This window comes from Homo sapiens, chromosome 5 (genome assembly GCF_000001405.40).
Source record: "Homo sapiens chromosome 5, GRCh38.p14 Primary Assembly".
Taxonomy (NCBI): Eukaryota; Metazoa; Chordata; class Mammalia; order Primates; family Hominidae; genus Homo; species Homo sapiens.
Genome location: NC_000005.10, coordinates 95,356,442 through 95,463,417, shown reverse-complemented (window position 1 = coordinate 95,463,417; position 106,976 = coordinate 95,356,442). Strand labels below are relative to the sequence as shown.

The 106,976-nt window shown below is 37.8% G+C and overlaps 1 protein-coding gene, 1 long non-coding RNA gene and 1 pseudogene across 10 annotated transcripts, besides 2 other annotated features; 1 reads left to right on the top strand and 2 right to left on the bottom strand.

The window, feature by feature from the left end:
- FAM81B (family with sequence similarity 81 member B) lies at nucleotides 12,977-72,052 on the bottom strand. Of its 7 annotated transcripts, NM_152548.3 has the most exons (10): nucleotides 71,905-72,052; nucleotides 70,521-70,624; nucleotides 67,243-67,307; nucleotides 49,228-49,471; nucleotides 43,016-43,134; nucleotides 34,686-34,815; nucleotides 26,512-26,618; nucleotides 16,721-16,856; nucleotides 14,954-15,149; nucleotides 12,977-13,269 (listed from the first exon to the last, which is right to left on the bottom strand). In NM_152548.3, exons 1-10 carry the CDS (start codon nucleotides 72,026-72,028, stop codon nucleotides 13,136-13,138), a joined length of 1,359 nt encoding a protein of 452 aa, NP_689761.2. In that variant the 5' UTR covers nucleotides 72,029-72,052; the 3' UTR covers nucleotides 12,977-13,135. The 7 variants fall into 7 exon arrangements, with proteins under 7 accessions (NP_689761.2, XP_011541511.1, XP_011541512.1 ...); XM_011543207.2 differs by lacking the exons at nucleotides 12,977-13,269; nucleotides 14,954-15,149 and adding an exon at nucleotides 19,847-19,935 and having other exon boundaries at nucleotides 16,767-16,856; XM_011543209.2 differs by lacking the exons at nucleotides 67,243-67,307; nucleotides 70,521-70,624; nucleotides 71,905-72,052 and adding an exon at nucleotides 57,110-57,131.
- Nucleotides 22,570-23,362, bottom strand: RTRAFP2 (RTRAF pseudogene 2; annotated as a pseudogene).
- Nucleotides 22,703-23,635: an enhancer, noted in NCBI's record as "OCT4-NANOG hESC enhancer chr5:94775487-94776419 (GRCh37/hg19 assembly coordinates)". NCBI's record gives its function as "activates a minimal SCP1, AML or CMV promoter by ChIP-STARR-seq in naive and primed H9 embryonic stem cells {active_cell/tissue: H9 hESC(naive and primed)}" and the evidence as "EXISTENCE:reporter gene assay evidence [ECO:0000049][PMID:30033119]".
- Nucleotides 70,035-70,892: an enhancer, noted in NCBI's record as "OCT4-NANOG hESC enhancer chr5:94728230-94729087 (GRCh37/hg19 assembly coordinates)". NCBI's record gives its function as "activates a minimal SCP1, AML or CMV promoter by ChIP-STARR-seq in naive H9 embryonic stem cells {active_cell/tissue: H9 hESC(naive)}" and the evidence as "EXISTENCE:reporter gene assay evidence [ECO:0000049][PMID:30033119]".
- Nucleotides 72,053-72,245: 193 nt separating the features above from the next.
- LOC105379089 (uncharacterized) lies at nucleotides 72,246-97,041 on the top strand. 3 transcript variants are annotated; one of them, XR_948586.1, is made up of 3 exons: nucleotides 72,246-72,348; nucleotides 93,860-93,940; nucleotides 96,797-97,041. It is a non-coding gene; the product is annotated as an uncharacterized LOC105379089 (long non-coding RNA). The 3 variants fall into 3 exon arrangements; XR_001742812.1 differs by lacking the exons at nucleotides 93,860-93,940; nucleotides 96,797-97,041 and adding exons at nucleotides 85,548-85,694; nucleotides 88,060-88,284; XR_948587.2 differs by lacking the exon at nucleotides 72,246-72,348 and adding an exon at nucleotides 90,736-90,912.
- The last annotated feature ends 9,935 nt before the right edge of the window (nucleotides 97,042-106,976 follow it).

The window sequence follows — 106,976 nt, the reverse complement described above, 5'->3', positions numbered from 1 at the left end:
TTCCCTTTATTTCTTCAGCAAGGTTCAACACGTGCCATTCTCTGCTCATTTCTTCCTTATCTTCATAACTGTCAAACTGATTCAGTGATTTTAACAACCTGGTCCACAGACTTAGCCACAGATGCACTTCAAAAGGCTGCCTGCATAGCCCTCATCTCCATGCCGTTTCCTCAGGAAAACACTTCAGCTTTTTCTTCCAGAACGGGTTGGCTCCATCTACCTAAATGCTTTGTATTCAGTTCTTGCCCTCCATCTGTTTTCTGGAGCGTCACTTGCTTCACAAGATTACCCTTTGCTTCGGGACCATAATCAAAGGGTAACCTTTTGACTTTTTTGCCAAATTCTGCCTTCCAGGGACCTCAAACCCAGGTTTTTCTAGACTGGAGGGTTGGAAAAACACCTGAGTTGATACTTTCTCAGGTCATTCTTTTTTGCATTTATGTGCACACATTCTCCCTTAACTTTCGTTGCCTTCTTCTCAAATTGCCACCCAGTTACCGTGAGCCTCAGATAATTTCTGCTCACATAATTTTTATGGAGCTTACTTTGTGCCAGAGCTAGGCTAAGTGTTCTTAACATTGTCATTTAATACTAATTAATAAAGGTGAATGGTGTTAAACAACATGCCTAAAGCAAAGGAAATTCACGAATCAGTGTTATCAGATTCCAGAAACTCTAAAACAGTGGCCAGAATGTCTTTTGGGAGTTTAAAGTTTTTTTTTTTTTTTTTTTTAAGACGGAGTTTCGCTCTTGTTGCTCAGGCTGGAGTGCAATGGTGCAATCTCAGCTCACTGCAATCTCCGCCTTCTGGGTTCAAGTGATTCTCCTGCTTCAGCCTCCTGAGTAGCTAGGATTACAGCCATTCACCACCACACCCAGCTAATTTTTTTGTATTTTTAGTAGAGACAGGGTTTCTCCATGTTGATCAGGCTGGTCTCGAACTCCCGACCTCAGGTGATCCGCCTGCCTTGGCCTCCCAAAGTTCTGGGATTACAGGCGTGAGCCACCGCGCCCAGCTTTAGACATAAGTTTAATTAGAGAAATTAGATTAAAAATTATTTCCTGAAGTACCAGTATTTAATATTCATATTAGTATTTCTTTTGTTATATTTTGTTTGAGAATTGTAGTGAATTTTCTGCTATTTTTATCCATTTTTTATTATTGATTAATTAGATGTTTATACACTAGTTTGGCATCTGATAATTTCCTATGGGAAAAACATGTTTCAGCTTCCAAGTAAACTTTTGGAACATAATCTGTTTGGGGTCACTTGTCATTTTTCATGAAGTGTCCCTTTTAATTTCTGGTCAGGAAAAAACAATCTAAAATCCTGTGCTCTCTTTTCACTTTATGAAAAGGAGCTATTAAACTTCCTTTAGTTTAGAATTCTCTACAGAATAGGATTAGATAGAAATACTCATACATTAAGGGAGTTCAAAGATGTGGTTATTTAAAACAGTATAAAACATTAGGTAAATATTTACTAGTTTGTAATGTATGAATATGAAGGTATACATACTTGGTTGCTGCATAAAAAGTTTGATACCTCCTTTGGGAAAGTTTTATAAGAATACAAAAATGAAGCCTATTTTGGAGTATGAGTGAATGTGGCTTGCAGATCCCTTTTTGTCTTGGCACATTAAAAAATGTAGAAACTTTGTTTTGACAAGGTTGACCCTTGTGTCTCTACAGGTCTTCCTTTCACTCACTTTAGTTGTTAATGGCTAGAAAATGTCTCAGGCTGCCATGTTGCTTGCTGTAAGGTATAGCACTCAGCTGCTGGTTATAAATTGACCCTCAGTTTCCAGGAGAGGTTTTTTTGTTTTGTTTCTATTTTTGTACATTAAAAAGGTACATTTATGTATTATATACAGGTACAATAATTTTTCCACTTGTGTTTTTAAAGACTTTTTATACAGATGAAATGAAAGTCCAAAAACTCCCTCATTTAGAGTATGTGCCTCATTTTTGGTTTAGAAAATGTAGTTAGTCACATAAGATCTATTGTAACTCCAGACCATTCATGGTGTCTAGCTGTCCCTATGCTACGATAGTGGGTTTTTCGTTCTTTTGGATTAGAAACTTTTTGAATAGCAATATTTTAAATCCTGGTATGCCTAAATAAACACCCTTACAACCATAATATTTTTATAAATGCTAAACTATCTTTAGACCTCAAAATGTTTTGAAGTAGGAAAATAAAGGTGAGTATCTCTTTAACAAGAGCTATTATGAAACATTTGAAATATTTGTTCTTATTAATTATAAACTTAGAATTGAAAACACCTGTTTGTTTTAGGGAAGGGAAACGGCGCCAACAGAATGATGATTGAAGTTGGAGTATGCACCAAAACAAGGGTTGGATTTCATATTATATCACTGGACTGTTGAAATAATTGTCATGTCATGAGGGTTCGAATCAGTATAAAAAAGTTTATTTGGGCTTCATTTTTCACCATATACTTTCCCTGTATGTAATGCTTATTATAAAAACATATTTAAATTACATTAATTTTGGGGGGGATAAGGTGGGTATGAAAAAAATGCTTATCTTGCAGCTTTTTCTTATAGTAAGCAGAATAATGGCCCACAAAGATATTCATGCCCTAATTCCCAGTTTGTGAAGATGTGGCAAAAGGAATGTAGTTGTTCATTTGTATAATAGCTAATGTATGAACTACTCTCACCCAACACGCTACTTACAACACAGTATCACCAACACCATTTTTAAGTACTTCACTCTAATTCTCTTTAAAATAAACCACATTAAATTATACTCACAAAACTTAAGTGGTATGTTTCAAGCTGAGTTTCAATATTAAATGGGTATGAGACTAAATAAGTCTTGGCCTTTAGTGTTTATTTGAATTTGTAAAATAGGCCTTGAGCTAGGTTTCTAATGGCAACATTCTGTTGTTCTAAGACCACCAATGTTTTCCAAGTCAGAAGTGAGCTGAAACAAAATACTGAAATAAACTGCTTGGTGCAGCACCTGTGTAGCAGCAACCCTGGTTTCCATTGAACAGTGGGACCCCCTGTGCTTGAAGCCCTTCTTAGGGTAGAACCCCTTTGCCAAGAATCCTATACGGTAGAAACAGATGCGTAAACAGGTCTTGGTTCTTGGTGCTAAGACTATGAGAAGGAAAGTTGTTCTACGCTCAGAGACTATTTTAGTGGAAGCCAACATCTATGAATGGCTGAAAGTAATTACATGTGCCTGCTACATGCCAAATAGGTTATACTTTTTTTTTTTTTTTAATTGAGACGGAGTCTCGCTCTGTCGCCCAGGCTGGAGTGCAGTGGCGCAATCGTGGCTCACTGCAAGCTCCGCCTCCCGGGTTCACGCCATTCTCCTACCGCAGCCTCTCCGAGTAGCTGGGACTACAGGCCCCGCCACCACGCCCGGCTAATTTTTTGTATTTTTATTAGAGACGGGGTTTCACCGTGATCTCGATCTCCTGACCTCGTGATCTGCCCGCCTCGGCCTCCCAAAGTGCTGGGATTACAAGCGTGAGCCACCGCTTATGGAAAGACTAGCCACATTAAATACAACATTTGCATTGTTTTATTATCTGACTCCCAGGTGACAAATAACTTGAGTTTCTAAGACCCTGCCTTTTTAATGCCATTTCCTTCCCTTTGATCATATAAAATACGGTCATTAATCTTCAGAGAAGAAATCCTACATACTTTAGTATCAAGCAATCAAGAGTGTTTCTGGAAAATATCTATATAATAGTGGTTTAAAAGTTCTTACCTTAATTTGTTCAATATAATAGATAAAGAAAGGGAGAATACTGTACAAATAGTCTTTATATACACCCTAGCTTCAGAAGTTTGGAAATTAGCCTGTGAAGAAGTTAAGCACTATGAAGAAGTTAAGTGGTATGGAATAAAAGACAACTACAGGTTTGGTCTTCGCAGAGTGAGTTATGTGTTTTCTTGCCTATACATATTCCTGGCAGTGCAAATTTCTCTTGTGTTGGGGACACAAGTGTCTCTGGGCACAGGAGAAAAGCCAGATGGAGCAGAAGGTTTTTCGTGTGGAAAGAAGGAGGAGTTTAGGCAGAGAGAAAAAGCATTGCTGAGAAGGCAAATTTATATTGTTATAAGCAGCTTCTATTAGGTGGAGATAAATATATTTCTGAATTGCCTGAGACCAGCCTTCCTGTGCCTCAGAACAAGTGTTATGCATATGGTTGGAAGATTTTTCTAAGAAATAGATTCAGAATAAAGAATCAACTCACTGTGCCCAGATTTACATAAACAGTGGTGAATAATTTGTAAATATTGGGAAATATATAGGCAGCATAAAGTTTTTGTGTCAAGTAGCTTCTAAGAAAGCCCAAATAAGATCTAGTATTGCAAAGGATCTTGATACTGCACCAGCCCACCCTTTGCTTCAGGAGAGGAGCTTTTTGTGCTTATGAGGTAGTAATCATTACCCACCAGGGCTTCAGCAACCGGGGATAGATTGAATGCCCACCATGTGCCAAGCTCTTTATCGCCTCATTTAATTTTCACTTTTTTTAAATAGTGGCTATTATCCTTATTTTACAGACCAAAAAACTTTTATAAAGAAGTCTCAGAGAGATTATCTTTTCTAAAATTAACAGTATTCTTAGGCAAGCAGAATCTGGCCCCAAAGATAGTTTCCAATACTGTTGTCAAATGTTGTTAATGATTGCTGTCAACTCAAAGAAATGTAAAAAGGTTGAGGTGTGTATCTTTGAGTCTGACTTAGTTATCCTACAAACCTGTATTCAGATGCTGCCATTTACCTTTTGGTACTATCTGAATTCTAGGAGGAAACTTGGGAAGAAGGGAACCTCCTCCCGAGGATTAACTTTGCAAATTTAAGCCTATGTAATGATAGAGAATAGAATACTCCACTCTTGTTACGTTTTGAAGTTGATATAAGCCGGCTGAAGTGAGCTTATTGTTTCATTTAATCATTTAATCCTTGATAACATCACAAATGCCGCCCCTTGGTTTTCTCTTTGGCTTTTTCTAACCTGTCTTCCCAGAGTTCAACTTTCTTTTGGCCATCCCATGTTAAGGTACAAAGGACCTTACTTTTTTTTTCTTTATCAACTAATCCCCGCAGAGAAGATAGTTGGTAAAATCTCATGGGTGTGTATATGTTCATTCATTCATTCTTTTCTTTCTTCCTCTACCTATCCATCCATCCATTCCTGCATTTTTTGAATATTTAATGTTGGTATTATGAATACTTCGAAGCTGTTAAGTGCTATGTGATAGAATTTTGGCCTAGAGACTACACGGATTCTTTAGTATAAGAGTCATTTTGGGTTGTAGGGGAGGGGGTTTGTCCAGTACCATGTAGGCCCCACTCCATTTGAAGTCTATCCCTGAATGTTTGCCTTATGAACACAGTGCATTACTTTTTTGTAGAAGGACCTACTAGATGAGTACTAATGGCTTTTACCTGGCTGTAATGGCTATTGGGTTTGCTTTGATGGCCAGGACTTTTGGAGGAAACATCCTTCACTGGACAGTAGCATCAGCATCTTGTGCACCTCCAGTCAATGCCCATAATGTTGCTTCAGCTGTTAGCCTCCTTCTCCAGAGACAATTGAAAGAAATGCTTTTAAAATAGAGGAATAGTTCCACATTATAGTTTGTTGCAGGAGAAATCTATATTTTGTACTTCCCTCTGCTTTTGTCCATTGCTAGAATTATTGCAAGCCAAGGTATTTCTTCTCATACATAGTAAAAGAATCTTTTTTAAGCTCAAGTATTTTTAGATACTAATCTGAATCAGAGTTGTATGCCAGTGCACCATGGAACTTGTCTTTCTTTTCCCATAAAGATAAAAAGCTCTGTTTACTTGTATTAATACCATTTATCAAGTACAGTGCCTGTTATGTATCAGACACTAGTATTAGATGGTTTACATATATTTAGAGAAACAGTGTAGCATAATGTTTAAGAACAAGTTCTCTGTTCTTGTGAGTTCAAATCCTTGCTCTATCTTTTACTGGCAATATGACCTTACATAAGTTATCTAACCTCTCTGTGCCTCGGTAATAGGCATCTGGTAGATTAAATGCATTAATCTATGGAAAGTACTTTGAGCTATCTCTAATATCTGATGATAGCTCAATAAATGTTTTTTCTAATGCCTCAGTAGCCTACAAGATAGGTATTGTTATCCCCATTTTAAGATAAGGAAATTGAGATTCTGAAATTAAGGAATATATCCAAAGTCACACTGCTAATGAATGGTGGCACTGGGTTTAAACTCTGGCTTGTTAGGCCACAAGACCCTTCAAGACTTCTCAGCATAGAAGTTTGGGTTATTTTTCTCTTTTCTCAGTGCATCTTTTGAGACTGTTGAGGAAGACCTGGTTTATGACGTAGTGCTGAGTTCATCAATGATTTCTGATTTGTAAACATCACATTTGTATTTGTAAATATCTTCTGAAAGGAAGTAGCAAAACTCTACAAAAGAACAGAGAGTTATGGAAATTTAGTCTATGGAGTCACATTTTTATAACTGTATATCAAGGGAACGATTTGACATAATATTAAACCCTTAACACAAGTGTGTGTAACTCTAATCTGAAGAGGGAAATGCCTAATTAGGTAGAGGCCAAAACAGCCTAATGTTTTTCCTGGCAACCATCCTTCCTCTCTCAAGGAGGGCTCCCCACCCTCTCTGCATTGGAGAAGATGCAGCATGTTTATTTTATGGCATGGAAGGAGACTCAAGAAAGCATTTGTAACTATTCTTCACTGTGTTGCATAATATACCTTGTCAAGTTTACACTGTAGGTTGGGGTCCTCTTTGATAAATGGAAAACTAATGGTGGGTCTTGAAGTAATACTAGTAGAACTTCAAGTTGATTACTGACACCGTCTGCCAGCAGGAACTCCCAAGGAACACTGAAACCTTCAAATGATTACACTCCCTCTCCTACTTTACTGCTGCACGTCTCCCCATACTCGCCCAGGACTCTTCTGCTGTTCTTTCAGTGTTAGGTGTCTTCAGTGTTAGGTTGTTCTTGGTCTCTACTTCTCACTGTAGTCTTCATGTCCCCAACCCCTATCCCACCTAACCAAGGCAATGCCTTCCTCCCCAGTAATTCCAGTAACCATTTCTCTGCTGGTGACTTCCAAAGCTAAATCCCCAGTTCAGATCTTTCTCTCATGCTCCAGGCCCAGCTCTCTCACTAACCACTGGACATCTCCATTTGGATGTCCCATAGATGCCTCAAAATCAATTAGTTTAAAACATCTCATTATCCCCTCTCTGCTGTATTATTTCCCTCCTTTCCCACCCAAATTTGCTTCCCACACTGCATCTAATGTATTCTCTACACTGCAGCCAGAGGGATCTTTCTATAAAATGCAAATCTGTCACTCTCCTATTTAAGATCTTTTAAAGGCTACTCTGGATCCTTAAGATAAAGCCCAAGTTTCTCAATATGAGTTACAAAGTCTTTTGTGATTAGACACCCCACTTTCCCTAACTTCTCCAGCCTTCTCTCTCACTACTCACCTCCCCTAACACACAGCATAGGCTCTGACCTACACTTATTGAGCTTCTTGCAATTTCTGGCATATATCCCCATTCTCTTTTGGCCTCCAGGCCTTTGCTCAGGCTGATCAATCTGCCTGAGCCCTCACCTCTACCAATCAAGCCTCTTTCCCTTGACTTATGTCTGCTTATACATTGGAGGTCTCAATTTAGATACTCCTTCTTCTGGAAGACCCCTCTGCCTGATTCCCTGTGTTTCTGGTAAACACAGGGAATGTGTTTCCTCTCTCTGGCTCTCCCATTACACTCTACTTTCCCATGTATTTGTGATTTTAATTGTTGGTCTTTTCCACTAAACTATAAATTCCCTGAAGGCAGGGTTTGTGTTTAGGTTGTTCAATATTGTATCCACAGTGGCTAGCCCATGGATGTATGGAAGCTGGAAAGATAGAAATAGTAATACTTCACAAAAACTTTGGAGATCCCTTTTGTAAGGCAACAATGTGCACTGTGTGTGTGTGTGTGTGTGTGTGTGTGTGTGTACTATAGATCAAATTTTTCCTTCTTGGTGTTTTGGGATGCTACTTGCTGCTACTATGGGTGAAGCCAATGGAAGGGAGTCTATGTTTGGAAAATTAGAAGACGGGAGGGCTGCTGGTGTCTAGAGTACTCTGGGAATGCTGTTTCTTTGACCAAAGTCTTGGGCCTTGCTGCTGTCCTGACTACCAGATGGCAAGCATATATGCCTCACAATGGGGCTGAGAAAGCAGTTACCTGTGTGGCAGAAGGGGAGGGATTTGTCCTTAATTTTTAGTGCAGAAGTAAAACACTTTGAACATGACCATCTAGTCCTCAGTATGAATAATTTCATATGATTTTTCCCCAAAGAGCAAGTTTAAAATTTTTTATTCTACATATGTAAGATGTACATTGTGGGTTTTAATATACACTGTGATACCTCAATCAAGCTAATTAACGTATCACCTCACATAGTTACCATTTTTGTGTGTGTGGTAAGAACACTGAAGATCTCTCAGCAAATTTCAAATAGACAGTACATTATTAAGTATGATCCACATGCTGTACATTAGATCTCCAGAATTTATTCATTTTAACTTTAAAGTTTGTATCCTTTGACTGAAATCTTCCATTTGCCTCGGCTCCCAGCCCCTGGCAACTACTGTTCTATTCTCTGTTTATTTCTATGAGTTCTGGCAACTACTGTTCTATTCTTCATTTATTTCTAAAGAGATTCCACATGTAAGTGAGTTTGTGCAGTATTTAGCTTTTTGTACCTAGCTTATTTCACTTAGCATAATGCCCTCTAAGTTCACTCATGTTGTCGCAAATGGCAAGATTTCTTTCTTCTGTAAACCTGAATTATATATATATGTATATACATAGATGACAGTTTATCCATTCTTCTGTCAGGTGGTTTCCGCATCTTGGCTATTGTGAATAATGCTGCAGTGAACATAGGGTGCAAATATCTCTTTGACATACTGTTTTCACTTTATTTTCCAGAAGTGGGATTGCAGGATCATGTGATAGTTTTATTTTTAGTTTTTTTGAACAGCCTCCATATTGTTTTCCCTAATGGCTGTACCAATTTATTGTCCCACATACAGTGCACGAGGGTTCCCTTTTCTCTACATCCTCACCAACACCTGTTATCATTTGAGTTTTTATATATCTGTTGGCTATTTGTATATCTTCTTGGAAAAACATCTATTCAGGTCCTTTGCCCATTTTTTTTATCAGGTTATTTGTGTTTTTGGCTATTGAGTTGTTGAGTTCCTTATATGTTTTTGGATACTAGTTCCCCATCAGATATATGGTTTGCAAATATTTTCTCCCATTTCATAGGTTCTTTCATTTTGCTGATTGTTTCCTTTGCTGTGCAGAAACTTTTTAATTTGATGTAATCTCACTTGTTTACTTTTGTTGCCTGTGCTTTTGGTGTTATATCCAAAAAGTCATTGTCAAAACTAATGTCAAGGGGCTTTTCTCCTATGTTTTCTAAGAGCAGGTGTTGATAATAGGAAGGAAACAACAGGAAATTTAAGGGCAGTAGGACCCTTAACTATTCAAGACTGTTTAAATGGTGTTTGTACTTAAAGTAAAAACTACCTGAGCATATTTTAACATATGCCTCAAGTCTGTAGCGTGGATCTGGATTGCAGATTCTCCAGTGCTCAATCATCCTATATTTGTGGGAAGAGAAGTCTGACATTTCCCAAAGGATTAAGTAATATTGTTTGATATGGAATAAAGTGCCATGTATATTGAGCTTCTTTAGGAGGATAGTTTTATTTATCTTTTTGGATTTCTGTCAAAATAAATGCAAGGGGAGGGAGGCCCAGTGCTCCACTGGTTCCTTGAACAGAGGTGAATTTACTGTGAAACAATGGCTCTTAAGCTTCAGGGGCTCCTGCTTGCGTGAGCTCTAGCCATGTATTTACAAGATCATTGTCATATTTACAGAAGTAAGACATTTTAAACATAATTGATGAATGCCATTGATTAAGACCACTGCCTCTTTTCACTCCCACTTCCCTTGATGTCGGGTGGTGCTGAAGTGGCTGTGGACAAAGAGAAGTTGAGTTGGGGATACATTTGGATTACAGGGATATATTCATGTTGTTCACAGTCACTTCTGTGTTGAGTTACTACTAGCTGTCCTGATTAGGAGTGGCTTCCAGGAATATTCTTATAGACTTCTGTGCTAACTCATCTGGCATCAGGACAGTACATCAATAACAAACTGAAACATCATAAGCTTTAGACTCTGAGAAACCTGGATCCACCTGCTCAATGAGCATAGTTCTTTGACTATCTAGAGTCTGTGCAAACCCGTGAACACCTCAATTTGGCATCCCAAGTAGAAGAGTGGTGATAGAGGATTCTTTGATCCTTTGATCTACTGCCCCACATGTTACTGTCCTGGCCAAGAGCAATGAAAGATCTATTGTTGGAAAACTTTTGGCCTGATTTTACACTATTATTTGAACTACAATCTAATTTAGAACATTTTAGAACATTAGAACATTTAGAACAAGGAGAAAATGTATATTTTTTTCAGTTGCTGTGTATCCTCTCTGCTTTTGTAGCTATGTCTGTATAGCAAAAAGAGAGTGAGATGACTTGACTCTTAGTCTGTATTAATTCCTAATTTAACCCTCCCTACAATCATTTGTTTAGTTCATTACAAAGAGTTACTCTTTCAGCCTATTATATTTGTTGTTGTTTTTATAAAATATTTTTAGTAGAAACAAAAATATTATATAAAAATATAAAAGCTTTCATAAATCCTTAATGTAGAAAACAGAAGTTTTTTAAAAAATAGAATCCACTAAGTTTGTTGTAAATTCTTACCTTTTTTGGCATACAGTATATGCATATTATGTTTAACTTAGTTAAAACATTTTATGACAAAAGTGGATCATATCCATATTGCTTTTAAACTTGTCTTTTTCACCTAACAGTATATCTTGGACATCTTTCTGTGTTCTTTTTAAAGGGCTGTCCAGCATTGGGTGGTGGGGGGAGTGGTCTTGTTAATACCATTTAGTCAATCAATTCCTTATATTTGGGTGTTTTCTGGTTTTGGTGTTTCTTTTCCTTTTTTTTTTTTTTTTAACTATAACAAATGATGCTATAATGAGCATTCTTGTTCATATATCTTTGCACACTTTGGGAGTTGTTTCCCCCGGTAATATAAATTTCTAGCCATGGATTGCAGGATCAAAAGATATTTACATTTAAAAACATTAACAGATGTTCTCAAATTGCCATCTAAATCATTGTACCAATTTATAGACTCGCCAATAATGTATGAGAGTGCACTCTTTCTCCACCCTTGCCAGCCCAGTATTATCAATCACTTTAATCTTTGCCAATCTTGAAAATAGTAGCTAAGGGTTTCTTAATTTTTATTTATTTAACAGTAAAGTTGGACATCTTCTCATACCTTCATATTATTATATTCTTCTGTGGCTTGCCTGTTCATATCCTTTGCCCATTTTGAAAAAAAATTGATTATTTTCTTACTTACTTGTAAAAGTTATTTGGGATTACTTGGGATATTAGCCCTCTGTCTTAGCATGATACTTGGTTACAAAGGACACTTACCATTGCATTATTTTAATATTTCTTACTTTTTCGTTGGATACCATATCATCACTGAACATACTGCATTTTAAACTCTTAAATTAAATTCTGCTATGAAAATCCCTTCAGTTATAGACTCAATGATGCTGCATGTGGGTTATTAATAGCAATAAAAGGAGATGTTTCATAGAGTTAAAACATTACAGAAGTGAGCATTAGTCAAAAATTTACTCAGAAGGTAAACTTGTTCTGTATTAGGGGAGGAAGTTGTCACTTTTCTTCCCTAAGCCAAGGAAGGAGCCTAAGTCGGAAGCAAAGTTTCCATTGCCAAGCTTACATAAGTTCTGTGATTAGAAATTAGTCCTTGTTATAGCCGAGTGCATATCCTGAATAGTTCATTTTTATGTTTCATGAATATACTGCTCAATATTAGGCTCTATATTTAATATTTATATCTAGAAAAGTTAGACAATTTTTTTTTTGAGACAGAGTTTTGCTCTTGTCACCCAGGCTGGAGTGAAATGGCGTGATCTCAGCTCACTGCAACCTCTGTCTCCAGGGTTCCAAGTGATTCTCCTGCCTCAGCCTCCCGAGTAGCTGGTATTACAGGCGCACGCCACCACACCCGGCTAATTTTTGTGTTATTAGTAGAGACGGGGTTTCACCATGTTGGCCAGGCTGGTCTCAAACTCCTGACCTCAAGTGATCCACCCACCTCAGCCTCCCAAAGTGCTAGGATTACAGGTGTGAGCCACTGCACTTGGCCAACAATTTTTAATTGTATAGGAAACTAGCATTTTTGAAGTACTTCTGAATTTAGCACCTAGGTCAAATTACGTTGGATATGTTTTCATGGAAACTGTTGTATTCTCTTATTTTGCATGGTTTGGCTCTTAATTGCTTATAATTCTGGTACATATTGAGTACAAGGAAAATATATTTTAAATATGCATAAGTTAGACTTGCTACAAACATTGAGATTAGAAGTTGCAAACTGACCACTAGGTCATATCTGCTCCACAGGCGTATCTCACATAGTTTGAGAACTATTTTGAACTAGTTGCTAAAGCTTAAAAATAGAGGAATTTCTCTTGAAAAGTGGAATTTTGGATAATAATGGATTTTATATATATATATATATGTTAGTCATGGACTGTCACTACATAGTAGCTATTATTTTTAGACAGAGTAAGTGCTCTCCAATTTGCCAGAGCTCCTGTCATTCTTTAATATATTACAGCTGGCCTACTTCACTCATGTACCTTATGTAGATTCCTCTTTCGTTATTTATAGGTATATATATACATAAAGGCAGCTATATAAAGAAATTTCTTAGTTTTTTCATTAATAAATTCAAGACATCCGAAGCTTCTTTGCTTTATTATTTTTCTGGTACATTCGTCTCCTTAAAAGGAGACATTAGAAGCAGTAAACATCCCAGAGATAGTAACTTTCTTCTTCAGAACTTTTTCCAACAAATCACTCCATTGGCTGATGAAAAAGAAGATGACTGAAAAGGTTTATACTTCCTGGAGTTCCACTATCTTGCGCTGTAATTTCTTTAGGTCTTTCTGTACTTTATATTTCTCTAAATCCATCTTTGTTTTCTGTATTTGTTGGAGGGAGCTGAGAGAGTCATGAATTGATTTAAATCCTGTAAGAGGGTAAAAGAATAGGTACACTTAAACAATGCATTAGAGCTTTTTTTTAAAAAAGTTGCTAATCGGCAGTCCTGCCATAATTGATTATCATTTAATTCCAAGCGCATTAAATTCTATGAAGACCAGCCTAAAATTGTACATAATATATTTCTTGTATGTCATGAAGATCCATTCACAATAGTGTTTCAACTTATATCTAGTTATCTGGTTTCATTGTGAAATTTATTTTTCTCCTCCTCAAATATATTGCATAATTCTATATTGCAAGAGAGAAATTTAAAATATTTTATTCTTTCTGAATGCTTTGATGAGAGACTTGTGTGATTTTTTTTCAGTCTTGTTACCAAATTGAAGGTAAAGATCACAGATGAGATTTTAAATCTTCTCTGAAAGTAGCCTATTTGAGGGACCTAACAGCGGCCCCCTGCTGCCCTCCTCCCTCCTAGCACTTTGTATCTCTCTTATGCATGTCTAGTCACTCCTGACCACAGACCTATCAAACCTCAAGGCCTTAGGGCACAACCCATTTGTTATTCACTGGGGCCTTTCACAGAGTCGTTTCTCAACACATTTTTATTAAAGGCATAAAGCAGCAAACCATTAATTTGAAGTTCCCCCTTTTTAGAACTCCTCCTCATTAGTAAAATGAAAGAACTTGCAGGTGGTAAATTCCTTTTCAGTTCACCCTGAAGTTTTACTAATGGAATAAGTAAAATTAAACCTCTGATAGTTAAACAGAAAGCAGAGCCTTTAAAAGAAGGGCCAGTTAAGTTTGGGACATGATTCCTGGCCAGATAATTCATTATTTTGATATGACGGTGGGAGGGGTATATTGTGAGGGTTGAATTTCCAGGCAGCAAATTCTACTTATATGCCAGGAACATCTGGCAGATTGAGACCCTCATGTCCTCCCAAGGCACCTCCAAGGTATCTCTATACAGGACCAAATTTGGTAGAATTTACACATGAATTTTTCTGAGATCTAGAAGACAAAAGAAAAAAAATTACTTGGGACTTTCTCTAGGAAAGAAACTCTTCTGAGTCCTGGTAATTCCCTCAGAATTATGACTCAAGGCAGATGGCTGCACCACAGCACCTATTCCATGTCCTTCCCTTTGAGAAATTAGATGAGCCTTTCAAATTAATCCTCTTTGATGTTAGCTCAGCTTGACACTGCTGCCATTAGCCTCTTCAAAATAAAAGCAGTCATTATACTGGACTCTGCTAATTCATCCCTCTTTCTCACTTCTAAAGGTCAGGTCTCCAGTCTGACATCTGTCCAAGCTCATTACTTGTAGTTCAATGAGAAGGGCATTTGATTTAGGCTCTTAATTTCATAACATACCCACAAGTCACGTCTTGGGTATGTCCAAGGATTTTCCAAGTCTGACAATTCCATGAATTAGTAAAAATTCCATGATCTTAGTAAAAAAAAAAAAAAAAAAAAATTCACACCAATGGCAGGCCTGTGACATTGCCAAGTGAAGAAAGTTAATTTATTTATATGCCTTCCAGTATAATACTCATATTCTATAGGATATTTAGAAAAGTGGAATAAATACATAACGATGTCACTAATGACAAGATTGATCCCTGGCCATTAGCTCAAAGTGGAAGACTGAGGGATTGAACAGGAAAGGACAGATATTCTTTACTTAATAAAAGGTATCTGCTCACCTGATTGATATTCATTCTGCATTGTCTCTAATTCACCCCAGATCTGCTTTTCCATTTGTTCCATCTTTTTGGACAATTTATTTTCCATATGCTTTACTTTACTTAGTTGTGTTTCCTGTTTCTGTGTGTTAATGAAATTCTCTACTTTGCTTGAAAGCTGCAGCAGTTTTTCTTCCATTTTATTTTCAGACTTTTCCTGTAAAAGAGATTATGGGATAAAACTTCAGAAATGTACATGGATTTATCTTTCAGCTTAGAGAAAATATTTTTAACATTCATTTTTCTATGTTAAGCATGAAAATTCAAACCAAGTTCCTTTGTATCTAAAACTGTGTTCATAAGTATAAGAGTTAATCCCTTTGGCCCTGTTCATTTGTAGTTTCTGGAATTCAACATGTAATGGAATAAAAGAAAAGGGCTGTAGCGTGGCCCAAATGCCTTGAGAATTTGGCATTTAAGTCTAATATTCAAAGACATTTTAGATACTGCTTTTCCTGAGTTTCTTGGACATACTCCCTCAATTTCATACCTCCACGTGGACAGACTTCGGCTAGAATAGTGACTCGCCATTCCAGTCGTTTAGTAACATCACCTGGACCATACCCCAGCCCCAGGAATTCTGATTTAATTGGTCTGTGATGGAGCTCAAGAACTGATAGGATTTAAGCACTCTCCAGGTGATTCTAATGTACAACCAAGGTAGGGACTGCAGAGTCAGCCTTAGGATAATCAGCTGCTTTTCTCCTCACTTCTCCACAGGGAATCTGGGAGCAGGAACTGGGCATGGCAGGTATGACCCTTTTGGTTCTCCTCTCTTTGGCCCCATCTGCCTCAGGAATAAGTGTTGGTGGATTCCAGTCTCTGTGTTCCTTATGGTGGGAGGTTTCTGCCTGCACAATGACCCCACGGTTACCTAGTGCTGCGTATAACTGGTAAAGGAATCTGCCTAATTCAGGAGTGAAGAGCTAGCAGTCCCACTCGGCAGCTGCAGTCTTACCACACATACTTCGATAGCCTTACCAGTGATAAAGCTTTATGTTTATCTCCAACTCTTGGCTCCTTTGTAACTCTATCAGCTGTTTACAAACTCAGGCTGGAGCTGGGGACATTATTTCCTGAGCTGCCTCTGCCTAAAGTCTCTCTACCTAAGTTCTCAAAACATCTTACTTTAGTCACCTGCAGGACTGGCAGCCATTGACCACAGTGATGGCGCTGTGCTGCCCTTCCCATTGGGTAAGGTGTGCTGGTTGCAGTGGGAGAGGGGACCCCTGAAATAAGTATATTTCTCATAAACCTTGGTAGCCTCACCCCAAAGCTTGGGGCTGTCTTTACATGGTCTGATCTGAAAAAAAGAGTTTTGAAAACTTTTAATCTACTAAGAGATCTTCAGAAAAGTCAAATGACTTGTCTGCACATCACTCAGGGAGTGTGCCTTTAACCACTGATTCCCAGGGGAGGCCCCAAGAGAGTCAGACTCTCTGGGTCTGGGGTGGCAATCTATTTTTTTTTTTTTAAAAAAAAAAACCTCTTCAGATTCTTTTGGTACAGGTAGAGCACACTCTGAGAAACACAGGTTTGCAGAGTTGGGGAGTAGCAAACAGGACCAGAAGACAGGCCTCTGGACTCCTATTGTGGTGTTTAAAAAAAAAAAAGTTACTGAAGCAGTGAAGATTACCATAAATGTTGAAGTACAAATTCCCAGACCTTTACTCACTGCTAACAAGGACTATGCAGGTGCTTGCTTCACAAAATAACAGAACTCCTCACCAGTTTCTCCTGTAGGACCTTCAGACATTCATTTATATGGCCCAGGTGGTCTTTTCTATATTTGAGAAATTGGTTTTCTGTCCATTTTTTATTATTCTCAACTTCTTCGTACAGATTACTTGAAAGTGAATGAAATCTATGGGAAAAAATGTTTTGTTTCATTTAAATAAGTTAATTTAAACATAAAAAATTAGTATTGAAAAAGTCTGCAGTTTTTTGAGGTGACGAGACTCAGTGTGTCTAGCAAGTATTTGTGGGGTGATGTGGGAGGTGCCAGAGGCAAGGTAAGTACACTCTGGGTTCCTGTCCTGAGCTTGAGTTCAGTCCAGCTACTGTTAACACCCCCTCTACATACCCTAAAATACAAACACACAGTGACAGGAGCACTGCTGGCTGGGAGCTAACCACAGCCACACTGAAATGTAGTGTTATCCATGCAGAATTCCTCTCATGGCCTGGGGCTCACTGGTTGTGTGTGGAGGAAATACTTTGATAAGTTCCCTTGTGGTGGGGATTATTACTCATGCTAGGCGTTGTCTGTCAAAGGCCAGATAGTAAATATTTTAGGCATTGTGGGCCATATAGTCTCTGTTGCAACCACTCAATGCTCCATTGCAGTGGGAAAGCAGCCACAGATATGTAAAGAAATGAGTACGGTTATAGTCTAATCAAACTTTATGTAATATTCACATGTTATGAAATAGAACTCTTTAATTATTAGAATGCATAGAAGCCATTCTTAGCTGTGGGTAAATGTGGCTAAGTGTGATAGTTTGCTGACTCCTGCTAAGTGCCGGTATGTGGCTGGGAGAGGAGCAGGGGCAGAGAGGACCTGCATTGTCTAGCAGAGGAGAGAAAGGTCAGAGGCAGGAGAATGGAGGAGAAAAGCCCCCAAAGAACCTGGGGAATGTGCCAAGGGGGACTTTAGGTTGCATTTGTCTCAGGCAAAATCTTCCATAAAGTCCCCATTGCTACCAATGAGTCTGTGTGAGTGGATTTTTTTTTTAGGGGGCATTTAAAGAGGCCTTGAATTACTCATGTGGGGCAAAAGCAGAAGTAATAGAGGTACAGGAAGGTACCTACGGGACCTATCAAGATGATGCACCATAGAAGTATTAAATAACAGAGAATGAAAGATTTTTAAGAATAGAAGTGGATAAAAGGGTTGGAATCATATATCATCAGTTGAGAAGTCACTGTAGAGTGGCCGAGGGTTTGAGGAGAGAGGGGAATCCAATCTGAATTAAATGAGGTATGGGACTGGGAAGAGGTAGGATGAGGGATGGGGACTTGTGAGTGGTTTCTGTGTGTGTTTTCTGCATGTGACTTGCTCATGATAAGATGTTGGCTTCAAATTCCCTTTTAGAATAGGTAAAACTGTTAGATTGGCAAGAACAATGTTTGTTATTGAAAATATTCAGACTGTCTTACAATGTATGGTACAGACAGTTAAAGTAATAATTGCTCTGATGTTTTCAGACAAAATTATATGCATATAATTTAGTTTGTGATGTTTATCATTGGAAATTAATTAAGTCATGCTGGACATACACTCCATATACATGCCTCTCTTGCTCTTTGGAAAAAGTGTTTGGGCTAATTATTAGAAAATACAAGTTCTGTGAAATCATTATTTTTAGGCTAATAGCTTTCAACTGGGGGCAGTTACCCCCCTCCCACCTGCTTGCCCCTGGGGGACGTTTGATAACATCTGGAGACAATTTTGGTTGTCACAACTGAGAGGTGTTACTGGCATCTAGTGGGTAGACACTAGAGATGCTGCTAAACATCTTACAATGCACAGGAGAGACTCACAACAAAGAATGATCCAGCTGAAATACCAATAGTGCCGACACTGAGAAAACCTGACTTAGATGATGAAACCAAGGAATGGGAAATGTAAGTTAATTTTCCAATAGTTATATTAGTTACAGTCTAATAGCTAAATTCTGATCTTTGTCCTCTGAATTCTCTCATTATTTTTGACACAGAGTGATATTTTTCACATAGATATGAGGCATATCTTGATTGACTGTTGAGTACCTCAACACTGAAGAAGATGGAGTTGGTTTCTATTCGTGTTCTTAGTCTAATCATGATTCCCAATCACCTGTGCTGTTGGTTAACAGCTGTTGGATCTCAGACAAATAAGCCCACCCACTGGATACGTAGACTCCCTCATTTTAGCCAATTATTTTCTCTATCTGGAATACTCTTCCTCAGAATATCCATTGGCTCCTGCCCTAATCTCATTCAGATTTACATTTATACACCACCTTAAAAAATAGAACTCTTTCTCCTTATTTGAAACTTCCTATTCTCTTACCCTACTTAATTTTTCTCCAAAATTCTCATCACCATCTGACGCACACTAATTTGTGTTCTATCTCCTCCACTAAAAGTTAAGCTCCATGAAAGCAAGAATTTTGCATTGTTCATGGCTGATAACAATGCCTGGAATATAGTAAGTGCTCAATAAATAGTTGGCTAAATGAACAAATGGGTCATTCTTTCTCATTAAGTATCTTTTATTAGCATTGCTGACAAATAACAAATCATAGATTTGTCAAGCTATTTAGAAATCTAATCTGCTTTGGTTTTCATCTTCCTTTCCCTGTCTCTGGTGGAAGTATTAATTAATAGTCATAGTTAAGGGGGCCAGTAAATCCCCAGATAATCAAGAGATAGCTTTACAATTGAGAATCCAGCCTTCAGTGCCCACCTTTACTGTATAACAAATAAATGAGAGCATTTACTCTTTTATCACTGATACAATATTAACATCCCTCTGAAAACCAAGGAAACATTAAGTATGCCCATGTAATATCTCTGGAAGGGCATATCAGTAATTGAAATTCTGAAATTAAAGCCATAAAGAATGAATTACTACTTATCCTTTTATTACAAGATTTGCTTTCAGCTGGGGATTAATTTTCCTGGTAACACCCAGAAGTTGGATTCTGTTGGTAGTTTATTAAAATTTGAAAGCATTTTTGAAATAGCAATCTCCTTGAGAGATGTAAAGAATAAGTAAAATAAAGGTTTGTATAACTCTTTTTCTTTGCATAAGCTTTTCCCGGACATAATGGACATGATTTGCCATAATATATTAATTACAGAACTTACAGTTAAAATCTCAGCAGTATGAATCTATCTTAGATGACATTCACATTTTAGATCCCAAATCTTCTATTTCAATAGGTGTATGAGCATTTCTATTAGATGTATACAGATAGGTGATGAGATAGAGCTTATTCTTTCCTTTTCCTCAAAACACAAAAGTCAGACATTTAAATTATAGCTAGAGACCTCACTAGGATGATGAGGGCTATTGGTTGTTTTTATGTTTTTAAGTGTTTATGCTGATTTAATCAAATTAAAGTACACACCGAGAGCAATTATAAGGGAGAAAATTACAAAACAGTGAAGGAAAGCTGAGTGAAGATCTACAGACATAGCAGGGCACAAGGCAGAGAGCTGCAGTGAGGGATTAGTGGTGAAGGCAGCCAGGGTCCGCCTTCCTTGGTCATGGATGACATACAGAAATGAGGATGTAGCTCTATCCTAGGCCAGTTTTGCCACTACACTTATGTCCCAAAACCAATGTCTTGTGTTAAAAAAAATCTGTTGAATGAACTTTTCCAAGATTTTGAATTCTTGGAAACTATTACTGCTAGCAGGCTCTCAAGAACTTAGATAGGGCTTTGACCAAGTGTGAATGTAAAAAGAATTAGTGGCCTTTCATTTGCTGATAAACAGAAGATATTTTCATTTTTGTAATCATATTTGAAAAAGAGCTTAAGACAGACCATATGCTATTATTTCTTTGGAGACTGAGTCTAAGATTCTAAGTTTCATATTAGAAACCAAAAATTAGTTCCAAGAAATACTGTTTTTCTACTAACTTTACACCTACAGGTAGAACTCTCAAACTAATTTCTTCTTAATGTTATGTGATTTCTAATTAGTGACACTAAAAATCAATTCTGCCTCCACTCTGATAGAAAGACTTTTGTTTCTTAGATATTCCAAATTGTTCAAATCCCAATACATTCACAGCCTGTTTCCCAGCCACCCAAGTCAATGTGGTCTTTCCCTTTTAAAAATTTCTGTGGTAGAATTAGTTTTCAATAGACAGAATTGTGAGATGGAAACATCATGAATTGATCAAAACAATTTGAGCTTTAGAGTCAGACACTTTCTAGCTGTGTGATTTTGGGCAAATTAATCTCCATGATTTTATATGTCCTAATCTTTAAGATAGGGATAAATAAGATCCACCCTGCAGAGCTGGGTGCATTGAGTATCTTCAGCACTAGTGGTTGGTAAGCATTCATAAATGACGATTACTGTATTTATTATTTCTGCCTATTGATACATCATCTCATTTAACATTGTCTTAACTTTTACTTTTCCTGTGTTTAGCTTTTCACTTATGTTGTTTCTTCTCAACTGTAAGTAGCAAGGATTATGTTTGGATATTCTAAAACACAGTTTACATAATATAGGTGCTCAAAAATCGTTCATTCATTCATTGGCTTCTACTTCTATTTCAATGTGTTGGGTGCTAAAGATACAAAGTTGAATTTGACATATCTCTGTACTGGGTAATTATTAACTTTCTACTGTGGTAGTGTTTTCAAAGTTGGATGATATTATTTGAGTCTATGCATTTGCTTCATTGACCAAACACTTTTTCTTTTCTTATAAATCACTGTCTACTAAACAAGCGTCAGCAGTAAGAGCTATCTAGGGAGTGACTGGTAAGTGCTGCCCCTGCCAAACCCTTGTTAAAAGACAGCTTTATTTCCTGATGGCCAAGACTCTTGCTGTGTAAGAACTAAGTAGGCTTAGGACATTACTTAGCAGAAGCTCAGAGGATGATCCTTCTGAGGAGGAGGCACAGTGGAGGGGTTCAGTGCATGTCTTTGTCGGATCTAGAGATCAGTGCCCAAATCCCAGCAATTCACTAGAAAAGTGTCAGAAAACACTGTAGCTTTTAAGTTCAATATAAGTTTAGTTGACCATTAAACTTGAATTTGTAAATGTTTCTAAATGGGAAGATTGCCTATTTAACCTTTTTTTTTTAATTTGCAGACATAGTTTTATTTATATTTATTTATTTATTTAGATACAGAGTCTCACTCTGTCGCCAGGCTGGAGGAGAGTGGCACGATCTCTGCTCACTGCAACCTCCACCTCCCGGGTTCAAGCCATTCTCCTGCTTCAGCCTCCCGAGTAGCTGGGACTACAGGCGCCCGCCACCACGGCCGGCTAATTTTTGTATTTTTAGTACAGGCGGGGTTTCACTATGCTGGCCAGGATGGTCTCCATCTCTTGATCTCGTGATCTGCCCGCCTTGGCCTCCCAAAGTGCTGGAATTACAGGGGTGAGCCATCGCGCCCGGCCAGATGCATAGTTTTAATTTTGAAAAATGCGCATGTAAAGTTTGAGGTTCCTCGGCTGCTGTTTCTGGTGCTTGGCCGTCAGGAATGGTGGCTATGGAAGCCGAGGCTCTTTGTATGTTTTAGCCGCTGGTATCATTTTGACAACCTGTCTTGACAGGTTTTAATTGTATCTTGGCAAGTGAGGTGACATAAAAGCCATCGTCTCGGGTTTCAATTTACTAATGAGGATGGTGGTGGAGACGGAATTACCTTGGCGTTTTGAAGGCATTTGCTCCTGGATTCCCTGCCAAGACACCTGCGAGTAGGTGTGGCACGGGGAAACTTTTTCAGTATTGCTCTTCTCTTCTCTCTCACATTTTCCATGATTGACATCTGGTAACCACAGAGGTATCCCGAGTGAAGGTGGCCCTGGCCTGCAGCAGCTCTGCTCTTTTTTTTCCCCTACTTTCCTAAACTTTATTAAAGAAAAAAGCACTAGAACATAGTCACTTTTCTGGGATTCCTCCCCGCAAAATGTGACGTTTGATTTTCAAACATGCCAGAAGTGGACATGGTTCCCAGTTGTACTAAATAGGTGAGAAGCTGAAGTCCTAAAGTGTTCATCTTCCAACTTTTCCCAGTCTGTGGTCTGTCCTTGGATCAGTAATAATTGTCTGAACAGCTACTATGGCTTCATTAATTTTTGTCTGTAGCTCTCTGAGCTCTTCTATATGCAGTAATTGCAGAATTTGAGCAGCTTCATTAAGAACTGCATCTCCTGCATCAAAACCAATAATATTTTGTCTAAAGCAACAGGCAAACCCTCTGTTTGATTTGCCTTAGCAACTGCATCCTGTCAGGTGCTCCTGAACCAAAATTCGAATTGCCTTAGGCATTACCAGGTAATCGTCATGACATTGAATCTGAAGCAGGTTAGCCTTCACACCAGCCTTAACATCAGGATTATTTACATCCAAATTGATCAATGGTTCTGCATTTTTAGTTGCATTGTCAGCAGTTTTTGCATAATCAGGTACTAAGTCCTTGTATTTTTCAGCATTATCTCCATATTCAAGCCTCACAGCTAGACCGAGAAGCCAGTCAATAGCTTCTTGTTGATCTTGAATCTTGAAAGGACTTGTCAGCACCTCTGAGACACTTTTCAAAGAACTTGTGCCAGTCTCTGCTGTGGATGTTTCTTAAATTAGCTGTCTTCAATCTTGTAGTGTCTAATTTTCTGGTCTTCAAGCCAAACAAAGGTTAACCTTAACCTTTGTTAAAAGACTTTTTTAGAGACCAGGTCTTGCTCTGTCATCCAGGCTGGCATGCAGTGGTGCAATGACAGCTCATTGTAACCCGAACTCCTGGGTTCAAGCGATCCTGCTTGCCTCAGCCTCCTGGGTAGCTGGGACTACAGGTGTGTGCCACGGTGTCTGACTAAACTTAACCTTTAATGTTATTAAAACACTTTTATTTAAAGTTAATCTCTTTATTCAGAGAAAGTTATTTCTTTAAAAAAAGTGAATTCTATACATTATCTACTTCATTTTTAAATGTATATGTACCTCAAAATCCTAATATTAGCAGCAGTTTACTTTTTTTTAAAGTAGTGGAACTACTTATTTTTGTTCAAAGTTAACCTTGTTAAAAACTAAATCCAATATACCAGATTGAAACAGAGGTCTTCTGATTGAAAAAAAAAATAACCCTGTCTTACTTTCTCTTTGAGCAAAATACATTTTCAATACATATCTCAGTCAAATGGTTAATATCTCTAATGTGAAAGAATCCTAAAAATTGATAAGACAATGACAAAAATCCCAATACAAAATTTGATAAATAATAATGGGCAATTCACAGAATATTCAAATAGTAAAAGGGAATGCAAATTAAAACAGATGCTTTTTTCATCCTTTGGCCAGTATTAAAAAGAGAACACATTCATCATTGGTTAAAATGTAGAGAAAGGTCTTCTCATACATTGCTGGTCGAAGTGTAAAACCCTACAACATTTTAAAGAAGAAATTTATAAAATTAAAATATACATATATATATATATATATATATATATATACTCTTTAACCTAGCAAGCTTGCCTATAGAAATAAAAGTGCCAGTATTTAAGGATATCTAAGGATATACACATAATACTTTTTTTGTTTCTTGTGGTAGTCCTAAACTAGAAATAATCCATTCAGCAATAAGATAAATGGTTGAATTAATTATGGCACATATATAAGTTAAAAGATTGTACAGCTATAAAAAACTTAGAACATTTACTGATCTGGAGAGATATCCAGGATGTACTAGAAAAATCAAATAATTGAGTAATAGGTATAGAAATTATTTTTAAAACCCATGCTTCCTCTATACATATAATATATACATATCCTTTCTCTGTTATATACTTATATTAACAAGGAGGAAATTGAGGATGGCTACATCCCTGGTGTTAATATTGATTACAACAGAAGGCTGAGATGATGACCTCTTTTTTCACTGTTGTTGGTTTTTTTTTTTTTTTTACAATTAATGCATATTTTTAATTTTTAAAATTGGAGAAAATTTAAATATAAAAGTCAGTTGTGTAACTAAATGAATTATTAGAATTATTTGCCTGGGGGAAAAGCATGGTTTATAGAGTCACTGCCACCTACTGTAATACTACTGAAATATTAAGACTTCATTATTTAAAGTGAGAAAAAGAGTCAAGTTTACACTGTTATAAAAGTGTCCAGATTCAGATTTAACTACTCAGATGACTTTCCATAAGCCAAATTCCCATAATACCAAAGACAGAAAAAATGAGCATCATCAGTAATGCAGCAGTTAGCCCTGGATCTCAAACATTTCCTTTTTCTCTCTTTTCCACTTGTTAATATACCTCATCCCTTTAAGTCAGCCTTCCATTTCAGTTTATAAATCCCATCCCTTCCCTATACAGTCAATTCTTAATCTGTATATCTAGAAACAGATTACTGTTCTACTTTTCCTTTGGACAGTTTTCTTTGTCTTAATTCCAAGCTAAAGGTATTAGATTAGCTACTCACTGAACACCCTCATTGTGCTAGAATTTAAGAAAGTAGAAATGCTTTCTTAGACTATGAAGAACATGAATATTTTCTGTTTACTTGACAACTACTTCTCCAAGTTTTAGTAAGGACAATTGTTTTACATCAACTTGTAAGACACACATATTTCGCATTTTAGCATCTCCAAAATCAAGAAATATCTTAAAATGATGATATGCTACGGTTTAATTGTTAGCTTCATGTCTTACAGGTACAAAATTATAATGGTGCATGTTATATTCAATGGCACTTAGATTTAATAAAATACAGTAGAGATGGGAAAAAATGGAGAAAGTAGAGTATTATCAGGATACTGGATTTGATTAAGGCATTAAACCCAAATGTTGTGAGACATAGAGTAAAAAGAATAAGAGCATAAGGGACAGTATGATAGTATCCAAGTAACTAGAATTTCCCTCTGCCTGCACCATGACCCTGGAAATGATGATCATTTAAAAAAAGAAAAAAAGGGAGATTTGATAATAAGGAAGCCAGTAATTTGAACATTTGTGGAGCTGTCTCCTTTACTGCTTTCTCCATTGAGTGGAGGAAAAAATTCAGTTTAAGATGGGGTAGAGACCAGTCTTAAAAAGAAATAATGTAGGCCGGACACAGTGGCTCACGCCTGTAATCCCAGCACTTTGGGAGGCTGAGGCGGGCGGATCACCTGAGGTCAGGAGTTCGAGACCAGCCTCAACATGGAGAAACCCGGTCTCTACTAAAAATACAAAATTAGGTGTCGTGGTACATGCCTGTAATCCCAGCTACTCAGGAGGCTGAGGCAGGAGAATGGCGTGAACCCAGGAGACGGAGCTTGCAGTAAGCAGAGACGCGCCACTGCACTCCAGCCTGGGCGACAGAGCGAGACTCCGTCTCAAAATAATAATAATAATAATAAAATAATGATAATGTAAAGGAGTAAATAGAGGATGTTAGGAAGAATCTTAAAGGAAAAGCTTGTGTATCAAAATTGTTTTTAAAAATATTTGATAATCTTGAGGAATGAAATTATTTTCCATAGTGCTTTACATTGAGACATTTTAATATGCAATTGATAATAAGTAAAAATTACAGGAAGGGTAAAAATGATTGTGTCAATTCAGTTGAGATATTGTGCAGTCAAAGTGAATGATAAGATTAATATTCATAATTCTTTTATTATAAATATTATATAAGTTACTTTAGTGTAAAATATTCTCTGTGTTAGTTCACTGCTTTATTTCTTGGCCAGGTTCAAATTCCTGGGATAGGTTTTTATTTCATGCCAATGCTTTCATTAGGCAAAACTCTTTGGAATGCACTTAACAGAATTAAAAATCTTCTATTCACTTACTTGAATTCCAAAAGGTTCATTTCGTGGCGATAATCCCCCTGGACCATCTTTAAATTCGAGGTTTGCTCAGAACTGGCAGTTTCTATCTTTCCTAAGAGCTGCATCACCTAGTCAAAGTACGAGAGGGTTTGTGCATATGAACAAAACCACCAGCATTCACATTAATATACTTTATTCCTTTAAGGAGCCGGGAAACAGATTAATATACTTTATTCCTTTAAGGAGCTGGGAAACAGACTTGAACCTAAAGCATGATTGCACTTGAAAATGCCTTGTGTTCAAATGAGTATTACAGTTACACTATCTTCAAGGAAAGAATAATAGGGAGTGTTCCATTCTGTTGTCTAGAATATTCTTTTTGATCATAGGCCATCTAATGATATAACAAAAACATGCTGTTTCCATTAGTTTGTTTATTAGTCTGTTAATTTGATTATATTTCTACTTCTCTATTGTCTCCCGTTACAATACAAGATATGGTATGCTATTACCACCATATCCTCAGTGCACATTAGGTGATCAATGGTAAATGCTCAACAAATACTTATTGAATAAATGTTTAAATGCACAATCAGGCTCTGAGGAAAACACACATGACTGGCCCAAGATTTCCAGATAGTATTCTGACATGAGCACAAGTGAATCCCAAGTGAAATGACTTAGGGCATTTAAGGATAGGAAAAAAACAAATTCCAGTTTTAGAATTTAAGATTAGAGCACCTTTCAAACTGCCAGAAACATTGAGAAAGTTTCTTTATGTAAAAGAACTGGATTAAAAAATAGAGGCAGAATTGCAACCCATAATCATGCCTAAACTAGTCACTTTTAAGGAGAATGAAACTACATGATTGGCTTTGGTCAAACAGAATTCAGCTCCTAATAAAGACGGTCATATGGAGGAGAGTGGGCATTTAATAAAATGAGTTCTTATGAAAGAAAGAGGGGAGTAACGGAAGGATTTGAATAGGTAAGTGTTGGGTGGGCAACCAACAGCAGTTGAGTGGCTATTTACAGGAGAAAGATACACTTAAAACAGGCTAAAGATGGAAATGTTTGAAATAAAATAATAGGCAATTTATTATAATAATAGGCAATTACAGGTAAAGGCAAAGGAAAATAAAGCAGCAGAGCAATATTAATGTTAGGTAAAATATTACTTAAAGCAAAACACATTTAAAAATGGGACAAAGATGGTCATCTTTATAGATGAAGAGTAAAACTCATTGTGAAAGTAGAGAGCTGTGAATATTTATATATTGAGCAAAAAAGCAACAGCTTTTCAGGATAAACAGAGACAATACATTAATGATTTTAAATGACTTTTCTTGACTCTTTACTGGTCAAGTAAGTAAAATATAAATAATGATACAAGAAAATATAAAAACTGTAAATGTATTTCATAGATTTATATATCAAACCATGTAACTTGGAAACAGCATTCATTTTTTCCCAGTGCCCACTAAGCATCTGCAACAACCAAGCACATATGCAACATTAAGAAAATCTCAAATTATTCCAAAAAGCAGGAAAAGCACAGGCCATAACTCCACACTGTGCTAAAACTAGAAGTTAATAAGGAAGCATAAAGGAATAAAAACCCACAAAAACCCAGTCACTTGAGTAAAAAAAAAGCAACAAAAAACCCACTCTTGATTTTAGTGTTTCACATGAAAATGTGCCTCTTAGATGTCCTACTGCAAGGAGCATAATTGGCCAAGGGCTGTGACTACTGTGCTCAAAATCCATCACGAGTGTCCAGACCATGCTTTCTACAGGCCGTGCCTAGCCAATGTCTGAGTAGTCCTTTGATGCGTGACTTTTGTTCAAGGAACAAAGGAACTCACTGAAATAATCTTAGAATGGCACTGCAATCCTAAAGCCTTCTTTCTCCATCTTTTTCACAGAAACCAGACCTCTGTCATAGTCTCCCTCCCAATTTTTCTTCATCAATTTTCCTCTCAATAAATTTCTTGCACATTTAATTCCTTTATGGCATTTGCTTCGCAAAGGATCTGGACTAACACAAGTGCCGAAGAGTAAATCAACACTGCAATTACAAATTTACTTAGGAGAAGATAATGGAAACATTACATATCAAAAGGACACAGCCAAATATATAATCAGAGGTAAATTTGTGGCATTAAATATTTTCATAATTATACAAGAAAGAATAAGGCAATGTAAGTGAATCATTCATTTCACGAAGTTTAAAAGGAATAAAAAATTCCTAATCAAAGGAAAGCAGGATGAAGAAATTGACAAATTGTGGGAGGCAGAATGGGCTCGAAAAGATGTCCATGCCCTCAGTCTGAAACCTGTGAAGGTGCGATGCTGTAGAGCAAAAGGGATTTGCAGCTGTAATTAAAGTAAAAGGGGGAGATTATTCTGGATTATCCAAGTGGGCCTAACTTAATCACAGGGCTCCTAAAAGCAGAGAAGTTTTTCCAGCTGGTGTGAGAGGGATGCAGCAGAAGGTGAAGTCAGAATGACTTGAAGCATGAGAAGGACTTGACCTGCTGTTGCTGGAGAAAGGCCACATGGAAAACACAAGAAGGAAGGTAGGCGGCCTCTGGAGCAAGGACCAACCCCCAGCTAACAGCCTGCAAGGACCTCAGGACTACAACTGCAAGGAACTGGATTCAAAAGTTTGAATGAACCTGAACAGGATTCATTCCCAAAGCCTCCATAAAGAAACACAACTCTGCAGACACCTCGATTTCTGCCTTATGAGATCCTGAGGGTCCAGTCTAGCCCCTCCCAAATTTTGACCTACAGAAAGCATGAGATAATGCATTTGTGTTGTTTTAAACTATTATGTTTATGGTAATTTGTTAAGGCAGCAATTGAAAACAAATATTTTAAAAATAAATGAATAAAAACAAAAGGTATGGGGATTGATGTGTAATCCAAGGGCTGGTTTTTCGAAAAGGTAATAGGCAAAGTTTGTTCTACTCTACATGTGAAGTGAGGAAACTTAAGTATTAAAATTAAGAAAGAAAAAAGAGTAGTTATGAATATCTGTAAGCCAAATAACATAGCAGAAACATTCTAAAAACTGAAATTATAGGTGAAATGGAAGTCTGATAACCAGAGGAGACTTTAATTCACCTCTCAATCCAAGACAGCAGTAGACTAAAAAATAAGTAAGGATCAGAAGATTTAACCAGTAAGTTATTCCCTATAAGTACTGATTGAACTTTGTGCCCTAAAAATACAGAATACACTTTTTTTAGAACATGTATGAAAATGGACTATCCAGCCACCAAAAACAATCCTCAAAATATTCCAAAAACTAAAACTTACATATATTAAAATTTTTACCTACAATGAGATGAAACTAAAAATGAATACCAGCATAACAAAACAAAAAGTCCTTAACTCAGAGGGTGGGGAAAAAACTTCCTTGATATGGTTTGGCTGTGTCCCCATCCAAATCTCATCTTGAATTGTAATTCCCATAATCCCTACATGTCATGAGAAGGACCCCGTGGGAGGTAATTGAATCATGGGGGCAATTACCTGCATGCTGCTATTCTCATTATAGTGAGTGAGTTCTCATGAGATCTGATGGTTTTATATGGGACTTTTCCCCCTTTTGCTTGGCACTTCTCTTGCCTGCCACCATGTAAAACATGCCTTTGCTACCCTTCACCTTTCACCATGACTGTGAGGTCTCCCCAGCCATGTGGAACTATGAGTCCATTAAACCTCTTTCTTTAAAAAAATAAATTACCCGGTCTTGGGTATGTCTTTATTAGCAGTGTGAGAACAGACTAATACACTCCTCTTAACTATTTAAGGGAAAATACCACATGCAATTGCAGAATTTCTAGGAAATAATAATGAGAATACTACATGTTAAACTCCGGGGGATATAAGGAAGAAGAATGAATGCTCAGGAAAAATTCACAGCCATAAATGCTCATGTCAGCAAAAAAGACTACAAATACATGTGGTTTTAAAAAGTTGCAAAATGAACAACAAAATACCCTGCAGGCAAGGAAAAAGAAAAGATAAAAGGTGAAATTGGAGAGTTGGAAAAGACAATAGAAGCAGAAAATAAAAAATATATAAAAGGATTTGTTAATTGTAAAATCATTGTTAAGGCACACCTAACCTAATCAAGGGGGAAAAAAAGAAAAGCACAAATATACAAAATAATAAAATAGAATAAATAAAAGCAGAGAGAATTAAAACCACCCTAAAAGCATTTTGCATAACTTTATGCAAATTCAAAATCTGAAGGAAATAGATTTTTTTTCTAAGAAAAAGTAATTTATAGAAGCTAACCTCTGAAGAGATAGAAAGTTTAAGCAGACTAATCAACAGAAAGAGACCTTGTCTCAAAAAAATAAATATAAAAAATGAAAGCTATCAAAGGGCTTCCTTCCCCATCAAATCATCAGGCTCAGATAATATGTCAGAAGCAAAGCTACCAAATCCTTAAAGAATACTTATAATACTCTTTAAACTGTTTCAGAACATAGAAAAATAAGAAAACTTTCAAATTTTTTTATGAAGTCAGTTCAATGGTGATTCCAAAATCTGAAAACGATGGCAGAGAAAATAGGTTAATCTCACTTAAAAGCACTAATGCAAAATTCTTAAGTAAAATGTCAGCAAACATTATCCTGCACCACAACAAAATACATCATAATGAGTGTAATTTATTTTAGAAAATGCAAGGATGGTTTAATAATAGGAAATAATTACACTAGTATAACAGAGAACACATCATTTCATAAATGCTGAAAAGGTATTTGATAAAATTCAATAATCGTTTTTGATTTCTAAAAAATTCAATAATATAGGAATAGTTGGCTACTAAACATGCTTAATGGGGAAACTTACTTTCCCCATCATAAGGGAAACACAGGACAGTTAAAGTTAGGAAGAAGACCAGGATGTCCACTATTCCCACATACTATCTAACATTGTTTGGGGTTATTAGTCAAAGCAATTAGAAAAGAGAGAGAAATTTTGCATATGAAAATGAAAAAACATGAGCTAAAATTATTACCATTTACAGAGCATATGATTGTGTTCTTGGGGAGGAAGGGAAACTAAAAACTTACTATAATCAAGAAGAGAATACACTGTGGAATATAAAATTAATATTGTCTTCATAATATACAACTAACAATGAATTAGAGGGCATATCGAAGCCCCTGTTACAATAAACTAAAAAGAAAAAGATTTCAAAATCTCAAAATACATTTAATAAGAAATTATGCCAAATCTACATGAGAAAAATTTGAAAATACTCCTCAAGAACTTAAAAGCAAACTCAGACAAATGGGAAGCACACTACATTCTTGGATAGAACACTCAACATTATGACTATGTCAATTCTAAAATTTATTTACAAATTTAACATGATTTTAATAAAGATTAAAATAGTTTATTTTTGATTTATTTATTGAAATGAGACAGGCTGATTTTAAAATTATAAGCAAAAACAACTAATTATACCAGGAAACTGAAAAAAGAACGTAGTGGAAGGAACTAGCCCTACCAGATATAAAAATACCATAAAGATTCAATAATTAAAACAGTAGTTAAGACACATATTAGGAAAACTACAAATGGACGAAGGATTTAAGTGTAAACAACAAAGCCATGAAAGTGCCTGAAGAGATATGAAGAATTCTTTCAAGACTTTGTGTAGGGAAGCTCTTTCTAACTGATTTGAAATTCCAGCAGCCACAAAAGAACTGATAAATTCAACTACAACTAGAGAACTATTTGTGCATGTCAAAAACCAAAGACCTATGACAAACTGGGGAAATGCATTTGCAATTTGTGTCATAGAGAAAACAGCTCATCTCCTTACCATATAAAGAGCTCCTAGAGATAGAGAGGAAAAATAGCCCAGTAGAGAAATAGGCAAAAGACATAAACAGATAGTTCACCAAAAAAGAAATACAAATGCCCCTTAAATATGTGAAAAGATGCTCAACTTCATCCATAATAAAAAAGGCTAATTAAAACAAAAAGATACTGCCTTTTTCCTATAAGAATGGCAAAATTCAGAAGTTGAACAATACTGCATTGGTGAGGCAATGGAGACACAGGACATTTTACATATTGTTGGTGGGTGTGCAATGAGGTGAAAGCCATATAGAAAGCAATTTGGCAAGATCTTTCAAAACAACACACATGTACTCTCTCTGCTTAATTCTCTCTGCTTTTATTTATTCTATTTTGATCCTGAAATCCCACTTCTGGATATTTATTCTACAGATATATCTATACGCATACAAAATGACATATGTGCAAGGTTATTCATTGCAGCATTGTTTGAAAGAGCAAAATATTTAAAAGAACCCAAATGTCCATCTATGCAAGAGCAGTTAACTGAACTATTACATACAAAGGAAGGGTATGCAGTTGTAAAAAAAGATAAGGAAGGTCTCTGTGTATCAATATGGAAAGATGTTCAGGATATATTTGTTTAGTTTTTTTTTTTTAAAAGCATAGCTCTATATATATACTATTTATTTACATATACTATATATATATACACTATTTTTGTGCAATAAAGGGGGAATAAAAATATGTATTTGCATTTGCTCATATCTGCATAAGGGCATACTGAATGCATCCACAATTGACTAATAAAAATGCTTACCTGTGAGGATCATGAAAAAAATGTGATGAATGGTTAAGGGGTGGGAATGAAAATTCTCTGGCTATATTTTCTTATGTAGTTTTGTTTTTGAGCTATGTGTATGCATTATCTTTAAAAATATACTAAACAGAGAGGAATTATAGTCCAATGTCACTTTTGAATCCTGATGCCAAATTAAATATTGAATTATTATACAATAACTGTATAGCTTTCATTATAGAAATGCAAGAATGTTTCAGTATTGGGAAATGTATTAACACATTAGAAGGCCAAAGAAGTCAACAAACATCACACAAATCCCCAAACCAAAAAACAACCAATATGGTGGTTCTAGATATTTGTTGATATCTAAAAGGCATTTGATTAAAGTAGATATTCCATCCTGATAAAAACTAAGTAGGAATCACTGGATACTTCCTTAACATGATTAAAAAATATTTCTAACCAATAGCCAGCAGCAAACAGCAAAGACATTTCCAGGATAATCAGGAACCAGATAAGTTGCCTTCTATGACCACTTTTATTTAACAGTATTCTGGAATTTCTGCTCAAGACTTTAAGAAAAGCAATGAAGTCTTAAATCAGAAAACCAGAGATAAAATTGCCATGTTATTGATATGATTGAGTACCTTGAAAAACAAAGAGAGTTTAAAAATTATTGGGCCTAATAAGATGGGTGAGTAGGAGGTAGATAAGGAGAGCCAGATGGGACTAGAGTAAACTATGTGCTCAGTAACACCTGCTCTGGATTAACTGGCGCCTACCAACAAATAATCAAACGCCAGACTTTCATATTTCCAATTTCCAGAGGATGTCTACTTTGTTCTGCCCAAATGACTTCAGAGGAGAAGAGAAGTGCTTGTTTTGCATAAGATGTGACAAAGTGGAGCACAGAAAACTTTGCATTGGGCTCCACTTTAGTGAAACCATTGACTGGGAAGGTGAAAAAGAGACACTTCAGGCAGAAAAGAGCACAAACTAGAGGAAGATGTGTAATATCTTGGTGTGAGTGGGGACCTACCTACAGGGAGCTCAGTATCACTGGGCATAAAGGGTGAGTCAAGAAGCACAGATGGCCTTTAAAATCCAGACCAACCAAAGGACTTACATGTTATTTTGTAAGAGATACAACCCATTGCAGGGCTTTAAGTGGGATGTAACATGAACAATTCACATTTATGTTGGACTTTTAATAATAATAGCTTCCATGGGAAGTTCTTTTGTTTATATTCCTTGGTTCCATAGTCCTTGAGTAAAAATAATTTTACTACTTCCAGAGAGTAAAAAAATAACAGCAATGGTGGACTCAAGCAGTGCATGCTTAGAGTAGATGGCTGTGTTGGAACACGGCAGACATTCATTAAACATTTGTTGATTGAATTGACTGTTTCCATGGCGTATATGAGTGAGCTGTCAGAATTACACCCTTTGGAAGAAAAGAGTTCTCTTAAAAAATTACCACCTGATTGGGCATTTTGATAAGCTATAATGATCTTACTTCTGGCAGTAACACGTAATATGAGTCCCATCTATTTTCAATTACCTTCATGTCCAAGTTCTTGGAAAGAGTTTCCAGGGCGGGCACGAATTCTTGAATGGCTTTCTCAATTTGCCGGTGCTCTTGCCTGAATAAGTGAATGTCTCCAGAAAGCTTCACAATGCTTGAATCACATCTAATGGCAAGATGGAAATTGGTGTGGATCAATACCTTTATAACATTTTTAACACTATAGTAGACACCTGCACATTCATTTGATGGCCAAAGTTCTAAAGTCATTTGAAGAATGAGTTGGTAGATATAGGAGTGTATTCAGGAATCTCTTTCTTCATTTTTCCCTTCTCTTTCTGATGAGAGAGAAACCAGGTTGAATGCATTGGCTCAAACCAGAGCACCAACTTGAAATAGTTTACATGGGGATATTGTGGTAAATTGAGGGAATTTTTACATTTTCAGCTTGATATTAACTTAGTCATAGGAGTTATAGCAAATTTTGATGTTTTGGAAATATACGCTGCTGCCTATGGTTAGGCAAAATTAAAATTTGCTCCTCTTATATATCATGTTCTAAATCCACTTTCCTCTCTTTATCCTCTTTTCTTGGCCCCCAGACTATCAATTCTCCGTTGGCAAGAAAAGGTGTCCCAGCAAATCAAAATCTTCCAATCCATCTTCTCCAATTTCTCACCGTTTTAGCCTCAAACAAAACTCCTGTTCCTTGAATGGTCTCAGTCAGGCACTGTCATATTAGGACAAAACCAATTCACACTAACATATGAATGAAACTTTGGTCCATAAAGTTGCATGTGATAATTTAGGGAAGGAATTCTGGTGAGAAGGAGCTAGTGAGGTAAGCTGAAGATTATCTTCCCAGTATGTTAGGAAAGATAACACACAGAACCACACCCCCACAACTGTTACCCGTGACTCTCTTGGGGGACAGCAGGTTGCACAGTGTATTAATGGTCAGTTTCTGTATACTTTCACATATGCATGAAGGATAGGTTGAAGAGCACTGAAGGACTTTATCTTTTGTATATCTGAGTTATCAAGGATTATTTTGATATTTGTCACTTTTATAAAATAACTGTTTTGACTGTCATCAAATAATATTAATTAGGAAATACATTTTCATATTATTATGCTAAGTGATATAAATATTGTTTGCTTTATGATGTCAACATTTTTAGGATCCCAGAATGAATCTTTTTTCCTTAAAGTTTTTGGTGCAAAAGATTTGAGGCAAAGGTGAGTTAAGATGGCAATTTTGCCTGAGCATTTCTTTAAAAAGATACTAAAGGTATCCCTTTAGTATCACCCTTAAAAATGGTTGTAGTGGGGGTGAAGAAGCTGCTGGGAGAAAAAATTAGGAATTAGTCTGATCAAGAATGGGAGCAGGATGGTACGCACAAAATTCCTGATCAAAAGATGTTTTACACCTTTGCATATACAAACTGTCATTGTCAGAATGGCACCTCTATTGTTGGTTAGTTAGAATGTCCTGATGTGAGTCCATATTAAGACCCCCAAAGACTGCTCAGGAGTGGCTGCTGCTACCACCACTTCCTGCCATCTCCCTTCTATCCTTCTTTTGTTTCCCACCCTCAGGGACAGCAGGGTCTGTGCAGTGGAGGCTACTGGTTAAAAATGTGGTTTCTGGTGTCAGATAGACCATGCTTCTGCTACTTCCTAGGTTTATGATCTGGGAAAAGCTTCTTTTCTTTTTTTTGAGACGGAGTCTTGCTCTATCGCCCAGGCTGGAGTGCAGTGGCACAATCTCGGCTCACTGCAAGCTCCGCCTCCCAGGTTCACGCCATTCTCCTGCCTCACCCTCCCGAGTAGCTAGGACTACAGGCATGCGCCACCACGCCTGGCTAATTTTTTTGTATTTTTAGTAGAGACGGGGTTTCACCGTCTTAGCCAGGATGGTCTCGAGCTCCTGACCTCGTGATCGGCCCGCCTCAGCCTCCCAAAGTGCTGGGATTACAGGCGTGAGCCACCGCGCCCGGCCTGGGACAAGCTTCTTAATGCCTACAGATTTCAGTTTTCCTCATCTGAAAAAAAGGGGAAATGATGCCATGGTCACTGCATACAGTTGTACAACTTGTCTACCACACGACTCCAGGAGTGCCAGAAACACGTGATTGACAATGCGAATAATGTCTCCTGGAGTGCGCAACCTTCAAAACTGTAAGTGGCTGTCCTGAATAGTGTTACTTTGTAGGTTATTTAGGGATGGAAGGAGGTGATGCACGCAAAGCATTTAGCCAGTGCCTGACACGGGGAGTACCCACATAAGATTAGCAGATATGATTTATTTACTCAACTTGAGAGTTGCCGCCTATTCATTTTCACCTCCCCTAACCACCACCCACTAGCCTAATCCCACATGTTGAAGTCAAGGATTGATTCATGGCTTTTCAAAGCTGCACTCTACATTCCAAAAGGAGTTCCTCTGCCTCCTCCTCCTTTAGAATGATTTTATTGTTTCTGTTAAAATAGTACATCACCATTAGAAAAAATTTCATATCATGCCTCAAAGAACAAAGAGGAAAGTTAAGCTCTTTCCAAATCCCTTTTAAAAAGTAACATTATTAATATTTGGTTATCATTCTGTTCATCATTATACATATATACTTAAAATATATGTGTACATATATATATATATATATATATATATATACACACAGAGATAGGAAGAAAACATAATTTAGAATACTGGGATTATATTATATGCATCAACTTTAAAATATTACATTTAATTTTACTTTAACCTAAGAAAAGATAAATGTAGTGAGAAATGAAGAAATTGTTGAGTTTCAGATATGTATTTCTTCACTATGAGAGAGATTTCTAAAAAAAAGAATCTATAAAAAGCTATCATAGATTGGAATTGTTATACTTGTCACAGCTACCATCTCAATACCAACTTTAGATATTATCTGTTGACCATATGCCAAAAAATAAGAAAATAAATAAGTTTATATACTTGTGCCTTCAACATTTAAAAAAAAATTTGCTAATTTTAAAATGTTAAATTTTATGACATTTGCACTGTGTTCTGTCACTAGAATGTCTATGGTTATTTAATGTTCACTTTATATGTAGATTAGATGTTCATTGATAATCCTTTCAAACCATGATTTCTTTTCTAAGATCCTTATTTTGATTTATTCCATGGTTGGCCAGATTTTGTCATCCAGATTTTAAAAGCAGGGCTCAGGAGTACTAGAATTCTCAAGTTCTTGAGTGCTTGAGAATACCTGACTTCTCTTGTGATTGAAAGGTAACTTAGTTGAGATAACATTTTTTTTCTTTCTTTCAGAACATGATAAACATCAATCCATTCTTTTCTAGCATTGGTTGAGGTGGAGAAGTCTGAGGTGATGACATTTCTTTCCTTTTTTATGAGACTTGCTTTGTCTACCTGGATGCTCGTTGCAGTCTTTATCCTTATTGTTCAGCAACTTCAACCAGGATATCTTGGTTTCATTGTTCTTATATCATTTTTTCCATGGTCACAGTTTTTCCTTTTAATCTATAGATTCACATCTGTATTTCAAGAACACTTTCTTCTCTTATAGGCATGATTTTTTTTTTTTTGAAGAATTCGTTCTGTTTCTTCTTCAGGGCCTTCTATTAGTTCTATATTGGATGAGTTTTCCTTGCCTGTCATACGACAATTTTTCTACAATCATTTTTATATTGAAAAGTAACTATCTCTTTTCATTTGGTGTGGTTTACTCATGTTTTTACTTTTTATAACTCATTATTTTTGGTTGCATTTGTTCTATTTTAAGAGCTTCTAAAGTAGATTAATCTTCATAGTATCTTGACTTTTTCTTTCATCTATCCCGAGCAATTCCAGTCTATCTATCTCCTTTTGTTATCTGATAGTCTCTTTTGGAGGGAAATGTTTTTATACCTTACTTTTAAAATTATTATTTATTTTATCAAAGTAAAAGATGCCTGTAATTTGAAAGTTAATAAGCTAATAATAAACTACAGTGGTTTCTGACCCTTCCTCTCACTGCCTCTCTCAGTTCCTCTCCCTAGTGGCAAGGGCCTGAAGCCTTTTGAAAATTCTGTTGCATAAAGTTAGGTTGTTCTCAGCTTATCCTACAACTTGAAAATTGGCTTTCATTCTGCTAAGGCAGTTTTCATGTTTCCATCTGCTTTCTAGGTTCCAAGACTTCTATGCTGGTATCCCTGGTCCTTATGGGTTTATATTTTAAAGAGAAAATCTTTTTACTGTAGATTCAATGGGGCTTTTGGAAGGGCCAAATTACATGTGACTGTTCACAAGTAATCCTTTTTTTTTTTTTTTTTAAATTCTTTGTCTTTTGTTCTTAATTTCGTTGAAACCGGGAGAACTTTTGGCTTGAACTCTTCCTATACTTTTCTGGGCAGTTCCTTCATGAAGTGTATTCACTAGTCTTTTGCTTATGTTTTATGTATCTATTATCTGTCTGTCTGTCTATCATCTATCTGTCTGTCTTCTGTCTATCTGGGGATGATAGTGGAAGTGATTCATATGCATGACTGCATTCTAACAATAACTATTATGTCTTTGAATGTTTCTGCTACCTGCAGAGGATCAGTGAGTGTGTTTGGTGGCTGGTAGATAGCATCCTCTATTCAGGCTTGCAGTATCAAATCTCTCTCCTTCCTCAGCCTGTCGCACTTCAGCCAGTTTCTCTCAGGTATAAGCGGGCAAGGAGGGAGGTCCTAGATGATAGAAATGATAAAGAACACGGTTGCATCCTTGGCTATACCTCCCGGCTGTTTGGTGTTGCTGACCTGAATCTCTAAGGGGACATGTTGTCTTTCTCCGATGACCCACCCGAGCCTCTAAGTAATGCTGCTTGATTCCATTTTGCCAATGTCTCTCAAAATTATGACTGTTGACTAGTGGAAAATCATTATGTTTAAATCTGAGAAGGACTGTATCAGTCCAAATGTCACAATATTTGGTAAGTGTGCTCTGTTTGTGGTCAGTGGTTACAGCAACTTCCATATTATATTAAAGATGGAGTTTTTTGTTTTCCTTCTTTTATTTTTCACTGGCATTGAGTTGTCTCAAGTAAGAGGAGTGGAATAAGAGGTTTTTATTCTGCCCTCTCTGACCAGGCCTGTCATAATATCCACATTATTATGTTTCTTTAAAGAACATGATTTTGCTTTTAATCACAAATCAACAAAATTTATCTTTTTTTTTTTTTTTTTTTTTACCCACATGCAGGTTTGTTCTGGAGTCCTAAAGAGCCAAATGGGGCTAGAGAGTTCGCCTCTGACTGCGGCTACGGATTGTAAGTCATATCCATCCCTAGGGGTGCCCTTCCCATGCTCGCCTTTTCCTTTTTTGCACTTCACCTGAATCTCTAAGGGGACGTGACCTCTCTCTCTGATGACCCACGCAAGCCCCTAGTCTATTAAATAAAGGACAGGGTATCAAAAGCAGGCTGGCAACTTTGGGAGCCTCATCTCATTGGGAGGACTTACTTTTAAACTGCAATGTATTGCCATGGGAAATAAAGTGTAAAATTCAAATCTCATTGTAGTTATTAAATATTGAGACTGATTTATGGAGCAGTAAAATGTTTGCTAGTAATTATGTTAAAACAATCAATTTTACTTATGCCAAAATGCTCATTGGAATAGAGGTCCCTCTATGTGGAAAGACAGTAATCAATCTGCCTTAGCTTGTACATTAGTCATTTGCCTGGCAAAGGCACAGAAAAGAAACAGGAGAGGGAGGGTGAATTTAAGTCTCATGGCCGTTAGCCAAATTCTGTCTCAGATTGCCAAATAGATTTCAGAAATTTTCCATAAAAGGGAGACATTTCAAGGAAAAATAAGACCTTGTCCTAAAATCACTGCTTTTGATTGAAGGGGAAGGTAAGCAAAACGCAAGCAGAGCAAAAAGAATTGCGTATCTTGATGTAATTTCATTGATCTCTTAGTTTCTTTGAGATCCATTTGCTATTTTGTCTTGTAAATAAAACAGGGTTTACAAAAATAAAATAATTGGTTTGTAAGTGGTTTGCAGAAAGAAATAGTTGGTAGGAGTGTCATCAGCATACCACCAAATTGAACCAAATTATATTTCATTTAAAACATGTTTGAAATTAGCCAGTCATGGTGGCGTGCACCTGTAATCCCAGGCACTCAGGAGGCTGAGGCATGATAATTGTTTGAACCTGGGAGGCAGAGGCTGCAGTGAGCCAAGATCGCGCCACTGCACTCCAGCTTGGGTGACAGAGCGAGACTCTGTCTCGAAAAAGAAACAAACAAAGAAACCATGTTTGGTTTTATCTTCTTTGCAGAATCTTGGCACATCTAAATAGGGTTGTGGGTTTGCTGATATTTGTTTTGTTATCTTGTTTCATAACTTACCCAAATGTTATAAAACTTCTTTGGTATTGATAAAATATTAATGAAATAAATATTTCTATATATTATTTATTTATATATTAATATATAATATAAATTCACCTGTTTATTCTCTGGACTGGCTGACAGTTATTTTTTCCTTGGATGAGTGTTTTTCAACCATATGTATTATTTCCAAGACGGCATCTTTTATTTTTAACAGAAATGAAGTCACACTCCAGAACTACAAAGTCTTTCAAGTCTTTCCCAAAGCCACAAAGTCATTTATGTTGTGGGCCAACCAGAAACTTGGGCATCCCTGACACCTCCTCCCTTCCTCCCCTTTTGAGCTCCATGCCCATTCCAGCTAATATTCTGATGGCGTCTCATACACAACATGGTGGAAGCCAAACATTTTATTACTCTGTTTCTCTTTCCACTTCCTTGTTATAATTGCTCCTTGTTTCATATTTTCTTCTCTGTGGCATGACATGAGTATTCAACCAGTCTCCAAGCCCAGAAACTTTGGTCACTATCCTTGACCTCCCCCTGCTTAATTCATCCTCCATGTTTATTCATGCAGTAATCCTGTAGATTCTATTTCTCTAATGTCTGTGTTGTCTGTCCCCTACTCTGGGCTTTCATGGCTAGTGCCTTGGTTTAGGCCCTGCCACTTCTCACCTGGATTGGTACAATAGCCTTCCTCTGATCTCCACAACCTTTTTTTGTATTCTACCAATTCACTGCAACTAGAATGTCACAAAATATGATATGCCACCCCCTTACTTAAAATCCCCCCATGGTCATTTATAACCTTCTACATAAAGTTCGAACTCTTTACCTTAGCCTACAAGACCCCTCATCCTCCAGGTCTGGACTGCTTCTCTGGCTTCCTGTCCCAACTTTCTCAAAATGCCTTCTCCAAAATACCATAACCAAAATGCCATTCTCCCAGGTAGGCCCATGAACATGTCACAGTGATCCTTCCCTCAGTTCTTTTGCACATATTATTCTTCCAGGTAAATTGTCTTTCTCACTTTTCCTTGTCTAGTTAACTGTTATAAATCCTTCAAAACTCAGCTCAAGTGTCACTTCCCCTGGGAAGCCTCTCTTCTGTGTGGGTCTGATTTGGACATTTCCATAGCATCCCAGACTTTTAGTACAGCATTCACTGTATTGGTTATTGATACAGCTTGTTTTTCCTGGTAGACTGTAAACAGCTATAGAAAGGAGACCATGTTGCTGAATTCTAACATTACACGGCCTGGCATAAGATGAGTGCTTAATACATTTTTGTTGAATTAAATGGGTAAATACCCTAAGAGAGCTTTGTCTTAGGTAGTAATTATCTAATTCTTAGGTAGTAATTATCTAATTCCGAGAGGATTAACCAGATGGAGATGGGAGTATTTCAGGAGAGAGGAATGAGGTACTGGCAGAAGATGTAGAGATGGAAAGGTGTCCACAGTCAGCCATTCACAAGTCATCTTTGATGTGTCTGCCAGAGTGGTCCTGCCATTCTCAATACCTACACATATTTGCTGAACTGCATACCATCAATTCTTTTGATTTAGAAATCTTGTACAAAAGATGTTATTCAAAACTTTATCCATTTGGCAGTAAATCCCATTAGACTATTATAATTCTTGTATATTTTAAATGTTTTACTCATTCGCATTTGACACATATGGGGATTTCGTACATGGTTATGAAGGTGCGTCTATGTATGGATGTTGGCATTTGGACGGTTGAGGCTGCAAAGACAGAACTTTGGTCGCTTCCATTGGAATCAAACTGTGTAAGGGGTCTTTACAGAAACTTTGAATCTCACCGCTAGCGTGAGGCATTGAAAGTTCTATGGTACACTTTCTCAAATGCCATCTCATTAGTTTAGCTTAATGTGTAGACAATATCTTTTTTCCACAGCATGGAGCTTGTTTAGGAATGCGAATTCACTGGCCAAGAATTCACTGTTAAACATTAGTCAACATGCTTCTTCTCACCTGGCTACTCTTCCTCGAAGATCTCCAACTCCTTGTAGGTGTTTGATGTTTATCTCGTGTACTGCAAAGTTAGTTCCTGTGGCCGCCTGATCTCGAGCTCTTATTTGGTCTTCTAAAATCTGTAATTTTGAGTCAAATTTCCCATTAATTTCCCATCACACATGATAAGGAAACATCATTTAAAGCAGGGGTTACCTAAATGAATGCATTTTGTAATTAGGCTGATGGTGTGCATGAGTGAGAGAGTCCTATCTCAGAGAGAAGTGATCTCTGCTAATTTATCTGAGGGAAGCAGCAGTGGTTTGATTCTAGGTGATTATTGCCAGGTGGGGAAGATGTCTCAATAGTGTTTTAAAGGAAGCTAGAAATCCAGATTTTATATGAAATTGCTCAAATTAACAATATTGGCATATTATTCAAGATCTTTTGTAAACCATATATGGACCAAACAGAACATGCATTGTGTTGATATGGTCATGGGTTGCCGTTGGCCATCACTGACATAAAAGCTTTTCACAAAAATGTATTTCACAATTGGTGCCATAAGTTTGGAAAAGGATTTTTTTCAATATTGCATCAGGCAAGATTTTTTATGGATTGAACCAGAACCACAATGAAGTTAACACAGCGCAAGCAAGTCTGAATCAACCTGATTCATACACAATGAAAAAGAGTTTATCTAGATTTTTTAGAGAATATGAGAGATTTCTGGCTCATTTGTGTCCAGATTTTGTCCATGAGTGTTGTTAGTCACATCTTTATTGTGTTTTGGTGTTCTGGAAATAGAACTGACTTTCTTGTACCACCAGGCTAGTGGTCCCAAGAACCATGGTTTTTAACTTTTTGTACCCATTTATAAGTATTGATTTAAAAAATTTAAAAAAATTCTGCTTGTCCATAGAAAAAAATTGTATTATACTTGACATTCAAATAAATTCCAATGTAGAGTGAAGACATATAAGAAATTGGTATTTACTAAGAAAAAAAGTGAGAGTTCTGTGTAGGCCTTTGAAAAACACAAATCTGTTACTTGGGGAGACATTCCAGTTTAAGTATTATATTTGACAAAGTCCTAAATTATGTTTAAACTATGGTTATGAATTTTACTAGGAAAGGAAGAATTTTTATAGCAAATAAATTACAAGAATTTCAAAGACCACAGACAGACTCTTGCTCATTTTTTAACTGGGATTGAGACAACCCAAGGGCAAATGAAGCCTTAATTGAAGATGTAAAAGTGTCAAAAACACTAACTAGAGTTTGGTTTTATCTTTTTGCATGTATGCAGGTATTTTGTTTTCTGTTTTGGTAAAGACAGTGATGAAAGGAAACTTACTCTACTATATGCTAAAATATTTTCTAAAATAAGGATAAGTAAATCAGTGTAGTAAAGGTATATAGCTACCTGTAATGTCATGAAGACCTTGGTAAGTGTAGGAAAGGAATATACTCTATATGCAATTCATAAATCAATGGGGGAGTAATTTCACAAGTGGGCTGGGGGCTCTAATTACTCAGAAAATAATTAATTTAGATCCTTACCTCATGTCATATATCATTATAGATTTCAGAAAAAAATAGATCTAAAATATTTTTTAAATTAAGCCATAAAAGTCACAGATAATTGAGGAGATTATTTTGTCTTTGAATGAGGAACTTTCTAGTCTTAGAAGTACAGTAGTCTCCTCTTATCCAAGGGGGATACGTTCTAAGACCCCCAGTGGATGCCCAAAACCTCATATAGTACTGAACCCTATATATATTGTTTCTCCCTATACATACATACCTATGATAAAGTTATTTATCAGTAAGAGATTAACAATATCTAAAAATAGAACTATTATAACAATGTACTATAATATCGTACACACTGTGGCTGTAACTCTTGTAGCTTGAAGTGCGACAGCAAAACTAGCATGAATTTATTTTTCCTTTGTCACAATTTCATGGATAGAAGATTTGTTCTTACCATAGATTTTAGCAAACTCAGCATACAATTTTTTTTTTCCTTATTAAGTCAAGAACTTCAACCTTTTCCCTGAAGAAAGCTCTTTACGGCTTCTCCTTGCCATAGTGGAATTGCCAGCATCACTACTTTTGTGCTTTGGGGAATTATTAAGTAAAATAAGGGTTACCTGAACATGAGCACTGTGATACCTCATCTGAACAGTTGATCTGGTAACCAACAGGCTACTGAGTGACTAATGGGCAGAGAGTATTGACAGTGTGAATGTGCTGGACAAAGGGATGATTCACACCATGGGTGGGATGAAACAGGATGTGCAAAATTTCATCCCGCTACTCAGAACAGCACACGATTGAACACTTATGAATTACTTGGTTCTGGGATCTTCCATTTAATATTTCTGTAAACTTTTGAAATCACAGAAAGTGAAACCACAGATGAAGGTGGGAGGACTGCAATAATGAGAGAAATTACAAAGCAAAATACTTGAATATTTACCTTTGTGTAAAACTTGTAAAGACACTGTAAATACAATTAAGATAGAAAAAGCAAACTGAAAAAACATTTGTAACATATACTATTGCCAAGGGTTTCAGTGATGTACTGCAAGCAGCCTGGAGCCGTATGTGAAAGTGGATTGTATACATCTCTTCTCATCTTTGTGTACAGTGTCATCTTGCTGGTTGTTTGAAATCATAGGAGTATTTACACCATAGAAATAGGAAAATACTACAAACCAGGCTCTCTTTTCCCCTAGAAAAGAACTGATTGCTGATTGTTAAACACTTACTACCATATTACCAGTTATTATTTCTAATATGTAAAATAAAAGAGCTCGTCAAATCAACAAAATTTAAAAGTACTAAAACTCAAAAGATAAATTAACAAAAGACATAAATCATTAGAAGAAGAAATGAAGCTGTCACTTTATTATTATTAATTTTGTTGTTGTTGTTGTAGAGACAGAGTCTCACTGTCTCAAACTCTTGGCCTCAAGCAATCCTCCCAAGTCAGCCCCCTAAACCACTGGGATCACAGTTGTGAGCCACAGGCACTCAGCCAAAATTGTTACTTTAAATAGTCACTTTAAAAAAGTGGATTCAACACTTTCACTAAGAAAAAAAATCTTATTTCTGTTCCATGAAGTTAGCAAAAATTAAAGTGATAAATTTCAATTCTGGCATAGGTAAAGTGGAAAAAAAGCACTCAAATAATGCTAATGGAAGTGTAAATTAGTATAAACTTTCCGGAAAACAATTTGGCAACATGTATCAAGAGCTTTCACAGTATTCATACCTTAGTAATTCCACTTCTAAGAATAGATACTATGGAAATAATCCAAACGCAGATACATATTTATGCACAAAGATATTTCTTTCTTAAATTATTTTTATTTTGAGACAGGGTCTCCGTCGCCCAGGCTGGAGTGCAGTGGCATGATCATGGCTCACTGCAGCCTTCACCTCTTGGGCTCAGGTAATCCTCCCACCTCAGCCTCCCAAGGAGCTGTGTCTATAGGCGTGCACTACCCTACCCAGCTAATTATTTATTTTTTCTTGTAGAGACAGGGTGTCACTATGTTACCCAGGCTGTTCTCAAACTCCTGGGCTCAATTGGTCCTACTGCCTCAGCCCCCCAAAGTGATATTTCGACATTAGGACAATAATTAAGCAAATCATGGTGTATGCACCATGCAAAGAGATTTTAATGAGACATGATAGAGTTTAGGATGAATGTTAGAATAAAAATCATGCTTACAAACATAGTCTCAGCCTCCTAAATGGAATACTTGGAAGGACTAAAGGGAGATTCATCTGGGTATTTGTAGAGATCACCATTTGGTGGTTGAATTGTGAGATATTTTTTCCCCAAGTTTAAACATTTTTTTCCTAAACTTTCAAAATAATTATGATGAACAAGTATTGCTTTTGTAAGTTGAGGGGAAAACCCACAGTAAAACAATGCTATATATAAAATTTTCTTTGAGTTAAAAATAAATTAATTCTAAAACTTGTAATCAACTGCCTTCTTAAAAAAAGGAATCATTTGATTTTTAAAAAGAAACAAGCACTTTGATGCAATTGTGGTAGATTAAAAAAATTTTTTTTTCATTTCATTTATGGACCTGTGTCAAGCTTTAGCTCACACTTGAATTGATCTTGATAGCCAACTTGCAAATGGGCTGACCTGGTTAATGAGGTTAGGTTCTTTTAAAATACTTGAATAGCATCCATTTCTCTATAAAGTGCATATAGTTATTTACTAAAGGTAGCTGAATAGTTTCTTCTTCATAATGTTTTAACTATGTTATCTACAGCCTTTAAAATATTTTCTAGTTCAATTTTCCACAAACTCAATCCAGTCCTTTTCATTTTCCTATATATGCCAAACCCTTAATAGGATTGTAGGTATTTTGAGATTTTTGTCTTTGTCTTTTGGAAAATGTTTTGGATTTGTCTTTTTTTAGAGAGCTAATCTAAGATAGTCAATTATTACAGAAAAATAAACTGTTTACAAGATTTCTAGAGATTTGAAAGAAAGACTTTCTCCTTATTGCTAATAGTATTTTACTGGGGTATAATATGTATTGAACGCACAAGTCAAAGTGTACATCTGGGCGGATCTTGACTCAATGTAATGTAATCAACCATATAACAATCCAGATCAAAATATAGAATATTCTTAGAAACAGTTCAATGTTTCTAAGAATGTTGTTGGCTTTTTCAATTACCAAGAAGTTTTGACTCCTAAATTGGAATCTTATTTTAGCACTATGCTGTACTTACTTGATTTTCTAGTCATTTCAAAAGGCACAGGGCTGCTTGCCTCTTGTCACTTTCATGATACTTCATTATGCATGGAAATACCTTTAATCACTTTGAGAGTGGCATTGACCTTTGAAGCACTGAGGTCAATTCAAAATGTGCTAAATACCAATAAAGTGCTTTTTAAAAGTTCACTGAGAGTTTTAACTTTTCACACTGCCTCAGGTACATTATGGGGTCTGTTAAACCCTGCAGATGGAAAATGAATTAATCAATATCCTTGCCCTTAAGAACAAATTCACAAAGGAGTAATTGCTGGTTCAATCCCATAATTTTAATAAAATCCAGTATTCTCTTTGATAGTAGAAAAGGACAAGTATCGTGAGACTGCATTGTTGTCAATTCTCATGATAACTCCACAAGTTTTGGGCCAGTTTCCTAAAGTACACTATCTGTAGCCCTTGCATGAAAATTGTTAACCCAGATTCATCACGTACATCTGCACCCTAGCAACTCTCGAAGACCTCTTACACAAGCATGTTTCTCTTGATTTAGACAAAGAATTTTCTTTTTTTGATGAGAAACTCTATTTTTACTCTAATGCCTTAAAATTAATTAATTTATTCATTCATCAATTTAAGGAATATTTAGAGTGCTGACTACAACACCACTGTTGTCTGGTATGGGATATGGGATTTAGCATGAAGAAAACAAACTCTTTGACTTTATAGAGATTATATCTTAGAAAGAGAAAACAAACAGGAATCAAATATAGACCATGGTAGTTTGCAATGAGTGCTATGTGACAAAAAAAATAAAGTAGGCTTTAAGGGAGATTGAAACCATGTGGGTAGAGGTGCTATTTTATAAAATGTCATGCAAATCCTCTGTTACGAGGCTATATTTGAACAGAAACCTGGAGGAATGAAGCACGTTGCATAGGAATATCTAGGGGAAGATGATCCAGCCAGAGTGAATTATGAGTGCAAAGACCCCAAGGCCAGAATGTGTTTGGAATGTCCTAGGAACAGCTGGGAGGCCAGTGTGGCCAGAGTGAAGGAAAGAAGGGTAGAAGACGGGGCTAGAGAAATTGCTGGCATCAGATTGCAATGGCTATACAATGGAGCGTTACTGATGTGCATTATGAAAACCTCTATTTGAAGTTATTGCATTAATAGAATCTTGGAGATTTAGGCTAACATAAGCATCTTAGCACAATGTCTGACATAATGTCTTTGTTGTCACAAAATAAATATACAGTAAATATTTTTTGAATAGAAGTTCCTTCTACTTTTTGGCATAAATGAACAGCTGAAAAATTGAACTGTTTCCCTCTTAGACCACTAAAATGTAATCATCTAAACTTAAGCAATAGTGATATATTTCTGCACTTGAAAAATGACACTGATGGTTGATAATCTTTATCAAGCAATGCTGCCAAAATACAAAACAAAAACAAAATAAAACAAAAAGAGAACTACCTCAATATTTTGGCTGAGTTTTTTGACGATGCTGGTGATGGTCTGGATGTGGCTTTCCAGTAACTTCCTGGCGAGCGATTCCTCTTTTCGAAAGCCATGGGTCCCCTGCAGGCAAGCAGAGATGTCCTCCTTGATGCGGAAGGCTTGTTCAAGAAGGAAAGCTATGGTACGCGCCTGGTTGTTCAGTCTGTCTTCTAGCTGACCTCTCTGGGTGTTTGGAATGATGGGGAGAAAAGCATGACTCCTGATCAGAAAAAGGAAAAGGAAACACCAGGGCATTACAAGAATGAGCTGGAGGAGCCAGGAACCAGAACTAGAATCCTCACTTCTGATCCTTTATTTTTGCCCTGTGAGAAGTTTGATAGGATTTTAAGCACTTGCCATGGTTAGAATTTGGTGAAGGTCTCATCTAAGAAGCAGATGCACTTTTCATGCTTCAAGCCAATTGGTGGTAGTTAGGAGTGGGTAGAGGCATTCATGAAAGAAGATGTTAGAAGCCTTCTTCCAAGACTGACGCCTTTATATACCCCTTATGAAAATTCTACTTTAACGTAGAAAAAATTAAGTTTTTATAACTATAAAGATGCAAAAGTGACTGTGTTAGAGAGTTTTCCAAGGTGTGAGTCCTGGAATAGGAGTCAGGAGGATAGGCCACCACAAAAGAATTCTATGATCAAATACACTTAGAAAACCTTGCATATGATGTCTCTCCCTTAGAGATTCACATTGTACATTTTCATATTGTCTAACAGAATTATTCTAATTTCATAGTTAAGGAAATTAGTTCATGAATGGTACCAATCATAATCCCAAAAGACATAATCTCAAACATTGAAATTCCTAAAGTTTAAAATCCCTTGACTGGATTAAGGGATACCTAGAACCTGGTGTAGCAGTGTATCTTGTGAGGGTGTTTCCAGAGGAGATTAGTGTGTGAGTCTGAGTGCACAACGTGAGAAAGATCTATTCTCAATGTTTTGAGTGTTTCGAAAATCATAGAAAAAGTAAAAACACAGGTGAAAAATATAACAAATGTCCCCTGTCAAATGATTCAATCATGTATGACTTCTGCCCCTTCACACATAGTGCCATGCTTGCCTTCAAAAAACACTCTTCATCAGAGAATAAAAAGAATTCCACAAGCTGAGCAACATTCTGAACCAAAGATGCTTGCCGATATAGAGGTTCCTCCAGTGTTCTGAAACTCATTGAGTGATGAAATATTCTTAGTTTGGGATTTGACTGTCAAAGAAGATAGACTTCCTATATTTGCCACTAAATCTAACATAGACAACCTAGTGCATCCTTCACTTTGGCTGAGGAATGACACTTTGAAAATCGTCCCCATCTTTCTTATCAACTGTATGCCATCATGCCCCAGTTGGATCCAAACATTCTTGAACTTACCTGCTTCTTTATATATTAATGACTGGAAAAAGTAAAGCACTTTATAAACATTTATTTGAAGATTTGGTGGACTTTGCAGAAGAAAATGGATTTTAGTAGAATCCCCAAACCATGACAGATTTGGAATTAAGTCCCTTCAAGGCTTCTAAAAGTGAATCTCAAGGTGTCATCAATAAAATTTGTTTTTGTCATTCAGCCCAATGCATATGGTGAAAAATTCAGACAAGTGAATTGGCCACCCCATATGGTTTAAAAATATTTCATTTGTTTGCAGTGGCATTCCTCCCAGCTAATGACATTTTAGGAAATTTTAATGAATTAAAGCCACATTTGCCTGAAGAAGCCAGCAAAGTTACCAACTGGTTCAAATATAATTATGCACATAGTAAGATAAGAAGACACACAATAGTGTGACTATTTGATTATCAGTATTGCTTCTGCATATGAGTGCATGTGGAATGAATTTCTGTGTACCGAAAACAGCATAGAAAAATTATGCAAAGATGGAAATATTTAATAGGGATTGCTCATGTTGGTGTATGTCGAATCATAGAAGAATTTCAAAAAGAGCAGTGCTATGTGGAAAAGGAATGAAATGTGAACATATTCTCTGACGAGAGTCATGTCTTAAAAAAAAAAGCAGCAATTCATTGCCATGCAAGACTTCAAAATATGACTGTGAATGTTGGCCAGCTCTAATGGACTACCTCCAGGCAATTGCCCATAATGTATCCCTGTAATATACTTTTTCAAACGTTGAATTTTCTTTCTAGTTCTTTCCCACTATCTTAAATTGTCAGCATTGTTATTATTACTTTTCACAATTTGCTATGCTGTGTATTTCATCTTCACATCATTTGCAGTACTGGAGTATAAATTGTATAAAGACTTTCAGAAAGTTCTAATTTGTTTTATGTATATTTTGTCAATTTGACTCCACAAAAGTGCATTATCACAACATTGACTTTGTGTGTAAGCATTGTGTATGTAAAAATGTTGAAACTTCCCCAATAAATGAAGAGATGTCCTTTTTTGTACAACTGCATTTGTGAAAGATAAAATTTCTTAAGATCTCAGCTCTTTGTGCAATTGCATATGCCGTAGTGACTCATTGAAGTTTTGGATCAATCTTATCAAAAGACTTAGGTTATCGTCATGGTGTTTCAGATGACTACAGTTATAAAGCTGGTTGCATAAAATTACCATAGTGTTATGCATTTATACATTTTGAATCTTGACTTATTTCTTTATGAATATGGTTCATCCACTTATAACATTATACCCATATGACTGTTGTTAGTATACCTGTATGTTTATGCTTGTAAAAATACAAATGTTACTATTGCCTATTTTATTATGTAAAGTGGCCTGTGAAATGCTCTGTCATGTTTTTATATGTTTCTAAAATAAATCTCCTTTTATAAATGTGAAGAAATGTCTTTTAAATTATTTTTTCCAGAATTATATTTTGGGGATTTAGATCTTTTTGGGATTTCCACATTTGGTATTATGACATTCAGGATTGTGTTTTTTTGGGATTATCAAACCCGTTAATGGAATAGTTAACTGGTCCTAGGTCATCCAAAGCCCATGTGTTAAAACACTTGCTTATATAGTCCCCAAATACAGGTTATTTCCAAAGCCCTTATGTGTACTGATTTCTGACCCTATACCAAGTCACATTTTTTATACATGAACATGACAACATTCCTTCAAATCTATATAACTGAGTGAGAGGTTTACTTTAAATTTGTCTTTAATGCTATTAAATTTCTTGGGGATTTCTTACTATCCTGTGACCCAGTAGAAGGGGCTGCGGGTTTTCTCTCTTTAATCTTACCTGCTTAGTACACTGAATTTCTGCACGAATTTTTATTTGAAGAAATGTTTCAATGTCTCAGAACTATTTATTTGGTAGAGCCAGGATTAGCTCTAGGTCACCTGTAACTTAGCCTAGGATGTTTTCCATGTTGCCGCCTCTGAATGGTAGCAAATTATGTTGTGAAGATCACTGGAAAGAGAAGTCAGCCTTAAGGAAAAGGAGATTTGGCCTTTATTAGGGCCTGGAAATAAAATGATGAATACGACAGATAAAGCCCCTGCCCTCTTGGAAATATATATTTGTACCTATATACTTATGTAGATGTATAGATATATAGTATATATCTTTTAAAAATGACTATTATATATGCTGGATCATAAAAAGCCAAGGCCAAATAATTCATGCTTGTTCCCATTGCATGAGCCAAAATAACTATTTGCTTTAGGCCAATAGTGACAGATTTTCTTGGAAGTGAAAATGTCCTCGGGACAGCAGATTTTAGGGCCAGATTGTGAACATTAGCATTTTCTGGACTGCGGGTTTCAGCTGGGGTTGTGTTTAGCTGTGTTTATCAGAAATCCAGAGAGAGTGACTGAAGCAAGTAGGGTTTGTTTGGCTCAAGTAACAAGAAGTGGAGAGGTAGAGCAGCTGACTGAGGAAGTCATCAGGTGCCCAGCTCCTTCCGGCTTCCTGGCCCACTCATAGTATGTGACCTTTACCCTCAGGTCTCAAGGTTGTTGTTCCACCTTGAACTATTGTGTCCCCATTCCCGATAGAAAAGACAGAAGGCAAAAAGTAAAATAAAATGTGTGCATCTGTTGAGTTTGTCCCCACCCGTCCTTTTTTAAATCGAGATAGCCTTTCTAAAAGACTCACTATGACACTTTTGTCTATATTTCATTGGCTGAAGCTATGTCATATAGCCACCTCTTATACCTTATTTTGTTTTGTTTGTAGCCTTAAACAAAATTGGGACTTTTATTAGCAAAGAGGAAGGAGAAAACGTCTACTGGATTGACTACTGGTGGTATTTGCCATATGCAATTTTCCTCCTTTTTACCTCCAATTTGATATCAAGTATCTCTGCCAAAGGAATTTAAAAAATAAGAAGTTTGTTTCTTCCCTGTTGGTTGTTTGCTTTCTGAGGATTAATCTGTAGCTAAGTTTTTTTGGGCAATGCCAGAAGCTGGCTAAAGTTTGGCCACAGATATAATTTTATTACCCTAGTGATGGATGGTTGCTCACAAGGATCAGTGTGTGTGGATGGCGAGGCTTCAACTGCCCAGTGAAGGTCAGCAGAATCTGGTTGGCTTATAAAGGAAGAAGAGGGGCTCATGCTATGCAGGTAAATAAAATATAGAAATATATTACTTCTTTTTAATTTAGTAGCTCTGTAATTTCATCTTTATAAAACTGCTCAAAAGAAATATAATGTAAACCTTATAGACAATTTTAAACTTTCTAATAGCCACATTAAGAAAAATTCTTTAAAAACTGATGACAGGCCAGGCGTGGTGGCTCACACCTGTAATCCCAGCAGTTTGGGAGGCTGAGGTGGGCAGATCACTTGAGGTCAGGAATTTGAAACCAGCCTGGCCAACATGGTGAAACCCCATCTCTACTAAAAATAGAAAAGTTAGCCGGATGTGGTGGCACACGCTTGTAGTCCCAGACGCTCGGGAGGCAGAGGCACAAGAATCACTTGAACCCGCAAGGTGGAGGTTGCAGTGAGCCGAGATTGAGGTACCACACTCCAGCCTGGGCGACAGAGCGAGACTCCATCTCAGAAAACAAAATAAAACAAAACAAAAACTGATAATGTTAATTTTAACAATATAATTTATTTAAACCGTTATATCTAAAATGTCATTGTAACATGTAATCAATGTGAACTTTTTAATGGAATATTTTACATTCTTTTTAAAGATAAGTCTTTGAAGTCCAGTGTGTATTATACACTTATAGCACAACTTCTCAATTTGGACTAGCCACATTTCAAGTGCTCAACAGGCACATGTGGCCAGTGGCTACTGTTTGGGATAACATAATTCTAGAACCTGAGAATCAGAAAGAGGGAAGAAAACGTCACTGAGCAGTCAAAAACATTACCACCGTGTCCATACACTACTCCTGCACTTTATAAATAGTTATAGCTAGTATCTTTGAGCATTTAATACAAGCCAGACCTTGTGGCTAGCACTTTAAATGAGTCATCTATTGAATCTTCATGATAACACCATGGAGGGTCTATTAATATTACCCTGTTTTTAACGATAATAAAACTGAGGCTTAGAAAGATTGAATAACTTTTGTCCGAGTTTACCCAGCTAACAACAGTGGACCAGTATTCAAGCCTAAGCAGTCTGAAGTTCATACTACATTACATGCAGAGAAGAGGTCCCCTCCAAACTCTGCCTCCAAATCATCCCTGGAATGTGCTTCCTGCTCAATTTACCCACTATTCTAACAAACCAAGTTGGATGATTTCCGGGTCCATACAAATGTAATACCTGATAATTCTATGTTGAGGAGAGGGCTGCCTACTAACAGATGAAAGAAATCACAGATTAAAGGCAAAGATGAGCAAAAGAGTCAGAAGTTCAACGAAAAGTAAACAAAGTAAATTAGAAATGGGAGAAGACAAAGGCCAGGGCTATTTCATGTACAGGCAAAGAAACTTAAAAATCCTGATACCCTCTCTTGGCCTTAATATATTACTCCTTCCCTTCACTGATCAGTTTCTTGAAGAAGCAAGCTAGTTTTGTTGTGCCTTTCAATATGTGTGGTTTGCTCCTCACCCTATGATAATCAGATTCTTCTCTTTCTCTCTCTTCCTCCCTCCTTCCCTCCTCTCTCTCTCTCTCTCTCTCTCTCTCTCTCTCTCTCATTTTGGGGGAAGCCAACTGCCATATTGAATAGCCCTGTGGAGAGGTCCACATGGTGAGGAACTGAAAACTCCTGACAACAGCCAGCAAGAGTCTGGGGTGTCGACCAAGAGCTATATGAGTGAACTATCCTAGAATTCCTGATCCTGAGAAACTGTGAGATAAATATTCGCTGTTTTATGCCGCTGAGTTTTGAGATACTTTGCTACACAGCAATGGATAACTAACATGGACAGTAATCTACATGAAAAAATGAGGAAGGTCTGAGACTCAGATGGTGATCTTGGACATAAAGAAGGAGAATACATGTTGCAGATATTATAAACCTAGAAGTTGTAGAACTTTGAGATAGATTGGAAATGAGCCTGAAGGAGGGAGAGATTCTGATGTTTTGGATTTGAGCTTAATGTATGATGCCACTTTTCATCAACACTGAAAATTCAGACAAAAAACAGTTAGGTTTTGGGGGAAGAAAACAAATTTGGGATTTAGTATATGGCATCTCTCTAGAGATGCCCCTTGAACAGTCTGAAATGTGTCTGAAGACAGAGATTTGGATGTTATCAGAGAAGTAAATGGTGGTTGAAGACTTAGGTGAAGAAAATGAGATTGCCTGAGCTGGCAGGTGTGCGTGTGTGTTTGTGTGCGCGCACGCGTGTGTGTGTGCGTGTGTGTGTGTGTGTGTAAAAGAGAACAGGCATTTTTGGAATCACTCAGGTAGCTTTCAATGGTGGTTGAAGACTTAGGTGAAGAAAATGAGATTGCCTGAGCTGGCAGATGTGCGTGTGTGTGTGTGTGTGTGTGTGTGTGTGTGTAAAAGAGAACAGGCATTTTTGGAATCACTCAGGTAGCTTTCAAAAGGAAGAGTTGCACCACCACTGCTCACCTTGGCTCCTACCCCATCCCACATACTTCAACTGTCTGGTGGGGTGGGGGCCTAGGACCTGAGAAATGATGGGGGATTCTGTGGGACTCACAGAGCAGACTTTGGTCCCATGGAAAATATTGCCATCCCCCATGCCCAGGGGTCCTGTTGTCTCTGCAGAGCCAGCACACCTCTACTTGGCTCTGGCTGGGTCTTCAGAGGACTCATTCAGCTTCAGCCTCCTGGGAAAATAAAGCTTTCAGCAAGCAATACAGAATTGAGAGTTAGTGAGAACATGGGAGCTAAAGTAAATCGGCCCCAGAGGGATATGACAGCTCATGTGAGACAAAGTGCAGAAAGAAAGGAAATGAGTTAGACAGTTATTCAGAGGTTAAAAAAAATCCCGGGCTGACTATGGTTTTGACAAAAATGTTGAATAAATGTGGCTTCCCATCCTGTCTCCCTTACAAAATCCTGAAGGACTTGGAGAAAGTGAAAAACCCCTGGGGTGGTGGGGGCTATTTTAAACTGGTGCGTGTGTGGGTGGTGCTGTGGATGCCGTGATGTGCCACCCAGCTCCCCGTTCAGGAAGGAAGGACTTATACCCCCCAACTGTTGGGAGTGCTGCCAGCTGGCAGACTTCAGCTGTTAGCTTTCTCTGAGAACTGCCTTGTCAAGGTCATGCCCACTTTCTGGGGCAGCTTTATTCAGTGATTGGACAGTGTGTGGGTATAAAGGCCTGGCATGCTTGGTCTAACTCTGGACAACTTTGAAGGGCTGTCCCAGCTCCAGAGCTTCCTGTGAAGTTGGTTGAAGTCTTCTTTGGCTCAACTGTTGGAGCCATGGTACCTAATATATATAAAATCCATATATAACTAATTGAAGTTAGTTGGCTCAACTCACTTCATATAGTTCAACTATTCCTTCTGTTCAGTTCCATTCATTTCCCTTCCCTTCCACAGGTGTTGATCCCAGTGTGCTCTGTAATAAGCCTTCTATTCGCCAATCTCCATCTCAGAGTCTGTTCCCTGGGCAACCCAACCTGAATCAGATGGCTGCGTTGGCCTGGGACAAGAGATAGCTTGGGAGGGCTGTGGGAAGATAAAATAGGGAAAGGGAACAACATAAGTCTGCTCTTCTTCTCTATTTCCTTGGGACCAGTTGTTCTGACTCCGTGAAATGTCAAACTATTCTAGGTGTCCTCTAAAGAAAGATTAGGCAGGGCAGAGGGACTGTGTTGGTAAGGAATTGGAGCAGTAACAATAACAAGAAACTTGGGGAACAATTGACTTTGGGGAGTTGCTGCCACCTTGTTTCACTTCTAAATGTCCACAGGGTGGGAAAGCAAGTGTTCTCCTAAACCTGCTTCTTCCTGGGGAGCAAAAGGTGAAGACCTGACAGGAGAAGTTATTTTGTGGAATAGGGAGTGGTTTTCTGGTGCCTGGGGCTCATCCACACCCCACCCCTGGACTCACTGGAGCTGACAAGGCTCCATTGGAGACCAGGATCTGGCTGAAATGCCCAGGGGAAATGAGTTCAAAGGCCAGATTAACAGGACTTTTGAGGAGCACAGCCTTTTTAAAAGTAATTAACCTACAAATAAACAACCTAGTAGATTACAGATTCCCACAGAAGAGAAATATTAAAATGTACACAATAAATTTCTAAAAGGCTATTAAACATATTAAGAGAGAAGACAACAGAAGATATTAGTAAAATAAGAAAAACTAGAAAACGTAAAAAGTAAGTAGAACCATTAGGTATGGAAAATATAATTGAAATAAAAAATAAAAGGTAGGATAAATATAACAGAAAAAATAGCTAAAGAATGAATTAGTGATTTAGAAGACCAGACTGAGGAAATTTACCAGACAGAACAAGGAATGGTCACACAACTTGGAGATTCAGGGTCACGATTTGAAACTCACAGATTCCAAAATCAAATGTTAACATTAGCTCCCACATTTTCTCATCATTCCAACAATAAGCAGGGGGACATTAATGCTAGTCATGTGACCTAATAGGGTAGCTGCAGAAATAACACCCAGCAGTATTCTTAGGCTCCAAACCCACGGTTATTTTAGTTCTTTCTTCCTTTCTTGATCCTGGCCACCATTATCTTTTCCACTTTTCCTCCTAACAAATAGCACATCCTCCATACAGCAGCTAGAGTGGTCTTTCTAAAGTGTAAATGGTAGCCCTTGACTACTTAAAACCTTCCTATGGCTTATCCATTCTCTCAGAATAAAATCTTATCTCTCCTTTCTAACCTCATTTCCTCCCATTCTTCCCTCCATTTATCTCATTCAACCACATAGGCCTTCTCTCATAATACCCCATTTTATCTTCTAGAAAGCATTTGTCATTATCTAAAATTATCTTATTTACTTGTTTCTGTTTATTGTCTATCCTCCATCACTAGAATGAGAGCTCCCTATGTGAGGCACTTTTCTAGCATGTTCTGCACAGTCCCCCAACATTGAGAAGAATGTGTGGCACATAGTAGGCAGTCAATAAATATTTGTTGATTGACAGACTGATTTCTCTACCTGGACTGTTCCCTTAAGGCTCAGTTGTTGGAAAACTGGACCAAAAAAAAGTGGCTCCATAAAGTCACAGCTTGTTGGAGCCTCAAGACATAGTTTACTCTCTTGAGCAATATAAAATAGTCTCAGCCTGGGTGAGATTCTTCTTTTCTTTTTTTTTTTTCAAATTGAATATTTCATTAACATGGTAGTTTTTGTAACATGTGCACACACACTCGCACACTCAGAGAGATTCTTCTTTTCTATCACCTGGAAATCTGAGGTGCAAAGAAAACTTTGCCAAGGGGTTTTGTGAGTCAGATTGCATTTACCACTCATTTGGTTCAAAAATGTTCTTTTGGAAAATCACCAAATGGTACCTACCATATATAAAATCCATTCCCCTAAAACCCCCACCATGCTGTCAGTGCTACCCTGGATTGGATGTATGAGTCAGAGGCAGAAGGGAAGAAGATGCCAGGCTCTGCTGAAGGTGACACATAGCCTAGTGGTGGACTGCAGATTTGCTCATTATTTTCTTTGAGCCAGTGCTGCTTTGTGGCCTCTAGACAATCTATATCCCAGATTTGCCAGCAAAGGTATTTGGTCTCCCGGTTTTCAGTCTTGTACAGACACTTATAAATTATGCTTCATTTCCCCCCAAATTTAGAAATTGTTTTCTCCTAGATGTTCTCAGTATGGCAGATACCATTGGTTACCCTCCCAACAGCCACCCCCAACTTCTGCCTGACTTGATTCATCCTTCCTGTCCCCCATGTCCTTCTGAGGGGCAAACTAATCATAAAGATTCCATTCTTCTGGGTTGAGATGCAATTGGTTATGGTAAGAGCATGTGAAGCAATTCTGGCCCATGAGATGCAAAGAGAAACCTGCTATGGGGCTTCTGGATAAAGTGTCTTTGCCTTCAAGAAGGGATACACAGAAGAAACTTCCCTCTTCTTCGCTGAATGTTGTCCTGTCTGTGCATGATGCTTGGAACTACCAAAGGCATCTTGTGATCATGAGGAAAAAGGAAATGGCAGAGAGAAAGAATAAAAAAAACCACCTGGCTGCTTAATGATGTTCTGAAGCTACTAAATTTACCAAACTCTGGATTTTTTTTGTTATATGAGCTAATCAGTATTTCTACATTTAAACCATTTTTGGTTAGTGCTTCTATTATGTGCAGCTGAAAGCATTGTGTCTGTATCTAGTCACTTACCAATAAAAATGTCATTTCAAATAAAGATACATTAAGTACTTACTAAATATTTACTCTAGTTCATATACAATATTTACTCTAGTCCATACACACATTTACTCTAGTCCATACCTGTAATACTACATATTTACATATAATGGCTCTGTTCCTCAAGGAACTTAAGTTAATTCAGTATTTCTTATACTTGAATTGGTATCACAGGGGAGGGTGAGGGAGGGAAGCTGTTAAAATACAGATTACTCCACTCCAACACAAACCTACTGAATCAAAATTTTAGGGTAGGCGGGGAGAGTAAGAATATGCATTTTAAGCAAGCGCATAGGTGATTCTAATGTATCCTAAAGACTAAACACCACTGATTTGTTCAAGACTGGTCATGTGAATCAGCGAATAATATAAGGCAGGATATATAATGAAGTGCTAAAGTAGTGAACTATGGAATATGAGCTCTCAAGTTCTGTAGACATCCAGAAGCAGCTTGGCAGGTTGGAAAGCAAGGTAGACTGAGGGTAGAACACAGGCTCCACCACTTACCAACCGAGTGTTCTAATTGCTTCATCTGTAAACAGGGCCAACAAGGCCTATTTTGCTGTGTGGTTGTAAGTTCTGAGACAATAAGTGAGATGCATGCAGTAGAGAGGGTGGTGAAACCAATGCCACACACCTGTATGTCTGAGGTTAAGAGGGTCCCAGGGCCTCACTCTTGCGGGTGAGGTGCTATTGGCTAATGTCAAGATTATATCCAGAGAGAGCAATGCGAGGGCAGACCCAAGCCAGCAGGTCTGTGGTCTTGTCTGTCAGGGCTGATTTCAATGCTGTGGCTATTTGGCCCATCGAAGGAAGACTTTTAGGAGGGTATCACCTACTGCTATGCAAAGCTATTTGCCTGCAACCATGGAGACATTAAGTGGGATGCAAATGCTGGACTGTAGTTATTTCTTCTCCTAAATTTTTAAAGATTATTTTTAAAATTTATTTTATGTTTAAGTGGAGAGCTTTCCTTTTTGAAATTCCTTTTCAGGCCTGGGATTTACTATTAACTGTAGTCTTATTATTATTGCTAATTCTTAAGGTTTAATGAAGCACCAAATGATGGCTCTGTTTGGTTTTATTTACATGGTTCCTGAAGATCAACAGACAGCTTATATTTTTTCCCTATTTGCATTGCCACAAGGACAGAGAATATTGTTTTCCAATTGACCTTTCTAAATCAACCATGGAAGAACAAACACATGAGCATGTCTCAATTTTCTAAGAGAGATTCCTGACGAGGCCATTATTCAAATCATTAGGTATTCCTAAGGGATAAAAACTGAGGGCTTTCCCTAGTAGTAAGATGTAAATTTAAGAACCTCACTGCTTTCTTAGTATGTTATGTATGTCAGTGGGACCTAGATCTAAATTTAACTATGAAAGGAAAGAAATAACTGGATATTCCAGACTAGTGCAGATGGAGTCACCAACCACAGGAGGAAAAATTCCTAGGGGGCCTTTTCAGAGAGATATTTGGGCTTCACATAGATCATTGATTATGTAGCTGACAACTGAATCTGAACAGATTTTCCACAAACTCTGAGTTCTATTTTTCTGTAATTCGGTGTGACTTACACCAGCTGTGCTGTAGCTGGCAGATCAGCCGGTACATGGAGCCTCTCACTTCCCTGCCTGTTCTGTTCTTGTGAATAGAGCCCTAAATTTACTGGGGAGATTCTGGTAACCATTTTGGCAACCTGTAATACTCAGAGAATCAAACTTGAAAATTTAAACCTTTTTCTAGAACACAAAAAGGCATACCGAAGAAAGATTTCTACATTTTTATGAGATCTAATATATGACTAGTTACGGTCTGAGTGCAGAGAGTCCTACAAAAAAAAAACCTGAAGTGAAATCTCAGAGAATATTTTGATGCCTCACAAAAATAATCTATGAGTGTGTGTGGGGAGTGATGAAATAGAAAAAACATTTTCTATAGTTTCTGTGTTGCTTGTTTATAACCACCCTGGCAAGTGGATGTTTGTAGCTGGAGAGACTTCCACTGCTGAGTTTTAGGTAGGGCTGAATGCTCTGGGGGGTGAGGCAGGCAATTTGAGTTCTGGTGGGCCCAGTGCAGAAGGAAGTACACCAGGCCAACAGGGCTGGGCCAGCACAGAGCATCAGGAAGGGCCCAAAAAGAACTCCATATAGTGGCACGGTCCAGAAGAGACTGGAGAAAGAACTGGTTGTGATTCTTTTCCAGTGAAAAGTGATGCGCTCTATAAGGCAGACTCCTCATGTTCAGCAAAATTTTTAGTAAGATTGCAAAATGAGTGATGTGCCTGGTACGATTGGTTTTCCTTCATGTGGAGGCATCAAGGTTGACAAAGGTTCCAAACAGAGTCCCTGTATCAGTGAGGGCAGGGTGGATGTCTGGGTCATACTTACAGGTGAAGCATATGCAAACTGCAGTAGCAAATTGTTTTGATGATGTTGGGAGTTCCTGTAGCATTTGTGGCCCTCTTGAGATACCTTCCCATATTACTTTGGTCTTTGGGGGTGGGGGTGGGGAGTGTTTAATGTGAGTCTCCAGGGGAAAGAACGCTGTACTTGGAGTCAGAAGACTTGGGTTCAAGTTCTATCTCTGTCACAAGCTAACTTCAACCTCTCTGAGGTTGCCCGGAAGAGGGCTCCCTCTCTGTTCTGTGGAGAGAGGGACTCCTGACCCTCCCACCTGGCTGACGAGATCAAGTTAAAGGATGTGTACCTGAAATACTCTGCAATGTCTTGTAAATATGTCTTGTACAATGTTGTATATATGTGTTCTTACAATAATTTATAATTATTAAATATTGTTATGGGTTGAATTGTGTCCCCCCAAAAGAAACAGTGAAGTCTTAAAGCTTAATACCTCAGTATGTGACCTTATTTGGAAATTGGGTCTTGCAGATATAATTAGTTAAGGTGAGGTCCTACTGGAGTAGAGTGGGCCCCTAATCCAGCATGGCTGGTGTCGATGTGAAGATGCCTGTATGTATGTATGTGTGTGTGTGTGTGTATGTATGTATGTATGTATGTATGTATGTATGTGAAGGTGGCTGTAGGAAGACAGAAACACAGGGAGATACCATGTAAAGATGGAGGCAGAGATTGGACTGACACATCTACAAGCCAAGGAGTGCCAGGGACTCCCAAAAGTCACCAAAAGCTAGGCAGGAGACAAGGAACAGGTTCCCCTTGGAGCCCTCAGAAGGAACCAGTCCTGCTGGCACTTTGATTTCAGACCTCCAACCTCCAGAATTGTGAGGTAATACATTTCTATTGTTTAAAGCCACGCAGTTTGTGGTAGGGAGCTCCTAGCCCAGGAGAAATGTAAGGAATTTATTATAACACTATCTTATTTCTATTTAGTGCTTATAGTCAATGTATCATTTTCATTGCATTCCCACCACTACCCTGTGGCATGAGTAAAATTTGTCTCTACTTAGGAGGAAACTGAGGCATGGAGGCTATGAGTCACTCAGCAGCGAAACATTTTAGTTAGCCTCTCCTCTTTCTCCTACATCACAGCAGCTTTGCTTAGGCCAGTTAGTGGCTCTTCCTGTTACATTTGCACTTTTCTCAGAGGAGAAAGGTGTGTCTTTCCCTCTGCTTCTTCATATGTAACTTGCTGCCAACATCATGTAATTTTTCACCAAGTCACCTTTCCTGCCTGGCTCCCATCTCTCCTCGGAGTCCTAAGGGTCTTCTCAGAGGCCCAGAGGTTGGTGGGGGCTCCCTCTGTGCTCTAGAGAACTGAGATCAGCATCAGCCTGACCTCAGTGGAGTTCTCACGCTTGAGCAGAAGGTCTTAAATGTGACAAGAATCCAGACAGCCTCTTAGGAGGGACTGATCATCATTTGGGCAGCCCCTTCCCTTACTAATTGGGGGTCCCTATGGGTAATGCCCAATCCCTGTGACTGTGCCCACTCTCAGCAGAGCCTTGCCCATCACAGGTGGGTGGGGGGGGGCATGAAAAGAAGAAAGAGAAAGACCAAAAGACTGCACTGTGGCTGATAGTAGCACCATCCAACCTAACATGATCTATCCATAGAAAGTTCAACCAACAGAGTTTTGTCTTCCTTTCTCATGCATTGTAATGTGAAATATCTCTCTTCACCATGTAGTAACAAAAGCAATGCATCACGGAATAATAAAGTGTCTGCCATGGTGCTAAGAAAAACCTTGAAAATGAATACTTTCAGACCCTGAATTCCATATTCTACTCATGAGGGGAAGTCATTAATCATTTATTATTTTGCCCATTTGACTTGCTGAAAGTTTTATGTATCCAGATTTTAAATATCATTCTTTGGCTGTCAGCCAGACCCTCATCTTCACAAAATGTACTCTTGAGAGAATTCCTGAGTTATATATTGGCTATAGCCCAGCCTGGAAAACTCAGTAAAAATCCTCAGTTCCTTGGCCTCCTTTTTGTTCAGGAAAGTTGGAATTTGCCTCATGGGCAGCAGAAACTCAGGATTCATTTTCTCCAGAGACTTTCAAATAGAATCCCAGATGCTATCATAGTTCCAATTTGTATTTCCCTCCTTTTCACCCTAGCCATCCTTGCCCCCTTTCTGTTCCTGCTACACCGTAAGAATATTCCTGCCTTCGAAACTTTGCTCTTCCCCTAGATGTCCATATGGACAAATTCCTCACTTCCTGGTCTTTTCTCAAATGTCAGATTCTTAATGAGGCCTACCCCGGCCAGCTATCTAATAATTCATTTCTCTCCTTCCTGCTAGAATGGCTCCAAACGCATTATTAGATAGCTCCCTGAGGGACTGGATTTTTACTTTTTGAGTTGTTATTCTTTGCTCATAGTATTACCTGTAAATATACCCATATAGGTTTTAAGGCCAAACCTCTGAAAACCTGTAATATAAACTCAGGCCATTTAATGAGTTGATAATGACTTTTACTTAAGTACTCTGTTTGCATGTCAATCCATTTGTTGTCACCCAATGAAAACTATGAGTTGAAGGCTGAAGTTTTTTATTTATTTATTTATTTATTTATTTATTTATTTAGAGATTGAGTTTCACTCTGTGACCCAGGCAGGAGTGCAGTGGTACACTCTCCATTCACTGCAACCTCCACCTCCCGGGTTCAAGTGATTCTCCTGCCTCAGCCTCTCGAGTAGCTGGGATTACAGGTGCACGCCACCATGCCCGGCTAATTTTTGTATATTTAGTAGAGATGGGGTTTCACCATGTTGGCTAGGCTGGTCTTCAACTCCTGACATCAGGTGATCTGCCCACCTCTGCCTCCCAAAGTGCTGGGATTATAGATGTGAGCCACTGTGCCTGGCCAGTGAAGTTATTTTAAAAACCATTGTTCTTTATTTTTATTTTATTGGATTGAATATGTCAATTCAAAATGTCTGCACTTATTACTGAAATGCCCAAATGCCATTTTGCTTTTCCAGTTAATCAGCTGATTTAAGCAAAGCTATAACAATTCAATTGTTCTACCATTACTTTCCATTAAATCTGTCAACTACAGTTCATCAAGTGTATTCAGTACATCATGATAGGCTACTGGAGGGATATCAAAAATCATAAGGCCATAGAGTGCCTTCCTTTAGGGAGTTTGCAGCCTGTTCTGAGAGATGCGAAGAGAGAGACCAAAAGACAATTAACAATGTGAAATCATAAATAGAAAGTTCCAGATATATGGTTTAGATAGTAAGAGAAGGGGTAAGGGAGAGATTAAGGTAGAAATAAATGTTGGAGTGAAGTAATCTTTATCATGCTTTTGCTTTGCATTATAGACTATTTCTTCCTCTTTGTCTTCATTTTAATTTATCTGAAAGCCAAAGAAATCCAAAAAGTTTATCTTCTGCTGCTTAAGTTTGTTACCATTTTCCAGGAATTTATTTTCTCATCTCCTGGGATGTACATCACCAGCTTGAGCTAAAGAAATCCACACAGGTTTGTAATAGAATTTGACGGATCAGAAGAATGATTTTTATTTTCCATTTGTCATGTAGAGAGTCAGGTGGGGACAAGTTTCCCTTTTCTCCTTGGAAGATAAGGTTAGCTAATACATTTATTTATAATAATTATTTTTGTGCATACTACATTCATTGTCCTTAACTCAGAAGAAAAGTCATCTGTCCAAATATTGCATTTTTTAAACATTTAAAAATATTTTTCCCATGCTTAGTTTTATTTTTTTCTAAATCATAGACTCATAGTCATATAAACAAATACAAGTTATGTGGAACATGAAAAAAGGGGCTAACGCTAACATACTGTGATTGAACTATTTGGAATGTATTAAATTTAACTGGCCAAGGGACAGGGGAATTCTTGTGAAAAAAATGCAGTAAAAATTAGTGAAGAAATCTTATCATCTTAATTGTTAAAGATAATTTTTAAAAAATCGAAGTTCAAGGTGTATTTAGATTTTTCTCTTCACATGAACTCATTTCATTCATTTGGCTATTTTTTTCTTCTGTGGTCATGATTATTAAAATCAGAATTATTTTAAAGCTGCAGTAGTTTCTAGTCCAACCTCTTTGTTTTTCAAATGAAAAAACTAAAGCCCAGAGACATTATGGAACTGACTGGTGTTACACAGCAAAGTAGTAGAAGGACTGACACTAAATCCCCAGTGCCCTGAAAACATGAATGACAGCATTAGACCAAATCCTGCTTTGACATATGGAATAGAAAACAACTCAAATTAATATGCATTGCCTTTGCAATGCCACCTTCATCACTGGCATCCTTGGGTATTTTGGACAATGTGCATGTGTTAACAGTGTGTTACTCTATTTCCAAGTGCCTGGAGTTGTCCCTCTGTGGTACACCTTTCCTGGGGGAGCTCCAGGTATGGCACTGTAAATAGCAGAAACAACATCTTCTAGTGATTAGTGAAATATATCTCAAAATTTCCTGAGTTTTTATCATGAAATGTTAACAGCTTTACTTGGTTTATTTTGAAGTCAATAGTTAGCTATATCTGATATTGTTGCAATATGCAATATGTTGTATTGCTTTTCACATAAATCTACAGGAACCTATGGAGGTCATTTAAAGAAAAGGTAGTTAAATCTGCTTGTTCTGTCAATCAGAAAGGAACAGGATCAGGTTTGTCTTTCTGACATGATTTAATCTCTTCTGAATGCAGAGAACTTAAAGGTTTCATTCAGGTACATTCATCTCTGACTGAATAATTAAACACAGGATTTTTTCTTTTTTGCGTGTGAGATTTGTCACAATAAATGCAGTTAATAGTTAAAACTAGTTGTAATTTACACACTTACTTGTCAACATATTCAACTAGATCTGTAGAATTCTTGGTTGACATTTTGGCTGGAGATAATCTTACCTAAAACAAAGGTTACAGATTCAGAATATATCATCTGCTTCTTTACAGATTACTTCTATGCAGTTTATCTTTAAAGAGTTTTAATTTTAAACAAAATGTATACCATAGACCAGATAATCAGCTCAGTTAATCTTACACATGTCCCCTTTGTATTGCTAATGACTAAAAACAAAATTAAGTTCTGTGGAGATACTAGAGAGCTGTATTTCATAGATTTGGTATCACAGTCAAGAAAACCTTTTTGGAAAAGTCAAAGCCATAGATTATTCTTAGATAATTTTAAAATGAAATATCTAATGATTATTGACTGAGTTACTAAAGAAGTCTTCACAGAGTGGATGATTCCTGACATGCTGATTTCTAAGGAGAAACAGCTAATTTTCAAACACAAAGCCCCGAACTAGAAAACTAGCCTATCCAAGTACCTGGATGTCAGATTATTATAGCCAGAGCAGTCATACACATGATTTACCAACATTAAGTATAGCTGGCCATATGTACACTTAACTGGCAACTTCTAATTCAATAAAATGGTACTACTAGAAAGTTCTATTTTCATGAAAGTTGATAATTTGCAGCATTTTTATGACAGGAAAGAAGATACCCAATGTACTCACTGTTTTTCATATCTCAAAAATGCCTTAAATTCTTTTTTTTTTTTTTTTTTTGAGACGGGGTCTCGCTCTGTCGCCCAGGCTGGAGTGCAGTGGCGCAATCTCCACTCACTGCAAGCTCCGCCTCCCGGGTTCACACCAGTCTCCTGCCTCAGCCTCCTGCGTAGCTGGGACGACAGGCGCCCGCCACCACGCCTGGCTAAATTTTTTTTTGTATTTTTAGTAGAGATGGGGTTTTACCATGTTAGCCAGGATGGTCTCGATCTCCTGACCTTGTGATCCGCCTGCCTCAGCCTCCCGAAGTGCTGGGATTACAGGCGTGAGCCACAGCGCCCAGCCGAAAATGCCTTAAATTCTAATGTTCTTTTAAGTTTAAAAAAACAAGACAGATTTATCCTAATTTTAATAGCCTATTGGTGAACTGGATTCAATATGGAGAATATGAGTGGTATTCCACCTCAGTTAAAAACTTTAACAAAATATATTCCTAGGATATTTTTTCTTGCTTTATGTTACTGTGTACTATAATGGTGGGCAGAATATGTTAAGACTCACATACAGAAAGCATTCCTTTTTCAAATGCCCAAGGAATTACTACTTCTTAAGTTTTAAGAAACTTAATTGGATACCTCACTCCTTCAAAAAACCTTAAAAAAATGTGAAGTCCATTTTCAGGGATGCTGTAAAGAACGCCTGACAAAGTCTCTCCTGACCCAGCCCTGTTGGTGGTGGGCAGGCAGAAAAGGCTCGAGGCTGCTCACGAGGGAGCCTGTGAACCCCCAGGAGAGAGCTTGTACCCTCCCCGCATTGCTGAATGGGGTCTGCAATGGGTCTAATGCTGTTAAGCCACGTCTTCCCCTCGAGAATGGATCTACTGATTCACTGGGCACTCAGGTGGCCACGTTATGGAAACTTTCCTAAGTCAGAGGACCTGATGCCTTCTGCCGTGGAGAGTGTTTTCACTCCTGTTTCCCACTGAAACAGTACTGAGTCCTGAGACCTCACCTACTTCATTGCCAGTTCTTTCCTCCTCACCTTTCCACTGCTCCCTCTGGTCTGTGTGGGGATCTATTTTTGGCATTTCCTCAGCAACCGGTTGGTCCCTCCTTATATGTTTGGAGAGTAGTCCTCTCCAAGTATTTGTGGAATTAAAGTGTATGATGAATACAGTGTCCAAGGGCACTAACTTGTCCTCCTTTCTCCTTCTGAAGTGTAACAATTAGATCTATGTTTTATTTTTATTTTATTAATTTTTAAGTCTTACTTGAAAGACCACAAGTAGCATCTTCTTAAAAACACACCTACAACACACACTATTTAAGTGACAAATGTTAAGCATAACAATGGAGGAATATTTGGAAAAGTATAGAAAAGTTAAAGATACAGAATAAAAATTCTCGCTTGTAATTTTGCTACCTAGAACAAAAGCCACTGATGTTGGCTTTTGGTGCAATTTTTTAAATGTAATTTTTAGGTATCTAAGACAGTATTTAAATTTTTATATCTTTGCTAATTGAACATAAGAGTCAGTTCTGTTTTATCCTCATTCCTATAAGCTAGGATGTTATTATATATAAAAACTGTCTCACAAACAACTTGATGGCCACTATGGGAATTTTTTTACATATATCAGTTTTATCCATTTCATAATAATGCTTTGAATGTTATAGCTTTTTGGTTTTATGGGCTATGAAATACGTTCTTGTATATGACATAATTTTATTTGACATGAATGCCCTATAAAGTGGATATCATTACCTTCCCATTAGTGTAAGGATGACATTAGTTACCTTAAGAAGCTGAAACCCTTATTATGGAAAGAAATTAAGATGACTATTTTTTATAGGTGAGGAGCTTCAGGATCAGAGAAGTACGGGACTTGCCCAAGATCATGTAGATGATGATGATAATCATACTGTAGCCCTTCCTACTTGCTAAGCACTTACTTAAGTGACTCATTCAAACCCACAATAACTTTGTATGATAAGCCTAATTCACCCATTTTACAGAAGAAGAAACAGAGGTTAAGTAATCATTCCAAAGTCCCACAGCTAGTATGTGGTACAGCCTATTATATAATACATACCAAAAATCAATGTTTGATATTGTGCTAGTGCTTTATGTAACAAGTGACTGCATCTGCCTCTTGTTATGTAAATTACAAGGTGTTAAGAGAAGTGCAAAAAAAGTCTAAAAACACTGCTTTAAAAAATGTTCTTTTTAACGGAGAAGATACGACAAGTTCTAATAAAGGAAACATTCTATTTAGCTATACCGGTTTTCATGTTAGAGATAAAGATAAAGTCTGCACCTTGAGTTTATCATGGTTCCTTTTGAATCATCATAAAACATACATAATGATCAACTTAAAAGAATTTTAGCCCCATATATTAAAAATCAGTCTAATTAATGAAATTGTAAATTGAGGTCATTTTTCTTTTCAGCTTGTGTTTTCAGCAGCCATTTTGCCAAGACAGAACAAACAGGAAATGTGGGAGAACTATTCTTCCAGAACTTCTTAAACTCTCTAAGCACTCTAAACTTTAAAGAAGCTGAGCAAAGTATTCTACTTTTAATGTGAATATTGAAAAGTACTTGCTTTCTTTTCTTGGTTATTGTCTGAGCCAGGAAGGGGGCCATCAGGTTCAACTGGCTGTTCCTCTGCAGTCGCAGTTGGAGAGGCACTTTTGTTTACATTTGTATCTAGGTAACCAGAATGCTGAATCAGGTCAGGAACTATGACAAGTGAATTTTTGCAGTGCTGCTAATTTTTTTTTAATTGAGGGCAGTTTCTGTACATATAGCTTGGCTTAAAGGGAGGCTTTCAATTTGCTTTACATTTCCCCTCTCCTCACTTATCCCAATTCTCCCCCATCCCCCCATAACATCTATAGTTAGCTAGAAGAGCATTTCTTTACAGATACTTCTATAAGACCTTTAGAAACTTTTTTAGGATCAGACAGCTCTAAAATAATCAGGAATGTATTTTTTTTAAATTATACTTTAAGTCCTGGGATACACGTGCAGAACATGCAGGTTTGTTACGTAGGTATACACGTGCCATGGTGGTTTGCTGCACCCATCAGCCCATCATCTACATTAGGTATTTCTCCTAATACTATTCCTCCTCTAGCCCCCAACCCCCAACAGGCCCCAGTGTGTGATGTTCCCCTCCCTGTGTCCATGTGTTCTCATTGTTCAACTCCCACTTGTGAGTGAGAACATGTGGTGTTTGGTTTTCCGTTCCTGTGTTAGTTTGCTGAGAATGATGGTTTCCAGCTTCATCCATGTCCCTGCAAAGGGACATGAACTCATCCTTTTTTATGGCTGCATAGTATTCCATGGTGTATATGTGCGGCATTTTCTTTATCCAGTCTATCATTGATGGGCATTTGGGTTGGTTCCAAGTCTTTGCTATTGTGAACAGTGCTGCAATAAACATACGTGTGCATGTGTCTTTATAGTAGAATGATTTATAGTCCTTTGGGTATATACCCATTAATGGGATTGCTGGATCAAATGGTATTTCTAGTTCTAGATCCTTGAGGAATCACCTCACTGTCTTCCACATGGTTGAACTAATTTACACTCCCACCAACAGTATAAAAGCGTTCCTATTTCTCCACATCCTCCCCAGCATCTGTTGTTTCCTGACTTTTTAATGGTTACTATTCTAACTGGCATGAGATGGTATCTCATTGTAGTTTTGATTTGCATTTCTGTAATGACAAGTGATGATGAGCTTTTTCTCGTATGTTTTGGCTGCATAAATGTCTTCTTTTGAGAAGTGTCTGTTCACATCCTTTGCCCACTTTTTGATGGGGTTTTTTTTTCTTGTACATTTGTTTAAGTTATTACTCTGTTGTGCCCAAGCCTTCTGAGGGTCTTCATTGGGATTCATTATTTTGTTTATATGTAATAAGAAACAGAAGAAAGATAGTGAAGTAGGAGAAATTTAGAGACCTCGAATAGTCCATAAGTACCTGAACTCATGATGCTTGCTTTTCCAGCTTTATTTTTTGTAGATTTGATATTTTTGAAAAACAATCTCTGTGATTTTTTTCTTTTTTCTGAGGAAGCCAATGTACCAAGGAATTGTAATTGCATCCTAACTAAGGTCTTCCTGTTTCTGGGGCCTCTTCCCAAGGGTGACTTAGTAGCATTGTGACTGCAGGAAGGATCTATGATGTCAGTGTGGCTGGCCCTCACAACTGAAGTCAGGAAATCCCTGGGATTTAGAAGCTTTGAATGTTTTCTGTAGTGCTCATCATCATACAAATCACTAAGCCTTTCACTTCTTTGTCTCATGGGGTGGGAAGTGGCCATTGTTATACTGATATTTCACACTCTTCTCCTGATTTCATCTTCACAGTTTGAAAAGTGACGAGTTATCATCAAGCTAGACAAAGAGGAAATGAAATGCTGCGGTATGCCCAAATCTTTCTCCAAGTATGTTAGGGAGGAAGCTAACTCTTCTAGGTTAGAAGGGGACTTCACAGATAGTGCAGCACTGATGAAAAGTGACATGGGTCAGAGTTTTACAGAAATGAAAATATTGAACTTTGCCTTTGTAGGGGAAATTTTGTTCAGTTATTTAGCCAAAAGGGGGTGGATTGTTTTAGCTGTAAAATGTTTGTCTGAGTTTTAAAATTAGAATTTGCATGTTTGTTAGTACTACTTGGCCTCCATATACAGAAATGATGCTTTGGCTAAGTTGTTGTCCAAATTATGGTATCAGATTTGCCTTGTTTAAAGGCACACAATGTTCAGGATGCTGAGTGACAAACTTTGATCCCACAGATAAAGGACACCTATGATTTGGGCTTCCATGCATATCCCCTAGTCCTAAGCTAAGCCCTTAAAACTCAAAGATGCAGTAGTTCATGGTTTGCAAGCAGTCCAAAAGGCTCATTATGCTACCCTAATCACCATTGTATCTAGTGCCAAGGGAGACTGACACACAGCAGTGACTAAGAGCAGGTGGCTACAGATTCTGAGAGAGTGGATTGGAACCCTGACTCCTCAACCTACCAGCTGTTTAGTTTGGACAAAATTACATCACCTCTTTAAGCCTCAACTTTCTCCTCTGTGAAATGAGCTAATAATATCGATCCCATAAGATGGTTGAGAGGATTAAATGTAATAATATACTTACAGCGCTCAGCTGAGGGCGGTGCCAGGAATCCACTAAAAGATAACTATTATTAGCGATTATTTCACAAGGTGCCAATTATCCAAGAAACAGTCACAAGCAGAGTCTGTGTGAGAAAGAAAAACTAGATTTAACCTTGCTTAACAACTTTTTAAGATTCTTTCTCTTCTTAAATTCAGCTTTTAATCCATGGTATTTGGTTAGAAAAATGGGCCCTACTAAAATGGACAATTTTGGTAGGTTTGTTCTCTAAACATAAATGGCTATTCAATTTTAACATAACAATGCACATAATATATATGTATATTATTAATGTCTGCTCTGGTTTGAATCTCTCCACCAAAACTCATGTTGAAATGTAATTGCCATTCTTTTTTTTTTTTTTTTGAGTTGTAGTCTTGCACTGTCACCCAGGCTGGAGTGCAATAGTGCGATCTTGGCTCACTGTAAGCTTGGCCTCCCAGATTCATGCCATTCTCCTGCCTCAGCCTCCCAAATAGCTGGGACTACAGGTGCCCACCACCACACTCGGCTAATTTTTTGTATTTTTAGTAGAGACAGGGTTTCATCGTGTTAGCCAGGATGGTCTCGATTTCCTGACCTCGTGATCTGCCCACCTCGGCCTCCCAAAGTGCTGGGATTACAGGCGTGAGCCACCGTGCCTGGCCTATTGCCATTCTAATAGTATTAGGAAGTGGAGGCTTTAAGAAGTGATTAGGTCATGAGGGCTCTCTCCTAATGAATGAATTAAAGCCCTTATTGTGGGAATGAGTTAGTTATCATAGGAGTGGGCTCCTGATAGAAAGGATGAGTTTGGCTTAGTTTATCTCTTTCTGTCTTGCATTCTTATTTCCCTTCTTGCTATGTTATGATGTAATATAAAGATGTATCCTCTCAATCTTGGACTTCCCAGCCTCTGGAACCATGAGCCAAATAAATGCCCAGACTATGGTATTCTTTTTTTAGACAGAGTCTTGCTCTGTTGCCCAGCCTGGAGTGCAGTGGTGCGATCTTGGCTCACTGCAACCTCTGCCTCCAAAGTTCAAGCAATTCTCATGCCTTAGCCTCCTGAGTAGCTGGGACTACAGGTGTGCACTGCCATATCTGACTAATTTTTGTATTTTTAGTGGAGACGGAGTTTCACCATGTTGGCCAGGCTGGTCTCAAACTCCTGACCTCAAGTGATCCACCCATCTCAGCCTCCCAAAGTGCTGGGATTACTGGTGTGAGCCACCATTCCAGGCCCCAGACTATGGTATTCTGTTATAGCAGAAGAAGATGGACTCAAATAGCTTCCCACTTGTCTAAAATGCATATGTAAAATCCTTCTCAGAAGTCAATAATCTTCATATATCTTTTCTAATCTAGGGCTAATAAAAGCACAGAAATTAAAAATGTTCAATTTCAATCTTTAAAGTGGCCTTATACTATAGTATATTTAATATAGATCTAAAGACATAATCCTGACATGGTGGTCAGTGATGGGGGATAGTCAGTGTTGAAGGTCATCAGACAGAAACGCTATGTGTTGTGCACTACACAACCCTCTGGGGCACTCATGGTAACACTGTAGATTTTCATATTTGTTACAGTAATTTTTCAGGCATATATCAAGAAAATATCTCATTTTACCAAAGAAAGTCAGGATAATTTTCTGACATGGAAGTAAAGGGTTTTGAGAAAGCGGCACCTATTTTTAACTCACACAAGGAGTGTACAGTGAGGCACTGTCAATGACCAACTGCATATATGATGGTGGTCCCATAAGATTTTAGTGGAGTGGAAAAATTCCTATTATCTAGTGATGTTGTAGCCATCATAACATTGCAGTGCAATGCATTACTCATGTGTTTGTGGTGATACTGGTGTAAACAAACTTGCTGAACTGCCAGTTGTATAAAGGTATAGCACATGCAATGCTGTACAGTACATAATAGTTGCTAATGATCATAAACAACTATGTTACTGGTTTATGTATTTACTACAGTATACTTGTTATCATTTTTTAAAATTTTTAGTTGACACATAACTGTACATATTTATGGGCTACAGAGTGATATTTAGATACACGTATACAATGTGTAACAACCAAATCAGGGTAATTAGCATATCATCACCTCAATCATTTATCATTTTTTTGTGTTGTGAATATTCAAAATCCTCTCTTCCAGCTTTTTGAAAATATACAGTAAATTATAGTTCACCATTTTCACCCTACAGTGCTGCAGAACATCAGAATCCATTTCTCCTATCTAGCTGTAATTTTGTTTTCATTAACACACTCTCCTCATTCTCTCCTCCCCTTACCCTTCCCAGCCTCACGTTTCTATTCTTTATTTCCATGAACTCAATTTTTTTTTTCTGCCACATGTAAGTAACAACATGCAGTATTTATCTTTCTGTTTTTGGCTTATTTTGCTTAACATAATGTCCTCCAGCCTCATCCACATTGCTGCAAATGACAGGATTTCATTCCTTTGTATAGCTAAATAGTATTCCATTGGGTATATAAACCACATTTTCTTTATCCATTCATCTATTGATGGACATTTAGGTTGAAACCATATCTTAGCTATTGTGAATAGCACTGCAACAAACATGGGAATCTAGGTGTCCCTTTGATATACTGATTTCCTTTCCAGTAGTGGGACTGCTGGATCATATGTTAGTTCTATGTTTAGTTTTTTGAGAAGCCTCTACAGTGATTTCCATATTGACTGTACTCATTCACATGCCCACCAACAGTGCATAAGTGCTCTCTTTTCTCTGCATCCTCACCAGCATTTGTTAACTTTTGTCTTTTTGATAATAGGCATCCTAACTGGGGTGAGGTGGTATCTCATTGTGGTTTTAATTTGTATTTCCCTTATGATTAGTGATGTTGAGCATTTGAGCATTTTTTCATATTTCTTTTGGCCATTTGTATGTCTTCTTTTGAGAAATGTCTTTTTTTTTTTTTTTTTTTTTGGCATGGAGTTTCATTCTGTTGCCTAGGCTGGAGTGCAGTGGTGTGATCTCAGTTCACTGCAACCTCTGCATCCTGCGTTCAAGTGATTCTCCTGCCTCAGCCTCCCTAGTAGCTGGAAGTACAGGCGTGTGCCACCACGCCTGGCTAATTTTTGTATTTTTGGTAGAGATGGGGTTTCACCATATTGGCCAGGCTAGTCTTGAACTCTTGACCTTGGGTGATCTGCCTGCCTCGGCCTCCCAAAGTATTGAGATTACAGGTATGAGCCACTGCACCCGGCGCTTTGCCTACTTTTTAGTCAGATGATTTGCTGCTGTTGAGCTGTTTGAGTTCCTTATATGTTCTGGATATTAATCCCTTGTCAGATGAATAATTTGCCAATATATTTTCTCATTCTAATAGTTGTCTTTTTACCCTTTGATAGTTTTCTTTGCTGTGAAGAAGTTTTTGAGTTAAATATAGTCCTATTTGTCTATTTTTGTTTCCATTGCCTGTGCTTTTGAAGTCTTTAAAATCTTTGCCTAATGTCCTGAAGTGTTTCCCCTATGTTTTCTTCTAGTAGTTTTATACTTTCAAGTCTTACATTTAAGTCTTTAACTTGTTTTGAGTAGATTTTTAAATATAGTGATGGATAGTGTTCTAGTTTTGTTCTTCTGCATATGGATATTCCATTTTCCCAGCACCATTTATTGAAGAGAGTATCCTTTTACCATTATATTGTGCTTGGCACCTTTGTCAATAATCAGCTGGCTGTAAATGTGTGAATTTATTTTTGTTCCATTGGCTTATGTGTCTGTTTTTATACCAATACCATGTTATTTTAGCTACTATAGCTTTGTAGTATATTTTGAAGTCAGATACTGTAGTGTCCCCAGCTTTGTTCTTTTTGCTCAGGATTGCTTTGGCTATTCAGGGTCTTTTGTGGTTCCAAATTTTAGGAGTTTTTTTTTTTTCTATTTCTGTGAAGAATGTTATTAGTAATTTGACAGAGAATGCATTGAATCTGTAGATTGCTTTGGGTAATGTGGTCGTTTTAAGAACATTAATTATTCCAAGCCATGAGCATTGACTGTCTTTTCATTTGTTTGTATCCTCTTCAATTTCTTTCATCAGTGTTTTATAGTTTTCAGCGTAGATGTCTTTCACCTTTCTGGTTAAATTTATTCCTAGACATTTGATTTTTTTGTTAGCTATTTTATATCTTTTTCAGCTAGTTCATTATTGATATATAGAAATGCTACTGATTTTTGTATGTTGATTTTGTATTCTGCAAATTTACTGAATTTATTTATTAAGTCTAAGAGTTTTTTTGTGGAGTCTAGGTTTTTCTAAATATAAAATCATGTCATCCTCAAAGAGGAACAATTTGACTTCCTCTTTGCCAATTTGGATACACTTTATTTCTTTCTCTTGCCTAATTGCTGTGGCTAAAGCTTTCAGTATTATGTTGAATAGGAGTGGTGGAAGTGGGCATCCTTGTCTTGTTCCAATTCTTAGAAAAACGGCTTTCAACTTAACTGCATTTTTTCTAATTTTTAAACACTTTTGTTAAAAACTAAGACTAACATACACATTAGCCTAGGCCTACACAGGGCCAATATCATCAGTATTACTGTCTTCCATCTCTTGTCCCACTGGAAAATCTTCAGGGGCAATAGCATATAATGTTAGCTGTGAGTTTGTCATATGTGGTCTTTAGAGTGTGAAGGTATGTTCCTTCTATGCCAGTTTGTTGAGAGTTTCTATTATGAAGCAATGTTGAATTTTGTCAAAAGTTTTTTATGAATACATTATGATGATCATGTCATATTTTTCTGCATTCTTTTGATATGATGTATTACATGTATTGACTTGCATATGGTGAACCATCTATGCATCCCTAGGATACATCCCACTTGATCATGGCATATGATCTTTTTGGCATGTCATTGTATTTGGCTTGTTGTATGCGTGATGCACATAAATGCAAAATTTCTCAACAAAATATTTTGGGACAAGAAATGGAAGACAGTATAGGCCTAGGCTAATGTGTGTGTGTCTTAGCTTTTAACAAAAATGTTTAAAAATTAGAAAACATAAAATTTTAAAAATAGAAAAAAGCTAGGATATAAAGGATGAAAAATTTTTTGTACAGCTCTATAATGTATTTGTGTTTTAAGCTATGTGTTATTACAAGAGAGTTAAAACTTAAAATGTTAAGTAAAAAATTATAGTAAGCTAAGGTTAATTTATTATTAAAGAAAGCAAAGGTTTTAAATAAATGTAATATAGCCTAAGTGTACAGTGTTTATAAAGCCTACCGTAGGGTACAGTAAAGTCCTAGGCCTTCACATTCACTCATCTCACTCATCACTCATACACTGACTCACCCAGAGCAACTTCCAGTCCTGCAAGCTCCATTCATGATATGTGCCCTACACAGGTAGGTCATTTTTTATCTTTTATACCATATTTTTACTCTACGTTTTCTATCTTTAGATACATACATACTTACCTTTGTGTTGCAATTGCCTTCAGTATTTGGTACAGTCACATGCTGTACAGGTTTGTAGCCTAGAAGCAATAGGCTATACCATATAGCCTAGGTGTTTGGTAGACTATACCATGCAGGTTTGTATAAGTGCACTCTATGACATTCACACAATGATGAAATCACTTGACAGAGTTCTCAGAATCTGTCCATTGTTTGACCTTTGTAAAGCAATACATAACTGTATTTGGGCCACTGACAGCCAGTACCCTGGGTGTCCTCTGTTGAACCGGCCTTAACTAGTCATGGGCCAAAGCAGCCAGTCGTCATTGGCAGGCTGTGTCCTCCTCGACTCTCTTTTATTTGTTTCTTACTTTTGCCTAACCTCCTACCTGTTGTCTCAAGAGCTCTTAGGGTGTCCTTTGGGTCTCCCTTAGGGCTCCTCACCTTTCCTTGTGCTATTCTGATTTTATCTGCTCTGGCCTTCTAGTAATCTCTAATGTGTTTAGCACTTAATATTTAGGCGATGTTCTTCATGTTTCACCTCATCATTCTTACAGGTGAGGCTGCACAGGTGTGAATATCCTGATTTTACAAATAAGAATACAAGGAGGTTGAGAGAAGTCAAGTGACTCACTGAAGAAACTAGTAAAACTCTGACTGAGTAGACCTCAGGCCTGCTGACCCTTAGTCTTGTGTACCATTCCTCCCGGATGCATCACACCGAATTCCACTCAAGTGTAGGGCTTTGACTTCCATTCTCTTCCATTCTGTGTTTGAACCCAGTGGAGAGACTAGGGTTGCTATTTCAGTTAATGGGGTATTTTTGAGGCAGGGTATATTTTCATTCCCCTCAAGCTGAGTGACTGATTTCTCTAGTCTTGAGGGAGATAATATGGATCATGTGGTAAAATAGTTAGAAACATGTTCTCTGGCAACAGACTACCAAATTCAACTCTCCTCTCTGCTGCTTACCAGCTGGATAGTCTTGCAAAATGATATAATCCTGCTTTCCACCTATAGAATGGGATGATGATAATAGCACAATATTAATGATTCTGTAACAATATAATATTATAGAAATTAATCAGATATGTAAAGCTGTTAAAACATGGGCTAGAGCACAGTAAGCACTCAATAAATCTTAGCTCATGTTCTCTTAGGTCTAACCATGTCTGTTTTATTGAATTTTCTAGGTGGGTTTCTTAGCAGGGACTCAATAGCTGTTAAATGAATAAATGAAAGACTTTGTACTTTAGCCGTGAAAGATCCAGCCTGTGAAAGGAGCCAGAGGCCAGTTTCCATGCACTATTTCTGAACGGCCCCAGCTTCTCTCCTAGTGAGTGGATCTGGCCCGTCTCCCATTACCACAAATCTCATTCTAGGAACCTCTACCACTAACTCAGCATCAACGGAATTCTCTAAGATTTCTAGAACCATTTATTGAAGAACAATTCTCAGCACCTCCTAATTTAAGGCATTGATTGTTCTGGGAACATTAAGAAAATGTTGAAAGTCTCCTTTTCTCAAGAAACTTCATTTCTCTGTAGGGGAGAGGGGTGAGCCCACAGCTGACTCTAAATCAAGGCAGCCAGGGCTACATTATATGGTCAAACACTTCCATCATCCTGTGCTTCTCAAGCTTCCTCAAACTTTCTTGGCTAAACCAAACCCAGGCTAAATCCATCTGTCTGCTCACTCTGCCTGTATTTTTGCAGCAGAACATGGCTGGGAGAAAACATGCAACCATGTTGACTGGTCTCAAAATTTATGACCACAAACCTTAAGTGGGTCCTTAATGCTTCCTGGCAATTATAGTATCAGATTTCCTTAGTTCATCACTCTCCTACTTGCCTAGATGACTCTCATGCCTTTTCCTCTGACCTCAAACTGCCATCAACAACCCTGTCACCTGCTGACCTTTCCGTTTTACTTCCCCAATTAAACAGAAATAATCGGAAGGAAATTTTGACAAGCTCCACCCCCACCTCCACATCTATCCGTGACCTACGTGCACCCATGTCCATATATTCTGCCTCCTCCTGTTCAGCAGATGAACCATCTGTGCTCCTCTTCAGGGCCAATGCCCCAGTGGTCCTCAGATCTCACTCCCTCTCAACTATTCAAAGACATTGCTCCAGGGATTTTCCCCTCTGCCCTCTTTATTGGCTCATTCTCATTGGCGTGCAAACATACATTTATTTCTCCCACTCACCTTAAAACAAATAAACAACTTTCTCTTGATCCTATAATATATCCCCTTCCAGCTACCACTCAATTTGTTCCTTTTCTGCACAAGAACATTCCCTGAAATGCTGTTTATATTTTTCTCTTCATAGTTTCTCTCTTTGCTATGGTCTGAATTGTGTCCTGCCCCCTCTGATTCTTACGTGGAAGCCCTAACCCCCAATGTGGAGATATGGTCTTTTGGAGGTAATCGCATTTAAATGAGATCATAGGGTGGGGTCCCAGTCTGACAGAATTGTGGCCTGAGAAGGAGGAAGAGGCTGAGCATCATGGCTCACCCTCATGCCTATAATCCTAGCACTTTAGGAGGCTGAGGCAGGAGGATCACTTGAGCCCAGGAGTTCAAGACCAGCCTGGACAACATAGTGAGACCTCATCTCTATAAAATATTTAAAATTTAGCCGGGCATGGTGGCAGCGAGTGCCTATAGTCCCAGCTGAGTCTGAGGTGGGAGGATCGCTTGAGCCTGGGAGGTCAAAGCTGCAGTGAGCTATGATTGTGCCACTACACTCTCTCCTGGGCAACAGAGCAAGACCCTGTCTCAAAAATATAATAAAAATAAGGAGGGAGAAAGAGAGATCGCTATCCCTCTGCCATGTGAAGACACAGGGTCTGCAAGCCAGGAAGAGGGCCTCACCAGGAAACAAATCTGCCAGTGCTTTGATTTTGGACTTCTAGGCCTCCAGAACTGTGAGAAAATTAATTTTTGTTGTTTGAGCCAGCCTGTTTGATATTTTGTTAGGGTAACCCAAGTAGACAAAGACACTCTTGAACCAGTGTTTTCTCGGCCATGTTCTGCAGTACAGATACGGGCGGGAGTAAGCAGAGAGATGGATTTAATCAGGGTTTGGTTTAGTCAAGAAAGTCTGAGGAAGTGTGAGAAGCACAGGATGATGACGCTGTTTGACCATATAATGTAGCCCTGGCTGCTTTGATTTAGAGTCAGCTGTGGGCTCACTTTCTCCCCCATGGAGAGATTAAGTTTCTTGAGGACAGGGGCTTTTTTTTTTTTTTTTTAAATATTTATATTTCTCCTTACATTTCTCAGTGACCTCAGCACAATCGATGCCTTTAATTAAGAGGTGCTTGGAATACTTCTTAAAGAACTCCTAGAGAATCTCCTGATGCTGAGCCACTAGGTAGAGGCTTTCTATCTATCCCTTGTAACTTCCATTGATGCTGCTCTTGTCAAGATCCCCTCTAACCTGTTTATCAGTAAATCCAGTGGTTAATTCTCAGCCCTCATCTTACTTGCCCCCTTATCAGCATTTGACAGAGTTGACAGCTGTCTTCTCCCTGATACTCTTCCTTTACTTCTCTCCCACTTTTCTGCTACTGCTTTGCATGGATTTCTCGCTCATCTCCCTGACTTCTGAGTGGTTGATCCATCATCTCAGTTGCCTAGACCTTTCCTGAAAATCCCGCATCCTTGGAAACCCCTCCTCTACCTCTGAATGTTGACGTGCCCTAGAGCTCAATCCTTGGACTTCTGCACTCGCTACCTTGATGATCTCCCCTAACCTAATGGCTATAAGCTGATGTTCCCTCAAATCCCCTTCCCCTAAAAGCTGCTCCCTATATAGTGTTTTCCATTGCAGTAAATGGCAATAGGCTTTTTCTAGTCTGCTCAAGCCCCAAACTTTGGAATCCTTCTTCACCCCTCTCTTTCTCTCATATCCTACTTGTTTACCCCACCTTTAAAATATATTCAGAATTGGGAAGTTTCTAGCTGTTTCCTCTGCTAGTCCAAGCCACCATTATGCTAGCCCAAGGCATCATTCTTTCTCCCCTGGAAGATTGCAATGGCTTTCTAATGCATTTCTTATTGCAATGGCTTTCTAAAACCAATCTTGCCCCCTCTCATAAATTATTTTCAACAAAATAGTCAATAAGGTCAAAGTTAAGACTGAAGATTTTCCATCTCGCTCAGAGTAAAGGGCAAAACTTTTCTAAGATCTGCAAAACCTTCTGAGGCGACGAGACAGGGTCCTCCCGTAGCTGCTGATGCCATCTCCTGCTACTTTTTCCCTTGCTTACTCTCCTCCAGCCATGGTGGCCCCCTTATGATTCTTTGAGTACACTGGCAGGCCCTTGCCTCAGGGCAGTTGACCTTGCTGTTGCCTCTGTTTAAATGCACTTTCCCTAGATCTTTCCTCTTTACCCCCTTTCTTGCTTCTCGACTTTACTCAAATATCACTTTCTCAGACAGCCCTTCCCCGGCTATCTAAAACCACTGTTTCCTTTCATATGACACATATACTTCCTGTTACTATTTCCCTCTGAGTATTTTACCTATCTAATATATGTAAGAGTTAAAGAAAGAGGAAAGAAACATGAAGAGTGACTCAACAGTCAAAGACAGGTTTATTTTGGAGGATAAGCCTGAGAGGGACTTCTGACCAATTTCAGTCAGGAGCGCTCTCACCGACTAAGAGTATTTAAGAGTTCAGGGTGGGAGAACTTATCACAGGCTTGGAATGTTTCAGTGTGGAGGAGAAGTTTATTGCAGAGTTGAAATGTCTCTGGTTGGAGGGGAGGTTATCCGGGGGCTGACATCTCTCTGGTCATAGGAGAGGTTATCTTGGGGCTGGCATATCTCTGGTCAGGGAGGGGTTCATTTTAGGGTTGGAATGTTTCTGGTTGGAGATGTCATTTGTGGTTTATGGTTATGCTGACATTAGCCATTAGGCTGATGCCCTTTGGATTGGATTTAGGCAGTTTTTGATCAAGGGGAATTTTAAAATGGCAGTGCTTGTGAAAGATGGTGATGCTCCTGCTCTGTCAATATACATTTTAATTCTTTACCCCGCTAGAATCTAAGCTTCATAAGAGCAAAAATTTTTGTCTCTTTATTTCACTGCTCTGCCTCAATGCCTAAAGTGGTGTCTGGCACATTATAGGTGTTCAATAAATATTTTAACAGAATTTGGCACAGTCTGTCACACATATTCACATGTGCAGAGTAAAACAAACAAACAAAAAATGACTAAAAAACAGATGAAATCTCATGTGATGGCAAATGCAGTACACAGATAGGTGAGCTAACAATTCAAAGACAATGACCACTCCTGTGGCTGTTTATTTATTATGTTGTCCCCAGGTATAGGACTCATAGGCCTTTGTGGGGCCAATAAAAGCTGTGCTCATTGTTACTTTACAGAATCTATATGTTGTAGGTCTATATGTAGTAGATCTATACTATATGGCAGTAGGAATATTTAATCTAGCTGCAAAAATCTTTTTTCCTGTGGAGAAGTTTCTTGTTCTGCCAGAGAGGCTCTGAGCAAGCCCTTGTGGACCCAGCAGTCGGCTCTGAAAAATGCTTAGTCAGCATCCCTGAGACATCAGCCTACCAGGACCAGGCTGGTGGTGGGCAGCCATCCTAGATTGCTGCTCTAATGATGAAGATCTATTTTTGTTGTGTAGCAAGACTGGTGTCCCCAACTCTCCAGCCTGACACAAGCACCTGTACTTCAAGGTGACCAGAAATATCTGTTTAAAATGCGTATAAATAGATTCTAATTCCAAAATCAATGGATGTATTTTTGGCCCTAGACATCTACACATTTAGGCAAATGGCTCTAGGACAGAAGTTAATATTGTATCTGTTTTGTCTCATCAATTTAAAGAATAATGAAAGCCATAAGAGAAAAGTTTTCCTGCGCTCTGGGAATACCTTTTTGTCCCGCCATTAAAATATATATGATTCTATTCTGTACAAAACTTACTCCCGAGGAACCCTCTCTTCTGAAGAAAGGCCCATTTCAATAGAGGCTACATACCCACATCTCCCTATGGCCATGATTACTTACCTGGTAAGAGTTTGGGCATCTTCCATTCATTATTGTTGCTGTCTAGCATGCCTTATCTTTTTAAAAATCAAAGTAAAAATAATTTGTCTAATGCATTTATTTCCCTAGAAATGTGTGATTGATTTTCATAGGTATAGAAACACCTAGGCCATATTGTAGAGTAAGGAGATAGGAACAAGTCAAACATTTTACTGAATGCCTACTATGTGCAAGGCATTCTACATGTATACTCATATATTTATAATTCAGCCATTCTCATAACAACCCAATGAATATATTATCCCATTTTACAGGTGCAAGCTGAGAAACTTTCTCAAAATATGACAAATCCATGCTCTTCCCATCTTACCAAGCACCTTATCACTAGGTCTCTCTATATCTTGTCTTCTTCTGCCCCCTTCTTTTTGGCACCACTTCTGCCCTTTGCCAGGCACCTTGTGCTTAGATACTCAAGTTCCCCACTGAAGTCATCCAATCATTCATTCTCTCATTCATTCAGGCATACAAGTATTCAAACATTTATTGGGTATCTTCTATGCACTTTTCTAGGTCTTGAGAATACAGCAATACCAAACAGAAAAACATCTCTGCCCTTGCCAACATTCTAGAAGGGAATGGTCAATAAGTACACAGATAGCTAAGATGCAGTGTGGTGAGTGCAATTGAAGAGGAAAGTCCTGTAGCTGCAGGAGTGGAGAGAAGGAACACATAGAGGCCTGCAGGGAAGAGGGAGGGAAGAAGACTTCTTGGAAACTGTGACATCTGAGGGGAGTTTTGTGGCCCTGTGAGAATTAGCCTCATGCAGTGGACAAAGCATTTCTGCTCAGTGAATGTCCATTCCCATAATAGGTAGTGCAGGGTGGCAGGACCAGAGCGTTGACAATCAGAGATGAGGCTGTACAACTGAGTAGAGGCAAGACTCTGAAAGGCCTTGTATCTTTGTAGGCATGATAAAGAGTTTGCAATCTATCCTGCAGGTGATGGGGAGCTGAGTTGTCAAGTAGTGTTTATTGAGTCCTTGAGTCCTGTGGATGCACTTATGTGCTACAACAAAGCCTAAAAAGATGCTGATGAAATGCAAACATGGGCAAATGTATGAACTCTGATTCTACTTTGGTGTAAAGGTAAACTTAATACCTCAAGTCAACAATGTAATATATGATGAAAACTTAAGTCCTTGTGGAAAATTCTGTTATATTTCTTCCTTGTGTCTAAAACTGCTGTTTTTTTAACCCCTTCAAACTATTTGGAAACTTGGGACCCTGAGGCCACATTACTGCTGAGGAGTTTCACAGCACTTTGTCAAAGAAATACCTATTAGTTACAAAGCAGTTTCATTTTTGTGACATGAAAAAATATACATATGAATTTGAAAAGTCTCTGTGCAAAACAAAAAGACAAAAAATCAACTTTGAAAAATTATTTCCCAGAATTGGGGTGCCTCTGTAATTATTTTTATGTTTTAAATGTTATATTCAATTTTCACACATATATAATTTTACATAAAAGTGTAAATGTTGTATAGCATAGAAATAACAGAAAGGATTAGTATTCTGAATATATAAAAACATATTCCAAAGTATACAGGAAGGGACACCTGTAATTATCCCTTTTGAAATAATCACTGTATACATTTTTATGTGTTTCTTTCTATTTCTATGAATGTGTATGTATGTGTATGTATGTATGTGTATGTATATACATATGTATATATATGTGTATATATACATATATACACACACACATATAATTGAGATCACATTATATATAATTTTATATCTTGACCTTTTTCACTTAACCTTAATTATAGGCTATATTTTAACTTCTCACTTGTTATTACATATTTTTGAAAATCTGATTTTATTGGCTGTATAAAGTACATTCTATGGAAAATATAATTTTGTTTATCTGCTTTTTTTATTTCAGGGCCTTTGAATTGTGGTCTTTTTTGTGGATATAGTACTCCAATAATATTGTAAACAAAATCTTTTCATATATTTCTTATTGTTTTCTAAGTAAATAGTGGACTGATATGGTTTGGCTGTGTCCCCACCCAAATCTCATCTTGAATTGTAGTTCCCATAATCCCCACGTGTTGTGGGGAGAACCCAGTGGGAGGTAACTGAATCATGGGGATGATGGTTTTATAAGGAGCTTTTCCCCCTTTGCTCGGCTCTCACTCTCCCTCCTGCCATCCTGTCAAGAGGTGCCTTCTGCCATGATTGTAAGTTTCCTGAGGCCTCCTCAGCCTTGTGGAACTGTGAGTCAATTAAACCTCTTTTCTTTATAAATCACCAGTCTTCATAGCAGCATGAGAATGGACTAATACATAGACCTAAGGGTAGAAATATTTGTGAGGATATTGATAGATACTGCCAAATTGCTCTAAAAGAGATTATTATATTTTTGCAAAGCAAATTAAAACTATGCAACAAGAAACAAATTTTCATACCCAAATGCAGTGATTACAGGTCTGAAAATATGTCCTAGGGAAATAACCCAAAGTAGAGAAGAAGACATATATCAATGTGTTCATCACAGTGTTAAAATTACCAAAAAGTGGAACTTGCATAATTTTAGGAAATCTGAACAGTATTACTTTTGTAGGACTTAGTTATAATATGACAACCATGAAAAAGTATTTATTAATAATTACTTATAATATGGAAAATGTATACATTACAATGCTAAGTGAAAACTCGGGATAAAAAATGTCATATACAGTTTATTGTATTTTTATTACTTTTTTTATATTTTAAAAAGTGACTAAAAGACAACTCTTCCTTTGTTGTACAATTATACTTTTTTATTCAAGTTTCCTTACCATTGTCACTTTTTGTGTAAAACTTCAGTCATCTTTTCATTTTCTAATGGTGTACTCCAGTTTTTACGTTTTGCTAAGTCATGATAGAAATCACAAGAACTTTCTAACTGCAGCCTGCCTTGAAGTAAACAGCCTGAAGATTTCTGCTAATTCCAGAATGCTTTCACAGATTCTAGCCGATAGAGATAGATGTTTAGAATCAGGAATTCCGATTTGATTACTGACTTGCCCAGCTCTCTGCATCTGTTAGAAAGCAGCGCAGGGGAAGTTTTGTCTGGTCTATGATTGATCTGTGAAGCATGCAGGAAAGCACTTTCAGAGGAGAATGATCAGCTTCAGACTGAGAAAGCACTTTTCCCTCCAAATCTCAGCCTTGCTTTTCATCAGTCAATAATACATTTTAGATTTTAGTTTGTTTTTATTTTTTAAGATGGAAGAGAAAATTATTTGATGTGACATAAAATGAGCAATGTTTTGAAGGCTATTCAGCAGGAGAGCTCTAAAATTTTTGTAAGAATTGGGAGGTTGCTGTAATTATTTTTATGTTTTAAATGTTACATTCAATTTCCATATATAAGCATATAATTTCACATAAATGGTTGAATGTGATTTTTTTTCAGTAGAGTCTTTTTTTTCTTACTATTTTTACTTCCTTTATCTTCTAGCCCTCTTACCCATGTAGCCTTGGTAGGAGACCTTTCTAACTTCAGAACATGTCAAGTAGGTTAAAACACCCCTATTCGACTCAGATTTTTGGGCGGATACTGCACTTCAGATGTTAGCCAGGTTTGGAAGCTCTGTAGCAACGGATTCTCATTAGTAGTCTGCTAAACCTATACTTCGAGAAGTGTTATCTGATTTTACACAAAGAATTGAAGACCTAAAGTTGCTGGCAGGTAAACAGGTTCTTTTTTTTTTTGTGGTACTCCGGTTTAAAAATGCGGAAATAGGCCAGGTGTGGTGGCTCACACCTGTAATTCCAGCACTTTGGGAGGCCAAGGTGGGTGGATCACCTGAGGTCAGGAGTTCAGGACCAGCCTGACCAACACGGTGAAATCCTGTCTCTACTAAAAATACAAAAATTAGCTGGGCATGGTGGTGCATGCCTGTAATCCCAGCTACTCAGGAGGCTGAAGCAGGAGAATTGCTTGAACCTAGGAGGCAGAGGTTGCAGTGAGCCAAGATTACACCATTTTACCCCAGACTGGGCAACAAGAGTGAAACTGTCTCAGAATGAATGAATGAATGAATGAATGAATGAGTAGAAAATAAAAATGCAGAAATAAATGTTATGTGACTTAAAAGATCATCCTGTGGGCATTGACAGGGAAGGGCATAAGAGGACCTTTCGGGCTGATGGAGATGTTCTAGAGCTTGAACTAGTGGTGGATACATGAGCATAGAGGATTTATCAAACCCGGCCCAACTATGTGCTTAAAATAGATACAGTTTATTGTAGGTAAATTATACACAAATGAAGGTTATAAGACAAAAGCATTTCTATTCATTTACACTCTGGGTTTTGGAATTTGCTGTGAAATCCTTTCAAAAGAGCTCCAGAGTCTTGATAATAATGTCAAGGATATACCTACGCGTTTATTGTCACTACAGTCCTCATCCCTCCTCCACTGGTGGTAACGTGAGTTTCAGATGATTTATTCTGTGGAGCCACTTAAGGACTAGGAAGGGAGGGTGTAGCAAAAGTGGCTCTGCGGGTGACCAGGCGCCACTCAAGGAAATGTCAGCAGCTGTGGGCATTGCACCCTCATTCTGCTACAGAAGTGGCTCGGCTCTCTGTTCTTCCACAAACATCTTGCAGGTGGTAGCAAAACATGTAGAAAGAGGCAGTTCTTGATGTGGTATCATGGAGACAGAGTACAATTCTCTCTCAATTTCTTTTTCTCTCTCTCTTTCATTACTATATCAAATATAGGTCAGGCGGAACAATTGGTACAAGTTAATAAGACATCATTGTTTCTGATGCAAGCCAATCTCCAACTACTTGTTACCATTTTGCTTAAGGTGGTTTGGGGCTAAACTTAATTGTGCTTTTTGTTCTGTTGTTTACTTTAATCATGATAACCAATAAGTTATACTTCAAGGAATGATTTCATAGTATGTCTGCCCGAAATTCCCCTTGGTTAGAAACAGTGAAATTTAGACCATGAAAGGGGCAAAGCAGATAGTCTCATTTCCCCTAGCCTCCCAACATTTAGACTTTCATTAAACACTGTTCTCCCTGTATGTTATCAGGGAGACCCTGCCTTACATCTCAATTTTTGTTAAATGCAACAATGCCTATGTTCATGTACGCTCTTCATTTGCTATTACTAAGTCCCAGAGAGGGTCCAGTCATAATTCTGGCTTCAGCCAAAGCAAAGGAGCACAGTAGAGTCAGGGAGATCTGGTGGGGCTGGAAAATGCAGAAGGTGGAGGAAAATGTGGCAGTGAGTGAATCTGATGGGGATCTGGGATGGGAATTGTGAGAGAGGTAGGGGATCTGGGCGAGCATGTAGCTGGCATGGGAAAGCACACTATCTACCCAAATGTCTCCACCACCTCCGATGAAACCTCTAAACCATGTTTCCCAATTACTTTTTAATATTCACAACTACAGTTCACAAATGTAAAGTCTGAAAATAATGCAAATTTGTAATCTAATATTGGGTGTGTAACACTGAATCAATGAATTTTTTATGCTCATAACACAAAGAAAAACTTAATTCAAATTGGTTGTATAGAATCTATGATAGTTTATGGAGTTTAGGTTGAAGTTTTTGATAGTGTTGTCAACCCTTTTAAGAAAAGCTCTAGAGTCTCAATAATAATGTTAAGGATATACACAAAACTGAAGAAAGATACTACAGATACTCATGAGGAAAAACTTCAACCACTTTCAAGAAAGTCAGAAAAATGGATTTATGGATATCTGTCTGGTGTGTATGTATGTATGTATTTTAAATATCTCAACAAAATCCCTAGGAATTCCATTGAATAATTTTTTACTAGCCTAGTTTAAGTAATAAATAACAAAACTATATATTTAAGTAATGAAACTATTCAATAATGAAGTTTTCATTTTATCCAAATTGAGAGAAAGAGACCAACAGATATTTACATTATAACACTTAATAGATACAATAATGGCACTGACCAAATGATAAAAGCTGTAAGAAGCCAATCAATTATCCACTAAGATTCTGTTCTTTAACATTTCTCCAGGTGGCACACCCACAGTAGGAAGGACCTGGAGCTGCTACCACAGTTGGTGGGAGGGGTGGGCCAAAGGGGAAAATATTGCCCCTCTCTAGGCCTCTAACCCCTCAGGAGATCTTCCTCATCAGATTGGATACGAGTATGACTAAGATGAAGATAATTGCTTTTTAAAGGAAAATGCCAGTGAGTGCTGTCAGCAAGATGAGAAAATAAGACTTCCCAGCTCTCACCCTCTTGCAAAAACATTAATTTGAACAACTATCCATGCATGAAAATACCTCCACAAGAGCTAAGGGATCCAGGTGAGAGATGATAGCACCTGAGTGCAGCACAGAAATAAGAAGCTGCATTGAAGAGGGTAGGAAAGATAGTTTCACATTATCCTCGTCACCCTTCACCTAAGCTCACACAGTACAGTGCAAAGATACTGTCTACCTGATCCAATTTTGGTCAAAACCAAACTTTTGTCAGCTTTAGGATGACTTCAGTTTTAGGATGACACAAAATGTGAGAGACAGAGCAAAAGATGAAAATAATACAGGATCCTGGGTGACTTTATTGAGCTACTAAGTCAAACATTTCTTGAAAACTTTATTACTTTAGACTTTCAAGTTTTATAAAACAATATATAATCCCTTTATTGTATAAATCAGCTGGAATAGGATTGTCTGTTACTTGCAATAGAAATATCCAAACTGATATGTTTTTAAAAAAGAGTATTATTACCACATATATCGGTCATACTCTTTAGCTCTTAGGTATAAACATAAGTAAATGACATGATTATTTTAAAAAACTTTGGATAAGCAAATCAAAGTTGTAAGACAGACCACTGACTTAGTAGTATTTTATTTGTGAGATAGATACTGAATCACTTGATGTAGAATAGTTTTTAATGTTTTTAATATCTTTTTGAAAGGGATTTGAACATTAAAAAATATAAAAATTTTACCTTGCCTTGGCAACATGTTTAGATCTCAACACCAAATTTATGTTTCTCTCTCTCTCTCTATATATAATATATATATACATACACACACGTATATATACATGTGCGTATATATACATGTATATATACAGAATATATATATGTGTGTATATATACATGTATATATACAGAATATATATATATAATCATAGTTTTAAAATACATATTGATAAAACATGATCAATCTAGTCTGGGATAAACTTAAATTAACTTCTCTGTTTGCAAAAAGCAAAATTATTTTAGATTATTTCTAATTGCTAATGAACCTGTGGTGCTTAAGGGTATTAGGGTTTTCTAGAGGGACAGGACTAATAGGATATATGTATATATAAAGGGGAGTTTGTTAAGGAATATTGACTCACATGATCACAAGGTAAAGTCCTACAATAGGCTGTCTGCACGCTGAGGCTGTCTGCACGCTGAGGCTGTCTGCACGCTGAGGAGCAAGGAGGTCAGTCCAAGTCCCAAAACCTCAAAAGTAGGGAAACTGACAGTGTATCCTTCAGTCTGAGACAGAAGGCCCAAGAGCCCCTGGCAAATTCCTGGTGTAGATCCAAGAGTCCAAAATCGGAAGAACTTACAGTCTGATGTTCGAGGGCAGGAAGCATCCAGCACAGGAGAAAGATGTAGGCCAGAAGACTAAACCAGTCTAATCCTTCCACGTTATTCTGCCTGCTTTTATTCTAGCTGCACTGGCAGCTGATTAGATGGTGCCCACCCAGATTGGGGGTGGGTCTGCCTCTCCTAGTCCACTGACTCAAATGTTAATCTCCTTTGGCAACACCCTCACAGACACACCCAGGAACAATACTTTGCATCCCTCATTCCAATGAAGTTGACAATATTAACCATCAGAGATGTGGAACAATTTCTCCAAAGTACAAACTTAAGCTTTTTTTCCTCCCCGTACCTTTCATAATAACTCAGGTTTTTCAAGTTTCAGGAATGAAAATATTTCAACTAACCGAAGAGTTATTAAGCTGAGAACATAGATAAAATCTTACTATTTCAAGTAGAGCAATGTAATCATAAACCACTTGAACATTAGCCAGCTTGTAATATTATTCTGTATGGCTGAAAGAGCATGCCACAAGTTGTCATGAAAGAAGAAGTTCAGAATATCAGTTCTTTTCATGTAAACTCATCTTTCTTGTCCCTTTGATGTTTTCACCTCCAAACAGGAGAAGCAGTCTTGGGAATCTGAGCCATTTTCCCTCTAGCAACTTTCATTAACCTTTAAGATTGTTTTTCTTGTTTACTGAAGAGCTGTGACTTGTCCTATTGAAATCTTGCTCTTGACTCAAGTCTCTGTTACTGCCCCTCGTCTGAGAGACTTGCTACAGCAAGAGAGAAAGAAACGGATAGAGAGAAGTTGATATAGATGTGCATTGTGTTTTCTCTACACAGTAAACATCTGTTCATAGAGCATAGCTAAGTATTTCTCTGTGTAAATGTGGAAGGGTGGGTTCAGGAAGCTGTGAGACAGCAAGATGTTTCTGGAAGGAACTGTATCAGACCAGGAGGACCTATTGGCCACATTGGTCACAAACAATAACTAGATGAAAAGAGGACCCACAGGAGTTACTGTAAGAAGATGGATGTATCAGCTCACCCTAGGGAGCATCTGACTGTGCTGCCTTATGTCACGACTGCAGGGAGATAAGGTCTTTAGGTGACTCTCCTCATTATAATGAGATACTAATAAGGCATAATGAAGGAAATAGTAAACCCAAGTGGGACGTTTGTGACCAAGACTTGGAGGGGCCTAGAGGTGGAAAGAGGAAGCTTTAGCAGGGAGCTTGGAGGTACTGAAGGGGAGGAGTCAGGAAGGGGAAGAGCCAGACTCCTCACCATGTCACTGAGTCTTAGGCTCCAGCTGGTTACTAGGACAGCTTGAGGCAAGTGCTTTCAAGCAGGAATTCACAGGAAAGGAGGTTCTGCTACTCTGACTCTGTGCTTTTACTGGAAAGACTACTGCCAAACGCTATTTGGCTGAGAACAGGCAGACCAATCCAAGTTTGTACAGGACTTTCCCAGTTTTAGCACTAAAAGTCTTGGGAAACTTTTCAGTAGTTGGCCACCCTAGAACCCTGTGGAGTTGGATTTGGGCCTGGTGCTTAGCGACCTTGCAGGAAGTGGTGCTCTCTTGGATGCCATATTACTGACCAACACAGGTCAAAGAAGAATCAGTGGAAGAAAATTTAAAAAACATAGTTTATATAGGAGATTTACTTTTCTCTGCATTTTAATTTGGGTTCCAGGTGCCCTTGATCCAGGGAAAGAGGGACAGAGTCATTACCATTGAGGTTCCAGATCATACTTCCAATCTTCCTCCAGGCTAGGTAAGGCATCAGTGATCAACAGACCTGCGTTCTGAATTCAGGGGACAGAGAAAAGATTTAGGACTATGAGGTGGAGGAGGGTGGGAGTAGATGCCTGGTTATGGAGTAGGTTTCTTCTTTCCCCCACCTCTGCCACAGCAAGAAGCTGGCTATTCATTCAATTTTACTCTTTCTCCTGATGGAAAACAAAGTGTATGCCACAGTTCTTGTTGGGAGAAGCCATTACTATTTGAAAATATGGAAGAGGGGATCAAATTATACAAAAAAAAAATCCACTGATTTCAACTAAAAATATGTGTGCATGTGATAAAAAACAGCTGGGGAAAATATATAAGATAAAATAGTGCCACGGAACAAAGAAGAGTCATATTAACCTGTAGGAGCAGTTACCTGTCCTTTGTGGAAATTAGAAAACAGAACAGTAACACTCTTTCACTCTAGAAAAGGCTGTCCAGCACGTGGGTGAGCCTCTGCTGATGTGAATATATGATGGATACAGAGCTGAAGAGCTCCTAGTGGGGTGGAGTGGGACATAGAAGAATGGGTAATTTACCTTTGAAGCCTTTGAAGCTGCTTCAGTGGCTTCAAATTATTCATTGGGATATAATACTTTTTCCTTGATGGAAGACTTCATGGTCAAATAAATTTGGAAAACACTTCCCTTAGCTCTCTTTACAGTATGTACTTTAGCATATCAAACTACTTAAATTTGTTTAGCTATTTTCAAAAACCTTATTTTATTATAAATTGGGAAACAATTATTATCATCTCAGGGATATAGTGACCTACAGAACACAGTTTCAGAAATACTGCCTCAGAAGGTTTGTTTCTAGAATAATACCAGTGAAAATCTTAGAAAAGAATGTCCTTGAAATTCTTTTAGAGGTCAATGGCATCTTCACTGGTAAATTTCCAAAATGGAACCTTCTGCAATCAGAGGTATAGGACCAGTGTCAATACCAACTGCCCAGGAAATTCGGTCCCTCCACTTAAACCCAGGTTTGACATTGGAATGCCTGCATTTTCAGAAAAGAAGCATTATCTTATTTCACTGGAGCTCTGAATCACTGAATCTTTGTGAATTCTCTTGTTAAACAAATCTTTTAAATCCAAAATCTAAAATGAGACATCTTTCAGAAATGTTGTAAACAAGGAAAGGGTTTAAAAGGCAAATATGATAATTGAAGTGGCCATTTCAAGGTCCAAGTGATAATTTAAAAAGAAGATTTATCACTTAAGACAATTGTTGAAATCCTTTCTAAAATTTAGATGGAAGAAAAAATAAAAATTATGTTGAATAAGGGCCCACTGAGAAAAGATTGCTATTTACTTGGGGAAATAGTTGAACTAGTTAAATACAAATATAATTTCCACTCAAACACTACCCTTACAATTGCAAACTTGTTGAAAGGGCAAAACATAGGAAAATTACTCTATAAATATTTTATAACTAGGGAACATTTTAGCTGAGCAGCCTAAACATAGCCTTTTAGGTTAGAGACAATCTACTCTCATTTTCATATGATGTAAATAGGTCATCCATCATTATCCGAGATAATTCTTTTGCATTTAACTAGAAAAAAGGCTTTGTTCCGATGAAACAGTAGGCACTGATTAATAATATTTAGAAACAAGATATATTTTCTTTCAAGAATTCTTCCGAAGATCTGTCTTTATTGAGTTTTCCTAAGATGTATGAATCTTTGTACAGATTTATTATATTTGACTAAAGTCTTCTTGAAAAGCAGTTTCTCTCTGAGAGTCATGAGACACAGGGAGAAGAGTAGATATGTGGGCCTTGGATGACCTTCTGTGTTCTTTCTGGAATTGTCATGTTCATACACTGAACCATGCCTGGGAAAATTTGTGAATGGTGTTTTTCTTGGGGACTTTCACACCCCCCAAGAATATTTCCCCTCCCCATTTTATAAGCTCCACAGGATCCAGCCCTTTAGTTCCCTGACTTCCCAGAGATCCTTCTTAGGTACTCCACCCTGGCCTGCTTAATAATTCACCTTTCCTATATGTCATTGAAACTTCAAATCTTACCCTCCTACCTTATTCACAAGAGCAAAACATTGGAAACAAATGTGAAACAGTAAGGAAATTTAAAAAATAGATTCTTATGAAATACTAATAAATAATTAAATGGATATTTTGATCACTAAAGAAATGTTAAGCAAAACAACTCAGACGCATGAAGACAAATGCCACATGTTCTCAGTTATAAGTGGGAGCTAAATAACATGTACACATGGATGCAGACTGTGGAATGATAGACACTGGAGACTAGGAAGGTGGTGGGGGACAGAAGGTGGGTGGATGATGATAAATTACTTAACGGGTATAATGTGCGTTGTTCTAGCAAGGGATACACTAAAAACTCTGACTCCACCACTATGCAATCTATACATGTAACTAAATTACCTTTGTACCCCATACATGCATACAAAAATATTAAGGAAAAAACAGGATATAAATTCTGTGCATTATATAATCCATATATTAAATTATTTTTAAATATATTCTACATATGTATGTATATATGTATATAAAATATGTAAATTCTATCTATTCTCCCTATACCCATGTATCTATACATACATGCACACACACTGTTTATAGCACTTATCTCTTTAATTACAGTTGATTTTTGTCTTCTTTATGTTTTATTAATTCCAATTTCCTACAATGAATGTGTATTACTTTCCTAGAAAGAAAAAATGAAAATGGTTGAAAATAATAGAACTATATTCTCTGTGGTTCATGTATTTGAATCCTTGGTTTTTGCTAGAAGAACTGAATCTATTTCTGTTCCTCCAGCAAACTGATATTATGTTAACGTCTGTCATGCAGACCTTGAATTTTGTGTCAAGAAGTCTGGAGAATAGACTTGGCTCTCTGCTGATTGGCTCTGTGACTTTGGGCAAGTTCCCTGGCCTCTCTGAGCCTCAGTTTTTTCACCAATAATAGAAGAGGTCTGGGAGGATCACGGCAGATGGGAAGCAGGACTAGACTGCAGCTCCCACTTGGACAGACAGAGCAGTGTATGGAGGTTCGCATCATGAACTTTTGCTCCAGAACGATTGCAGGAATAAATCAGGAAAGCCAAGAGAACCCACAGCGCTCTGAAGGAAGCAGATTGCTCCTGCAGGACCCAGGGGACACCCCAAATACTGTGAGTGCCCAAAGTGTGGAAGTGGGAAAGAGGGATCATCCGTCCCTGAACACACACTCTCACTGGGGAACCTGAAGGTCTAGATCATGGGAGAATATTCTGACCTTACTTGGAGCTGAATCAATCTAGAGAGCCAAGCAAAATACAGGGGTAAAGCCCTGTGGGCTCGCTGGGTCCCCCTAGCAAGCCATTCTGCCTTGCCTCACAGGGATCCTTGAGGAAAGCTGCCAGAGGCACTGGAAAAGGCCACTGCAGAAGAAAACCTCCAGCTGAAGTTTGTAACAATTTGAACCGACAGAGAAGTCTCCTGGCCAGAACTCGGGGGAGGGCATGAATCCAGTGTGCAGACTTCACAGGTAGGGGAAGCACGAAAGCCCTATTTACTTTCACAGCTGGGAGGCAGGTTGCCTGGGGCAAGTTCTCAGCCCTGCTCACCCACTGCCTGGAAATAGACTTGCTACTGTTAGGTGGGGCATGGTGGGAGTGAGACCGGCCCTTTGTGTTCCGTGGGAGCTGGGTGAGGGCTGTGACTGCTGGCTTTCCTTCACTTCCCTGACAACCCGCATGACACAGTAGAGGCAGTCATAATCCTCCTAGGAACACAGCTCCATTGACCTAGGAATCACACCCCTATCCCCAGGAGCAGCTGCAGCAAGACCTGCCCAAGGAGAGTCTGAGCTCAGACATGACTAACCCTGCCCCCACCTGATGGTCCTTCCCTACCCACCCTGGTAGCTGAAGAAAAGGGGCATATACTCGTGGGAGTTCTAGGGCCCTGCCCACTGCCCCATACTACCACAGCTGATGCTCTCTTGAAAGCGCTGCCTCCTGGCAGGAGGCCAACCAGCACAAAAATAATGCATTAAACAACCAAAGCACAGAATCCATTTCACTCCCCTGCCACTTCCACCAGAGCAGGTGCTGGTATCCCCAGCTGAGAGACCCACAGACAGTTCACATCACAGGACTCTGTGCAGACAACCCCCACTAGCCCAGAGCTTGGTAGACTTGCTGGGTGGCTAGAACCAGAAGACAGATAACAATTACTACAGCTTGGCTCTCAGGAAGCCACATCCCTAGGAAAAGAGGGAGAGTACTACATCAAGGGAACACCCTGTGGGACAAAAGAATCTGAACAACAGCCTTCAGCCCTAGACCTTCCCTCTGACAAAGCCTACCCAAATGAGAAGGAACCAGAAAACCAACTCTGGTAATAAACAAAGTTCTTTAACACCCCCGCAAAATCACACTAGCTCACCAGCAATGGATCCAAATCAAGAAGAAATCCCTGATTTATCTGAAAAAGAATTCAGGTTAGTTAATAAGCTAATCAGAGAGGCAACAGAGAAAGGTGAAGCCCAATTTAAGGAAGTCAAAAATTGATACAAGAAATGAGGGGAGAAATTTTCAATGAAATAGCATAAATAAAAAACAATAAAAACTTCAGGAAACAATGAACACATTTATAGAAATGCAAAATGCTCTAGAAAGTCTCAGCAATGGAACTGAGCAATCAGAATAAAGAATTTCAGAGCTTGAAGACAAGGTTTTCGAATTAACTCAATCCAATAAAGATAAAGAAAAAGGAATAAGAAAATATGAACAAAGCCTCCAAGAAGTCTGGGATTATGTTAAACGACCAAACCTAAGAATAATTGGCATTGCTGAGGAAGAAGAGAAATCTAAAAGTTTAGAAAATATATTTGGGGGAATAATCGAGGAAAACTTCCCCAGCCTTGCTAGAGACCTAGACATCCAAATACAAGAAGCTCAAAGAACACCTGGAAAATTCACTGCAAAAAGATCATCGCCTAGGCACGTTGTCATCAGGTTATCTAAAGTTAAGACGAAGGAAAGAATCTTAAGAGCTGTGAGGCAAAAGCACCAGGTAGCCTATAAAGGAAAACCTATCAGATTAACAGCAGATTTCTCAGCAGAAACCCTATGAGCTAGAAGGGCTTGGGGTCCTATCTTCAGCCCTTAAACAAAACAATTATCAGCCAAGAATTTTGTATTCAGCAAAACTAAGCTTCATAAATGAAGGAAAGATACAGTCATTTTCAGACAAACAAATGCTGAGAGAATTCGCCACTACCAAGCCTCCACTACAAGAACTACTAAAAGGAGCTTTAAATCTTGAAACAAATCCTGGAAACATATCAATACAGAATCTCTTTAAAGCATAAATTTCACAGGACCTATAAAATAAAATACAATTCAAACGAAACAAAACAAAATAAAAAACAAGGTATACAGGCAACAAACATGGAATAATACCTCACATCTCAATACTAATATTGAATGTAAATGGCCCAAATGCTCCACTTAAAAGATACAGAACTGCAGAATGGATAAGAATTCACCAATGAACCATGTGCTGCCTTCAAGAGACTCACCTAACACATAAGGACTCACATAAACTTAAGGTAGAGGGGTGGAAAAAGACATTCCATACAAATGGACACCAAAAGCGAGCAGGAATAGCTATTCTTACATGAGACAGAACAAACTTTAAAGCAATGGCAGTTAAAAAAGACAGAGGGACATTATATAATGATAAAATGCCTTGCTCAATAGGAAAATATCACAATCCTAAATATATATGCACCTAACACTGTAGCTCCCAAATTTATAAAGCAATTACTAATAGACCTAAGAGATAGACAGCAACACAATAATAGTGAAGGACTTCAGTGCTCCACTGACAGCACTAGACAAGTCATCAAGACAGTCAATAAAGTAACAATGGATTTAAACTATACCCTGGAACAAACGGACTTAACAGATATTTACAGAACACTCTACCTAATAACCGCAGAATATGCATTTCATTCATCAGCACATGAAACTTTCTCCAACATAGACCATATGATAGGCCACAAAACGAGCCTCAATAAATTTAAGAAAATTGAAATTATATCATGCACTCTCTTAGACCACAGTGGAATAAAACTGGAAATCAACTCCAAAAGGAACCTTCAAAACCATGCAAATACATGGAAATTTACCTGCTCCTGAATGAGCATTGGGTCAAAAATGAAATCAAGATTGAAATTAAAAAAGTCTTCAAACTGAATGATAATAGTGACACAACCTATCAAAACCTCTGGGCTACAGCAAAGGTGGTGCTGAGAGGAAAGTCCATAGCCCTAAATGCCTACATCAAAAAATCTGAAAGAGCACAAACAGACAATCTAAGGTCACACCTCAAGGAACTAGAGAAACAAGAACAAACCAAACCCAAAACCAGAAGAAGAAAGGAAATAATCAAGATCAGAGCAGAACTAAATTAAACTGAAACAAACAAACAAACAAACAAAAAATACAAAAGATAAATGAAACAAAAAGCTGGTTCTTTGAAAAGATAAATAAAATTGATAGACCATTAGCAAGCCTAACCAAGAAAAGAAGAGAGAAAATCCAAATAAGTTCAATTAGAAATGAAATGGGAGATATTACAACTGACACCACAGAAATACAAAAGATTATTCAAGGCTACTATGAACACCTTTACGTACATAAACTAGAAAACCTAGAGGAGGGGCATAAATTTCCGGAAAAATACAATCCTCCTAGCTTAAATCAGGAAGAATTAATTACCCTGGATAGACCAATAACAAGCAATGAGATTGAAATGGCAATTAAAAAATTTTCAACAAAAAAAGTCCAGGGCCAGATGGATTCACAGCAGAATTCTACAAGACATTGAAAGAAGAATTGGTACCAATCCTATTGACACCATTCCACAAGATAGAGAAGGAGGGAATCCTCCCTAAATCTTCTATGAAGCCAGTATCACCCAAATACTAAAACCAGGAAAGAACATAATCAAAAAAGAAAACTACAGACCAATATACCTGATGAACATAGATGCAAAAATCCTTAACAAAATACTAGCTAACCAAATCCAACAACATATCAAAAAGATAACCCACCATGATCAAGTGGGTTTCATAGCAGGGATGCAGGGATGGTTTAACATATGCAAGTCAATAAATGTGATACACCACATAAACAGAATTAAAAACAAAAATCTCATGGTCATCTCAATAGATGCAGAAAAAACATTTGACAAAATCCAACATCCCTTTATGATTAAAACTCTCAGCAAAATCGGCATGCAGGGGACATACCTTAATGTAATAAAAGCCATCTATGACAAACCCACAGCCAATATACTGAATGGGGAAAAGTTGAAAGCATTCTCTCTGAAAACTGGAACAAGACAAGGATGCCCATTCTCACTACTTCTCTTCAACTTAGTACTGGAAGTCCTAGCCAGAGCAATCAGAAAAGAGAAAGAAATAAAGGGCATCCAAATCGGTAAAGAGAAAGTCAAACTGTTGCTGTTTGCTGATGATATGATTGTTTATGTAGAAAACCCTAAAGACTCCAGAAAGCTCCTAGAACTGAGAAGAGAATTCAACAAAGTTTCCGGATAGAAAAATGTACACAAATCAGTGTAGCTCTTCTATACACCAACAGCAACCAAGCTGAGAATCAAATCAAGAACTCAACTACTTTTCAATAGCTGCAAAAAAATTAAAATACTTGGGAATACACCTAACCAAGGAGGTGAAAGACCTCTACAAGGAAAACAACAAAACATTGCTGAAAGAAATCATAGATGACACAAACAAATGGAAACACATCCTATGCTCATCAATGGATAGAATCAATATTGTGAAAACGACCTTACTGCCAAAAGCAATCTACAAATTCAACACAATTCCCATTAAAATACCACCAAAATTCTTCACAGAACTAGAAAAAAACAAACCTAAAATTCATATGGAACCACAAAAGAGCCCACATAGCCAAAGCAAGACTAAGCAAAAAGAACAAATCTGGAGGCATCAGATTACCTGATTTCAAACTATACTATAAGGCCATAGTCACCAAAACAGTATGGTACTGGTATAAAAATAGGCACATAGAGCAATGGAACAGTATGCATAGCCCAGAAATAAACCCAAATACTTATAACTAGTGATCTTTGACAAAGCAAACAAAAACATAAAGTGGGGAAAAGACACCTTTTTCAACAAAAGATGCTGGGATTACTGGCAAGCCACATACAGGAGAATGAAACTGGATCCTCATCTCTCACCTTATATAAAAATCAACTCAAGATGGATCAAGGACTTAATTCTAAGACCTGAAACTATAAAAATTCTAGAAGATAGCATTGGAAAAACCCTTGTAGACATTGGCTTAGGCAAGGATTTCATGACCAAGAGCTGAAAAGCAAATGCAGTAAAAACAAAGGTAAATAGCTGGGACTTAATTAAACTAAGGAGCTTTTGCACGGCAAAAGGAACAGTCACAGAGTAAACAGACAAATCACAGAGTGGGAGAAAACCTTCACAATCTATACATCTTATAAAGGACTAATATCCAGCACCTACAACAAGCTCAAACAAATTAGCAAGAAAAAGCAATCTCATCAAAAAGTGGGCTAAGGACATGAATAGACAATTCTCAAAAGAGGATATACAAATGGACAACATACATATGAAAAAGTGCTCAACATTGCTAATGATCAAGGAAATGCAAATCAAAACCACAATGCGATACCACCTTACTCCTGCAAGAATGGCCATAATAAAAAAATAATAAAAAAAATAAAAAATTACAGATGTTGGTGTGGATGAGGTGAACAGGGCCCACTTCTACACTGCTGGTGGGAATGTAAACTAGCACGACCACTATGGAAAACAGTGTGGAGATTCCTTAAAGAACTAAAAACAGAACTACCATTTGTGTATATATATATATATATACACACACACACACACTATATATACACACACACATATATGTACACACACACACAACACACACACATACACACACATATATACACATATACATACACATACATACATATATATGTATACATATATATATTCTAGAATACTACTCAGCCTAAAAAGGAATGAATTAACAACATTTGTAGTGAACTGGATGATACTGGAGACTATTATTCTCAGTAAAGTAACTTAGGAATAGAAAACCAAACATTATATGTTCTCATTCATAAGTGGGAGCTAAGCTATGAGGATGCAAAGGCATAAGAATGACACAATGGACTTTGGGGACTCAGGGGTAAAAGGTGGGAAGGGAGTGGGGGATAAAAGACTACAAATTGTGTGCAGTGTATACTGCTTAGGTGATGGATGCACCATAATCTCACAAATCACCACTAAATAACTTACTTATGTAACCAAACACCACTTGTTCCCCAATAACCTATGGAAATAAAAAATGGAAAAAAAGAGGTTTGGAGGAGACAACCCTTGAGGTGCCCCTCTAGGTCTGTGAGTCTGTGGCTGTAACTCCCCCTAGTAAGATATGGCTACTGGAAGAGTCTTGTGCTTTGGTCCCAAGGAATAAATTTAAATGAATAAACATTTTTGTAACATAAATGGAAGTTTTTTTGTGAGAAGTATTTGTGGCCATGTAGGCTGTCCTGGGCCCATATTTATTACTCTAGGATAATAGTTCTCAAACATATGTGTTTATCATAATCACCTGGAAGCTTGTTAGAATGCAGATGGCTGGGTTCCAACCCAAGAGTTTCTGGTTCCATGGGTCTGGGGTGGGGCTGGAGAAACAGCATTTTTACAAGTTACCAGGTGATGTTGATGGTCTGGAAGAACCTACCTAAAGAGAATATCCTGCTTAGGGAAGGACATTTCTAAAATCTGTAAGTGTTTTGGATCTCTCTCTCTCTCTCTCTCTCTCTCTCTCTCTCTCTCTCTCTCTCTCTCCTCTCCCCTCCCCTCCCCTTCCCTGCCCTCCCCTCCCCTCCCCTTCCCTTCCCTTCCCCTCCCTTCCTTCCTTCCTCCCTTTCTCTCTTCCTTCTGTCCTTCCTCCTTTCCTCCCTTCCTCCCTCCCTCCCTCCCTTCCTAGAATTCTTGGAAAAGTGTTCTGAGAGTTACTCGAGGATACCTTCAAGGATCTTTTTATTTTAAAATAAATGTATTTGAAAACATTATTCCTCTGAATGCACTAAGTAGGAACAAAGGAAGGAATTAATGAGAGGCTGGGGTCTGAGGGTGGAATAGGGAAGAGAAAGTTGTTGCAGTTGACTCCAGTCTACTGCACGTAACTGTCACATAATTTCTTTGACTAATTAATTAAACAAGAAAGTGAGATGGCTTTCTCAAAGGTGCATGTTTAACCTAAACACCAGGATGGTTTCAAGATGTCACAGTTACTTGATTGGCACCTGGGTAAGCCCTCATGCCATTTCCTCTTTCTTTTTACTTGACTTACAAAATCCGTGGCAGCCTAGAGGTGTGTGCATCAGAGTCAGCAAACTCACACAGGGGTGCTGACAAGGCAGCCTCCTCTGCCTATGGAACTAGTTCCCATTCCAGAAATAAATCAGGTATTGTCACCTCCTAGATTGTTGCACACACCACTCCCTTTTCCTGGAGTGCCTAAGACTAAGCAACTTCTTTTTCTTTATTTTGTTCTGAGAGCTCTTTGTAAATCATTTTATTGTAGTACTTACCACATCTTACTGCCATTGCTCAATGATGAACTGCAAATATCTTAAGTGCAGGGATGGTCTCTGTATCTCCAGAACCTAATAGAGTATGTAGGAAGCATTTGCTATTGAAAATAGGGCCATGGATATTCATTCACAGACACAATTTTATCTTTAATATAAGTAAAATGATCAATAAACAAGACCACAACTCAAGAGCGAGCAAAGTGTGAGAGATCAAATACCCTTGTAACTATCTTCCTGTTCAAATGAAGCATAACCATAAACTTCCTCTGGTCCCCAGGCACTCTCAGCTCTCAGCCTCTCACAGTCTCTCTCTGCTCCAGTATCTGCCAGTGCTTTTGTGGAAATTGCAGGAATCTGCCTTGGCTTTCTAATCTAACTTTTCCCCAGACATCTCCGAAGGGGATTCCCTTTTTTGCTTCTTTTCTTAGAGACAAAACAGAGCCCTGATATTTTAAATGAATGAAATGCAGTATAATGTAATTAATGCTTAGAAAGAAGCTTGGATGTATTTGATGGTATTTTCAATTGTATTCTTGCTTTTAAAAGAAGGAGGTATTTCTCTCCATTTATCTATCTAGCTATTTAAACTAGCTATCTATTATATATTCGTTTGTATGGATAGAACCGTGTCTAAAATGACATTTATCTCCTTTTAATCATGGATATTTTAGATGGTAGAATTCAAGTATTTATTTAGATGCTGTTCTTTATCCAGGTCAGCATTGGTACTTAATTAGTGAGCATGCATTATTTTTATAATTGCTATTCCAAAATAATTAAAGAACCTACTGCTTCTGTAAATATTTAGAAGACTCCATGCCTCATCTAATGTCAAACTATGGATTTATCTGCCCTGTTATTTAGAGGGCCCCAAACACAAAGATGCATAGTCTTGAATTACCAAACTTCAGAATGGAAAGATGTCTTGTATTTATTTATAGCAGTTTTGACTTTTGAAATGCTGCTGAGCTGAACTTGGGTGCCTTTTTAATCTGCAGTACACATGGGGAATGAATCTGACACTATTTACCAGGTAGATTAAAGAGAGGGATATGTCAGGCAGCCAAGGTGGCTTGTGTTTAGAATGAGTCAAAGCAATGGTGTTCATCAAGCTCTCTCCCCAAAAGGTATGTAGCTTCAGAGACTAAAACATAGTGTACAAGGTGGTCATGAAGTGATTGTTCTCCAGATGTGATATTATGGAGGGTTGTTGTCTTAAACGTAGTTGGTAAAGGATCTTTTTTATCTTGCAGACTTTATGGGGTTTTGGTGCTGCTATGAGCTAGCTATTAGTTCTTGCTGGGAACCGAAAGTTAAAATGGAAGTTTTGGCTGAATCCTTGGGTGATAAGTATCACATCAAAATATGAGCTGTGAGAGCATCCTATAGGAATTTCCAAGCAAATACCCCAAAAGTAGTTATATGATTCAGACACCTCTCTATTACCTCAAGGATAAAGAAGGTCAGTTGTTGGAGATCAGGGAGAATTTGTGAAAAGGATTTCATCGGACACCTAGTCCTCAAGGAGGAAAGGTTTATATGTGTGTGGGTACTTCCCTTGCAGGCCGAGTCAAGAGAGAGGGGCTTTGATGGGATCTGTTGGAGAATATGACATGTGTCCCCTTAAGTTAGGAGGACACACTGAACTGGTGTCTGACTCCTTCCTAGGAAATATTCAGGGTGAGAGATGGGCTGAGGACCTGCTGTGGTCTCACTGAGCCTGTAGGATGGAGTAAAAGACATACATTAGAATGACAGGGAATGAAGGTGGTCTGGGGACAGAGCTCTTCGTCTCCCTTTGGGATAGTGGCAGAATGCACCTACCGCAGAAAGTGAAGTCTCAGAGAAAATAACCCTTTGACTTAGTTATGGCCCAGGGACAATAGCTACCCTTGTACTGAGATTAAATCTATGCAATGGCTTGCTCCAAAAGGATGACAGGTCAAAGGCGGGATAAGAAAACATGTCAGTGGAGTCACTAGTTTATAAGCCATGTTAAGATATACTTGGGATAGAAACCATAAAAACCCTAGAAGAAATCCTAGGCAATACCATTCAGGACATAGGCATGGGCAAGGACTTCATGAGTAAAACACCAAAAGCAATGGCAAGAAAAGCCGAAATTGACAAATGGGATCTAATTAAATTAAAGAGCTTCTGCACAGCAAAAGAAACTACCCTCAGAGTGAACAAGGCAACCTACAGAATGGGAGAAAATTTTTACAATCTACCCATCTGACAAAGGGCTAATATCCAGAATCTACAAAGAACTTAAACAAATTTACAAGAAAAAATCAAACAACCCCATCAAAAAGTAGGCGAAGGATATGAAC

Bases quoted from the DNA above. Each gene is read 5' to 3' on its own strand.
- FAM81B (NM_152548.3), bottom strand. From the start codon at position 72,028: ATGCAATTACAATTCCTTGGTACATTGGCTTCCTCAGAAAAAAGAAAA. The intron at 16,857-26,511 runs GTAAGTGAATAG...TTTTTCCCATAG, and splicing joins ATGAACCTTTTGGAATTCAA to ATTTCATTCACTTTCAAGTA. The intron at 15,150-16,720 runs GTGAGGAGTTCT...TCTCTTTTACAG, and splicing joins AGGTCCTACAGGAGAAACTG to GAAAAGTCTGAAAATAAAAT.